Source organism: Metarhizium robertsii (genome assembly GCF_000187425.2).
Source record: "Metarhizium robertsii ARSEF 23 chromosome Unknown MAA_Scf_5, whole genome shotgun sequence".
NCBI lineage: Eukaryota > Fungi > Ascomycota > Sordariomycetes > Hypocreales > Clavicipitaceae > Metarhizium > Metarhizium robertsii.
Window position 1 is genome coordinate 2535035 of NW_011942193.1, and position 122803 is coordinate 2657837.

The following is a 122803-nucleotide window of genomic DNA, read 5'->3' on the forward strand; positions in this document are numbered from 1 at the left end:
TAGAAACTCTCGCCAAGTTCCAACATCTTTCAAACTCTCCCAACCTACCCTACAAGACGGAGGAGTCGACAGCCTCTTCTGTCGTCGTCGGCAAACGCGCAAGCTGCCGTAGCTTCACGCGCAGAGACTGGACCTTTCCAGTTCAAACTCCCGTGCCTGTTTCACAATTTCGGACAAGGTCAGATCCTTGTCATGCAGATGACTGTCCTTGGCTTCCTTCCCCTTGCCCGAAAAGAAGAAGGAGAAAAAAAAAAAGGAAAAGGCGCCAAACAAAGCAGCAGCCAATAATGCGTAGCGGGACCCGCGCTGTCTTCACGCCACATTGGCAATAACCGCTGGGGCGGCAGGGAAATTGAGGCTGTCAATCTACAAGCAAGAGTACATGTACGTGCCCCATTCTCCATAGCGGGATGCCCATCAGAGACAAGGAAGGAAATAAGGGACTCACTGTGCCCTGGAGTCTGGGGTTGGGGAAAATGCGGGATCGGCCGTTATTTAGGTATCATTGGATCAAATGCGGTAGGAGTGTGTTTTTGATGTACCATGTTGGGATCGTTTCTTTTTCCCCAGCGCCTTGGCCGTCTTTTTCTTTTTTCTTTTTGTCTGGGGTCACGGCAAAGTAAAAAAAGAAAGAGAACCAGATGCAAAAGAAAAGAAACGTTGCTATAATTATCGAGGGGTACTCGTGACTACCTACTGCATTGTAAATCAGGGGATACGGGGGCTGGGATTAGTATTTGCTTCCCGGCTGTAGGACAAAGCGTCGACGGTATGGCAGGATAACTAATCTTGGCTTCAAATAAGCGAGCTGGCAAATATGGCACCAGGCACAAATCGAGAGAACCTAGGCATGTATTACCCCGTACTGCTCTTTATATCCGTAGCACAAGCCCGGTCTAGCGAATCTAGCGAATCCGGACACGGCCTATTTTGCCGGGTTTTGCAAACGCTGGTAGTATTGTATGTCACGCGGGCGGAAACGAAGACTTGAATAGTTTGAATGGTCTTGTATGGTTGGGACGGGAATAATAACATCGTAGTCTTGAGAAGTGAGACTCTGTCGGATGTCTGTCTGGTCTTTGTGCCGGGGTAGTTGGTGACTAGTAGACGATAATATCTGCAGCCCGTTGTTGCGGTTTTGGCTCGCCCGGTTTCCAGGGCCGCCGACAGGGCGGCGTGTGATTGCAGCATTTGACCGAGTCTGAATGTACAATAATTACATGACAGCAGCCATGAGAAACACTGAACAACAAAGATGGTTGGGAAAACTTCCGAAGCGGTGTGGGCGTGTGGGTTGCCATCTGGTTAAGTTTAGACCTTCTACCGGCCTCCTCCTTGTCGTTCATCTGTACAAAAGAAACAAGAGTTGCTCCTTTGTCTGTATGTATATGCAAGCAGGACGTAGTGCGTTTGCTTCCTGTAGTACTTTGTACTCTGCATGAATTGACAAGACCAGTCCCAGGAACCAGGGGTACTCCCGCCAGTAGTGGAAACATCATCCCCGTTTTGAACACTTCTTGGATGGCTGTCTGACACTCTGGTACTCCGTAGTACTGTCTCTTTCGCGGCGACAGAACGATAGGGCCTATGGCGATGGCCAGTTTTTAAAGTTCGTCAAGGGTGGTTCACCGCCCCTGTGAAAAAAAACTATCATGACGCAAATCGTTGCCGTCGCCCCCATATCATGAGAAAAAAAGAAACGGACTGCGCTGGCTAGTACATGTATTCCGGTTGCCACATATGGGATGCTGGCCCTTGTGTGTCTCTCTACCTTCGACCTTGAAATTTGTGGCGGCAAAACTGTTGGGATGGTACAACCGACCTACCGATGCCTGTAGCGCATATCATTCTTGCAAGACAGATTTGTGGTTTGTTCCGGTTCACTTTTGTTCCAATGACCCGAGACAACTGAGGGGCAGATACTAGCATCATTGAACGTTGCAAACTTTCCCGTGTTTCGGTACTTTGCTTTTTCCCTCTTCATGGCCAAGCAACTTCCTAGTAGTATGTGTATGTACGCAGTCACATATAGCATTACACGTCCACATGCCATGGGCCTCTGACAATTGGCCGACAAACCCGTCGTACCAGTTGCAGAACACAACCCAGCATTGATCCGAACCATTGGACGAATCCAAGTTGTACAGGTGGAACAACAGCACCGTGGGGTCGGTAACATTTCCGAAAAGGAGGAGACTCTTCTCATTCGCGAGGTATGCTGGGGTGTCGTGTGCAACGTAAACAAGTATCGCGGGAAGAGCATTGAGAATTCTCGGCTCAAACGCATAGCCTGTCTCTGAAAGTACGGGCAGACTGATTATCATGACAAATACTTCAAGGACCCTGTGCTGGAGTCCACGTCTCTCGGGACATCTGAACCACCTCGGAAGCATGTCTGTATCACAAAGTGACACAGACAACAGTTTCCTATGCCGCTAGACAGAACCCTTTGTAGGGGTCCTGGGAGTGGACATAAGGCAGGGGAGGTTGTTGCAAGGCAATGCTCCCAGTTCTAATCCTCCCGGCATCAAATAAAACTTTTGCCCAGAACCTGGTTGGAATATGTTCGTTGGCACCGGACTTTCCTGGACAGTCTACCTTTTTGCATCGAGATAGATTTCGCATGTTGAGAGGAACCTCTCATGAGTCGTGGCGGATAAATAAAGACTGTAATGTGTGCTATGGACGAGGAATCATTCGTCCAAGTACTTTGGTCGCCAGTTTTGTAACTTTGCTGCATAATGCCCACAGTAATCTCTTCGATCATCGTACCGATTAGTCAACGATCTGCCATCATCTGTTTGAGACAACGGATCAGTCTAGATCCAGATCGTTTCTCAATGGTGGGAATGTCTTCGCGCACCAATTGCAGTACTAATACCAGGCAAAGGGCAGGTGACTGGTGATTTGCCTTGGCCAGGATCGAATTTGCATATATCGCCAGATCTCTTTGATAGCCTCATGAGGCTCAGAAAGCCAGGGTTCCTATTGGGTATCATAAACATATCTAGAAACAGTTCCATGCAAGACCAGCGGTTGAGCGTTAGACCAAAGAAACAACTGACATGGGAAGGGGGGTTCCGTGATGTGCATGAGGCTTCTTATCACCACCAAGGTAAAAGAATTTGAGTAGAGACGAGGTTCGTAAGTTCAGAGCATGTTTCTGCCTTGTTAAACGCCTTCATGGTTGCATTCCAGGCAAATGTCTCAAGGAGACGCCCAGGTCTCATGTACATGTTCAACAGCGTAATCTGATACGTCCAGTTACGGCGGCTGTCTCTTTGCAGGGTGAGGTTGTGGCCCATGACAATTGAGACGAAGACCGTCTGAACCAGCAGACACGGAAACGGCCTCTCGATGTAGGCCGAGTGAATAACAACTCTGCGACTCGTACTCCCTGGGCAGAGCATGGAGTACTCCGTACAGTGTACAGAGCGTTCTCGCATGCTGCAGAGTTATCAAGTAGTTACCTACTCCGTACATACCTCCATACTGCCCCCTTGAATCACGAAAAGATGACCCTGGTTGCTCCAAGTGAATAATAATAGTGTCGTTGCATCCGGTATATGTACAGGCGTACATACACACTCTATACATGGTGCTAGGATCTCCATCCAGAGGCGGCCAACAAAACCCATCTTCCACCCAATTACTCCGTAGGGGGCCAGGGTGTTTGGTGCTGGGTTGCAATAATAAGAGCCGCCATGTGTAGACGCGAATGTTGGCTGGGGAATACAAGTCTAAATTTGGACATGGCTCCCCTTTCTGTATAACTGCCCGAGCAGCTTGCTGGGGCGCCGTGTTGCCTCTACTGTGCTTATTATTCTGACGCGACAGCAAAGTTCCTTTGTGCTGCATGCGGCTGTCCATTTTCCGAGTGAATGTAACGAGATTGCAGTTCCTGGTGACGTCTCGGCGGAATGTCGTAATCGGCCGAGCGTGTTGGCCCGTCGTCTCCCTCATTCTTAACTTTCCACGTTTCCCTATCGAATAGAGCTAGAGTGTTGTAACAACAGCATAATAGTTGTGTATTGGCCCGTGTTCGCAACTATGAGCGCGTAATGCTTTTCCCCTCTTCCTTCTGCATTGCGCCACAATGCTGGAGGATTCAGTCATGGCATAGCATAGGTTTTAATCATCGCCGAGCCTGACAAGGTTTTGATGGATTATACCATACCAAAACAACCGTGATATCGGCACTGGCCAGCCCATACCAAGCTGACCTGGCTGCTCATGGAAAACGCTTGCTGGGAGGCACTTTTCAAGTGCGACTAGAACGGTGGTTGCCGCATTCATGGATCTGGTCACTTTACCATTTTTACCAATCCCAACTGTGCAAGTTTGGATTTTGTCCTGGTAGCGTTTGAGGAACCTGCAGGATGATAAGTATACGATTATCCCATATGAGGCTAGGCGGACAACATTAACATACTCCTTGGCTCCGTACAACACACACGTGTGGACGGGTTCATGGCCAGATAGGCATTCTGTCGTCAGGCCTTCCCATAGCAGCTATCGAGTAGAAGACCACTGTCGAGGTAACCGTTTGTCCCGTCCCATACAATGTCCAGGTTGGCAGTCCCAATGCCATGTATCTTCCCCCCCTCGGTGCTATACATACTACTATGTTGGTAGCATTTTAAGAATAAACGGTCTCAAAACCCACCCCATTTTCGGTGACGGGAAATAATCTAGCAGATGAGTGAAAGGTACATACGCTGCTGTTTAGGTATGTGCAGCGAGCCCCAGACATATCCCTGGCCACGATCTGGTTTCTCCGAAGTAAAACCCTCCGAACTCAGATAAGCATAAGGATAAGAAAGGCTTAGTTTGTAAATGTGTCTGTGGTGAGGTTCGCAGTCACTCTCCCCTCTTGGACAAGTGGCTTTACACCTGCTCAGATGTAGCCTGCCGTTCCAGAAATTAACTCATAACTTTAGCCTTGTTTTAGGCAAGGGATAGCGGTGGCTAGTCATCGCTGTGCGTAGGTCACCATGGAATACTAGCAGCTACTAGCTGTGGGGATGATATGGAAGTAAAGACAGATCGTTTCCTCGAAGCTTGCCTTAGTCGTGTGCACTAGTACTGGCAAGCTATCCTGCCAAGCCACGGTGGAAGCTCTGCAAAAGTAAAACCGGGCAGAAGCTGGGGATCAATTGCCCAATCGTTGGCTGTTATTATACTCCGCCCAGAGTGGCATACTGTACATACAGAGAGTGCTTTGTTTTCGAGACCTACCAAAATGATAGTACATACTCCGTAGTAAGCCCAGATCCTGGCCATATGCATTAGGATGTTGAGCTCACGTTATTTCATCCAAGGTTTTGAGGGCGAATCATTGAGTCCATGGCGTAATACCGCTCCCCGGGTTTGGTATTCTCTGCGAAGAGCGCGAAAATACTCTCGCTCGACCACGACGGAAGAACTCTGCACGGTGACATTGAAATTGGCACCATCGGTGCTGACATGGGCCAGGAAACCGTAAACCGATTCAAATGACGGGATGAGATCGTGGACGTGGACGTGGGCGTGGGCGTCAAGACGAGCGCTAGCCCAGCCAGGTGAGACACACATATGTTCATCTGTACACGCAAGTACGGAGTAAATGTATGTAATCACAATTCGTTTGCTGCGTTGAACGATGTGCCGCATTCTGTATTCTCCGTCTGTGCGCGCGGTTTGTGTGGGTGCTGGATTACTTTTGACCCTCCCGGCTCCAACCCTCTTGCTCTTGAGATGAGCTGGCTTTTGCCATAAGCGTCAGGGTTGTACACGGTGTGCATGAAGAGATCTCCGAGTCGTAGCCTTGCGCGTTGCATCAAGTGGGACATCTAGTTACTAGTAGTAGTCTTCGTAGAGGGCGACGTTGACAGTGGAAATGGGAATTGGATGGTGATGGAGATACGGCCAGGTCTGCCGCATCAAGCGGGGCAGCAGAATCAAGTGCCGAGGGTTGCACAAGGCTTTTCATTGTCAGATGATTTCGACTCGTCCCTTTACGCCGTTTGACCGTTTGTGGTGTGGACGAACCCGTTGCAATTGTACCCAGTATGGAGTACAGATAACTATTGCAGGTTGGTGCTCCGCACAATGGTGTAGAAAGGATGCACATGCCCAGTCTCGAGGAGGCGCCGGCGGAGACGGGCTTCACGTGGCTGCGAGGCAGATCGGCCGCAAACGCGTGGTAGGAAGGAGCGTTGGGATGAAGCTAGTGGCCAACACAGACGCGGGCTTAAGGCCGACATGAATCTCCGACCTGCGGCTATCATAGCCACAGGGTTTATTACGCCATACCGTTTTGCTCGGAGTAATGTGGTGGCGTCCCTCCCAGCTTGCCCACGCTATGTGCTATGTCAGCCTGGCTAACCTGGTCTTTCGTAGTTACCCTGCGACTTCCCGAGCACGTGGGCCCCTGTCATGTCGACCATGGCCAGAGAGAAGGGGCTTGGGGGCTTCAAAGAACATCTCTCCGCGATGACGGTACGAGCTGCAAGCAGATTCAACCCCTGCTTCTTCAACGTGAAGATTTTGACAAGCGTCGGCTTTCTCTCACTCTTGCAGCGTCGACCTTTGACCAACCGTGACTGACCCGGGTGCAGGTCTGCATTGCTTGACAGGGACACCACCAAGCACGACAAGATTCTGGGCTTCCCCTCGTGTCGACGATGGCACAGACTATCGCTGATACGGTTACGGCTTCTCTTGGAAGATGAAGCTTTGTCTCCGTTGGTCATTCTGGGTTCCGATATTTGATGTATGACACAAGGACTGATATTGCCAAATCTCAGCCACGACTCAGAGCGAACAGCTGCTGGGCAGTGTCTGTTAGCCGCGATACAGTTTCGTTCCAAGAAGCATAGTGGAAGATGATTGTATGTATACATACATGTAGGTTGTTGATTCTGATACTTGAGAACTCTTCCTAGTACTATCATCATCATTCTGCCAGGTTGTAATACCTGTGTGTTTGCTACTCCGTACGTGAGCCAGGATGAGATCGATGTGGGCCACAAACCACGCAAACTCAAGCGCGTACAACACGGAGTACATACGTCTTGTGTTGGTCTGCGTCGGAATAAACAGTCTGTGATCTGACGTTAACATTAACCCACATGGAATCAAACCTGTTCCAAGTGCCGGCGAAAGACTTCTTCCCATTGTAATAACATATCCCAGGCCCGACTCATACTACTTCAACTTACATGGACAAAGTGCTCTTGACTGACTACTTGAGCAGATATTTGGAGAATATTAATTCTTCAACAATCAGTACTCGCGTTTCTCGGGGCCGAAGACCACGGAGTTGCCTTTGCTGGCTTGGGATGAAGGCCGAATTGCAGGGCGACATGGGTTGGGATGGATGGATGACTGACATTAGGCCCTGGCCTGTAAGCCCGTTCGCCCAGTTAGCTCTTAACGCAATGAATGTGCCACATCTCTACGGAGTAAGCCCCAGGGAGCAAAATGGGAAAGACAAGACAACCAGTCTCCTCCCCTAGACAGCCGTGCCGTTCGACTGCGAGCCTGAGGTCATTGGCTTCCCGAATAATGTCCTCCCCGGCTATCACCAGGTGTTTTGGCAATCGCTTCTGACCCAGATGCAAATACTATCAAACTACCACCCTCCAGGGGGGCAAGAGAAAACTTGTTGTTGATAGGGTGGCCATGATCCTCATGGAGCTCCGCCCCCATCCTCCCTCGTTTTGACGGATATGGACCATATGGTAATAGTCATCCAAAATGAATGCATGCAATAGAGAACAGCGGCGAATCACATCTCGCTCGGAAAGGCCCCGAGAAGATGGAAGTGATGAGATTGATAGCACAAGAAGCGGCTGAAGTGGCAGGCAAGTCCGTCCAGTGACAGCAGTCCAATTAGAGCGTCTTGTCCAGCATGCAAAAACGCGGATAAGTTGGGCCGTGGAGTGAAATGGGCCTGGCACCAGACCCCACAATATCCAACCATCTCTGCGATGCTGGCCGACTGCATTGACGCTAGGCCCAGAAAACCTGGTGCATGATGACCCAGCACAACAGGAACTATTATCTGCCATGCCCGTTCCCAGAACATTGAAGCATGTTTCCACTTTCCTGCGCCCGTGGATCCATTTCGGCCCCCAAGCACAATCGGAGAATCGGCTCGTTGTTAATTATGTCCACGAAAGAGCCCGTGGCATACATTGTATGTTGGACATGATTGAAATACCAACAGTCGATATGGAGTATGCTGCCCGGCTATGCATCCGACACGTTTGCGTCGCCACCGAGAGCGAAGCTTGGAGCTGTACTTTTATGCGCGCAACAACATGGAGCGTGCGCCCCGGCATACACAGCATGCGAGATGAATACAGAAGTATGTATGTAGTTGCCGACGGGTAGCCTACATAAGTATATTGTACTGCAACGAGATGCACCATCAGACTTGCCTCTGGTTCATCACAAGTTAGTAATTGTCATGAACCGACCGCCTCGACCTTGTTTCTGGCACTCGGTGGATTTAGGTTCTTATGTAAGAATGTACGTACATATGTAGTCTTTGGGGGCGCGCATAACATCCAGTCCCCACCAAACTCACCTTTGGGTATCCCTCGACTAGAGAAGTGCAAAATTGTACCGGACACATCACCACTGGGAGTGGCAGCTAGGACTTGGGGAAAGACTTTTGGATCGTCCTGCGAAACGACGCATGGTTGCTAACATGGACGACCAGGCCCAAGGATGGCTTCTTCAAGCATCTTCAACAGCTCCATCCATCTGAGCAGACGCCCTCTGGAGCCATTTGTCCTCATGCCCCCCAACATGACGCTGGTACGTGCTCCGTACCACGTACCACGTCGGCGACCTTTGGCGGCTGCCGGAAACAGCGCCATCTCGGGAGGACTGCGGCCCAGTCAGCCAAAGGCTTGTCGTCCATCCCTGTCTTCCTGGCCTTGTTCGTTGCCATGCTTCAGACCCACGCCGGAGCTTCGCCTGCATATTCTTGGCGACAACCACGGGGCCCATTCTGGCGAATACTACTACGTACGGAGTACAACGGAGTGCTAAGCCTGGCGTCAGATCTCCATCCGAATCGCGGCTGCCTGTTCTTTCGTACGAGACGACTGGACAGTTCTACGTAGGTGGGAGGGCGCCGGCGCCCAGCCTCTGGGACGCGTGCCACTCTTGTGTTCTGTGTTCTGGCGACAAGGGGCCGCCAAGAGGCACGACTTTGACCAGCAAGCCAAGCATTTTCGAGTTTTTAGCATTTCCACAGGCAACAAGGCGAGGACCTAGAAGACATGTGGCTCTACTACCAGTATCGACTCCGTAGTATTCTCGCCTACGGAGTACCTATACGGACTATGTATTTCTCCGCGCATCCATCCGGTACAAGTCTGTGGAGTGGCACTTGCTTCTACACCACGGCTATTGCACAGACCGGCCAGCCAAACCTGGAAAGGCTGATGTCGGGTGAAGACTGATCTGTGAGCATTGTCTGTCGCCATCGCCGTGTCCGTTGTCTACCATGACAGTCTTCTTCAGCAAGGTCATTGGGAACACGCAGTACTCATGCTGGAATTCCTCGTCGCCTCGGCCGTCTCCACAAGATGTCCTCCCGAGATTATGAGCACCGCGAGACGAGCTTCATTACAGGGGCATGTCGTCTCGCACGTGTAGTCGCCGCTGGCGCCGTTTCCGATTCTGCTGGCTCGTCATCGATACTCTATTCTTGCCTGCGTTCGCCCCTGGCGCCGCCATGTCAAGCTTTTTGTACTGCGTGCTCCGTACCAGTTGCTATTAATTATGCCGGAACTGAAATGACACGCCACCACCAGCGAGATCCACGCCTCGAGCAGGGCCCTGCACCCCCTCTCTGGAAACCATGGTGGCAACCCCCGAAGGCCCTTTGGTAGGGCACTGATCATTTGTCTAACGTGGTGCAGAAGCGGCATCAAGAAGCTGGCTCTGGGGTGTCAATCACAACCAGAAAGGGCGTCTCCGTGGTCAGCACCAGAGGTAATAATAACACGCTCAGTCAGTATCCCTTTGCGTGTTCGAAGGTGCCGATTTCGTACCGAACAAGGATGTCGACCAATCAAAAACCTATACATACACACTGTCCTGTACGGAGTACTTGGAAGTTGGTCAAGTTCCATTGTTCAGCGCTCCCTGCTCCCTGCTACATGCAGGCACAGGATTGGTGACTGAGGGATCGGTTCGGGAGCCGCGACGGGCAAGCGGCGAGAAACATGTGCATTACTCGAGTATCTGGCCGATTTGTGCTTACTGGGCACGGCTGGGATAACGGAGCAGGGTGGCTGTATGGAGTAGGGAGTACTACAAAATACTGTTGGGCTGCGTCGGACATGATATTCCTCGGCATGCTTATGTACATAATTTACACACTTGCTGATGATATTATGGCGACCCCCAGTTGGCGGCCGACAACAGGTCCAAATGTAGCCATGGGGGCCGGAGGAGCGACATTGATACAGACGCAGGCGTTGCAATATTCACATTATACGCAGGATTTTCTAAGCCTTTTCGTGGCTGGTTCAGCCGCGACACGTGGAAGAAGCAGACGAAGGTGTTGCTGTTGTTGATGTTGGGAGCGAGTATCAAGAAGTTCCAAGTCCGGAGTCACCAAGAGACGCAAGCAAGGTACGGAATACTCTGTATGCAAACTATTCCTACCACCTACGGAGTATTTAGAGGTACTAGGTACGGCTGAACGTATCATGACCGGCCGTCTGGAGCGCACTACACGGGTCTGGTAGAGAAATAAGCTGCCTGCCATGGCATGCGCACGCGCACATGCATGCCAATGCCCAGCCAAGGCCACGAGGGATCAGGCGTCAGGTAACGCTAGCAGCTCGGTCCCAAGCCATCAATCTCTGGCCGATGGAGCGCGGAGCGTGGAGCGTGGAGCGTGGGGCACGCAGCACGCAGCACGCAACAGAAAGCACATGCACGCAGCAGCATTCAACTGCAGCTAGCACTGGCTCTAGCGCAGCGCGGCGCTGGGTCCGGCGTTGGATGGTCCGGTCTGGCACTCGTGGCGTGGCGCTCCCGCTAATCCACACCCATCCATCCTTGGATGCCCGCTCCCCGTGGTGCCCGTGTTGCCCGTGCCCCCCCTTCCAACCAGACCGTGGCAGGCGTCAAGCGTGGACGGGGAGAGGAGGACGAGTGCTGGTGCCGCGTCGCTCAAATGCCTGCACATGTGGCCATGTCCCCGGCGCCTTGGACCTGCAGTGGTACCCAGGCGCTGCTGTGGGCTGCTGTGGGCTGCCGTACGACATGTGCCCAGGTGGTGTAAGCGAGTAGTACTTGGTGCTTGGGGGGATTTGAAGTGTCAAGTAGTACTTGGCCGTCTTGACTCTTGAGCAGGGTCAACGGCGGTGCGACAGAACACAGCGCAAGCTGCAGAAGATTCGGGACTCCAGACTCCAACACTTCAATAGTCCGAGACCTCTAAGACGCCAGACTCGAAAACAGCCTGCCGGGCGCCCATCTACCGAGTATTGGCAATTTCAGCGGACCAGTTTGTTTGACCAGTGACGGTTGCCCACCAACCAAGTAAGTACGAAGTACCTAGAGGGGGTACGGAGCACACATCGAGGTAACTGTACATATGTACAGTACCTAGGTACATAGGCGTGCATACAAAAGCTGCCTGGCTAATTGGTCACTTGTAGCCTAGCCCGGCTAAGCCCTGCTTCAGGGATCTCACAAAAGGGTCCTAGTGCCTCGAAACTTCGATCGACCAGGCTCGATACCCAGTCGCTCTGCAGGTGCTGGCTACAATGTACTTTCTGCTTACCAGGTACCTCGCGCCAAATATATGCCGGGGTACGCCGCGCTCCGCAGCTGAGTACCTGGTATCTGGGTACCTACCCGGCTGGTACGTACCGAGATACACCAGCATGTACAGAGTGTACTTTACAGCAATTTGTGCCACGCTATACCCTCGTCCTCTTCCCGTCCACTGGCCCCCTGTGCGTCTAAGTACTCGGTACACCAGACGGCTACATGTATGTACCAGGAGGGCCACCAGACAGCAGCCAGATTAGGCCTGGCCCTTCTGCTCTCAAGCGAGTGCTGGCTGGGCCCATGGCCAGTAGTCAGTAGCCCGTGGCCCGTGGCCCGTGGCCCATAACCCACAACCCAGTGCCTAGGGCGTAGTGCCTCGTGCTAGTGCCCATTGCCCATATGCCCATTGCCCACCCCCAGTCTACACACTCCTCCACTTCGACTCTCCATTTGCCATTCTCGTCGACTCGACTTCCACTTTCTCACTTACGTCCCAATCCTTCACGCACTCTCTTTTTCTTCTCCTCTCCGTTTCTTCTGTTCCGCCTTGACCTTGACAGTATCTCGCTCATCAGGCACCCTCGTGCGCTCGTTTGATTTCCACGACCTCGCAACTACGATCGGAAACCCACCCTGGTGGGCGATGCACTGTTGTGTATCCCGATTCTGCCATTCAACTCCAAAAGTTGCTGCGAAGCTGAGGTTCCTTCGCACGTACACGTCTCCCGACAGCGCATACCCATCAACACTCACAAACGCCGAGCCAATACCTCTACATTCTAATTAAGGGTCCGGCTCTTCTCCGGACCTATCGCCTCGATACACACAGTCTGCCTGACCGACGGCTCAAGCGTTTCCTTTATGTATTACTCCTACCAGTGTTCCTTGCAGTCACACACCCCAGCTTGTGTCAATTCATCGCTCAGCGAACCTGTTGCACCCTCCGTTTCTGCCCACGGGTTATGAACATAATCGGAAGCATTAGTTGAAAGTGGCAGTTGCTCGACATATTTTGTGCTCAACACCGTCACTCGGCTGCATATCGACCTCGTCGCTCGCACCAGCTGTTTCGAATCATTCCACAGCCCTTTGAGCGCTTCTCTACGAGCGAGAGACAGGGACCCTTCTATTTTGTGAATTGGCCCAAGAAAAAAGTGAACAATAAGTGATTTGAAATCACCACAAGGCGTGCAAATCGACGTCATGTCAGCGATGGAAACGCAAAGTCATCAGCCCGTTGCGCCTCACAAAGCCGCCGGGCTGAACAATATCCTCAACAACGATGACCGGCCTTCGACCAACGGCCCTCCACTGCAGCTACGGGACTCTGGCTTCTATTCAACAGCCGAGGCTTCCAGCAAGCGTGAGTTGTTCCCACTGCAATGCTCATTAAACTTTTTTACTCTCTTGGCTTCGGTTTCGGTTTCGGTTCGGCAGAATCTATGCGTCACCAATCCCCTTCCTCTCTGGGTAGGCTAACACCCTTTGACTTTCCAGACACATCCGCCGCCTCCTTCAGCGTGAATGGCCTTAGTCCGGCAGGCTCTGGATACCAATCGTCGCTTGCAGACAAGACGCCTTCCCCGGTGGCCACCAACTTGGTACCCCAAGCGCTCGTCTCGCCTTCGGCAAGCAACATGAGTGTTGCCTCCATGGTTTCGCCCACATCGCCGACCAGTGACCGGAGGTTCGACCGACCGACCTCGATTGAATCACAAGGACAGAATGGGGCCACCCTCGGCGAGAATCTCGCAATCAGTGGCGGTCCCAGGCGCGAGAGTGTTGACAGCAGAATTAACCAGGGCATCAGTGACATGCGCCTCGGCTCTTCCCCTTACGCTAGTAATAACCAGTCCACGAGCTCCATTCAAAATACTCTTCACTCTCAACGAAATCCTCGCCCGGGCCTGGAATCATTGTCAGTACACAGAATTTCCAATGGCTACCAGCCAAGCGCCGACCGAAACCCTGGTGAGCCCAAAGTCATCAAGACGGCACCAGCGATTACTGGCCCTGCGACTAGTCACATTGCCCGAGCTGCTGAACCGACCAAAGGTCAAGCCTGGGCTTTCCCTGAAGAAGAGATCCAGCGCGTGGGACCACCTGCCCACTACGATGACTCTCGACGCAGCAGCATCACAGAGTCTATCGCTAGCAGCCAATTCACTACCGAGTCCCGATTGCCCCCGGGTCAGCGAAGATTAGAGGATGGAGCTGATTATGCTCGCATGTCGACCGCATCCAATGAATTTCCTCCCGTGCACCATCATACGATGCAACACAAGCAGCTGAGCGACCTCCAGGCAGAAGAAGGAAGCGGTCCTCCCGGATCCCAGCCTTATAGTCGGACTCCCGAGTTGAGAGTTAGTCACAAGCTGGCTGAGCGCAAGCGACGGACAGAAATGAAGGAACTCTTCGATCAATTGAGAGATCTGATGCCTCAAGAACGAGGATCAAAGGCATCAAAATGGGAAATCTTGACAAAGGGTACGCCGACCATCCTTTTAGTTGTGCCCTGCTGTAACTGATCTGACCTTTCAATTTAGCTATTGCCGAACACCAGCGTCTAAATGACTCAATTCGGGCTCTCCAAAACCACTGCGCCAACGCCTCAACAGAGAATGAGATGCTACACCGTGAGGTGCAAGCTTTGCGCATGGAAGCTGCTCAGTTACGAGGGGAGATTGGCTCTTCTGGAAACCCTCCCCAGCAGGCGCCACCTCCACCACCCTCACAGGGCTCACAGCCGCCGCCGCCAGCCTCGTACGGCAGCGACATTTACGCCAATACCAACAGAACCGAACTGCCACCTCTACGCTCCATCCACAACGGACCGGACTCCATGACTGGGGTCCAGTACGATGCGCCTCGAGTCAACGGCTACCGACAGGAAAGATACTAGCAAGCTCAAAACCTGATCCTTTGGCCGGAGAATCTACGCAATCATGCAATGACTAGGTCGATACAGAACGGCTTCCTCTGATAATTTCCTATGTTACCATCCACCTTTTTGCCATTGGGCAAATGACATGATTTCACGACAGGCGGGATGGATTCGGCCTATACAACATCCACCACTAGCCATCACCGGGCGACAAGCAGTAAATCCGGTGTGCTGCTTCATCATCGAACTTCTCCGTGACGTCTCAGAAGGTTTAGGCTTCGTCTTGTGTTATTAAATGCTTTGATTTTCGCACCTGTTGGCTGATGCGGAATTTTGTTTAGTTTGGCCTGGCGGGCACTTGTACAACTACTGCCGGTGGGTGACGGCCGACTTGGGCTGGTCGGAAGCTGGCGGGTTCTCTTTGTTCAGGGATTTTCTCGCTCCTTCCTTTTTTTTTTCTTCTTCTTTTTTTTTTTTTTTTGTACAGCTCTCGTATCTCTTGAAATTTCGGCTGCTGTTATTGTGCCGACATGAAACGACCAACATCTCCCAATTCACTGGGCAGCACCGGATTTGCATGCAACGTCGCTGCATACACAAAAGCTTCGCCGGGGTTGCTAACATGCACGAAAGGCGGGGCGAATCGTTCATTTGGCGAAAGAAGACATGCATGCGAACGTGCATAAGCGAGTTACACAATATCGGCGCTGCAGCCCCCCACGGAAATGGAATTGCTATGTTCGTTTTCAGAGTGTATGTGAGTGACGAGTTAAGACCTTGGGGGAAGGGGGGAGGACAGGTCTTGATATTTTCAGAGTCCAGGGGTGACTGTATATACCCAATTGCTAGAGGAAACTAGATTCGGGAGGGGACGAAGGCAGGGGCAAAAGGGCTAGTCTTAGAAAGCCCACGTTGCGGAGTGTTTTTGTTTTTGGATTTGGTCAAGGAACGAGGATTCGGATGAGGTCAAAAAATTCAGGAGCAGGCGTCGGTTGGGATGGCCCACTGGATGTGAGATAGTACGGGCCATATTAAAGGGTTAATTGACTGATTTGATACGTTGTCATGTGGTATGTGCACGTTGTGCTTTGCATTTTGCATTCAAATGTGGCTGATGGATTTGTTGTGGTGGTGAAGAGTGACGGCACAGCTCAAAATCCAGCTAATACCTTGTTCTTCTTGAGTGAGTATCTTGAGGAGGTAGAGGGCGGGATGCGGCGTTCTTGTACTCGGCATATGCAACATTTCCTTGTTTTCGATTGGATGCCTGTGTCAACGTTGAACGGGATTGCGGCAGCATCTGCCGGCGGCGTTTTGCCCAACGCGGGAGGGGCCCGGGGGGGGCGGGATCCTCGGCATGTTGACTCCGTGGCCGACAAGTATTCACTAGTACAATCGTAACCAGCAAAGACGTAATCAATCTTTATAGATAGATAGTAAGGCAGTTGATTACGCGGTGACCCGAGGTGTGGGCGGACGGCGGACTTGGGTGCGGAGTTTCGGCCCCGATTCGGACCCCGTCGCTCCCCGTGGTGGCCATGTGGCCGTGTGGCCGGGTGCCCTCGGTGCGGACTTTGTGGGTTCCCGTCTGCGGACTTTGGCTGGTGGCTGGCTGACTGGGAGCAGACGTCGCAGGCAGTCCCTGGGTCGGCATTGGCGAAGGTGGCTTTTCCCTCCCAACTTGCTGCTGACAATTGCTCATCAGTCGAGCCGACCGTTTGGAGGCGGCACGCACTAACAAGGTCTAGGCAGCACTGGGCAGTTTTACTTTTAGAGTTGGGAAGAAGTGTCCTCAAGACCGTCGGCATTGGAAACAGGTTTTTTTTTTTCTCCTTGGAGGGCATGGGAAGCTACCGCTTGCACCATTTTATCCTTCATCTTGGTCTCTTTGTCCCCATTGTCACTCTGGTCAAGTTGCGTGCAGATGGCGGCGAGTTGATGGCCGTTTGCTCAAGTCTGTTTGTAAGCTCGAGGGGAAATACAGTGCACCGCGCTTTCCCAGTTGGGATACTCGGCGTGATAGGTGGGACCACTGCCTTTGTTCACTCATCCCAACTCCAGGCCACTTCATCTTCATACTCATCTTCATCATCATGAACGGCACCAAACGGTCATGGCATGACATGGACGACGCTGCTGCTGCTGCTGCTGCCGCTGCCGCCGTCACCATGGACTCCTTTACGGCGACGTTTGGGAACCACGGTCAAGACCACAGCACCGTCACTATCACCACAGACGGCACACGACTCGACGACAATGCATCTGCTGCATCGCGCCAAAAGAGCTGCAATGCTTGCGTGAGAGGCAAGAGACGCTGCGACAAGCGCACGCCACAGTGCAGCCGCTGCTCTGCAAAGGGCCTGGATTGCATCTACCAGAAACTGCCCCCTGGAGCATCAACAGCCGAAACGTGCTCATCCGCCGGAGCCTCCGCGGCCAACCTCACCACTGAGTCCGCCGCTGAGTCCGCAAGGCCGCTGGGCACCGTCTCCTCTTCCTCTGCCGCCAGCACCGCCTCCTGCGTCTCAGATGTGCCCGAGTTTGATATGAGCTTCGACATGGACAGCTTGGGCACCGATACTAGTCCTGAGAGCCTTCAAGCCGATATTGGCGTGCCTCTCAGCAACTCGACCCATGGCTCTGGCGGACTTGACTTTTCTATTGTGGACTTGATGGCCCAGACTGCCGGGGGGGAACACGACTTCTGGAACCTGCACCCTTTTGCGGAGACTTCGACCGATAAGTTGCAAATTCCGCCTGTGCCTACCGGTCACTGTAACATGACACCGCCCTCCATGCTTCATCAGAACTTGCAACAGCTCCAGCCCATTCGTGACCTGTCTCTCATCAAGGACGCTGACGCTGCCTGCATGGAGGTTGATCCGTTGGCCGTCCATGACCCCAACACACGAATCGGTTACATAGTGAGCTTCTTGACAAGTATGCATAGCACTTTCACGCAGACGAGAGCCTTGCCCTTTATGCATCCGCGTCTGTGGGTCGGTCAACTACCCAAAGTTATCCTTGCTGCGTTTTCAGCCTCGTCGGCATATACCGCGTGTGGTCCCGCGAACAAGGGATGGACTGTTCGTCTACTGGTGGATGCGGGACGAGAGATTCATCGCGAGGGCGAGCGTGCCATCTCCAATGACGACAAGCTGTCGCGCGTACAAGCGTTGTTGATTCTGAACTCGATGAGAATCTTTGATGGTGATCTGGGATTGAGGGCCGCGGCGGAGAGAGAAGTTCCCGTCCTGATGTCGTGGCTCAAAGAGTTGAATAGCATCAGGGAGAATCTGGAGATGGAGGAGAGTCTTGGTGGAGTGAAAGCAGCTGTGCGAGAGAAGTCACCAAAGTCGTGGGAGGTATGTTTGTCTGATTAGACGCTGTGTCCATTACTATTCCTTGTCCCCTTTTACTGACCAGGTCTGTCAGAGCTGGGTATTTTTGGAGAGCTGCCGCCGCACATTGATAACCTCGTACGCCATTATATGCATTTCGTGCATGCTCAAATCGGAAACTCGTGAGTGTTTCCATATTATGCCAAATCGTCTCGCCTATTCAAAACGCTGACAGCTCCTCTAGCCAACGATGAAATGTGGCGTGACGATATTGGTTTCACTGCCTCGCGCCACCTCTGGGACGCGCCAAATTCAGTCGAGTTCTACCGTGCGTGGCGTGAAAAGCCGCAGTTTTCAATCCAGAACATGGTGTTTAAGGATTTCTGGATGTACGCTCGACCGGATGATTGTGATGATTTTACGAAGCTTATGCTTACAACGTGAGTATATGGTTCCACCTTGAACATTAGTTTGAGGCAATGTGTGGGCTAACGGTTTCTCAGGCAAGTCGGTCTTGATGCCATGGCGCATTTTATGAATGGGGATGCCGCCATACCAGTAAATCCGGGGCGGGCACCTTGAAGTGGTTAGCAGACAAAAATCATTACATATGTATTGCGAAGAGCACTCCGGGAAAAAACTAAAAACGGGATCACCAATCACAGGACCATCTTGACCGCAAAAAGGGCAGCCGGAAAATGTAGCAAGACAGTCGGGGCGTCGATAATTGTCGATTCGAGATCTCGGTGTTGCAATTAAATGTACACGACGTACGAATCATGAAGGCGGAACACCTGGACAGACATGGGGACAACGAATGATGTTGGGTACAGAACGGCGTAATTCAAAAAGGCCAGGCTATGTCTATGCCTAGACCATGTACAATATCATAATACGATACTCACCTAGGCTCACTCGCTCACGCAATACCTACGCCGTGTCATCAGATACCCTCCAGACCAACCTCTCACCGCTAACGCTCCTATTGCGCAACTCATCCAACGCCTTCTGCGCCCTTTCCACCATGTTCTTGCCCTCAATCTCCCTGTATCTATTTGGCTGAACGACGCCCTGCGCAAGCAGCGTCGGTACAATCTCCGGCTGGAGATGCTCCTTGAAGAATTCATTCTATTCTGCCGAGTCAGCAAAAATAGCACGATACCGAAGTATCTCTCCTCGAAAAGACGGACAAAGAGAAAGAAAAGGGAAAACACCAACGAACCTCAAGATAGAAATGCGTCCTCACCCCCCTGACCTCAACGCCCCCCTCCCACCCGCCAACGTTGGCAACGTCCATCTCATACACGGGCTCCTCTGAAACACTCGCATCCCTCACAATGACGGGAAGCATGACCGCAACACGATCGCCACGCCTCGCAATCCTCTTCAGCGGTGCCAGGCTTCCCTCCAAGCTGCCTATACAATCTAGGATGAATGGCGTCCTGCCTTCAGCCAAGATCTCGTCCACCACCGCCGCCACCCCGCGCCTATAATCAAAACACTTCCGTGCCCCCAGGCCTTCCAGGTGGGCGTGGTGTGATGCGCCGCTCACGGCCAGGACGTTCGCGTACCCCCAGTGGCGGAGCACCTGCACGGCGTACAAGCCCACGCTGCTGCTGGCACCCCAGACCAGCACCGCTTCGCCGCGTTGCGGCTGTTGTTCAGCGGGCCAGGGAAGCGCGAGCCCCAGGTCCCGCGTGAGGCTGTGGAAGACGGTGCAGAGATTGACATTGACTGTGGCCGCCTGCTGCTCCGAGATGCCGACGGGGATCTTGGACGCCAGGTATGCCGCGCAGGTGATGTATTCCTGGTGGTTGGCTTCTTTGCCGCCGTGGAAGGCGAAGACGGAGACTTTGTCACCGACCTGGATGGCGTGGACGTCTGCGCCCACGGCGACGACGGTGCCGGATGCGCCGCCCGACCCGGACTGACTGGGATATGTGGTGATGAGGAGACCGCCGTCCGCGCGATGCAGGTCCAGTGGTGTTGAGGCCGTGTAGGATACCCTGAGGGTGATTTCAGATGGCGACGGCGCGTGTACGGGTACCGTGATTTGGATGAGTGGGCTGCGGGGGGAGGCGATTGCTACTGCTTTTTGGGTGGTGGGAAGCATGTTGGTGATGATGATGTGCGTTTGCAAATAGGCAATGGGTATTGCAAGTCAGACGGGGTGGATTGTGTGATTGGCTTTTCTGAACAGAACGATGAGACTATGAGATGCCGACGACCACTCTGGTCTTGATATACTTGCCACTTGTTGATTCATCTTTATTCCTCCATTGTGATAATTTGTAAGCTCAGCCCTGTAAGGCGGCCGTGGAGTCGGATCCTGCCAATGGCCGCACTGCTGACGGCGTCGGATAGGCCGGGCCTCTTCATGATGAACATGGTTAGTTATTTATAATGACAATATTTCCCGTGCCTTGTTAGTCACATACGCTATTCACCAATGCTTTTTCAGACTCCCTGCCGACGAACCAATTAGCCACTGCCCCCCCGTTCACAAGTGTACTCACGGCTTCGCTTCGCATTGGTCACCAGCAGTATCTCGGATCTGTCATTGCGGTACCAGACGGGATCCATCCCGGTACTATACACCTGTAAGTGGCAAAGAAGGCCTGTCACACCTATTAGTAGCATAAATTTTATAAATGGAAGCCTTAATTAGCAAACGAGCGGGTATGAACATACCGTCTCGACCGTGTCAAATACTCTACCGCCAACAAACGTCGTGGCTATTCCATAATATGCAGCCTTTTGTTATCTAGCAGAGACCTCTGATAATAACACCAGTGGAAGAATGGTAGTAAACTAAGGTTAGAATAATTGATAAAAATTTCTTTTAGGTATCTCCTTAACTATAAATAATAATACAGCATGATACAATCATCGTGCAAGCATTGCATCTGGAAACACCGTGTTTGGCCGTACCAAGCCAGAAAAAAAAATACCACGTAATATACTATATGAATAAAATATTCTACAAGGTAGGGATAGTAATTGCAGAGAGGAGAAAAGGTCATTATGCAGAGAGCAAACCAAGTACTATCTACTCTGGTAGGTAATCAAGGTAATCAACCGACTAATTGGTACCATGTGGTTTGTATATAGTATAGAATAATTCCCGCATTGATAACAATAGCCCTCGTAGCACAGTGGTAGTGCGCGTCACTCGTAATGACGAGGTCGTCTGTTCGATCCAGGCCGCGGGCAACACTTCGATTATCCGAATGCTTTTTTTTTGCTTGTTAGCCCGTTTGTTGTATCGCAGAATATATTTTTGAGCCACCAAGAATAGTAATGATGCTCATTGATGCTAGAAAATCATACTCTAGTTGTTGAACTGGCCGCTTGTCGTCTGCTACCCGGTCAACTCTTTGGGCAAAGCTAGCCCTTCCCTTTTCTTCACATTACCCCCAGTGCCTCCTTATGCCGGAAAATACAGGTCGGGGTTCTCATAGATGCTGCTGAATGGATCAAATGCGCTATTAGATAAAAAAGATTTCCACTTTCGCGACAGCTTCAATTGGTCTACCCAGGTATTTTCGTCTCGAGGAGTCCAATTTGTACATACCGGAGAGCATTGCTTGCACTTGGGACGCCGTAGAACATACTGGGAGCTTGCCTGTTGTCCAAGGCTGGTTAATGTCTTTCCATGTCTCTTTACGACATTTCCGACAACACCGGGTTATCTCGTTGGTGACGGGCCGAATATTGGTTTATTACCAGTATAGCACCATCGCCCCACATCGACGCTGAGGAAGCCGCTGGAACACAACTGGAGTATTTCCACCACCCCTGGGTACATTTATTATTAATGCGGCCGTCTCGTCTTTCTCAATGTGTATCACAACTTACGGTATAGAAACATGTCTACCACAACGACTATTAACTGAATGATACTGCATTTAGCCATTTACTCTTCTATTGGTAATTTTTAAGCTTTTCTTCTTCCCATCATGGCGAGAGCCAAACCACGTCAAAGCGTTTAGAATGCGTATTTCCGTCCCCCACGTCACTCAGCGTTGCAACTGGCCACCACAGCCAAGCTGGATGAGAGAAATAAGTAGCCAGTTTGACGCATGCATCGGCAACACTGCGCGCGCTCTTTACAAATGACGTCTTCAGATGCAGTAGCAACAGAAACGGCCCATTTTGCGTGTCGATGCATGACATCTTGGGTTCCCTTTTAAGCCTAAACTACATGACGAAATCGGACAACTTTCTTTACAGCTTGCCCTTTATTGGCTGTGTCTTATTAATTTCAGCATACATACGATCAATCTCTCCTCGGAATTCTCGGGCCGCTTGCGCTCTCTTCAGTTTCAACCTGTATCATATCGTCAGCGAATTGATCACTTGGCCCTGGCAGTTTTCGACAACTCTATGGTACTCACGTCGGTGTCAAAAGGTCATTGTCAACCGTAAATGGCTCAACATCAAGAAGAATGTTTGCAACATGCTCATACTTGTTGAACTTGTTCTTCCTCCCAATCGTCTGCAGAATATTGAAAAGCTCTCCCTGGACCTTTGGATTTCGGGCTGCTCGCTTCAAGGCGGCCACGTCCTCGTGGCTAATAGGCTGACCAAGAACTTTGGCCGCAAACGGTGCAAACGTCTCCGGGTTTATACCAAAGATGCCGACCAAGGTAGACTCTTGGCTATCACCGTGTACAAATGCATTCGCAATAAGGCTGCAATTCGCAGTGTACACGTTTTCAAGACGTTCGGGCGCCACATATTCACCTTGTGAGAGCTTCAATACGTTCTTCTTCCGATCGATGATGGTAAAACGGCCTAGTTCATCAACCGTTGCGACATCGCCAGTATGAAACCACCCGTCTTCCTCTATTGTTTTCTTGTTCTCTTCCTCGTTCTTGTAGTAGCCCTTGAATAAAATTGGGCCACGTACCAAGAGCTCCCCGCGGGGATATGGCTTGTCGTCAACACTGTACTGTAATTCAGGGATAGACTCCAGACAGATCTCAGCGACCGGGCTAGGAGGACCGACATGACCAGTGTCAAAGTCTCCAGCCAGCGGCACTGTTACGGCTCCGGCGGTTTCCGTCATACCGTAGCCTTGGGCGAGCCTCACTCCGAACATGGCCGAGAGGAACTCTTGAACCTTGGGGTCGAGTGGCGCACTGCCGCTGGCAAGCTTAGTTGCCCGGCCAAGACCAACTTTCCCCCTGATCTTCGGTGTGAAGATGCGGTCCCACAGCCAATGCTGAACAGTGGCTTGACCGATAGGGAGCTTCATGGAAGCCACTTTTGTGTCTAGGATTCGTTTGGACAAAGTTCCTCTGAACCCTTCAGCCTCAATCGTACCAGCTCTAATGGCACTGTTAAAACGGTTGAACAGGCGAGGCACAGACACAAAGCCCGTGGGTTGGAGAATGAGCATGTCGTCTACCAGTCCCAAGATATCTCCTCGGAAGAAGCCGCAACTCGCACCTTCAGCAAACGTGGCATGCTCAACCAATCTTTCCATGATATGAGCCAATGGTAGGTACGAAATTCCGACGTCGTCGCTTGAGGATTTTGCTCCAATGCGAGCCGCGGTGTTACCTGCAAGTGTTGCAGCATGGGTAAGGAGGACCCCCTTCGGATGACCAGTCGTGCCAGAAGTATAGTTGATAGTGTAGAGGTCCTCGGGGCCAACAGGACGCATAGGGCGACCGGACTCGAGACCGATTTTTTCCACCTCGCTCATTGAGAAAATCTGGATACCAAGGTCTGACGCAATAACGCTCAGAGCATCCCTCTTCGAGTAGCCCTCCATTTCTCCGTTTTCAAGTTGGTCAAGAGATATAATTAGTTTAAGACGAGGAAGGCGAGGTGCAAGCCTCAGGAGTGTCGGTATATGCGGGAGGGAGCAGACCACGCAGGCTAGCTCGGCATGATTGATAATGTATTCGGTGGCATCCGGACCCAAGGTTTCGTAAATAGAGACGGCAAAGAGGCCTTGCGACATGCAGGCAAGGTCTGCAAGCATGCAACTGTCAGTAACACGTTGGACCTGGCAAATTTCCCCTTGAATGTGTGTGGGCTTACCGGTTATCTGCCATTCCGGTCTATTTTGGCACCAAAGTCCAATCCCATACTTGTCTTGGGGGTGATTGATCCGATGGTGAAGTTCCACGAGGCCAGCTCCAAAGTTTTTGCGACGTTCAGCAACATTGCTGTACGAGACCCACGAATACTTGTTATCCCATGATTGCGTCTCTGGAAACCATTTACGAACACCCATACAGTTATTGTTGGGAACCCGTCGAGCTGACTCGTCAAATAGGTCGTGTATGGTTCTTATGTTGGGATCTAGCGTGCTAATCAAAGGCTTGTCTTTTACTTGCCAGTGTCTGTAAATGGGAGACCTTCCCGGTCTTTGGGTCCCTGGGACTGCAACTCCATGAGGTTTTCCAGGAGGGGGGGGCTGGTTCAGCCTCTGCCCCAAAAGACCAGCAGCAGATACGACCATATTAGAAAGACCAGGGATTTATCAGTGTGTGAAATATATCTTTTGTATGAATCGCGGGTTACTCTCCGTCATCAAAGTCAGGACAAGCACGTAGCGCGTTGCTTGGGTGTAAGTCAGTCCTTGCAAAAACTTGCCGTGGTGCAAAGGGAGGGTGTCTATCCGAAAGAACTTCGCTCAACTGAAGAAAGAAGAATGGGAAGGGTTAATCGACCTAGGAGAACAAAGCACCAGTTCCCCAATCTCTAAATGCACTTCGATCATTATGTCGGTGGAGCCAGGGCAGTTATGTAGAGAGTGTGCCTTGCCCACGAATGCCAGGGGCCCGGCGTCGGACAAACACTCCCGCCAGTATCCCTGGCCTAACTGATGGATTTCCATGCTTGTGATTTGCGGGGGTTCGGCCAAGCTGTGAGTGAGGCCTCGTGTATGTATGGAGCCAAGTCCAGGCTGTGTTTGTATGGAGTAGTTAGTGCAGAGGTCTGAACGTACTACTGTTGTAGAAGGCGGAGTTGGCTTGTGGTCGGGGTTGCAAACGGGCCGGTACTCCGCACATACAGTGGGTGTATGTACTACATCCATGGCTCCTGCCGTCCTAAGCTCCTCGCCCGACCCCGCGTTGACCCCCCGAGCCAAGGCGCCGTAGCCGAGGCAGGTGCTACCGAGGCAGCCCGCTGTGCCCCCAAGCCAGACGTTTCTGCAGCACACCTACCGAGACTGGCCAGGACCAGTCGATACATACGACGTATCTACTTAGTATGCAACACGGTTCAATGTTCAGTGTTGACCAACATTGAAGCTCATCCCTGAGCGTAGCAGCCTACAGCCTCCAATCGTCGTAATGCCAATATCAGTGGCTACAAGGCGTCTCACTTGGTTGGTGTTTCATCTCGGCAGCTTGTCTTTACTTCCACCCCGATTTGGACGTCTTCAGGTAGGCGGGACCAATCGCCTGTCGCCTGGATCTCGTTGTCTCATAGCCCTTGGCGTCGTCGTTGATCAGCAGCGAAGGTAGTATTATCAACCAGATCCCGGACTCCACCGCCATCGATTTTCACGACTAGCAGTGTTTTTCTCGACCGCACGTCTTGCAGGCACGTTTGTCGACAGCTTGCGTGATGTTTCCAAAACTGAAGCCAGCGGCCCGCTTATCTTTACTGGGACACAGCAAGAAAGTGCCAGGTCGGGTGATTCCGAAAGCCGGTTTTCGTGACAGAGTCGTGTGCTAAGCGGCAGTTCATTCCATGGCAATACATTTCCTATACTACAACGCGTCACTGACACAAGAATTTCGTCCAAGGTCCCATGTCCAGCCCAGCTGCAAACGAGTCAAACCAATTCGTAGTAGTATTCCGCCACTAAACGACCAACTTAAAGAGCCAAATCTCGCATCAGTCGCTGTCGCAAACCCAAACAATCCACCATGAATTTGCGCCGTCCACTCTTCTCCTTCACAACTCCAAAGGTCGTATTCATCCGCGCCAGTCGACCCGTTCAAAACTTGGGCGGCCGAATCACCTCTGACAAGAACCCCGGATCCCCAAAATTCGACGTATGCTTCCCTTCCTTCGCATCCTGCCGCGAAGTCGGCGGCTTGCCCAAGTCGGACACTACATCTCTCGCCTTCTGGCGCAGACCTCGGCGAGGCTCGACGCCACTATCCAGAAGAGGTTCCTTGGAGTAGGAGGCCGTAGTTGAGACAGTGTAGGTGGACGATGCGTCCGAATCGGCGGAGCTGGTGGATTGCCGCCGCATCGTCCTGTAGGGTAGTAGTATGGGTATGGAGTAGGGTTCCGCAGGTAGCAAGGGTAATCAACAGGGCGATGAGCGGGCAGATCTCGCGCTGCCAACAAAAAAAAAGAAAAAGACAGGCACTTGAGTTGACGGGGGTTGGGGCTCGTCCTTGGCGTGTACGGTCAGTCGTCTCCCACGGCGCCCAGAATACTATGTGCTGCGAAGAAAAGGCGACGATGCGAGTGAGACAAGAGGGGAAAGGGACAGCAACAACAAAAGAAGGAAGAAAGCAAGGTGCTCATAGAGTGAGCGACATCCTGATTACCCCGGCTTTGACTCGTGATCCCAACGAGCGAGCCAACATGAGCATCGCGCGCACCTCCCAACGCCATTCCCAATGTGCGCTGGATTAGAACGCCACATGCCTGCCGTGTTTGATAGGTGCGCAGTCAGATAGCCGGGGGACCCTGTCTGATTGCATCCTTTTTCACTTTGTAATACTAATACATACGCTGGTTCGTTTGACCGAGAAAGCCTCTGGGAGGTAGACAGAGAGCGCTGCAATTTTTATATAGTACTGTCCGTGACTGACTGGTGGTGAATGGAAATGTCCCTTGGAGACTGTTTCGATGTCGTGATGGTGATGCCTCTATGGCTTTTCCTGGGCCTCGCTGCTAGGATGACAGGCAACACGTCCATATCAGGAAGGCTGATAACAAGGTGCATACACAGGTGCACGCGAAGCCATGCCTCTTGCGATGCGACACGGAGTAGCGTGCTTGAAATCGCATGGAAACTTATGGCGTCCAGAAGACGATTTTTTTTGAAACGCGTGCCTGGCATGACTGGGCGTCGGTGATTGCGTGGAAATTGCGACATGGCGACAATCATATTTCGAAACAGTCCTTTAGGAGTCAGAACACTGTTGATCTTTTCATGAGCCATCTTGAAACTGGTATTTACGACATTGTCCATACTAGACCTCCCTCTCATTCCCCTTGTCCTGCCCCCCGGACAAGGTCAAAAAAAAAGAGAAAGAAAGAAAAGCCCTTCCCATTTGATATTTGTGCAGGCGCCAAAAACTCCGTGTACCCAATGCAGTCATCACCTGGGAAGTATTACACCAGAACGTGGGGCAATTGAAGCCCCTTTGAAACGTGCCCCGTCTCCCAACCACTTTACTACTAATAATACTGGAACAAGCATGAAGCGAATAGGTAGAGTTGTAAAACCGAAGAGTTTACTTCTTGATCTCGTCTGGGGCAAATCGTTCAGACACCTTGACGCGCTTGTTGCCAAGCATCCTGATCTTGTCGGCCAGCTTGTTCTGCTTGTCGAGCTCAACAATGTCGTCGCCGCCGCCGATGCTGACGCCGTTGACGAGAATGTTGGGCACCGTCCTGCGACCAGTCTTTTCGAGCAGGACATCTTGCAGGGACGCACCTTGGACGTGCTTATCGAGTTCGACTACGAATGGTGCGGGGGCGATGTGGTATTTGTCGAGGAGAATGCCCTTGGCTGTCTTGGAGAAGGGGCAGTACGTCTTGGAGAAGATGACGACTAGTAGCTTGGTTAGCAGCGATTTTCCTCCATCTTTTGTCTCCCCTCTCTGGTGTGAACATATTGTGAAGAATCCTACCTGGCGCCTTTTTCAAAATACTACTCAGCTCGGCTTCCGCCTCGCTCTCCTCCTTTGGTTCCTTGGTCTTGGTCTTGGTCTTGTCTGTCGTCTTGTCTGCATCGCCTGACACGCCCTTGTCGGCGGCCGCACTCTTGTCCTTCTTGGGCTGGCCCTCCGCTGAATTGCCCTTGCCCACAATCTCACTCGGGATGTCGGGCTTCAGCCCACCCTTTATATTGGCTTTGTCTTTGGCGTCCTGCTCAGCCTGTTTTAGGCGCAGCTGCATTTCGGCGGTGATTTTCCTGTCGTCTTCGTCAACGTCGCCGTCGGCGTCCTTGTCTGCGGGAATTTGGCCCGCCTTCTCGCCCGTTTTGGTGTTTATTATAGCTTGCCCTGGCGGGGATCCCTTCTTCATTCCGTCCATGGTTTTGTGGTAAAAGTCTTGGATCGTGTGCGAGTCCTGGCTGGGGTCGACGCCAGACGAGTAGAATAGAAAGAATACGACGGTAGCAATGGCCGCCAAGGCGAGGAGACGTAGCCGTCGTGGGGAAGGCATATTGTGATTCTGGAGAGTATATCGATGGGGTTTTGCGGACGAGTAACTATACAAGAGTCTTAAATGCTCGATCAGCTGCTAGATCAGCCAGAGAGCACCGCTGGTTAGAGCTTCGCTATAGCTGCGGTGGCGTCGCGGCTCTGTCAAGTCGTCGTTTGGAAAGTGTTTGACGTCGATGACTTCTGAATGGGCGACTTGGGGTTGTGTTGCGTCAATGTCAGAGTCGCGCGGGTGAATTCGTGGGAAATTGGTCAGGTATCTTGGCGGAGGGCCTCAGGAGACATGCGAGCATGCGAACATGGCTCTACTCCCTGGTCTGTACGGAGTATGGAGTAGTAGTACCAGACATGGACGGAATAAGCTTGCTGGAGCTGTAGCAAGGTGCATGTGGTCAAGTGGTCAAGGCTCTCTGGACTGCAGGATTGGTCACTACTATTAGATGTGGGTCCAGGTCTGCCATTCCCACCGTCGCACCTCGGACGTCCCAGCGCCACCTCATGCGCACATGCATCTTCTCTCGGGCATCACAAATCATCCGGCCATCACGCAGCTCACTTCAGTCCCGCTGGATTTGTACGGAGCCAAAGTAAAAAGACACTTGGAACTAAATAATATTATCATTATACAAAAGATGCAAGTTTCCACTGCATACCTCGCACCTGGAGTGAAGCCAGCCACTCACTTCTTTCTTCAATGTCATGACTCATGTCAACGCGTTGATAATCATCAGCGCCTAATAATCCCAGCATCCCTTTTCGACTGTAAGCCAATATGTTCATCGACCTGTTGCCTTGCCGCTTTGTGCTATGCCCGGGAGAAAGTTCGTGTCATAAGGAAGACAAAAGAAAAGAAGACAATAAAAGGAAACAGAGGTGGTCCAGCCAAGAGTCCTAAAATCGCTTCCTCACCCATTCTGGCCGAGACTCGCTATGCAAATGCATCAAAGTATACACCCTGGGCACTTCTCCTTCTCTCTCATGCGTCGATTTCGGCGGATTTATAGGTGCTGATGAGGCATGACCGTGGCTTTTGTGTCTGCCTAGCCGCTTTAAGTGAATATCTCGATGTGAATGTGAGTAGTGTTCGGTAGTTGGCGCTGCATTTATGCCAAAGGCCAGAGCGATTAGAACGAAGATGGACAGCATCTTGCGCGACAACCCGGCGGTCATTATGCAGAGCGCCATACCATCTGGGTGAAGTCGAATATTTGTCCGGGTCAAGGGATTTTGAAGGCTAAATTTATATTAATGGCAGATGGTTTGAATTTGGAATGCCGCACTGATGCGAAAACTTGGTGAAGGCGGCCAACGATTTATATCCATCTCTCAACGTCACCCAGCCCCTTCTCTGAATGAAAGTGACGACATGGAAACCACTAGTCAGGGCTAACTTGACATCTTACAACTTCACGATACTCTTCTTCATCAGGGATGAAAACTAGCTTCTGGCTAGTCAAACTTCGCGAATCCCGCGCAAAGAGATTAATCGCAATTGTGCCCCCCGTTGGTATGCAAGTTGGCAACTGACCACGACGACCCCGCCACCATGGAATGGAGGGGAGGGTTAGCACCAAGAAAATCCGCAAAGCTCTCCGTATTTCAAATTTTGGTGTGTAACTACCTAGGTATCCAAGAGGCGTCGTTGTCGATTTCTTTGGACCTAGCATGACCAGTTTTCAGAAGACGCATCGTCGGCTGTGGTTGTACTAGGTCCGACGACAACGTAAGCCCTTGTCATAGGTGTAAGCAAAGCGCTGAGCCGGGCGGGCCAAAATTAAAGCTGCTTCGAAATTCGGGCTTGTTGGAGCTTCCGAATTCGAGTCTTTTGAAGCTGCTAAATTTGGTGTTGGTGTTGATGTTGACTTTATCGAGGTGCGGGTGACCCGTGGGCTTGGTGACCTGTGGAAGGTGCCTTCAAGACTTTCAACACCAAAAACAGCAGGATCATGATGATCCACAAAGATACGTGTCGGCATAAAATTTTAAGCCAACAATAAATTTAGGCGCGAGTCAGCGGCATTACGTGTTTTTTGTTCCACGCTTTAAGTGGCCGAGGCTGTCCCTGGATGGCCTTTACCGGCGCGCGCGGTCATGGATTACCACTTGGGCTACATCTTTCCGCTTTGCTTGAAAAGTTGGGAATCGGGCCACATGCAGACACAGTATGTCGGGGCATGCAAGTGACAGCCTGCCCCAGACTAAGCAGTTTAGTTTAGCTGGTTGTCGGCCAATAAAAAGTGGACGGACAGCTTGGTGCCAGTAGTAGCCACGCTGGCGGGTTTCGCGATGGCGCTTTCTACCACGTTCGATGTCCGACTGTGATATCCGAATATATGTGTCCTTTTCAAAAATTGACTCATCCATTATGAACAACGTATGCCTGTTGATTGCTAGTGTCGGATCGTTTCAACAGAGTCGGCTGGCCGATGCATCATCCTCTGTCGATATACCACAGCGACGACACGCTTAGATTAGGTCGGACCAGATCATTGTCTTAATTAATTAGCGGGGAGTATTGTTTCGCTCTGTAGTTGAATGAAATTACAAGCATGATACGAGTATCGTGCAAGCATAAAATCTAAGATAATATTAAGCTATACCAGGCCAAGGACAATAAGAGACTAAAAAAAATAAACCATCTCAGCGTAATTAATACCATGCCGCGGCCCGCTAACTAAGGTTATCTCGCGATAGCCTCAGCTACCGTGATCATGGAAGTAAGCCTTGCATGTTGTAGTTTGTGCCCGTGACTCACGCTGAGTCACGCTGAAAACCTAAAATACCCACACACGTAGTATATCTACAAGGTCGCGTCCGCATTCCGAGTTAATCCTGTTCCTCTCCATCCAAGTCATCTGCCTCTTCTGCTATTAAGCTGACATCGCCCATAGCTATCTACAGATCATTGTCTACGAGCACGCCTACAACACACTCTGAGAAACCTAGCCACGCATTCTTCTCGGGGCCAAAATGCCTGGGTCACGCTCAATGTCCACTGATCTACCCACGATGCTAGCCTTGCTGTTCGGTCTAATCCTCTGCATCTTCTCAGCGCCCTCGATAGCTGACGACTCTAATTCTTCCAATGTCCCCAAGCCAGACCTTATTTGTCACACATCTAACCCCGACGAATGTTACCCACGGGTATTCCAACCTACAGAGGAATTCCAGATCGTCCACGATGATCAAGAACTGCCCAAAGGGCTCCACGTCCGCTTAAACATCTGGACAGGTCTAAAGGAAGCCAAGATCAATGTCCCTGACGAGATCGATCCTTCTCTAGAAGGGATGCCCGTTGACCAAGCCGTGGTCATCGTCGACCATGAGGAACAGCCAGGCGCCCCCAAAATCCCGAAAGGCGCGCCAGAGTATGAGCCGGTTGGAAAAGTCAAAGGATCACAGCATGAATCCGCCGCGCTTGTCGAGGGACTGAACATGCTCAAGAGCGGAATCAGCAAAAACGGTCAAGCATTTGACGATGCCCTAGAGACGCTGGAGGATCTCTCCCACGACATGTACTATGGTTTGAACATTGCCGAGGATACAGAGGCCATGGAAGCGCTGCTGTGCCTCATGAGTGGCCAGAGCGCTCCAAGTACCAATGGAGCTGTTCCTCACGACCAGCAAGCTGCCTCGATTTTGGCTGGTGTGTTTCAGAACAATCCAGCCGCACTCAAGCAAGTTACCGGTTTCTGGCCACAGCTACTCGTTGAATCCAGGTGCCCCAACACCGGCAAGTCTCTGCGCCAGAGCCTCTATTCCAGTGTTGAACCATCACGGAACGGAGACGGCGCAAATGCCCAGCAGGCAGCTGCCCGGGTCAAGCCCAAAGTTTCTGTCATCAATGGACTTATCAAAGATGGTTCTATTCGAACACACTTTCTCAGAGAAGGAGGCATGGAATCGCTATTGAAGGTGCTCATTCCCGAGGATAAGGCATGGGCTGGTGCTCAACGAAAAGTTGGGCAGCTTGTGCTGGATAACTTCTTGGATGAAAACACGGGTGCGGCTTTGGGGGAATGGCCCTATGTACCCAAGCTGAGCGATGAGCTGTGTCAGACGGAAGAGTCTGGGACGGCCGAGGGATGCTGGGACTATCATGTCGAGAGGATTATGAAGTCGAGCAAGGCCGGTAAGGAGGACTGGAGTTGGCAGTTAAATGACCGACTGGTGGCGGCGAGGCAAGAGCAGAGTAATGAGAGGAAGCATGAGGAGCTGTAGAAGCGTACATGTACCATTGCATAGCTACTAAGTACGTACTTAAGTAGGTAATTGGTAGTCAGATGGCAGCTGAACTAATGATATATAGTATACCCATCCGCTGGCCAGCGCACACGACAATTACGTCGCAGCTGTCATCCATCTCTACTATGGAGCCTCTTCAAAAACCACATAAGACTGAAATCACGTAATGCCACATTAACTATCATGTTGAGAAAATAAGGCACCATCCGTACTGTGGGCGGCCTTCTCCCACGGTCATCCTCCAACGTCAACCCTGCACAAACAACCCCAAAATTTTCCATCACCAAATCCACCACCACTCAACCTCGCCACCACATCAAACAACGGCCCAATACCATCTCCAAAACACATGGCGAAAAACAAAGATGCCGCCTATCGAAACCCGCCCCCATCCTTCCAAACACCGCGCCCTCCACGCCACGCAGCCCTTCAAACCCTCCCAGATCATCCACACCTTCCACCCACTCATCTTACACCCATCGCTCTCGCAGCTCGCATCCGTATGCACGCATTGCCTCCGTCCCGGCTCGCCGCGCGCGTGCTCCCGCTGTCACGCCGCATACTACTGCAACACCAGCTGCCAGCAAGCTGCCTGGACGGCCGTCCACTCCAAAGAATGCAAGGCCCTCCAACAACGCAAGCTGGGTTCCCGAACAGGCGCCGATCTCCCCACCCCCGTGAGAGCACTTCTCCAAACCCTTCTCAACAAGGAAACTGAAGACGGGATCGCTGCGCTAGATGGGCACACCGAGGAGAGGAGGAAGACCAAGAGCTGGCCCGACTTGGAGATGATGGCAATGGCGGCGTGTGCCTTTGCCGGGAGACAAGGGGAGAGCAACATCCGCCGGGCAGTCGAGCTGCTTTGCAAGGTACATACAGCATACATGTTCCCACCCCTTTCAACACTAGTTTTTTCTTCTTCATCAAACGTACCTGACTATCCGCAGATCCAGACGAATGCGTTTCACAGATGGGACGTGGACCTAGGCCAGGTAGGCGTGTTTCTTGAACCGACGCTCGCCATGGCCAACCACTCGTGCGTGCCCAACGCCGTGGTGCAGTTTGTAGGCCGCAAGGCGATACTCAGGGCCGAGAGGCCGATCCACGCCGGCGACGAGATTGAAATATCCTACACGGGTGCGTTCCGAACCCTCCCTCTTTCCTCCCGGGGCAAACAGGCCCCGTTAACACACACGCAGACTACACGATGCCCCTGTCCACACGCAGGGAGGCGCTCGAGCAGTACAGCTTCGAATGCACATGCGCCAGGTGCAAGGGCGACCTGAACGTGTACCAGGTCCGCACAGCCTACCCAAGCACGTACAGCGTGGCGGACGTGTCGGGCGGCGACGAGCATCCCGCCGTCACGGACAAGACCACGCAGGACGTGGCGGCGAGATACACCACGGAACCAGCACGGCTGCCAGACTCGCTGCCCGCCCGCTACGCGGCTCTCAAGGCGCAATACCGCCTTTCTCGGAGGCTCGCCGACGCCCGTCTGTGGGCCGTGTCGCCCGTGCCGCAACTCCTCGCCGAAACGGCAATCTACTTTGCCGAGAGGGCCGACTTCCCGTGCGCCCTGGCCGTGACGGCATTGGCAGCGACGTCCTGCGACCCGTTCCGCTATGCAGCGCCGTTTCACCCCGTTCGCTTAAAGAATCTCTTCATGATGGCCAAGTTGCTAGCTAATACTGCCGAGGGCACGGGGAACACGGCGGCGGCGGCGGCGGCGAGAGGCGGACTGGATCAGAAGCTTCAGGACACGCTGTCGAATATAGACCAGGTTTCACTGTGTCAGATGCTGCTCATCATGGTCATCAAGATGTGTCCCGGGGAGCTGGCGGATTGGGAGCTGAGCGTTGCGGCGAGGGAGATGCTGGCCGATATTGGAAAGCTGCCGGGGCGAGAGAAGGAGTTATCGCTGATAAATGCGTGGGCGGCAGATGGGGACGCCGAGGCGTCAAGACTGTTTTTCGAGTACGCGGTGGTGAGGCAGGTTGGCGTCTTGGCCGGGATCGGGATGGAGGTGGTGAGGTTTATAACGGAATCTGAGTAGCTGACAACTACCTCCTTATCAGGTTGGTATCCTCGAAGCGGATTCAGTCAGCACAGCAAAGGCTGAATTTACAATGTGATGAGTCACGAGACGTGTATTGAAGCGATTCAGCCTATAACGGTAATAGCACCAATCCCTAGTGTCTGTAATATCAAAACCCCAAGGTGGCATTGCTATCAGTCTTGACAGTAGGGCTCGAGCCCATCGCGAACCTTCCTGTCCATTCCTCTAGATTCCTAGACGCACGCTTCGCCGTTGTTTTACGTGTTTGCTAGCGTATGTAACGGGAAACATGGGCGTCTCAACAACCATGATAATCTTTCGCATTGTCGGGGGTGTTCGCATACCATTGGAGGAGATACCAGCAGGGTACAAGCTGCGCAACACCTTTGCGTTGGGTAGTTACATGGCTTCTCATTCAAAGTCCAAGTTTGCAGTAATCTAATTGGGCAATGTACCGATAGTGTTGTATCTCGTAGAATTTCGATGTCAGATTTGGGATGTCGTCAGTCGCGTCAGTCAGACCATCAGAGCCAAAGCACGATTATCGTCAGAGAACCGTGCAGTAATTTTTCTGGTTGAATATTTCCAATCATTGTCGACTGACTGGTAAGACAACGTCGAGTTCCCCTTGCAGTGGACGTAGATAAATGCATCAAACTTCAACAAGCCCGGCTCAATGGCTGCGCCACAGGAGCTAGTGGCCCATGCCACCCATCACCAACCAGATGTTGAATTGCGGAGAGAGCACAGCTGCAAGCACTTCCGTCATAGATCGATCAAAGTTGCATGGGTACCTTACGGGGTCGTTGTCAACGGTTCTGTGGTGGTCCTGCTATTGCAGCATCGATGGTGCGGGGACTGGACTGATTAGCTCGCTAGATTGTACAGGCTGGAAAACTGCCATCAAGCCAACATTGAACATATCAAGGTGCGATCCCGTATTCGCCATGTCGTGTTGACCAACACCTCTTTGTGTCTTGGCATTACTCAGACAATTATCGTAGTACCCAATTCCTGCACAGCAAACAAGAAAACGGAATGTAAACAGTCTCCCACTTCTAATGGCTGCCAAGTTCAGGCCGCTGCAGGCCTAAGGCGTCGTCTGTCACACACGGAGCTGTCTGCGTCGTTGTGAAGGAAGGGCGGGTTGTGTGTTGCTCAGGTGTTGGCGGCACTAATAAATCGATAAACATGTCTATGTACGGAGTACATAGGTGACCCATCCGTTAGTCGCTGATGGCAAGTGGTTTCCCATCAACCCATCTGTAGAGAAGCCTCGCCATTCAGGCTCGTTTTCTTCTCCCCACCATCCATTCAGGCATCGAGAGCAACAGACATGGAAGTTCCCGTGGCTGGCCATATCCTCAATTCGCGTTCCTCATTGGCCTGTCTAGCTCCAGATTGTCCTAGGCCAGGAACCTGACCTACTCTGGAGCCGGCGCTGCCGACATTTCCGAATTGAGTCCTTGGCGTCATCAGTCAATACCTAGGTAACATTGAACCTCTGAAGATTGCGCTTCTCACTGACATGAAAAGCTTTTTGTAGGCGAAGCAGTTTCAAAAGTGTTGCTAGACGTCACCATCGAGTTCTCCACGATAGATCCTGCTGTGAGGCATTATTCGCAATCCGCCGCCTCAAGCGAAAGCATTATTGCACACACTAATATCCTCGAGGCCCAAGGCCCAGACGAAGCAGCTTAAAAAACATGCCAACCTGGACGGGGCAAAAAAGATTTTGTGGTGCTGCCGACCCATTGGATTGTGTGCAACCAGGCAAAAGGTAATAAAGAGCATGGGTGCTGTGTTCCCTCCGCCCTTGCGTCACATCGGCGATATTAGCCGCTTGCGTACGGTTGTTTGAACATCCAGCTTGCGGTTCGCAGGATGCCACACAAATTACAAAATAACATAACAATGCCTCGGGCCTGCTTGGTTTGTCCCCTCCCAAGGCCTAGCAAGCCTGCCAGCTTCCCATGGCACGTATGTACATGCGGCCTTTTGTGGCTACCCTCCGAAGCATTGGCCATTGTGCATGCCGCCGATGCGGGCCACCGCTATCTATGGCGCACCTGTATCAATTCGGCAGTAAGCTTTGATACCAGCCTCGTCGTCGGTCTCTCGGAGGCCAACCACGGCACTTGTGGTCGACACTGGAGAGTCGGTCAGTTGAGTTACAGATAGACTGCGGTACAAATAGATGACACCAACGATGAAACTGAACCTTGTCCCATGAATTGCGAAGAGATGGGGTGGCCGTCTTGAAACCTCGGTGATCAGCCCCCAGCAACACAGCGGGGCCTTGTTATTTGAATGGCATGCACCTTCATCGTCATCCCTCACGATAACTGGCCCAAAGGCATGGTGCCACGATGCATAGCGAGTGTCGAGACACCCCGGCAAATGTCCCTGAACCAGAATCTGATTCATCAGGCCTAGTCGATGAATCGGTTACTCCTAGTATTCTGCTTCAGCATGACGGCCAAACCTGGGCCGTGCCAGCCGGAACCGTGCCCACAAGCCTGCCACGATGTGGCAGATGCTTTTGATGGATGTCTGTGGTAGCCTGGCGTTATGGGTACGGATACCCTGGCAACTGGCAACCACCTAACCTCGGGCGGCCTGTGACGAAGTTTCTCTCCTCACTGATGAGAGGAGGCAATTGTCGCATTTAACCAATTTTGTTGCCCGTGGATGTAGTCGGAACGGAGTAGAATACGAGAGGAGCCGCTACCGCACAACAAAACCAGGAGGCAATAACATAATAGTAATTCACCAGGCGGCCACTGCCCATGTCGTCATCTTATTGCGTCTCAGTGCGTCTCCTTACGTCTTAGGCATGGGTGTAGCGTGTGGCTCTCCAGAGACTTGGCGCCACGCCGAGACTTAGTCGCCACCAGCCCAGCCGGGCCGAGTGCTGGTCTTTTCAATGTTGTGCTGAGTCGTTGGGTGGTCGTAACCATTAACTTTTTTTGTAGGCGGAAAGACGTCAAATGATGGGTAATATGGAAGCTGGCAGGCTGGGTGCGAATGGCTGGGCAGGAAGAGGGAGAGTAGGAGGAGGGACTTGAGGATAGAAGGAAGCAGGGGGAAAAGTTGAAATCATACGGAGTACTCCGTAACTTGATAGTAACAAAGGGGTCGAGGTCGAAGGGCGATGCCTGCCTCATGGTGACACCGATGCCGATGCCGATAAATGCTTCATGATGGCGACGCTGGCACCAGAGTGCTAATCCTGGCCATTGTTGCAAAGCTCTGTCATAGACGCTGCAACTGATCAATGTTTGCCAAGCCGCGCATGGAGCCGGGCAGGCCATTTTCTGGCCCATTTAGCCCCAACGCCAATGGAGTGTGGATGGCGGGCCATTGCAACGTCAACTGGTGAGCCACGGATTGCAGTGCCACCAAGTCATGCCCCATTTCTGTTGGTTAAAATTGCATTAGTCCGGCCAAGGCCGTTGCACCCCGTTGCCCTTGCTGTTATCGGCCGGTGCTCTGTTAGCTCCAATCTAGCTTCCCGCCTGGGAGGTCTCTGGTTGCTTCGTGCCTTGCTTCGTGCCTTGCAAGTTGGAGAGAGGTGTGGTCAATTGATGTGTGAGGTCCGGACTGGCGTGTGTGAGAACTGAAGCCCACCGAGCACCTGCCGGCCCTGTTTTTTTATTTCTCGTTGCCCCCATCTCTGGCTGCCTTTCTCGGCCTCTTCTCTTTTATTCTTTTTCTCACCACCACTCAATCATCGCATCCAAGCATCTTCAAGCTATACGCTAACCCAAGTGATACTGCATTGCCGCCTCTGAAGCTCTACTCGCATCTGTAGCACTGCTTGTCCTTGACAGCACGCCTGATCTGTTTTTCTACACGCCAGCTTCCAGCTGCCAACTCCCAACCCCAGTTCTCAGCTTCCTCGGCTTCTTGGCTCTCGACAAGATCGAATAGCCCAAATACATCAACAGCCACTGCACCACCACTGCACACCTCACACCTCGCGTCTCCGATTGCAATGCGCTACTCTGCAGCCTTCGCCGCCTTGGCTATTGCCTCGGCCCACGCCCAAACCACCTACAACTACACCAGTGAGCTGGATATGACAATTGATCCCAACAGTGTCAGCCAGACTGATCGAGGCAAGTACTCTTCTCAACCTTGACTACCTAGGTAGTTGGGCTGTGTTAGGTGGTCAAAACGCAGCTCTAGTTGCGCATGCCTGATTCACCCATCGCTAACACCATGACTCCTGCAGCAACTTGGTGCCAGGGCCAGACAAACACTTGCCGTGTCCTCTGCAATGCCGACGCTGCTGTAAACGAATGCACAGAGGTATGTCTATCTTCTCGCGAGTACTCTCAGAACTGGGTCGCTTTGCCATCTTTGGAATTGACTTTTGCTGAATACTGCTACAGTCGGACCTCAAATGGAAATGCACTTGCAATTCGAACAGCTCGACACCCGGTATTCAGTACTACAGGCAGACCATGCCATTCTACATTTGCCAGGAGGTGTTCAAGAAGTGTATCTCTCAGAACGCTGGTAACGCCCAAGGTCAGGATACGTGCAACAACAACATTCAGCCTCTCTGCGCCACAATCGACCCTCCTAAGAGCCCTGTTAAGGACAGCGGCAGCGATGGCTCCTCTTCCACTGCCACCACAGGTGCCTCCCAGCCCTCTAAGACGAGTGGTGGCAGCACCCAGGTGACTTCTACCAGCTCCAAGGGTCTTGCTGGCCCTACCTTGGCCCCTGTGGGCAATGGTGCCTTTGTTGCTGCCATGGGCTTGATGGCTTATCTGCTCTAGATGGGCTGAGAGCAATCTGAACACTGTCTGCAGCTGTACTAGATGCCCATTATATGACTCGCGACTTGCTCAGACAGACTGCTTTCGATTCTCTGTACCCACTTTGTTACACAGTACTATCTTTTTGTTTGCATGTCTTTTTTTTTTTAGAAAAAAATATCGAGCTCACTCACGAACTTTACACCCGCCTAATGAACAGACGACGCAATGATCGAGGGTTATTTGAGCTTGTTTTTTTTTTTTTCTTTTCTTTTCAGCTACGACCGGTCGAGGAATGATGTGGTTCGAAAGTCAAGCTGTATCCTCGCAAACATGGTTCGTTGGCTGAGACCGAGTCGAGAGATGAGAAGTTGAGCAATCACGCTGTGTTGATGGGGAGGCCAGTGAGAGACACTAGTTTGGTGTTGAGTTTTAATTCGAGATTCATCATAGCAAGGGGCGAACTGGAGTAGTAGGAAATGATTATTCATGAGGCGAAGAAATAAGTATATCACTTTTGCTCCCCATGCGACGCGGACGCTTCTCGTGACATTCCTCCAGCCAGTTGAAAGAATGGCATAGACCTTGCGTGATGCCTTGATGGAAATGCAGCAGATGACTATGCCAAGCGATGCCAATCTCCGCCAATTCGCGTTGTTGAAACCAGCATGTGCGAGGCATCAGATGGCTTAGACAAATCCACTGCGAAGAGTGCAATATTGTAGTTAATCGACTGCTACTAACACAACACCTCGTTGACTGGTAATCCTGTCTTATATGTGCCGACCCATATTATCGGAGATGTTGTACTGTACTACTTCTACTACCACTACCGACTCTTTAAGGGTCCTGGAGACGGTGGCGCCAATCACGCTTCAGCTGTGATCTAGATTCTGTTCTGTTCGCTGTGGCTTTCCACAAAGGTCGATGCTGGAACCTTGCATGTGCAGTATTGCCTGTTGCCTGTGGCTGTTATCTGGGTTGTGGGGGAAAAGCGGTGAAGAGGGAAAGAGCCGGCAGAATCTGCATCCCACCTAATTTTTTTTATTTGCAGTCCGGCCTTGGCCTACCAGCACGGTGTATCGAGAAGTCCAGCCTTCCTCATTCCATGGTCTTGTCTTCTCTTGCACAAGATGGCGGGCACAATTAACAAACCAAAGAGTGAGTCTTCAGTTTGTAGTTAATTATAATGCCTAGTATTACTACAGCAACCTAACTGCGAACCATAGAACCCAAGTCCAAGAGAGGCACGACCCGTCTCCGAAACAAGATTGAAAAAGCTTCCGCAGCCAAACAGAAGAAGCAGCGAAAGCTCGCCAAGAAGAATCCAGAATGGCGGTCCAAATTAAAAAAGGACCCCGGCATCCCCAACTTGTTCCCGTACAAGGAGAAGCTTCTACAGGAAATTGAAGAGAAGCGCCTGAGAAAGGCCGCCGAGGCCGAGAAGAAGAGGGAAATGGCCAAGGCTGTGAAGACCGGTGCCACCCAGCAGGGCGGCGAGGAAGTCATGGACGATGCTGAGGATGCCGAGGGCTCTGTTGGGGACGTGGATGATGAGTTCATGGACGAGGATGTGGATGAGTCGAATCCCATGGCTGCTTTGCTCGCCAGCGCGAAGGCTGCGGCGGCGCAATACGACAAAGAGCTGGCGGAAAGTGATGGCATGGACGATGACGACGATGACAGTGACGATTCTAATAATGGCGGCATGAATGAGGTTTCAGTCGGCCAGGCTTCGTCACGCAAGACGTACGACAAGGTGTTCAAGCAGGTTGTTGAGCAGGCTGATGTGGTTCTGTATGTCTTGGATGCACGAGATCCCGAGGGCACTCGATCGCGAGAAGTTGAGCGCAGCATCATGGCCGCTGCCGCTGGCGGCAAGCGCCTCATCTTGATTCTCAACAAGGTCGATTTGATCCCCCCAAAAGTTCTGCGAGACTGGCTCGTCCATCTCCGACGATACTTCCCCACGCTACCCCTCCGGGCCTCTGGTGCCGCTCCTAATGCCCACGTCTTCAACCACCGCGAATTGACGGTTCAAAGTACATCCGCAACACTCTTCAAAGCCCTCAAGAGTTACGCAGCCAGCCGGCAACTCAAGCGCGCCGTGTCCGTCGGCGTCATCGGTTACCCCAACGTCGGCAAGTCCTCAGTCATCAACGCCCTCCTCAGCAGGATGAGCGGCAAGGGCGGCAGTTCTTCCAAAGCTTGCCCGGCGGGCGCCGAAGCCGGCGTGACCACCAGCATTCGCAGCGTTAAAATTGACAGCAAGCTGACGCTCCTCGACTCTCCTGGCGTCGTGTTCCCGTCCTCGTCATCCGTCCAGTCCGGTGGCCTCGTCAGCCTCAAAAACGCAACTGAAGCACATGCCCATCTTATTCTCCTCAACGCCGTCCCTCCCAAGCAGATTGATGATCCCGTCCCCGCAGTCGGCCTTCTCATCCGCCGTCTCTCATCCTCCCCAGACCTGATGCAGAAACTGACCAATGTTTATGACATTCCGGCTCTTCTACCCAACAGACTCGACGGCGATGTCACAACCGACTTTTTGGTGCAGGTTGCTAGGAAGCGAGGTCGATTGGCGCGAGGTGGCGTTCCCAACATCCACGCTGCTGCCATGACTGTTGTTACAGACTGGCGAGATGGCCGTATTCAGGGGTGGGTTGAGCCGCCTGTCTTGGCTGTCGGGTCGGCTGATGCCTCTGCCGGGCCTGCCAAGAAGGTCCAGAATGTGGGTGAGGATGAGGTCATGCCGGACCAGAAGGAGATTGTCACGGAGTGGGCTGCCGAGTTTAAGCTGGATGGCTTGTGGGGGAACGATGAGGGTGCCGCGGCCGCGGAGGATGCTATGGAAGAGTAGAGCTGGCTTAAAATGGGTATGGTTTCATTGTCATGTATGGCGTTTTGGGAATAAGGACTAGATGCAAAAAAATACAATCATTTACGATCACCGTACTAATTAGTATGCTGGTTGTTGAATCACGATATATATCTCTGGCAATCGCAGATGCTTTCCAGGCGCAAATGTACTGTTGTATGAAATTCAGCAAAGTACGCGGACCTTTATTATTTACTTGTTGCTACTCTCCGCATTTACACGGTAACCAACTCCATCTTGACGCCCCTCTTGCCCGTCCTCTCGTCCTTCTCATCCCTGACCTTGACCTTGACCTTCTGGAACAGCTCAACCTTGAGGTCCCTACTGCCCCTCGTCACGAGCGTATACGTCTCGGCATCAAACTCGCTCTCGGGCTCGGGCTCAGCCAGGTCCCGCAACCTGATCAAACCCTCGATTCCAAACCTCGGCACCAGCACCACGAAGCCGTTGCTGAAAATCCTCATGACAAAGGCGTCTTCCTCTGCGACGTTGCCCTTGAGTGCCTGCCCCACGTAGTATGCCGTGCTTGCACGGCCGGCCATTTGGGCGTTTCTATGACGGACATTGATGTTCTTGCAGACGGCCTCTAGGCGACCTCTGCTGCGGACGGACGGGTGCACGGCCTCGTAGCCGATGGCGGCGGCGAGCTGTCTGTGGGCGAGCAGGTCTGCGTATCGGCGGATGGGGGATGTGAAGTGCGTGTAGATCTCCGAGGCGAGTCCGTAGTGCCGGAATTCGGGATACGCTTGGGTGCCGGAGCAGAAGTACTCGGCGGACATCATGCAGCGGGTGGCCATGATGCGGACCAGCGTGTTGAAGAAGGGATCCGACTTGTCGACGCAGGCGTCGAGGGAGTCGGCGAGGGCTTTGGACGTATCTGTGCGGAGTTCGAAGCCTCGCTTGACGCGTAGCTGGTCGGCCAGCTCGTCAAAGTTGGTCTTGGGGGGTGCTGCGTGGCGACGAAGGATGGCGGTTTGCGGGAATGCGTCGTATATTTTGGCGGCGACGCTAATGTTGGCGAACAGCATGAACTCCTCGACGAGGGAGTTGGTGTCGAGGAGCTCCTTGGTCTTGACGTCGATGGGGTCAGAGGTTTCCGACTCCATCTGGACCTTGACCTCTGGCGAGGAGAGACTAAGGGCGCCGGCGTCCATGCGCTTCTTCTTGAGCTTTTTGGAGAGCTTGAGGAGCATGCGCATCCCGTTTGTGAGGTCGTCTTGCTGGGAGGTGTCGTCGATGCGGAGCTGGGCTTGTTCGTAGCTGAATGCTTCGCGAGACTTGATGACGGATTTGGTGAAGCGCACGCTGACAATGTCGGCGTTGTCGTTGAGCTCCCAGAGGACGGAGAAGGCGTATCGCTCAACGTAAGGTTTGAGCGAGCAGAGATCCGTACCAAGCAAGGGCGGGAGCATGTCGATACGCTTGTCGACAAGGTATACCGTTGTCCCACGGATGCTGGCTTCTGTGTCCATGGCGTTGGCGGGCTTGACAAAGTGTGACACGTCGGCAATGTGGACGCCGACTTCAACGTTTCCGTTGGGCAATTTGCGAGCGTGCAAGGCGTCGTCGATATCTTGGCAGCCTACAGGGTCGATACTGCAGATGAGAAGCCCACGGAGGTCTTCTCTATCTCTCCAGCCTGGGTCCTCCACACTCGCGGGTACTCTCCAGTCATGGCCTTCCTTGGGGAGGCAATCCAGGACAGTCTTGGGAAACGGGCGATACTGAACATCCCATTCTAGAAGCAGAGCCTCTGTCTCGGCGGCCTTGGTTTCAAGTTCGCCGAGTGAGCGGACAAAATGCCCAACTGGGTGCCTAGAGTCTCGCTCCCACGCGTCGATAGTTACAAGGAGTCGCTTACCCAGGAGTTCAGATACTTGTCGCGTTCGTAAACGAATCTTGGGTATCTTCTTATCCATGGGAATGAGAAAAACACTATCTTGTTTGCGGCCCTGGGATGAAGCGGACTTGCTGGCTGAAGATGGATCGATATGTCCCACATATTGACGCCAGTTTCGTTTGATTACACCAACCACCTTGGCAGTAGGTTGCAACTGACTTTCTGACGAGGACTTGTGTGTCCGTTTTGCTTCCTCCTGCAGCGCTTTTCGCTCTTTGTCTGAAACAAAGTCATTTCGGTCTTCGGTGTCCGCATTCTCATTCTTGGTGATATTGTCTTCTTCGATAATCTTGGTAGATGGTTCCTTCCACTTGTCTTGGGGAAGCATCTCTACGACGACGACATCTCCATCAACAGCACGGTTGATACTCTCACGTCCTAGAATAAGAAGAGGTTTGGAGAATGCTGGGACTTTGATGGAGCCCTCAAGGTAATTGTACGGCGAGACGTTGAAGATGCCTTGATGCATCAATCCTGCCTTCACGCCGGTCATCATCCTTGATAGGCTGTAATACTCAGGGTAAAGCATTTGCGACTGCTTCTTGAAGCCGCCCAGACTCAGACTCTGGGATTCAGCCACCATGTCAAGAAGCTTGTCTCCATCTTCAAGACTACCCACGTAGTCCCGTAATGACAGTGAATTGAGGCCTTGACTGCGCGCCTTCTTGAGGTTCTCTTGGTCATCGCTCAGCATGACAATGGCAGGAACCTTGCCTGCTTTAGTCTCAGACAGGTGTTCGCCGTACCATTTGACAGCCATACGAACAGCACGGTCATTTCTATCATTGACGCTCTCATTCAGCTCCCGGTTGACGTATGTCTCTAGCCGGAAATCGTTGAAAAACACGTAAAATCGCTTGTCTTCGCTTTTGGTAAGCCCAATCAAACGGTTGTACAAGGGCAGAGATCTGTTTCTAAGCTCCTCCAGGACCGTCTGCAGAATAATCACATCGTAGAATGCTGAGCTTTGCTCAAAGAGATCCATAGCATTGAGAAGTGCATTTGTATCCGGCACTAGGTAATGTCCTTGCGGAAAGGCCTTGGTAGCGGCAGGCTTTTCTGACAGGACAAATGGTTGAGCTATCCCGGTATTAGCAAGCATTTTCAATGAGAAAAGTCTCTAGCGTACCTTGTTGAGATGCATTTCTGGGAGCCCCCTCTAGGCAAGCTCTACATAACTTGGAGGAACAGGGAATGTCGGTTCTGAGATAGACTTCCCTCACGATTTTTTGGACCTTACCACTGCGTGTTGAACGAACATAGACTTTGCTTGAAATGTTGGAGGCCAAGGGATCCCCCTCGTGGAATCTCTTCAAGCTCGTCATGGCGATGTTGCTTTGCTACTGTTGATGCCGAAAATGACCGGTATGAAAAGAAGTTTCTTGGAGCGTTTACTAAGCAAATCAAAGGTGAGGTTGCGCGTTCTTATCGATAGGGTGTGGCGATAAGAATGCTCAACTTCAGAAATCGTCACAGCTCAGAGGATGCACAACTATAAGCTCAACAGCGCATTTTACCTCTGTATTGTATTATACCCCTATTTTGTTTATATGTGTAATTCCAACGAAATGCAAATCACGGAACGTCCAAGTAAAACCATGTCGATGAATAGTCGAGCGACCACGTGATAGAAAGTCACGTGGCCATTTAGTCAAAATGAATCTGTAACCGAATCCACCATGATTTCACCAATGCTCAGCGTCAGCATCGTCTAACCTACTTACCTTGATCTTTCGGATGACAGCGAGCACGAGTCGTGACCCAAATTATATAACCACACCCAAAAGTCAGCTATTGCTCATGAATCCTATCCCCGCAAACGACAAAGCACAACCCCTACAAACTTGTTTCAATACCTGGGCCATGAAACAACAGCCAAGACACACAACGGGCACACCTAGAATACATCTAGCGGAGCGTCGCTCATCACCAAAACCCCATGATCACTTGATAAACCGGTAACACGTAACAAGATGGTCATTCTGAAATCCGGAGCTTGGAGATCCGTCACCATCACGACGGTCAAGTTTTCTCAACTGACATGCCGCCAAGATGCCTCGAGTGCATGTCTTGGCTGCACGATCGGGGGTGTCAGAGAGTCGAAGGAGGTAAGAAGTCCAAAAGAAAAAAAATAAGGCAAGGGTCACTGGTAATGCGATGGAGGCCTTTGCGCCCTTGGAAACTGGGGCTTGGGTTTAGCAGGCAACCAGGCGGCTGGGCATCCATGGATGTTGGAGGCAGATGACCTCTTTGCCGGAACCACCTCCATTTTTCTGTCTTGGCAACAGAGAATGCCATTGGCTCATGTTGTACATGATACTGCCCAACTGCCTTTCCAATCTTGTCCAGATACGGCGCATCAGATGGTACACGGCCTACTTGATCTTTTGGCCGGGCCGTATCAAGGAGATGCTTGTACGATGAAGCTGCAGCAAGGCCGCATATTTCCTCACGATGTACCCCCACCTTATGGCAGACAAGACGGGCCAAGAGACGGTTGGGGGCAAGGACAGTACAATGATATCGCGACGGGATCAAACTGGACAAAGGGAGTTGAACCGCTGGGTTGGTCATCATATTGTCCGTGCACGGCAGGGGCCGCGTCGTGAAGCCGGAGTCTGACGAATCAGCTATATTGGCGGCCCAAGGGTTTTGAGATGAGGAGCAAAGGGTTCAAGCCTTCTCAGATCGGTGTATGTAAGTCTGCCGTCTCGGTGACACGACCCTGTCTGTCAACCTGTTCTGCCCCCTCTCTTAGAACGGTGAGGCAAGATGCGGACTTTGAATCTGCGGCCATGCGTCCTCGTCGTCGTCGTGGTGGGGTGCCTATTCTGTCCACGCAAGGTCCATGATTTGCCGGTCTGTGGGCCGCAAGGTCACGTCTGCTCGACGGATGCAACGCTACGCAAACCAATGGTGGCAGCATGAGGATCCCTTGTTCTTTTTTATTTTCTTATGAAGTCCATCCTGGGAGAACAAAACCACCGGGGTTTCCTGTGCAACTTCTCACGGATGGATCAATCCGGCCGAGTGTCCATGAACTTTGGCACCAGTTTTGGGTGATTGTTTCAAAAAGGGCACACACGTGCGTGCATGTCCACGATCCTTCGTGTGCAAAGAATACATATAGCAGTGCCCTGTTTTATGAGAATACGGCAACCTTGTCCTCACCCCTTGCCGTCAGCGTAGCTTGTCTATGTGAAAAATAATGCCGTATACTACATGCAATTATACTGTCCGTACGAAATGTCCCACAGCTACTCCGTAACAGGAGCCGACGATAGAACTCGCCGATAAAATCACGGCCCAGCCATGGTCAACGACGCCATCACATGGGCGGACAAGGTGATGCGGGCAAGGTACCGTATAAGATATATTCAACCACTACCTTCAACGCCAACTCGGGAAAGAAGTAATCGGTATCTCGTGTCGGGTTTTTAGCTCCATTGCAAGGCCAGCACTGCCCCAGGAATAGTTACATGGCCTAGCTCGATCACGGGGCTACTTTCCATTTCCTGAGCTAGCCGTCATTTCTCAGCTCAAGTCGTCGCGATGACGCCACTCCATTCAAGGCGGGAAACGGAATCAAGGCAGTTTATCGTTCTGTCCTTCCGGAACAAGGGTCCTAATTCCGCGGTGTGCCGGATCAAGAACTTCTGGATGTCTCATGGCCGAATGTCTTGTCTTGAACCAAATCCGGCAACACATATTTTAAGACATTGAAGAACAGATCCATGGCCATCCTGTCTGACTTGGGGCATTCACGGCTCACAGTTTCGAGATTTCTTCTCCTGTGTTGAGTGACTTGCGTACTGTCAGAACCTTGAAAGTGAAGGCTTTAAAACAAAGAGTTGATGGATGGTCTTGGCCTGCGGCATTCAAATCATGTTGCGGTTGTCAAAGTCAAATGACAAATTCGTTTCCCAAGTCATGTATCAGCAAGCTGTTTTGTGATGTGTGCACCCAAGCAGATAATTGCAGGGCATTACCTAGCGTCGACTAGAAGCTGAATGAAATAATTACAAAATATGAGAATATCTGGGCCTTTGAGGAATAACGTGTTTCTGTTTGTTTGGTATGCCGATGAAGTCATGGTCGATATATGTATATATATCATATATACTCTGTTAAGACCATGATGGGGTCGTTACCATCGCATCCCGCAACTTGGACGACTCGCCATCACTTGAGGCGGCAAATATGGGCGTTCGGACTATAAGGGTCGACTCAAATAGACGTCTCAGACTGTCTCCTGGTGAGTCGAGTCGAGTTGACTGAGATGAATATCACGGCCGCTTCCACTTCTCATGAGGTGCAGTCGCAAGTGCGGATAACTTGCAACTGTATTTTACACTGGAGGAGCTCTCATCAAGAATAGCGCCCACATGTTAGGGAGGGGGAGTGTTAAGAACACAATGATATTTAACACAGAACACGTCAGCCTATTCGTCCTGCTTAGATTTGTGTCAGCCATATGGAGACGATCACCAGTAGACAATGTGTAATACTGGGGTTGGTTTACATTGTGGTGCGGAGAGGCATCTCGTCAGCATTAAAAATCAAATCCTAAACTGGCTCTTCTATACATGGCACAAATAGCCAGGGTAGATTGAATGCAAGTCGGTAATTTACCATGTTAATTAGTTGGCGTCAAAGGCCTAATTTTGAGTAATTTGCGAATGCCTCGTGTATCCCCAGCCAAATGTCAGCCACTACCGCGTCGTGTCATCTCTCGCAAATGCTCACCCGCGCCTTGTGTTGCCAAATACTGCATTATTGCAGAGCCTTAATTATTTTCCCTATCCCAGGTGTTCAGGGAGACCCTGTATATACGGTTACACCGCAGCTTCTCAATGCGGCGACAAGATACGGACAAAAACACACAGCAAGTGAAAATGGAATCCTCGAGGTTGGCATCATTGCAGGCGCTGTGAAAAGTCGAATGTGCCTTTTCTTTGCAGCGCGTCGTGGAAAAGTCAAGTACCTGGATGGTGTAATTCCTTGGCTTTGTCACCACAGACTCATCGGCCCAGGTTGGGTTTGTTCCGCCACTAGATGAATCGGGGCTACGATGCGACGGGCATCTAAACGCAGCGCCTGTTGGCCTATGGTAATCAGATAAATGAGGTTCTCCTCCCGTCCAGAAGCGAGGCTCGGCAGTCGTTTGGGTACATCCCTTTGGAGCACGACTTTGCACTCCGTATGGCTACGAGTATGCATAAGGCCGATCCAGGTTACCCTGCCGCCTCGTCCACCCCAGGGATCCCGGGGATATCGTTGAGAGATGGCGGTGTGTGCCAGCAACAGCCACGGAGAAAACGCCAACTTGAGAATGAGAAATGTAGCAGGCTACTATGCGATGTGCTACTCTGCACACCGTTGGCGAGTAATTTGTTTGTGCGGCGATGATCTCTAACCTGAATTGCAAGAGTCAACTTTGGTAGGATATGTATGTACATATGTACGGAGTATTGTACATATGTACTCCGTACATACATGAATATGCGGATCATCCCAAGTAAAGGCAGGGATAGGAATTGCAAGGGTCCCTGATAGAAACCGATTAGGTGGAGCCATGCTCTGAGCACGGAGTAACAGACATTTAAACAAAATCAGGTTGCGCATCCAGCGGCTGCAATGTGCGATTCAATACGTAAAGTAGTTTTTTTGACAGGGCTGCAGGGTGTCTGCAGGGTGTTAAAAAGTGCCCGTCTCCAGGATGACATACGGGTACGATAATTGGTCGCCCGCATGACCATCCTGCATACACAGGGCGATGCCTTGGAACGGTGTTGAGAGCAAGAGTCCGGTTTACCTCAGCTGCCCAAGGTTTGGGTTTTGGGCTCTTTCTAGAATCCGACTTTGGGCGCCCGAGTTGCCATGAGGCCTGCTAGTCGGAATGCTATTCCGTCGAGATACAGCAACAGACGACTTCGCCGCATCAAGCGCATTGTTGCAAGAATACGGTCTTGTTTGACTGTTCTTATGATATGGAGCCACTTTTGTGACGTCTGATTCGGTCATCGCCCTCTGTTACAATGACACTACTTTCTTAATGCCTGATCGACTTATATAGGCCATGAAACGGCGCCTTGGCAGTCGCCATGAGGCCGTCCTGAAGCAGTCAAGAAAATCCGGCATTGGTGAGCCTTGATGAAGCTTCACTATTCCGAGCGATGAACTGGTGAATTACAAAGACCGCGGTGCTGGCTGTTTCAATAGGTATTGTCGCCGGGAGTCTCCGGCTTCTGATTTCGAGATGCCTTCGTCTTGTGGACTTGCGAAGACTTTGGTTACATCCGGCAACAAGATCCCCTTGGCGATTCGACAAAAGTAAGCACTGGAGCTGAAGGCAAACAACAACCCGTGGCACTACAGCTCTCACGAGGAGCAAAATGTATATAATACCAGATAGCAAGAATAGGCTCTGGCGCTATTGTTGGAGCAGCATTTGGCCTTGGTGGAGTCCTGTGACGAACTAGTGAGAAGCGGTTGCGTTTCTTCTTGGCCGTAACTGGAAGAGAGAAGAGTTGAGGCGTCAAGGACGAGGACAAAAACCCTGTGGCTGAAGCGATAACATGAGAGGAGAACAGGGTCAATCGAATGAAAAACCTACACCGGACTGGGCACTTGCAACAGGGTGGCGAACGCCGAGGCTTTTGACCATCCAAGTCTTGTCATGGCCGCCACAATGGCGAAGCAGGTCTTCACTCAGTCACCACCTATCGCGCATCTCGGGGGATTTTGTTCCCCTTTGTCAGATCGCTCGCTTGCGGGTAGTGTAGGGATGGAGAGGACGTCTCCAAGCCAACGACATGACACGGCTACAAGACTCGTAGTGCGGGGTGCTGCTTTGCATGCTGTGTGATTGTGATTGTAGACCTGACATAACATACATAGAATCCATCACGCATGTATCTCACTGCATCATGCGTGGTCAGTGTGGCTGGAAAGAACCTGGTCTGGCGTGGCTTTGGTGCGGTCTGGGGTTGAGCGATCGCATCGCTCCCGCACCTCCTCCTCATTCTCTGTTCGTCTTTGAGCATCCCTGGGCAGGAAACTGAGAATGATGGGCGACAGCTCGTGGGCACTTGACATGGGGTCAAGGCTTGATCACTCCACTCGGCTGGGGGGGTTAAGACCACTTTCAAGCCACGGCTGGATGTTTAGCGCATGTTGGCGTCACAGCGTCGACTTGCTCTGCTTCTGTATGTACATTTGCATGGTCGCGTTAGTCTCGAGAGTTGCGACAACTTATTCAACGGCCTTGGTCCTAGGGTGTGCGAGTCTTCGCCGCGAAGAGAAGGACTTGGTTGACTCAACACGAGAGACAGGGTAGCTATCGGGTAGTGAAATGCGAGACATGTTTCCACGCATTGCCCATGAGACATTGATGACTGCGCGACTGAATAAGCGGAGCAGCGTTGAGCTTTGGGCACGGCGGCCAGGTTGATAACGCCCATCAGCCTTGACCAGAAAGGACCGGTTGCTAGGTCTTTAAGATCGGCTTCTGGTAAAGTTGCAATAGCTCAGGTGAAAGTTCTGGCTACCTACCTGGGCAGGCGGCAAGATAAGAATAGCATCGTTACGGAGTACGCATGCCGTCTAATCTGCCGGTTGCTGGTGAATGTTCAGTCCAGTCGGGCAGTTCCTATCCAAGTCTCTCTCTAATAACCGCTTCTGGCGCTGGTGAACTGGTATTGCGGCAGGACCCCGAGATACCGCGCCATGGTCGTACCGGGATTTCGGAAACCCTCTCTGTTAAAGGATGGCGGGACACCTTGGTGTGTACTTTAGACGGAAATATTATCTTTCTTTCAATCTTACCCGCTTCTTTTGGCACACATAGCGATGGATGTTTGGGGGAGTGCATCCTTCGTCTAGGCTATACGTCTGGCGCAGCGGAAACGTCGGGTTTGTGCTCGTCAGCTTTGATAGATGGACCAGGGTAGAGGCCTTGGGTTTTGGTACTTGTGCTCAAAATAAATGGCGCCGTAGAGTTAAATGGCATGTATTATCCGACGTCTGGAATGGCGGGCTGTGAAATTGTTTCCTTCAATAATCCAAGTCTCGGTCAACTTACCTAGGTATGCACCAGGCCGTCTCTCCGTCACAAACCAGATGAGCCACCCCCGGGGGCACGGCCAAATCACTAAAGGTCAAAGCCTCTCAGGTGAATTTGAAATAGACTTTTGATCGATATGGAGTGCGTTCATTGCACACGCCGTCCGTCCGGCGAAGAGCATGAGCCTGATGATTATGACTCGTCTGATTCCAGCTGAGTTTACTCCGTACGACGAGCGGAGAATCCGCACGTTTGTGCACCTGCTCCAATCAGCCGACCTTGGTTGGACCTGCCGGCCTTTGTGCCTTGAGAAGCTGTCGCGTTTGGCAAGAGCAACGACTCGTCCTTGCCTCAGCTGGCTGTTCTTTAGATGGCAAAATGCCTGGGTTCTTTTTTTTTTCTCTCGCAGTGCTACAGGGCTGTTGCTATGATCTTTGTGGAGGAACCGTAATCATGCTCGATATTACCCCAAGCGTTCTTTGATACATGCATGACAAGTAGTAATACTAGTAAGACCGGCGCGAGAAGTCCCGGGCTCTCTTGAGTTACGCACGTCCTTTCTTTCATCTAACCATGTCTCTGAGTTGCGCGATTCGCCCTGAATTCTGCACGTCAGCGAGTGTCGGATTGGAAACTTCGCAAGAGGCAAATCCAGATCGTCTTTTGTACTCCGTATGAACAGCTATAACAGCCATCCTTTGGTATGCAACGACTGAGGCCTCTAGCAGTGTCGACGTTGTAAGACTCTTGCGAGTCGGAGACGTCATGTACCGAAGAGTCGAAGACCGACAAGAAGTGCATGGTCAGCAAACATAGTCTTCCTCAGCATATTATTCAGGCAGCGTAAGCCCTTCATCAGACCAGCGTCACATCCCCACCTCAATCCGGTCCGCTAGCTGACTAGCATGCAGTTGTTGACAACTCCGCAGCTGTTAGTATTCAATGTTCGTTTATTGACGAGGGGACCTTTCTAGCTGTACCTCCAAATAATGCACGGGTCAGTCAGCCGTTTGCATTTTGTCTGTCCTCTTTCCAGGCTGGCCGACACATTATGCCTGGCAACTTGGCGATGCGACGTTCCAAAACTGCCAGCAGCTATCGTTGTATGTCCGTCAATCAGTGGATAACCTGGCGATTAAAGGTATCGTAGCTCCACAAGCACCCTTGGGCCCCCTCGCCACTCGCCTGTCTCTTGATGCTAGGTAGTAGCCCCGAAGCTGCACGAGCTGTCCAGGAAAGGAACAGGAGACTTCAGCAAGCAGGATTACATCCAGTATATCCAATGTCAACCAGCTAGAAACCGCCCAGTCGGGCCAAAAGTCATGGAGCCATTGCCGTATTGCTCCAAGAAGATGCGTATGCTTGTGGATAACATGGCCGAGGTGCAGTTCGACTCAAGGGACATGGGTTGACGGCATCTTGTAAGGCTATCCTCGATTTCAGCCCCCAGCTTGGCTCGCTTTCTTTCCCCTCCCTTTGTTCAACCAAACAACCAAACGAGAACTGAACTCTCCTCCTCGTTGGGCACGTAAGTAGACGGCAAAGGCTATCCAGTCATTGGCCGAACTACAGGCCGGGACGAGAGATGCTTGATTCTTGTAAGCTATTCTTGTCCCCCTCCTTTCAAGTCCCAAACTAGGCCACGAGACAACGGTGTATGTATGTTTGTATCATAATGCTCCCCTCCAAACGCCCAGGGGTTGCGTTTCCCCATGTCGCGAGTCCGACATGCAGACTGGCTGCAGCTGTTCTCGCGTGAGAATGAGAAGAGTGTCGTACTTTGGGTTCTATCCTTTTACATGGCCGGTCCGATCTTCTTGGCCAGTGGGTTGATGGGCGCAGCCCCACCCCCAAGTTTCGTTTTTACTAGTGGTACGGAGTACTAGTAGTATGTACTTCTTCCTGAGCCTGAACCAGATACTACTTAGGTTACTAGCGCGCAACCACTTGCCGCGATGTGTGATGAGTGAGAACGGGAGGGGGCACGTATCGCGGATAATACAGCAGACTTGAACGGACAGGGTCGCCAGGAACTTTACCAGACGACAACGACGCCAACGACAGCGTTTGGGGTACATACTTACTCTGTAGATGGATGCTGACTGAAGCACAAGTTTCTCTGGCATTGCCCGCACGCCCACTCCGTCATGGCCGCCAGATGGCCCAAAGCCACGGTACATGTAAGTACGCGGCATGCACAGTAGCAGTCGACGTACCAATATGTTGTACTTGAGCGCCAGGCCCAGGTATGCATCTAAAGATGGCGTCGTTCTCCAACCCTTGCGCATGCCTTGTCTGACTTGCGGACTGACTTACATTTCGGCTACCTTGCTACATATGGCATTAGCCAGAATCCACATGGACTAGCAGCCGCTTCACCGTTCAACGCAACATCTAGACATCTGGACATCTGGACATTTGGGGACGTATTGTGCTCCGTACTCCTGGACAGCTGGACGCCCACTTTTTTTCCAGTTGGCCGCACGCCCATCGGAAGATATTGCCAGCTGGAGGAGGCGCGGCGACAGGCGGACGAGGAACTGACCCCAGCTTGGCAAAGTTCTTTAAGTACGGAGTACATGGACACACGGCGTAGGCATAGAGGTACGTGCCGGGAGCACCCATGTACACACAACCTCCTGCTCCAGGACGCTCTAGCTGCTCTGGGACAAGCATGCCACCCGGTGGGCGCCTCCCTGGGCAAACCTGCCAGAACAATTCAAGTCAAGTGCTTCAACAGGTGCGCTCGAGTCTGGTGCTGCTCAATCTCCCTCCCTGCGCCTGGCTCCCTGGCGCCATCGCCGACATCAAGTCGTTGGCCCCGCCAAGGCTCTTCTTTTAGCTCCCCCAGACCGCGCCATCTCAGCCAACCACCCTTCGTCATCTGCCTCCCTTGCACGTTTGGACGATATCCGCCCATCCTTTATCGTTTCCGTGCGCGGTGCTCTAACTCATTGTGCAATAACTCGGTACATTTGTGCAAAGGTGCAGAGCAAAGACTCTCGAGAGACGCTACGAGAAGCGCAGTGGAAAAAAGTGGCAGCTTGCACAAACAAGAAGTAAGTTCTAGATGTTGGTAAGCACCAAGCACCAAGCACCAAGCACCACGCCCCGGGCACGACGGCCGCCAAGGCCACGTCCAAGGACCAGGACCAGGACCAAGACCAAGACCAAGAGAGGCCACATGTGCAGGCCGAAGGGGCCAAGGAAACACCAGGCCAGTCAGTGCCCATATTTGTCCGCAGGCCCGGCATTGGCATAAAGTACGGAGTACTCCGTATTCCATCCAGGCTTCTGCTGCGGCTTCGCCTGCCTCTGCCTCTGCCTCTGCCTCTGCCCTCTTGCCTCTCTGCCCGGCTTTCTCTGGCCCGGGGTCTTTTTCTGTCCGCCTTGCAGCCGTTCCCCCTCCTCCTGCAACTCCCCATCTGTCACCTCCACTGCTACCCGTCGACTTGCTTAATACGACACCACTCCAGCCCGCTGCCGCTATTCTGTACCCTCGTTCGCATCCCTCCTCCTCCACCTGCACCACCACCCACTTGCAACACCACCACCACCACCACCACCTTCACGGTCTCGCGCCCACTCCCGGCCACGGCCCCAGCGATCACTTGTTTCTCGTACGCAGTGCCGAGCGCTCACGTCTATCGAGGATTCCATCAATCAGTTTGTCAGTCGCGCGCGCATCTGGAAACCGCCTGCGTTCCTGGTCCACACGCCGCTTGCTCGAGTCGCGCTCATCTCATCGCCGTCGTCTTTTGCGACTGCAACTCGCAAGTCGTCGCAAGCCGGTTGTCGCAGTGCCAGTTGCAAGCGAGGACGACGAGCGCCGAGTTTGGCACTTATTGCTCGTCAACCCGTCCGTCTGCTTTGCGCACCCGCGGCCGTCGCCATCGCTGTCGCACACGCGCGCTCTCGCGCCTGCGCCTTATTCAAAGGTAAAACCATCCCAAGCTGTTGACTGTTTTTTTTTTCCTTTTCGGCCGCCGTTCCAAAGCTCTTGTTTCTTGCCTTGTTTCTCGTCTTTTTGCAGCTCGTGTTTTTGCGGGGCGCGTGAGCCTCTCTGGGCCTGTGGAAGGAGCCCTCCGTCATCTGGCAAAGCGCTCCACTGCTCGTCCTTCTTTCTCTGGGTCCAGGTTTAGGTCGCGCGCCTCGTGCAAGGCCGCCGGTCTGTGCCGTCAAGCTGGTACGTATTCCTCCGTGTGTGCGGTACCAGACATTGTACATGCGGTACATGGCCTGGCACCGCCTAACGCTATATCCGGTTCCCTCCGCCGCTGCGACGGCCTATGGGCGTTCAAAGCTGCTGCCGTCACCTTTGCTCCGGGGGCCCTGCGTCCGAGGGCCTGTATGCGCCAGGTACCTGCCAGGTACCTCTCCCGCCGTCGACGCTGCTGGGGGTACAGCCCGAGTCTGGTCTCGGCAAGGCCAACTTGGTCTGGGTTGCTCGAGTTCACGTTCCCGCGCCCACTCCCCGCCGGCCACCTGCACGGTTAACGCTGTTCTGCCGCACCCTCTCCACGCTTGAGCTCCTCCTAGCCCAACTGCTTCACGACACGTCGCCGCCATCGTCATCGTCGCCGTCGTTGCCGCTGTCGTCGATGCTATTGCTGGCTTGGCCCATCTGTCATGTACTCCGCGCAGCCAAACAGCGCTGATAGTGCCACCATCAATCCTGCCGCTCTGAGTTCCCCCGGTGAGTTTGTTCTTTTCCTTGTTGCCAACATTCTAGCCATGGCCGGCTGTCGCGACGCCATTTTGAGCTTCGTGGGAGCTTGCCAGCTCGTACCACTCGGACTGACCACGGCCCAAGCCGTCGCCGTGGGCCTCTCCCGAGACTCCTGAGCTTGCGCGTGCGCGACACGAACTGCGACTTATTTGACGTTCGCGCAACTTGGCCCGGAGGCCCTTCTGTTCCGTGTCGCAATGCTGACTCTTGTTGCTTAACAGCCCTATCTAACACGCCGCTTCGCGGCCTCAAGCGGAGCCGGTCCTCGGATTCTCACAACATCCTGCAGCCCGGCGATGACGGTATGTCGTGGCAGGGTTTCACCCAACTTGACGTTTGCCTTGTCCTGCCTGGGGTACGGTGCGCGCGCAGGGCCGCGGTGCGCCACAATCCATTCTCCGAAGCTCAATACACGGCCGTGTTACGATACGCAAAGGACCCAGAAGTGACCGTAGACGGAGCGATGACGAGAAGCCTGGCATTTTGTGTTCTCATTTTATTTATATTTGTTTCTTCATGATTTGGCGCTTTGCAGCACAATACAGACGACGCATACGAGGCTAACCACTCATGTTTTTGCATCACAGCCAGTTCCCCGCCTCATCCGAAGCGAATCAAGCAAATGAAGCCATCCGACGCTCCTGGGCAGCCGCCCGCCCCCGGGGTTGCGCAGGCTGGTGCGCCGCCGCAGACTCCCCAGTCTCAAAGCTCTACGTTGCCGAGCCAGACGACTCCCGCCTATGCCACGACTCCCGCCGGGGCGCCCCCCAAGACGACTCCGACCAAGTCCACAGTCAAGGCCCTGCCCACCGTGAGAGACCATACTACCGACCAATTGAACCCAGCTGGCGACGAGTACCTGCCAAGAGAAATCGATGAGTTTGGCGAGAAAAAGGTGATGCCCAACGGCCAGCTTCTGGGCAACCGAACCTACCGGTGCCGGACCTTTCTGGTGCCCAACCGAGGCGACAAACTCTTCATGCTTGCGACCGAGTGTGCCCGGGTACTTGGATACCGTGATTCTTACCTGTTGTTCAACAAGAACAGGTCCCTCTTCAAAATCATCGCCAGCCAGGCCGAAAAGGATGACCTTGTCCAGCAGGAGATATTGCCATTTTCGTACCGCTCGAGACAGATTGCCATTGTGACTGCTCGGTCCATGTTTAGACAGTTTGGGAGTCGCGTTATTGAGAATGGCCGCCGCGTCCGGGATGACTACTGGGAGACCAAGGCCCGTAAGCAGGGATTCACCGAGGCAGATCTGGCCGGAGAGAAGAGACCAGGTGCCGCCAAGGCCCGAGAGGCGGCCGAGGCCCAGAATAACCTCCTCATGAGCGGTCCTCACACCGAGATTGTCTACAACAATACCCCCGGACCCTATCCTGGTGCTCCGCCGACACATCTAGTCCAAACAGGTATGATGGGAGCGCCACCTGGAAACATTGGAAGAATGCCTGGATTAACAGTCGGGCCAGAGTTAGGCGACACTCGCCCTAGGGACTTCAGTAATATTATCAAGGGCGGCCCTCGCCAGGAGATTACCGGCCCAGCCTATCAGGACCAGACCAGGCCATCGCCAATTGGAGAGATCCATTCACAGGCGCATCATGCCGCCGAGTTCAGCCGATCCGTTAACCAGCAACGTGATATGCGCGGTGATTATTTACAGGGCATCTGGCGCCGTCCTCATGAGCAGCCGGTTACCTCTTCCCTGAACCCGACCGTCGGTGCTACCGATGCCGCGGCCGCAACCACACGACCATCAAGCTCACCGCATACTGTTGCTGCTGCTGGCGTTGCGCAACCCGTTGTGTCATCCCAGAGCCCTCAGATGCTGATGACTGCGGCCCCATACTCGCAGCCGATTCACGCCCAAAACCAACTTGGTCAGACCCCCTTTGCCCCAAGCCTCTCTGGAGAGGCGTTGATTGATTGACAAGTCCCTGTGAGGGAGCAGTGAAGGGCTAACAAGAGCATTTTCAGGATCTACAGGCGGCGGTAGCATGAGCCAAGCCGCCCCCGGTGGTTACAATTATCAGCCCAACCAGGCCATGTGGTCGCAGAACACGCAAACTCCGCATCATAGCGGCTATCCCAGCTATACCACGCAATCCCAGGCGCCTCACCCATCCCAGTCCCCAGCCTCGCACCTACGCCAGCCAAGTGCAGGGCAACTGCAACCAAACATGCCATTCCCAGGCATGGGTAGTATGCAATATGGCGCAAGCCAAGGCATGTATCCGGCGGACCAAACCCCACGACAGTACATGGCTCAAAGCACACCCGGAGCGCCGCAAGTCTCTCAATCTTGGTCTGGCCAGCACTCACCACCTCCTCAGTGGTGGACGCCGCAGCAGCAGCCTCAGTAGAGCAAGCTTTTCTAGTCTGATTCATTTTTGGGATGTTCATTTACCAGCGGCTGGTTGATACTTGACGACCTTAACGCCTGCTCCTGGTCTCTCTTTGTCGATTGTGAAGCATGTTGGCGCCGTCTCATGCTATTTGCTCTTTGTTTTGTCTAGTCTGTTGGTTTTTATATATTGGACTGTACTCCCGCAGCATTCCTGGATACCCAAGCATACAGACCAGTTAGGGAGGCTATGTGCTTTGGGGCTTGTAGCCCTTCGAAATTGTGTATAGCATTTGGCCGGGATTGGATAGAGGAGTCGGGCGGCTGGAACACTTACTTCTCCTCATCTTTTTATTTTCTTCTTCATTCTCAATCTTCATATGTGTCTTTATTTTCACAATTGGTTCGACTAAGCTTCGATATCTCACGACAATATCTCAGCGCGACGTTCATTCATGGCCACCACACCATGGTCTTTTTTTTTTCTTTTTTTCTTTTTCTTTAACGACCTTGACCTTTCGCTGGAACAAAGGATGTTAGCCGGCTATGCTGCATAACCATTTCACATTTGGGTGATCCGCATCGTTGCTCTGATGCAAGTCGACGTGACTGGTTTCCCTACACCTTTTGCGTACAATCTGGCTAGTCGCTTCTCAGAATATAAGTATCGTCATTTCTGTGGACAAGTCAACATTACTAGGCTCTAAGCTCCGCAAACGACTGATAGAGAGGGTCTATTGTCATCCTAACTTTTTTTTTTCTTTGAGATGACTGCTCGACTATATGAACCCAGGGTACAACCTGATCTTTGTGGTCTGGCTTCAGAACTGGCGCGCTATTGTCGAATTTGATGTTTTTGTTGATGGAGCGAAAGTCCATCTGGACGGGAGTTGATTCCGAGCGAATGCCACTCGTCAGAGTTATTCCCATGCGGAACGAGCAAAATGGCTTTTATTTACAGATGAATGGATGACGTCCGACAATGTTATCACGCAGAGGTGCCAAGTTTCCGTGTCATTTTGCCACTTTCCCCTTTGTTTCCCCCCCGTTACCATGTTTTGTCTTTTTTCTTGACCTTTTTTAGCAACTGTCTTTGTGAATTTTCTCCGGCTGGTTTTGGATTATGGACTGGTGGGGACGTGTAATACCCGAGATGGATGGGCTTTGGATTTACTGCTGGTTTGGTCTTGTGTTGAATGATTTTGATTTCTTTTTCTCGTTTTTCGTTGCAAGGCTTTTTGTCCTTCGTCTTGTCCGTACTATTACGTGCATCAGATGGAGCGTGGGATTGCCTGGTTAGGCGAATGGGTATCGATTGTTGATGTACTTTGCTTCGCTATGTATATGGAATTGTAGGGAAGTTTGCTTTCCAAATTTCATGCTCATACGTCCACATGCCGTGTCTCGAGGCGTCAAGTCCGTATTGTCATTGCACAAGGCGGAAGCTCGACCATGGTGCCAACGTAATGATTGTGAATGAGCTTCGCCCAATGGCACGTAAATTTGCAAAATCCAAGATCGGATGTGTCATCGCCGTACATGCCATCAGTGGAATTAATCGCTCTCGTCTCCGTCCAACGCCTCGTCCCTGTCTTCACTTACAGTCCTCTCTTCCAACACGTCCTGCGTCTCTCCGCCGCTCCCATTCGCGTCTTCCGCTCCTTCCTCCCCCTCCCCCTCCTCCTCCTCATCTACCTGCTCGTCGTCGTCGTCATCGTCCTCCTCATGGACTTCTGCCTCCTCCTCCGTCTCAGCATCCTCCTCCTCATCACCATCATCACCCACCTCCCCAGGATCAACGCGCGCCTTCTTCGCGCGCGGCGCACCGCCCGCCGTCCCCGAAGCCGCCGTCGCATCCGCGGCCGTCGTCGTGTCCGCCATCTCCGTGTCGTCGCCCCCGGTGCCGTCGTGCTTGGCACGCGCTTTCTGGCGGTAATTTGTGCGTTTCTCCGTCTGGATCTGGCTGAACCCTACGCACGACCGGTTAGCCACACGGGACACAACTTCGCAACCAGGGAACAATTATTAGTCTGTCGGCCGGGGCGAATTTCGTCCCCCACGGCAGACGACGACGTACTGGCAAATTCGGCCTCGAGAGGCCCCTTCAAGAAGGAAAACTCGACGTCGTCCAGCGCCTTGAAGACATCTGCGGGTGCGACGGTCTTTTTACCCGCATTCACTGTGTTTTCGTTGGCACTGCTTCCGTGTTAGCAAACTCCTTTCCACCACCCCCTTTTTTACTCTTTTTTTTTTCTCTTTTCGTTTGGGCATTGAGACAATGCGCAGGCCTTACTGTGAAGCGAGGTAGCTGATGAATACGGTGGCGCTCTTGCTCATGGCTAGGATGGCATTGGCCTGGATCTGCGTGTTGGGTGGTAATACGCCCTTTGCGAGTCTAGTGATTATTGACTTGGGCAGCGTGAGGTCCTGTATTACTTTAGCGGTTTGAACGGTGATTTCCCTGCTTCCACCCCCCTTGCTTTGCTTCCATTTGGCGGAGGAGAGTGAGCGTACTTCGATTGTGGTGGTGTCCTTCTCTTTGTCCTTGTCCTTGGGGGTCTTTTCTGGTACGGAAGCGGCTCCTTGTGATTCATCTGCTGGGCCGGTGGCCAGGGTGCTGTCGTCGGGGACGAGGACATCGCTTTTGCGAGGCTGGTCTGATTTTCGAGCCGGCATGGCCGTGTGTGTGCTTGTGGGCGAGGCGGGAGAAGTGCGGTATCGCGGTTTATCTTTGTTCTATCCTGAATGAGTGTTGAGTGGGCGGCGGATAAACGATGAGATGATGTGTGTTTTGACGCGGGGCTACATCTGGTTTGGCGTCGATGTCGTCTCCTGTCAGCCGCGTATATCTGTCTACACAGTGCCAGTGAGTTTTCGACTGTCCTTGTGACTCTGCGATGGGAGGAGGGGATGAAGCAATGCGCCGTGTCGCAATGGATTGGTTGAAAGATTGAGGGACTGAGTGATCAAGGTCGTGGCGAGCCGCGACTCGAACGCGTGCCCCACCAGATGATGCGCGTAAAGTGGCTTTTCACTTTGCTGGGGTCGGTTGCTTGAGAGTCGAGACGGACATCCTCTTTATCTTGATCTTCCATTTTATTGGATTTGGAAATCTTTGTCCCGATGATGCTACATTCATTTACTTTACTTTGCATGTTACTTGAAACCCGTCTGCAAACAAAGCTCGCTGGAATTGGACAGGTCCATCCTCCATGAAATGCAGCAACAATGACGGCCGGTTCGCGCTTCAAGCAGGCTCCGAGGCCCATGCAGGGATGCAGAGAAGATTCTTTGATCCTTCTGCATTGCCTGTCAGATGTGATAGATGGCCCCGTGGTCACAATTCCAACAGACTTGCTACACAATCTCATGGCGAAAACCCATGTCAATTTTTGTACCAGGGTCCTTCGCCACGGACCAAACTTCCAGCCCTTTCGCATAGAACAATAACCTTGGTTGACAACTCCCCCGGTTTAAGGGCCAACAAGGTCCATATTAGCCATATTCGGTACCACGGCGAGGTCCCCCTTTGTCATGGCGTGTAATTTCATCATTTATTGACATCCACATTCATAAACAAACTGGTTCCGTAAATTCAACGCAATTTCGTCATGTATTTCATATTCATCTGTAACTAATGAGCCAGCGAGCTGGCTAAGCCTCCTGGGCTCCAGAAACGCTGTACCGGGGCATATCGAATCCGTCAGTCTTATGTATGTATGTACATGTACCCATGGTTGCTGTTACACAAGAACGCATTTGGGTATATCCATCCTAATCCTACAATATGTAGTTATAAGATGGTTGCAATAACAAATCCATTTATCCCATGGAATGAAAGATTGGATTGTAGAAGCTCAGAAACTGTCATGTCATACCAAATCATCCCCGGGTGCCTGTCATAAAAGACTTAGGCAGCAGGTTCAGACACGGCATCTTGAATTACACCGACAATGATATCTCAACGACTTTGGCAAGCGAGATAGCCGAACAACTTCGTATCATTTGCCGTCATTGTATCCTTGTCAGTCGTGAAACGGCCATTGATCCCTCTCCACCCAACTCAACCCACACTCCCGATCCAGCAGGTAGTTGGAACATGGGACAAGGGTTTCAAGTTGGATCAGCAGGCACATGCCATGCTGTTTACCATTGTTTTCTGACAAGACAAGAAAGAAGAGTAGAGATTTTGTGGGCTGCTATAGCCTCTCGCATTGTATCGTTCAGCCAATAGCCCGCCCAATCTCTGATTTGTGAATCACAGGACGAGGCGAGAGGCCGCCAAGGAAGATGTCGTCCTCACCCGGCGTTTGCGGAGGAGTTGAGTGAGACGAATACACACCATCACTTTCTCGGCGACCTGAAGGCAAGATACGCAGGAATGTGTCGGCAGATCGTCGTGGAGGTAGTTGATCATCTTGGCTTTGGCTATACCAGGGCTCACGGGGGGACACAGTAGCCCGTGTACTTTTGGATCGGCCGTGTCGAGGAGATATAAGCGGTGGCGCTTTCGCTAGCCTTGATGGGTAACGTTTTGGGTAGGAAATGAATGCATCTTCCCCTTGAACTGTATCATCGGTGAGGCCGGGTCTAGAATTCGGCGCTCTGGCAAGAACAGGAATTTGCGGCAACTCAAGGCTGCCTTTGCCCGACAAATACATTGCCATCGGCCGGTCTTCCGACATGCGTGAAATATGTTGGGAAGAACTCTGATAAACGATCAAACTCGTCGGCTTTTGAACGGACCCAACCGACGTGCTTGGTCGATGGGTGCGGTGACTGCTTGGACTTGATTGGTCTTTCTGGGATTCCTCTTGCATACACGGTTTTTCACTACCCCCTCTGTCAACTTTCCACGACTCTATCTCTTCATCGTCGATGGGTGTGATGCCTCGGTTGAATAATCGAGCTTTGCGTCGACGGGTTCGATAGTACAGAAGGGCAGCAAGGGCGATGAGCATAAATGAGGGGATGATCGTCGCTAGGATAATAATGAGGTTTTGAGTGGCGAGCCCGTCCTCCATCTTGTCTGTTGGGGACCCGGCCGTAGTTGGTCAGTTAATAGGGACAACCTATTCGTAGCGAGTTGCCGTTTTGCTAAATCTAAGCCCGATCCGAGCCAGTCCGACTATACGGCCATAGAGTGCGCCCTCCTTGTGCTAACAAGAAAGTAAAAGGAGAAAAGAATGAATGAAATCCTAGTAACGAGAGGTCCCCGGTTGAGAAGTAGGCAGCTGACTGTGTTTCATAAAAAGTAGCGATCGTAATCTACGGGTGAATATACACGTAGTTTAGCTGGCGCCAGCCACAGAAGCGGTAAGACGAGACAACCCTCGGCGACTTTATGTATATATGGCAAAATATAAGTATCGAGACCTAAAACGGCGAGGTGGTTAGAACCCATGGCCAACACAAAGAAAGACCTCCAAACCCTCAAAAGGGCTGGGACGATCTACATGATTAAGACACCCATTGTCACGGTTCAGCTGTAATAAATAACTTACAACATGTGTTCGATGAAAAGGTAAGAACTGCTCCTCGAAACAGCCCACCAGATGAACTGATAAGAAACTATTGCGCAATATGACCAGGCACAGATGCCCTGCGGCAGCAGGTTAGAGTAGCAACCTGGAAAGAGCAAGAGGGGAGATCGAGATACTATATACAGATGCACTCAACCATGCATGCACCACCACCGCTCGCTCTCGATGTCCGTGTGAGCTACAGAACCAGGATGTTCACGGTGGGGAGAGTGGGTGGTTCCAAGACAGGGGCGTGTGCGAGCTAGGCAGAGGGCATTCTGAACAGGGGTGTGTAAGAAGCATCATGAGCCCTCTCCCACGTAGCCAGACCAAGTAGTACTAGTACGGCATTGGCGGACGGAAAAGCAAGCAAAGGCTCCGTGCCGCTTGGTGCCGTAAGATGTCCGTACACCGGCGAGAACAACCGTAATGGGGATCGTGGGCGATGGGCGGCCTATGCAATGCTCTGAGCATCAAAGAACAGCTCCAGCATAGTTGTGGCAGGTAGGCTTCCGTACGGCAGCCACAAAGACTCGTTCTAAGACTGATGACGGATAGTGCTTTTGTTTCTTTGTCTTGGCCGTGTTTGTTGCCTTTGCTCCAAAAGCAAACAAGCTCCTCATCTCGGTGTAACAGACGAACGAAGGCCATTATTCTTCCGGTGGAGAAGGAACAGCGGTGGCATTTGTGGAGAGCTTAGCATCAAAGATATTGGCAAGAGAAAATACGCCGTAGTCTGGCTGCATTTTTGCGCTGCATCAATTTTCCACAGCCCATGCATTTTACGGAGGAATGGCGGCTCGCTCATGTATGATAGTCAATGACATCGTAGCAGTCGCAGGGAGGTCCGGCTCCAGCCCTGGGTCAGATGCCGGTACTACTGTACGGAGTATAGGTTCGAGGAGGAAAACGTGGCGCGGAAACCAGGCAGCTCAGTGGCCCAATCGTTCTTGGTCCAACCAAATCATCGCCAAACGACCTGCTCACATGGTTCCGATGTGATGTTGAGGCCAGGGGTCGAGCAGAGATATCGAGGTGGTAAGCCGGCAAGCAGGTGAGCTGGGCATTGGGTTGCAGGTTTGTCCGAGTTGCTGAGTGCTCCAATATTGAGGACTCGAGCATTGGCGTAGAGCTTGACAGCACATCGCTGTGTTATTGCATGACATGCAAGTTAGGTGTCTCTGCCGCATGAATTTGGGCAGTGCTTCCTCCGTACCTGACGGGCTCGCCATTCAGCTGCCGCGGAGGAAACTTGAAACGTCGACACTAGCACAGTAGCCTATTGTGCTGTCTCTTTGGCCCGAATGCTCTGGGCGGAGGATTCATTAGTCAGGCCATGTTTCGAAGAAATGCAAGAGGCTGGAGAACATTGAACAATGCGGAGACTACGAGTTGCAAGCTGTGTGGTTGTGCATTTGCATCGCACCGCCAGACATTGACCACCAGCACGAAAGCGCGGAAGGCGCCAAGCGCTACACGATGATCAATGTGCAGGAGCGGTGCTTAACCCTGCCCACACTTGTCCACACATGTCCAGAGCATCAAGTCTCGCGCCTCCTCCCCTCACCCTCTCACCCTCTCACATCTTTCCCACCTTTCTTTTCCGCATTGGTAACAATAATGCCTGTGATTTCCATCGCCACCTCACGCGCTCTATGCCTGCATTCATCGCATGTGCAGCACAGATGCACAGGAAGAACGAGATGCGTATTTCTCCGACGTCTGGGTGCTACGGGACTTCCAGCAATCGTTGAGCCTCTATGTCCAGGTCAGCTGAAGCCAGCCCACCCACACCTGCGAAACCCAGACACCCTCTCTTTGTCGGTCTTTCCCACTAGAGTCCACCATCACACCCTCAAGTTAACCACCGCCTAGCCCTAGGACGGCCGTTCCCAAGTTAGCCTCGCCAGGAACCAGGCACGCGGCCGCAAACGCCAAGAGAAGTCTGGTGTCCAGCTCGCCATCTGAAATGTGTGGAGCCCAAAATCACCAAACGACATGTACGTATCCACCAGATAATTGGCGCCCGTTTTCAGGCTAGTTCAGGTGCACCTCTCTACTACGAGGTGTGATACATTGTCTCTCCCTGTCCTATTCTTAGACCAGCTTCTCTGTCTCTATCTAATCCGTAGTGTGCTCCGTATGTATGTATATCTCCGTCAAAAGCTGTGTTACAACTGCTTGGAGCAACACATGTACATACGTTCACGGTGCTTGCTGCAACGTGCTTCACCTGTCAGATCCGATGTTGGGCCTGTGCCCAGCCATCGTCCTTCAGGCTGACCTAGCGCCCGGTTGTCTCGGTGCAATTCGGCCAACCCCCCCAAATACAAGTGGGCGAAGCTATTACATGTCAGCTTGAAATTGATGGTCTTGATCGAGGACGAACATGCAGGTAACAGGAGATTTCCGAGTATCTATCAAACGCACGAACGCAGACATGCCATCATAAAAACATGCGCTCTTGGTCAACGCGCCAAAAACCCACAGTGCTATACGCTTACATCGGATGGGGAAGGGGCTATGTGCATTAGCAATAACCAACTCCGTACAATACATCTTCAGCGTGTAAGGATAGAATCGACGCAAAATCAAACCACTTACATACAGCACGATGGTCGAGAAAAAGGAGACAGCAGCAGACACCAAAATGCAACGAGCCCTGAGCTAACCGCCAACACCGCTGTACTACCGATTCAACTCGAGTTAGGCAGTGAAATAGAGTAGGCCAAACAACAAAGTCCTTGCACACCGAGGTGCCGTTGGACAAAAGAAGTGAAACGGCATCGTCCTGCCCCGGTGGGCAACATCTCCCCAGAATCCAAGGAACCATGCTATCAGCCAATCACTAAGATTTCATCTGAAGCTTCCACGGCAACTACCTACAATACACTTCTGCTACTCGGTCCTGCCAATACTAGTGGTCGCAATGGGCGCAAACAGCCGCGAGCATTACGGCAAGACTATGGAAGCATCATCCTCTCAGCATCAGTCAGTCTGGCTTGAGAACCTTCATATAACAGAAACTGGACGCGGCTGTCTCGTCGGTGGTGGGCTAACTCAAACCCGTTGGTGCGTTTGTTTTAGTTTGCCCAGATCGGCGTGGCTGTTTCGCAATGTCGCTTGCCCGTCGGTTCCCAGTCAGTCTGTCGAGCAATCCAAGTTCTTTGGACTGTGCATGATCAACAGCGTCTTAACTAAAGGAGCCCATCACCTGGTACATTCCTATTGAATACTCCTTGCGCATTATGAATTCAGCGCCACAACAAGGCACCGCCAAGCACCCATGCACACGGCAACAACTAATCCATGCACACGGGGTGGCTTGCAACAAGCCGGCAACCGGTAACCATGAACTACAACACATTGTTCAGTGAACCACGCCCATGGCCATCAGCCTTACGTGCCTGACGCTAGGATTAATCGCGAAGTTGGACATTTTCGACGCAGAGGGTTCTTATTTACGGGCTTCTGGCTTGACATGAAACACCCCACCATTATGCTCACCGACCTGCCTACATATCCGTTCAGATGAACGAAGCCATCGTCGTAATTTTTAAAAGCTAATCGTAGGAGATTTATACGAAGCCTCGGCTCTCGGATTGGCGATAATGCAACACGTTCCCGTTCGTATTAAATGGGAAATGCACCAAAAACTGGGCAATGATCGGACATGAATTGCTTTCTCAGAAACCCATTATCTTGTACTCCGTACGTACAATTTAATGTATGTAATACCAATATGGCATGGTCCGTGTTGAGCCAGTATTATTCGACGTCATGGGTTTCCGGCTACCAGGATCCCCTTGGTTGCCAAACCGGGCTGGAGAGTGTGATACAGTAAGCATTCTAATACTCCTCTCTCCTAACCGACAAAGGCCAAGCAGCCTAGTCTAGCAAGGCCGTCCGCGACGACAGTATTATGGCAGTGGCTCTATTGGGATGTCGGCAAGGATAACGACATTTTTCTTTATGAGTGGGATCAGGTTCGGTAGTAATATCATACCATGCTTCTCTGGCACTGGCTTGAAGAGCGAATTCACCCCGTACCGAGAGTGATGTTGCGGGGCGCCAGGCCAGGGGCAGCGGCCTGGCGGCCTCAACCGTCCTAACCCGTTACATGTGGCGCTGCCAAACGACACCACCACGCAGGCACTCGAGCGGAGCAGACGACGAAGTGGTGTGGAGGGAGCAAATGAAAGTGGACGGGGTTTGGCTGTGCGTTACTTGAGTCGTTGCGGTTTGAAACGGAGCCACAGAGCCAATGTTTTGCAACTTCACCGCTTCTTTGCACAAAAAGCACGCAAACTTGCTTCCCTCATAGGACCGTTCCAGCCAATCTGCAAGGAACCAGGAACAGACACGTGTAGAGGCAAGTCCAGGGGCATGGTGTGGATGTTTCGTACGCATATTGTATTATGTTGAGCGTCATGCTGGTCACATGAAGCAGTCTGGGCCGACGTTTTCTGCAATATCTGTCATTGAAGACGGTGATGACATACTCCGTACATACATGGACGTTTCAGTTAGAGCCAACAAGTCTTGGTAGTACATCATCCAGTATTTCTCCGGGACTCACCGAGTCGCCTGCTTCGGAGCTGTATGTACTTGACACAAGGATGGACCTGTCTTGCTAGCGACGCGGCCTTGTATATTTGTTTCACAACCAGCATTTTGCAAGGCTGTTCGTGTGAATATGTGTAGACAGGCCAGTTCTTGAACAGCACGAAACCGTCTCAAGAAGTCTTGTGCGATGGACATGTTACAAACATGGAGTTCTGCAGATCGTCTAATGTACAGAGCTACTCCAACTAGTCACGGACGGCTGAGCATGACGATTACGACGATTTCACTTGATTATCGGTTCTTCCCCGCTTTTGTTTCGGTTAGTCTCCAGGTTGACGCCACAGAACTTCCGGCTGTATCGCATGGGGCTAGAACGGCGTCGACAAAGGAGGAAAATCATTCTCACTTTATCTACATATACTACCTATCTCCGTGGCAGAAGCCGCTCATTTCAACTCTCCGATTAGGCGTGTGCAAAAAGATGAGGGGAAAAGATAATCCTTGGTGCCGTTGGGACGTGACATGTTGGAAAAGGCTTCAACTGGACGCGCTGACTCGTGCGTCCAACTAGGGAGTCAAGTCCATCCAAGACATTTCCCCCTCCGCGTGGCACGATTACGACTATTACTCGGCAATCAGGGAGCAACTTGCAAAATACAATGCTCTGTGAGCCGTGTGCACGCCCGCAACCACAAGGTTTTCTCCCGAAGCCATGAGGAGAGAGCCAAAACTGAAAAACAACAAGCCGCCAACGGGGCGGGGCATCCATGCCAACTACCCGCGCGGCCCGTCCTGGGAGGCATTGCCATGGCCAATCTGTGGATGGTGGCGATGCGCTTGCAACTAGTATTTAATCGTCCAGTATCTTGAAACAACCCATCTGATGTGGCTGCTGACCGTTCCCAGCCTTGGCCGCTCCACTCCGTATCCCTCTCCGTGCAAGCAGAGGGTGTCATGACAAGCGCACTCAAATTTATCAGCGGACGTCAATGGCCGTTTGGCTTCAATCCCAGGGAGAGATAAAATTCTCAACGTAGCCAGTTGATCCAGAGTCTGTCACAGAGGAAAGTACATATTCTGCCTGCCGGCCGCTTGCTCGTGACAGACATGACTAATATATTTGCGCAGTACCAGACACCAAACGGGCATCATGGATCAGACAGTTTAGCTCGGTCTGGTGGGTGCGCTGGTTGCGAGGCTGAGCTATAGGCAGTGTTGGTCAAAGAGGATGCTCCTCGTTACCACCCTTGGAACATGGGAATGGCCGGTCTTCGCAGATGAGTTTCCGGAGTCCTCCCCATCCGGACAACGTGGAGATTAAACTCTGTCGTCACCAGCTACAACTGCTACGGGTCGTGTATTCAGCTCCGCATTGTTGTCGTCAACTCGAGTTTCTAGGGTCGACTCGCATTTAGTGGCGTCGAGATTCGGCTTCCAAGGAGCGTCGACACCAAAAAGACAGTAGACGACTTGTATCACGTCCGAAACAGATTATCAGAAATCATCATTCTGGAATAGTTTCTACCAACACGTTTGGTGCAAAGTATCAATATCAGCAGCCATACGGTATGCACTTTGCGAACGCACCATCAGCCACCCAGATGTCTCCAACTCTCAAAATGACCTCAATAATTCAACAACGCGATCACATCTTATCCAATTCTCAACAGGCCGGGATATCCGAAAGTTAAGTCAATAGTCCAGAACAATTCCATGCATGAATGTTTCTTCCCGGGTGGTCCCCATAGCGTACCTGCGTACGTAACGGGAATCTTGGAGAGAGCACCCGTATGCACAGCACATGCATCAATGAGCTTGAATGAGCCAAGGACTTGATCTTGGCAGAGTTTGTTACCTGGCACAGCTGAGCTGGTGACCGATAAGGCGTCATGGTTGTCACGCCCCTGGCAGCCATGGCCAATGCTGACGTATGTACGCCTGTGCTTCAATGTCGCAATTGTCTCCGGCACCGAGTATGGGGGAAACATGCATAGGATTGAAGACGTTGCAAAATGAGCCTCGCACACCTTCATCTCGTTGCTCCTCGACGTCAGTGTCGTCGTGAGACGGAACCCAAATACCCCGAGCGAATGAGTGTGGTCAACCAGGTCACGTCAACATGACCTCCTCCCTTGTCTTGGAACAGCTAGCAAAGACGTCCCGTCTTCTATGTACATTGCATTGGCGACGCCATTCGGGCACAGGTCCGGTTCAACTTGGGGGCGACTTTGGGCCATTACAGCCCATTGACACGTGCGTTTTGGTCCTTTGGCTCATCATCCTTTTGGTTCGTCGCAACCATTCGATGGGCGCAGAGGTGAGTCGGCGCGAGAAGGACCCAATCACGGCGCTGCTCATGAGCATCTCGTTCGTTGGTCAAGCTTTCTTAGGTGCCATCTGCTTGCCCTGCGAAAATGATCGACGCCCACCCGCGGCTTGAAATCGGCCCTGCCGTCGCAGGCAGAACCAAGATTATTAAACCCCATCGCCGAGATGAACATGTTACATAGCGTCCAGCGGTGCACCAGGTGTCCACGTAGCAGTGTTGCAACCATTGCCGGTGTCTCTCCATCAACGTCCTTACAACATCCGGGTATTGCCCCATCTGGACGCATTAACCACTCGGTGGTTTGCCACGACAGTGCTCAATTTTGGGCATTGGGTTTGCCAGCAGAATGCGCGGGTACCTCGAAGAATGGTTTGTTCAGACAAAGGTTAAAATTACAACAACTACCTTATGCTCGAATATGCGTGACCGTCTGACCAGCCAGGAATTTTTTACATCCTGGAGGTGTGCATTACAGTGTGCATGATTGAAAACAAGATCTATCGTTTCGAGAAAGTATAAAATCCTAAATTTTATGAGAGGGTGCCGTCTCACATAGCGGATTCATCTACCGGGGGAGATATGTGCCGACTGGGGATGAAACGCCGCCAAATAGTGGCAAATTCCTTTAATATGCGGATTTCTGAATGCATTTGTGTGTTTGAGGGTTTTCGGCATGGTCCCAATCGATACATTGAATGCGCGTCAGAAGTACTATGCATTTGCCTGCAAAGCTTGGACGGGAGCGATGATGTGTCGCGCGCACGGGCCTTGAGCACTGTGACAACTACGAAGTGAGATATAGGGGTAGGTGAGGGAGAGAAACTGCGAAATGCACATCGCCCTTACGACTACAGAGTATACGCCTAGCAATCTCGCGTCTACTTGATGAAGAGATGGGATCGCAAGGTCGTAGGCCGCAAGTGACGGTGGATAGTCTCGCGAATATATACCTGCGAAGCGCAGTAGAAAAACGTTTCTAATAGTGCAATTGCTATCATTCCTCACGCTGCCTCCGCGACACTGCAAAACATTCCTGTTCATTACCCTGCCTCGTCCAAAAAGTCTCCTCCGCACTGCATGAAATCCTCAACAGGTCATCACGATACCAGCCTCCTCACATCCAATCAACACATGGCGTATTAGAAAAACTCAATACTATCCCACCGTCGTCCTCAAAAAAGCCTCATATCGCCGAATGAAAGCCTCCACAGCATCCACAAACCTATCCAGCTCACGCCTCGGTGTGCCCAGTATCAACGCAATAAACCCCCGTCTCGCCACCCAAAACCCCTTCTCCAGCATTTCCAACCAAAACAGCTCCTTCAGCTCGCTCCTCTCTTCGACATCATCTCCATCTCGGATATCCTTTTCCCCATTCACGGGAAAGTGAGCCGTCATAACCGTTCCCAATCCCGTGAAGCACAGTATACTGTCCCTGCTCGCCTCATTCAGACGACCCAGGAACTCGGTCCCCAGTGCCGTAAACTCATTCGCCACCGAGGGCGTGTAAATCTCCGTGAGGCCAGCGTACCCCGCATGCATAGCAAGCGTGTTGTTGTTGAAGGTGCCCGAGTGAGGCAGGGAACCCGGCTGCGAGGGATCATATGCAGCCATCATGTCCTCCCGGCCGCCAAACGCACCAAACGTAATGCCGCCGCCGAGCCACTTTCCAAACGTCTTGAGATCCGGCGTGACGCCGCGAATAGAAGCGAGGCCGTGCGCGCAAAGACGCGAAGTCATGACCTCGTCCATGATGAACACGACACCTGCCTGTCGCCACGGCAAATTAGCAGCCCAACATCGGCGCGCCCAACAGTTGATACGTATCAGGTCAAAAAAAAAGGGGTAACTGACCTTCCTGGCAGCGTCCTCGATAGCCTTGAGAAACTCTTCTGTCGCGACGATACAGCCTCCCGCCCCTTGCATGGCCTCGAGGAGAACCGCCGCCACGCCTTCGTCCTGAATCGCCCTCGTCGCGCCATCCACATCATTGTACTTGGCCACAATCCAGTCGTCCAGATCAACATTATTGGCAGCTGGTTTCCCACCCGCAAAGCCTAGCACGCCTCCGTGGTAGGCGCCACCAAAGACCACGACCTTGCGCTTCTTGGTGAAGCGTCTCGCGGCAGCGAGGGCTTGGAGATTGGCCTCGGTGCCGGAGTTTGTGAAGCGGACTTTGGACACGTTGAAGCGGGCGCATATGGCGCTTGCAAGGGACTGCTCGGCGCGTGTGGTGCCGCTGAGGTTGAGGCCGATGGTGGTCAGGACGGTGGTGATGGTTTTTCGGATGACGGGGGAGGAGTGGCCGTAGAGGGCGGCGGTGAACTCGCCCGTGAAGTCGGTGTATCTGGCGCTTTTTTAGAAGCAATGCACGATATTCACTCCTTGCTCGACGTGGCCTCTGTAGTTGGTCGTGGACACTGGAGACGAGGGTGTGGCAGTTGGGGAGGCAACGCACGTCGTGCCGTCTTCAGAAGTGACCTGATATCCATGCCCAGACTTGATATACAGCGGGAACGGGTCCGCATGTAGTACGGCTCGCGTATTGCCCCCGGGGAGAGAGTTTGATGCTTCCGCGTGGAGTGCTTTGGATTTGGGGTTCTGCTGAATGTACCTGGCCCTTGCGTGTTCCAATGTTGTCCCGAGTTCCTGCAAGGCAGACATGATACGGAGTGAATGACGCCCCTTGGACACCAAAATGAAAAAAAGCAAAGGGGACAAAGGCTTTAGCCAATATATGTCGTGATGTGTCCAGATCAAATACCCCTCAATAAACCATCAGGACAAACTTATACGGCAAGTCGCAACTACAGAGTGGCGTAACATCCAATTGGTCCGCTGCACAATCAAGACCCACCTCCAACCCGGGGAAGCAAGACGAAACCTGTCTCTGTACTCCGTAGCTATCGATTATAACTTTTACATCAACCTCCAACATCCACATCCGCCACGCCCGTCCAACCACCCCCATCCCAGTCGACTCTTCACCAAAGCGCCTACACAGAGACAAAGGGACAGAGAGAGAAAAGGGGCAAAAAAGAAATGGACTACCAAAACCGCGCGGGCTCAAAATTCGGCGGCGGCGGCGTGGCCTCCCACTCGCCCCCCCCCCCCCCCCCCCCCCCCCCCCCGCCGCGAACGCCTGCGCAAGCTGGCCCTCGAAACAATCGACCTCGACAAGGATCCCTACTTCTTCAAGAACCACGTCGGCTCCTTCGAATGCCGCCTCTGCCTGACGGTGCACCAGAACGACGGGTCGTACCTCGCGCACACCCAGGGCAAGAAGCACCAGACCAACCTCGCGCGCCGCGCCGCCCGCGAGCAGCGCGAGGGCAAGGCCAACATCGACCCGGCCACGGGCCTCCCCTCGAGCGTCGCCGCCTCCTTCGCGGGCGGCGCCGGCGCGCGCCGCAACGCCGTCAAGATCGGCCGCCCCGGCTACAAAATCACCAAGATCCGGGACCCCGTCACCAGGCAGCAGGGCCTGCTGTTCCAGCTGCAGTACCCCGAGGCCGCGCCCGACATGAGCCCCAAGTGGCAGGTCATGAATGCCTTTACGCAGCGCGTCGAGGAGCCCGACAAGAACTTTCAGTACCTGCTCGTGGCCGCCGAGCCCTACGAGACGGTCGGGTTCAAGATCCCCGCCAGGGAGCTGGACAAGAGGGAAGGCAGGGGCTTCTGCTTCTGGGACCCGGACGCCAAGGAGTTTTGGATACAGATCATGTTCATGACGGAGCGGGAGGAGAGGTTCAACGCCGCCCCGGGGTTGGCTGCCAGGAGATGAGCAAGTTGAAAAGCGGCGAGGTTTTTAAAGCGATGGATGGGCGGAACAAGGAGTCTCGCGGAATTGTTCAAGAGGGCGTTTGCGAGACATGAGAATGACGGTCACGTCAGCATCAAGGCGCGCGCCATTGGCAGCAATGGAGGACTGTCAAGGAAGAATCTTGGCCGCAGAATGCACACAGCTGTGGAGAAGTAAATTGGCCTTCGGTGGCCGCATGTAATTTTAGTCAGTTCATGATACAAGGACCAGAAAGTAGGAAACATCACATATATACCCATCCATAAATAGACTAATGCCCATAACCGTGTTCAAGGCTACGTAAAACTCGCCCATCCCATCCAGCGCTGAACTACATAGCTTTGCGCAAAGGATTCCGCCAAGTGGCACACGTCCCTCATCTCATGTACCTCGCCATCACCGTGTTGTCTCTGACAAGCACTCATGCATGACAGAGAACGCTCTGCATTTATTCCGTGCGATACATGCATCCCTAACCATTGAACACATTGCGCCAACTCTCAAAGCCAGGCACTTTCACCACAACAATACATCCATGCATCCCTCAAGCCATATTCATCTTGATATAAAAATCCCAAGCAATAACACGCCGCCTCGATGCAAAAACCCAGTTTTCCACCTATCGAAAGTTGTTATCGAATCGTTTAAAGGTGTATCCAATAAATGGCAGGCTCATCTCTGGCGACTCTTCAATCTGGCGGCCCTGTTGCAATGCCTGAGCTTTGAGAACGGTAGCATTATCAGTCTGGTCAATCTCGTCGGTAGGGAAGTAGGTGGTGTCAATGTTAGATGTCAGGCGAGGCTCGAATGGAGCTCGGATACGACGAAGACTGTCAAATTCGACACCACGGAAGAAGGCATGGTTCTTGATTTCGTGGGCACCCCCCCGTCCAAGACGGTTCTCAGTGTTACACACCATACTAGACAACACATTAGTTGGGTCGTGGTAGGGATTAACAGGAGGTTGGCTAACCTTCGAATCAAGTTTTCAGCCTCTATACCCAGTGTGATGTCGTCTGGAAAGTACAGGGTTTGTCGCCAATTGACAATCTTACGATAGGTGTCGTGACTGTCCTCGGCACAGAACGGAGGCCATCCAACTAAACATTCAAACATGATCGTCCCCAACGACCACCAGTCACAGTCAAATGAGTATCCATGGCCGGTGAAAATCTCAGGGGCGATGTAATCAGGCGTGCCAACAGTAGAGTAGGCCATAAGTCTTCGTGACCGTCGCCAGTCGTTGATTTGAGAACGGTTGCTGACAGTGAGGTTAATCTGATCGATGGCAACGGAGCTTCTGTCACGGGGCCTGTTGGATCGCCCTTGTAAAAGCTGCTGGTAGTAGTTGTTATCGTGTAGGCGATGGAAGCCTGTGGAAAGACCGAAATCAGTCAGCTTGACATGACCGCCTCGATCCAGCAGTATGTTGTCAGGCTTGATATCTCTGCAAGTGGATTAGGTTAGAAGGATTTTGATTTGAACAGGCAGACAGAGGAAGAAGAGCTAGCTGACCGGTGAATAAAACCGAGCTTGTGAACTGCCTCAATAGCAAGAACGATTTCGGCAATGTAGAACCGAGTAATGTCTTCGGAGAAAATCTCGTACTTGATAAGCATCGTCATCAAGTCACCACCAGGCAGAAACTCCATTAGCATGTATAAGAAGTATGCGTCCTGGAACGTGGTGTAGAGCTTCACAACCCAGGGACTGTCCGACTCGGCCAAAATATCACGCTCAGATCGCACATGAGCGAGCTGGTCCTTTTTAAACATTTCCGTCTTGATTAAGGACTTCATGGCATAAACTTTGCCATCTCCTTTCTTCTGCACCAGCTTGACCTCACCAAAGGCGCCCTTGCCGATAATTTTGACCGTGTTGTAGTTTTCGGGCTTGTCTTTGGTTCGCAGAAAACGCAGATACTGCCCCTCCTTGCGGCCAGCAGTCGACCACAGCTGCTCTTTCCTAGTGGCACTCTGTGAAGGATCTTGAAGCTTTTGCTCCAGCTCGCTTTGTCTAGATTGGGATGTGTCAGAAAACAGCTTGGACAGTCACAGCCACATTGAAGAATGAATACAGAGAGGGAAGAGTGATGGGGTGTGTGTGTGTGTGTGTAAAACGTACCTTTGGTTGCGCTCACGGGCTCGCTTCACACTGTCCTTGAAGAAATCCGCAGCCAGCTGTGAGCATTTCTTCTGGTTACTGTTGGCGTTGGTGCCATAGCGATCTGGGTTCCTCTCGGGAGCGGCCTGGAACTCGCTACCAGTGGGCGCGGTTTGAGAAGGCAGAGGCGGCGCATTCGCGTTGGAGAAGTTGGTATAGCCGCCAGGTTGGCTACCAGCTGTTCGTGGGCGCTGCGAGGGAGAAGGCCCGCGGGGAGCAACTCTGGCGGCACCACCCAGATTCTGATGAGAGAACTGGTGGGCTAGACCGGTGTTTGGGTCATTGGTGCCGGGGGTATTGGACCTCGCCTGATAGTAGCCATTCTGGGCATGGGCATAGTCGTTGTTGACGGCTTGTGCAGGATAGCCAGCAGAATAGGCGGCACCAGGCTGGGCAAAGTAGCCCTGGGGGGCATAACCGCCAGCATAGGCCTGTTGTTGTGGTTGAAGGCCTCCTTGGGCCTGCTGTGGGTTAGGCGGTGGGAAGACGGGCTGGGGGAACGTCGATGGTGTCGTGGGGTAGGCTCGGTCGTTTACTGGAAGGCGGTCATTATTGCCAAAGTTGAGGTGCAGGCGGTTGCCGTTGGGGTCCATGATTGGGATTGACGATTGTGCTGGCAATGGCCCGCGACGATCCGAGCTGTCTAGGGGGGATTGGACTCGACGGACGACGGCAGCGGCGTGGTGGTGAAGGACCAAGGTCGAGAGTCGCAGGTCGAGGGGTTGTGGTGTTGGTTAAGGGGACGATGCGGTGCTTAGTTAGTGCTCAGTGCTGAGTGCCAGGTTAAGGAAGGCGCGGTGGAACCTCGTGTGCTGTTTCCTTCTAGTTTGGACCTGGGAATGCGGCGGTGGCGCCAGAACCTCGGGGCATTCAGCCATTCAATCTTCCAGATGTCAGTCATCCGCCTATTGATTGCATTCATTCATTCAGGCCACAGGAAAACAGCGGGACCCGGTACGATTGGATCGTCAAGCTAATGTCTGTTGTAGTATTTGCTTTTTTTAATGGTGGTCGGCTAACGTTGGCACTTGTGTTGATGGATTCAGGCTGGCCGTCACGGAGACGGACAGTCTGCGGCACAAGATATTTATCCATCACGAAGCATACACTAATATACTACAGTATGCTTTAGTGGTTCATCCTTTTTACCACCCACTTGCTTCTTCCATCCGTCAATTCGACAACCGATGGTCGTTCCGTGCTCTCTCAAGTCGAGGATGAGGGGCGGTCAACCCGCAGCTGTCAACACAACAAAACTCGAGCACGAGTCCCACGACGCCACTTATCTACGCCCAGGGGCTGCCCGTGGTGGGGACCAGGGGAAGTACTTTTACACTCAGCGTCTTGCAACCTGGTTGTGTGCCAGTCGATTTGATTGCTCGCCCAAGTTGCTTGAGTACCACGCGGTGCAAGTCGCTCAGTTTGCCGTAGCATAGCAACAAGTCATTCGTGGGAGTAGCCGCCCGGGGCCAGAGCGGCGTCGTAGCGCGTGTCATGCTGCATGTCTCAAACCCGTCACAGAGGGTGGTCGGCGTGGTTCATCACTCATCAACGACAGCTCGCAACCCGGCCCGTCAATATCACGCCTTGTGTAGCTCGACCGCGTGTCCGGCCGAGAAATGGACGGACCCTGTCCTGAGCAGGGCAGTTTGCTCCAAAGCTTTCAAAATTATGGAGTAGCCTTTCTTAAATCTGAGTGCGGAAGCGGGCCGTCTGCTCATGTGGACATGTTGATGCAGTCTGCGCAGTAGTTACTCCAGAGCAGGCATCACGGGCTTTTTATCGCGCTTCTCGTCTTCTCCACCGTTTCTCCTGCACACCGACAATTTTCCACAACACTTGACTGCTCCGACAAAGTACGTTTATCCATCACGGTGCACAAGTTCCCATCTCATTCCCCGGTGCCGACGAGTAATTGTACACCCCAGGTCCATCACCTTCAGACCCCCGACATGATGGCATTGCCATTGCACTTCCGTCTGCCGCTTCCACGAACCACATAACTACATGCCTTATTAGAGCTTTGCTATGCCATGTTTGTGGCTGCCGGCGGGGTTTTCATGCATATAGGGACCAGGGAGTGAACAGCCTAATGCAAGGTGCTCTACGGGTGCCAAACATGAAATATGGTGATAGTAAGGCGCGCCATGGTGCTCTGGACGTGACGGAGTGGCAAGACGGCACGTTTGATCACATGGTCGACTAAGCAGCCTCTATGAGATAAACATCAATTGGAGAATCTAGAATTAGTATCGTACAAAATTTACATTTGCATTCGCCGTGATGCTCACAAGGCCCGTCGTAGTTCGGGGACGTGCTCCGTAGTGAGCTCAACCTCGAGCTCGTTCGTTTTTCCATTCCGAGCCTTATCAGACGCCATCTCCTTATCGCACCCAATTTTTTTTGCCCAGCATCGACGACGCCCCAACCAGCACTCTGCTGCTCTACATCTCGGCGCGGCGTCACAAGCGCCAACGGCCATTTTGTACACATCCTTATTTTTCCTCCTTGGTTCGAGTAATTCACACATGGTCATTTACATGAAGACCGTCGAAATGGACGAGCAGCAAAAGGCCGAAAAGACCCGTGCCGGGGCAGGTCTTCCCCCGAAACCTCGCAACCCGGCTCTCAAAATGCTCGGCCTCCCTGCGCTACCCAAGAAGCTCCCCTCACGGAACTGGATGATCTTCTGGGCCATCACAGGCGCCTTCACCACGGCCATCATCTACGACAAGCGCGAGAAGAACCGCGCGACCGCGAAATGGCGCCGCGCCGTCGAGCCCTTGTCCCGCGAGCTGATCGGCTCTGCCAACGCCCTGCCCCGAAAACTCACCGTCTATCTGGAGGCACCGCCCGGCGATGGGCTGCGCGTCGCTCAGGACCATTTCATCGAATATGTGAAGCCGGTCCTGTCGGCGTCCGGGCTGGACTGGGAGTTTGTCCAGGGGAGACAGCAGGGCGACGTACGGGCGGCAGTGGCAGAAAAGATTCGGCGGTCGAGAATGGCCGATGAGCGTCCGGGCGAGGAGATCCCCAAGACGGACGATTCCATCGTCGAGGACATGCGGAAGAAGATGGGCCTCAGGGAGTATGAGGGCGTCAAGGGTGACATTGTCATCGGGCGCCATGCCTGGAAGGAGTATATGCGCGGTCTGCACGAGGGCTGGCTCGGTCCTCTCGATGCGCCGCCTCTGCCGGAACCAGAGCCCACCGTAGACACAAAGCCCGACTCCGAGGCTCCTCCAGCCGATGACGGGGCCGCCGAGAGCAAACCCGACGAGAAAAAGGAGGAGCAAAAGAAGGAAGACAAGCCGTCCCGGCCGCCGCAGCCCCGCCCGCACAACACCACAGACGACTACGAATCCGCCTCTCTCCCCGTCCAAATGCCGTCCGAATTCTCCCCCTCGGCTACCATCCCATTTCCCCATCGCCTTGGCTTCAGCCAGACATTCGTCCGCCTCGGCCGCTTCCTCAATCGCCGCAAGCTCGCCGACGACATCGGCCAGCAGGTAGCGGCTGTCTGTTTCGCCGCCGCCCGCGACTACCGCGAGGCCGACGGCCAGTACGAGCAGCAGCTCCTCCTGGAACAAGAAGAGCGGGACTGGCCCAAGAGCACATGGAAGGAAGAGGAGCCCGCCACGGAAGAGGACAAGAAAAAGGCTGCTTCCGAGCCCAAAAAGGAGAGAATCTGGGCGAGCCCCATGGTCATCGATGCGCGAATCGCGCAGCGCATGAGGCGCTTCGAGATCCAGCCCCAAGACGAGGAGCGCGCGGCCAAGATTATCGTGCCGGAGGAGGAGGTCGAGGGCTGGATCAAGGGCAGCCTGAGGAGCCTCTGGAGATGGGGGGCTCGCTCGTGGAATGAAAAGCCCAAGGGTCCCAATGTCGGCAACTTGGACGATGACTAGGCTATCCTCGAGGAGAGGGAATTCAGCATCCAAGCCCTGCGGCGACTTGTACTATTATATGTATGTTATGTACACAACAACTTATAGGCTAGAAAGGGGAAAGGGGGAGGCAAGCAACCAGCCGGCCATGGCACCACCTACTCAATATCATTGAATAACTTGACTCGCTGTCCCCATCACCGCCCCCCCCCCCCCCCGCCAGTAGCTTCAACGTACTAGTCACTATTCATCGCTATCTGAGCCGTAGTCCACCAGGGCGCTCTTCTTCTCCGGCCTCTCAACCGACGCCGTTTTCTCGTCCGCCTCCACGTTCCTGGCAGGCTTCTCATCCCGACTCTGACTCTCGGCCAGCCTCTGCGCCCCATCCGCCCTCCTCCTCACCACCGCCTTCTCCCTATCCCTATCCCTCCTCTTCCTCTTCCTCCCAACGCCCCAGTCCTCCCCCTCGTCGTGCCCCTCGCCCACTGCCTCCCCGCCACTCCCCCTCCGCCTCTGCAGCTCCCGAAACGCCCTCACCCCGTCCTCCGTCTCCCGCCTCACCCTCTCCTCCTCCTTCCTCCTCGCGGCAACGACCTCGTCCAGAAACTCAATCTCGTCGTCGTCCAGCGCCCGAAACTGGTTCCGAATCTTGTTCTGCTCCTCAAAAGCGGCCTGTTTGGCGGCTGTGCTGGGCCCAGGGTGCGCCATTAGCCCCCGTCCAGTGCTCCCCCGGCAGACAGAGATGGCGATGAAAAAGGGGACAGAATAACAGGGACACCCACCTTTGTTGGCCTGCAACACGTCATATAGACTTCTCTCTTCCCCCGCTGCAGCCTTCAGCCTCTCCTCCTCTCTTCGCTTCCGGTCGTTCTCCAGTTCCTGCTGCACGGCCTCCCATTCTGTGCTCTTGGCTAACCGTTCACGGGGCGCGGCTTCCTTTGGTTCCGTGTCGGGGGAAGTGTTTATTGTCCCGCCCGATACGAACCGGTTTGACATGATGGCGGAAAATACCGAGTCAAAGATTGGCCCGGGGGGGCAGCAATTAGGAGAGGTGGATGAGGTTGGATGAGGCTAGTTGTGAGGCCAGGTGACCACAGGTAGATAGATGGACGTCATCAAACTGGTATGGAAAGAGCTCTTGTTGTATTTAATTGATTCCCTCACAAGTTGGGATTGTTGGCTGCTTTTAGAGGAGTGCCTCGTGCAAGTGAGAGTTGGGATATATCTACGATACTGACCATCAAGCATTGGCGTTTCCCCATTGTCAAGAGGTTCACAATTCCGAGAATCAGCCGACAGCCTCTCGAAACAACACCGGTCTTGCTCTGCTCTGTTCACATGCACCAAGTAATTCGAATCATGACTCGCAGCCATTTCAATATTTTTTAAAGCTATTCATCGAGTTGGCGTCTAAAGGTACCTGTAGGTGCGGCCTTCTCGCATGACGCCTCTCAAGTAACCACTGGTCAGAATACCGCCATTCTTGCCAGGCCCATCACCAGGTCTTAGTCTGCCAACCACCATTTGTAAACTCCTAAAAAACATGCCTGAGCAGCTCCCAGCTCATGTTCCGCAAAGCGAACGACTGTATGTGGTAAAGGCCACCCAAGTACCAGAGCAACATTGCCTCGCCCACTGAAAATCAGGAACGCTCTTCAAGTCATGAATCAAAATCCAACTGATGAGGATACATGAGTACATGTTCCTGCACCAAGCAAATTCGTCATTAAACCTGGACGCACAAAACTCCTGATCCGAGAAATGTAATCCAGTGCGTCTCTACTAAAATGCCAGCCCATGACGGGAGGGTAAAAAACACTTCTAATATCGTTTGGAAAAGAAATCCACTGAAGCGATGCTATGCCAACTTAGCCAGGCCAAGAGGCATATGACGGGCTATTCACCAAGCTTCGCGGTAGAGTGCGAATGATATGGAGAGAAAAGAGGTCAAAAAGAAAAGAAAAAAAAGAGCCCCAAAAGCGCAACGACATGGACTAAACAACCTGCCCAAAGTCCCGTTTTACCCGCTGAAAACAATGCATAACCGTCTCATGAGCGAAAATAAAAAAACCCAAAAATAATCTTGTCCGTCTTGTCATCCCAGTTGGCCCCCATATTCGAAAGGCATAATGCAATGAGATACTGTTCCCAAACTTTTATTGTCTCTATACTGCATCATGACAGCGTCCATCGCCTGGTAAAAGTGTAACAACACTGTCACGGTTGTGTTGTGATTTGACGCCAGCGCAGAGGCAAAATCGTGTCGTCCACTTCAGAAGCCAGTTGTCTGGTGACAAGTATGTCCTTCGGCGTCGTCAAAACAAATAAAAAGAAAAACCCCTGCCAGCGACAGCTATCCCAAGGATGACAATTCCATGCCACTCTGATGCCACCTAAATCACAAATTATCATCTGATTTCAACATAGTATATCGTCTGATAATGCTGAAAACAGAGCAACAGGCCAATGTCAATCGCGTTGCTCTAAGCTGTCGTGGCCAAATATGGTACCAGGGGAAGGTAAATTTCCTCCCGCAACCAAAATCGCAAGTTGCAAAACACCCATGATAGCCGTGTAAATGTAGATTCTATAGAGGATCAAAGCCCCGTTCCGTAGTGTGTCAAAGCCAAAACGCCGCAATGTGCCGATTAATAACGTGTACCAAGGAAGAATAGTTTGAATCGCCGCATACAACTCGATGAAATTCCACTTCGAGGTCCAAGCGCATACGTGCAATTTGATACAGTTCGTAGCGAAGGTCGTCATACATGGGTCGAGTGTCGATAGCCAGCAATCAACCCAATAAAAAACAAGTCATAGAAGAAAAAAATACCACAAGCTGATCGCGTGAAACCTTTTGCGTTTTTTTGTCATGCCGGGGTATCTGGAGAAAAAAGTCGTCCTGAAGAAACGCATAGAAAATTCGTAGCCATTACAAAAACTTCTTCAACATCTGAAGCCCCTCTAGCAATTCTTGGTTGCGAGGGAAATAAAAGCAGTACTGGCCTCTTCGGAGGATCCAGTAAATAAAAACTGAAATTCTTTTTTTGTTTTCGCATCAGCCCACCACCTGTTGGCCATATCCGTGAGACACAAAGTAAGGAGTTTGCTTCATAGGACCAACACAGCCAGGGCAGCTGCATTCGCCAATCCCATGGTCCCACCCGCCGTGATTATAGGAGTAGTGGGAGCTATAGGGAGTCTGGCGATGCTGGTAGAAGGAGCTGTGGGCAGGTGGTTGAGGGTACCGACTGCTGTACTGTGCGGCGGCCTGAGCGAACCACTCGTTATAGCGAGCATTGCTAGACGTAGCAGACATAACATACTCGGGAGTGCCGTATCCAGAGTCTGGTGGCGTCAAAGGGGCATTCCACGGGTTATGAGCCCAAGGAGCATCGCGGGAGCGGTACGTCTGCTGTTGGGCCTTGATGGCCTGATAACGATCGAACTCGGCAACCTGTTCTTGCACATAGCGGGAATGCGGCGATTGGCGGCTGCTGTTATATCTTGCAAGCTCGGTGTCGATCGCAGGTACCAGAGAGGCAAGTCGTTCACGGTTTGCCTGGACTGCCTGTCGCTTCTTCATCTGCTGCCACTCGCGCCAGTTGTCTAGCCAAGCCTGATAATCCTTGCTGAGGTCAAGATTGACGTAGAGTCTCCAGCCCATGGCCTGGACCCACTCAAACTCCAAAGTATTCAGTTCCGTCACTGGAATGCCACTGACTTCGGACCAGGATCGATTCTGGAACGTGTTATCATCAAGAAACTTGCTGCCCAAGAGGAGCGAGACAGTCAAGTATCGCCACACTTGGCCTTCAGACACCTTGTAAGGACCCTGCCCTTTAATAGCGTTGATCCGCTTGGCAAGATAGTTCATGCCCAGCAGGATCGTGGTGCTAGGAAGTCGTGTTGAAGTGAGGATTTGGGTGACAAACTTGCGAAACCCCGAAGTGATTGTAGCATCAGGAGTGACAACACGCACAGCCATTTCACTAACGTATTCTGCCATCACGTCGACCTCGTAATCGAGGACGGCACACACGCCACCCGGCATGATGGAAGTATTGAGATGAGAATCCGACTAAGATCAGCAGTGACCTTGGTCGGAAGATTGAGCTTGTCGAGAAGAGACGTGACAAAGGATGGTGACGTCTCCAAAGTGACAAGCCGGGAACAAAATGACGTTAAAAAAAGAAAGGGAAGAAGGGGGAAGAAACCAGATGATTCTGTTTCAGGACCGGTAAGCCATTTAATGCCTATTCTCTATTGCCGTACTGTGTGACAATGTAGCCTAGACGTTTATGCTGGGAAAATGGTCGAGAAAAGACGCGTTGAAAATGATGTTTGCTGGCGGAACTCGGATCAAACGACTAAGGGAATCGCGATGTTCGAGTGGTGCAAAGGAGATCACACTCTTGTCCACCGTGGCACTCAACGCGAGTCAAAGCGAGGGAAGCGAGGAGCAGAGTGTGAAGCAACCTGTCTCTAAATTGTCAGTAAAAACGTGTTCGTGCTCAGTTTTTTAAACATTGGCCTGTGTATGTTCGGGATGTGCGCTTTGAAGTTGGTTGGAGTTTAAACATGTGAGGCGCAGGTGCCGTTCATTCGGGTTCCCAAAAACCCATCTATTTGACCAATACAGCAGAGAGCCGTTCGGTCCGTAGGAGCCGGGAACAATAGTGACCACGCAGATCAGTCTCGTTCAAGTCCATATTTCAATGCCAAACCAACAAACACAAACACAACACATAGCGTAGAGGCCGATCGAACATCAATGCACCAACGCCAAATTTTGTATATCGAAACTCACCTCAAACCGAGCAAGGCTTCGAATAGGTAGAGAGAGTAATGCTGCGAACCCCTAGGGGGTTGTCGGGTTGTTGGAGGCGGCCGAGAGCAAACTGGCCACAACACACACGGTAGGGTTCCCAACAGAGCAGCCGACACGACAAGCCTGACCAGGTTGAAGAAGGCGGCAGGAGGGGCTCGCGCGAAGACCTGAATCCGAGAGTCAACGAACGGTGACGGGGTTCGTGACGAGGTTGTCGAAGAATCGGCGGATTCGGGATGTCGTGGAGGAGTGAGAGCGGGAGTAGAGGAAAGGGTGAAGGATAGAGAGAGAAAGAGAGGTCGAAGAGAAGAGGAAGAAAGGATAATGGATGGGGCGTGATAAAGTGTGGACGGTTGGTGTGGTGGCGCATAATAGAACATTGAATGAATGGCCAGGCTGCTCATGCTCCAGTCCGGCACCTGGGAGGCAGGAGCAGGTTGGTGTGGTGTGTGGTTGGTGTGGTGTGGTGTGTTGTAGCGTGTTGTAGCGTGGGCGTCCCGTAATGAACACTGGGGCTGGGGCTCCCTACTCCGTGCTCTCTAATACCTCCATATACTCCGTACATTTGAGGTACGTACTATGTACATACAATACACACACAAATTATCGGACCAGGGCCAATCCGGACACATCACTTGAGCCAGCAGGCCGGGTTCACGGGTACATGCCAGTCCCAGAAAAAAAAAAAGATTCAAAGGAACCACAGAGGCCACCCTGCTCTGCAGCCAGCGTGGATAGCGGCTACCACGGGCGGCAGGGCCGGGTGTCTGGGCCATGATGTTCAACATTTGAAGTGTCAGGACGAGAAAAAAAAAATCCTTGGATGGGTGGCATGGCACTCAGCGGGTACAAAGCCGGATCAGCGTGGCGTTGAAGAAGTAGCATGTACCGCCAAAGTTTACGCCCTTTTTTTTCCTTGTCCCTCACTCTTTACACCCGTTGCCCCTATTGCAAGTACGGAGTACTACTAGCCGTCAACGTCCGGAGGGCCTTCCCTCTTTTTTTTGTACTGGTCACATTGTGCCTTCCTGTTTTTCCTCTTCTCCTTGGTCAGTGGCTGGGCCACTTTTGGCTCCTGCTAGGCGGATGAATGTATTTGGCGCAAATGGGGAGACTAGGGAGGAGCGCGAGCTCCACCAGGCATGTACTCCGTACCTATGCAGGCGCTGATTCGCCCAAGGGGAGTGGAATGCTTGTCTGAAAGGGCCAGGCAGGTCATGGTGATTGAGAGCTTGGCTGCTTGGCTTGGCTACAGCTGTGGCCTGCAGGCTGCAAGCGGCACACTCACCACCAGGCTAGAGCCGCAGCACCTGAGGAAGGAACGCTGGAGGGTGTTGGGGTTGGGATTGGGTGTGCGCATTTCTGGGTGGGCTGCAGACTTGGGGGCTTGTGGACTTGTGGATGCGTCAGCGGGCATGTTGCGGTGATTCAAAGACTCAGGGGGCCAGGGTCAACGTGGAGTCGCCACTGACTGGCGTTCGACCAGACATGGCATTCGACCTTGTTACAGGTACTCGGACGGTTCTCATGCCGGCCACCTCCATTGACCCCAGGACCCCGAGTCGAGTCAACAGGTCTCGAGCGCTGTCTTTCTGTGTCTGCGTCTTCGTCCATGTCTGCCACTGCTGATCCCCAATACGGTGCACGGGATACGGGGCGCGGAGTACGGAACACTGCAAGTAACAATACTGCACCGAAGTGCGGAGTCCTATGGTACAAAATAGGGCCAAGGGAACGGGAACTAGGTACTAAGTACTGGAAAATTGGGGGGCGTTCACTAACGTTCGGTATGGCTTTTATATGCTCCGTAAGTACCCCATACCTTGTTGTCGATTTTCTCCTGTCGTCCCGCAGGGGCCACTATCAGACTTTTCATCATCTGAATTCTCGAGTTTTTCAGGCTCCGCCGAGACTCAGCCCAGATACGTCGAGTAAACACTGGCTCTTTCGACAGCCACCGATATTTTTTTCTGTCCGCGCTTGCGTCGTCCGTAGGTGCACAAAATTACCGCCACCCTTGCCTCCTTGCCCCCATCACTGGCCTGTATGACACAAATCACCCCAGGCAGCCAGCCAAAGGATGGGTAGCGAGGACGCTTTGACACCCGGCCGGCGAGAGTGTCGTTTTTTCTTATTTCCTTTTTACATTACCGTACCAAATACTGAAGACGTCCGAGCCGCCTCGCCGCAGCATGCAGCACCACCGGGGTACCAGTGACGAAGTCAAAGGGTCATGGCGAGGACCTCATTTGACATGCGTTCTCGTGAACTTTGCCACCTTTTGCCTTGCCTCTGCCAGAGCTTAATATTCCATGTCCTCCGGACGGACGCACTAGGCATGCAATTATACGCTATTTGCGTGTATTTTACGAAGGTCGGCTGCCACGTTCGAAGACGCCGGGGTCGCCTGATGTGATGCAGGCGAACGGAGCTATGGAGCGGTACGAGATGACCTTGCCGAAGAACGACCCAGGTTGCCAGGCAAAGGCCAGGCATCGAGTGTGTGGTGCATGCTGTTCACCATGTGCCCCGTAGCGCTGCATATTCCAGTCTGATCTCTTGGCCTCGTTGCCTGGCTGTTCACTCGGTATTTTTTTTGTGCTAGGTATCGCTGGATTGCTGGTGTCTAGCGTCTACGGAGGTCCTCCAAAAGAAGCACATGAACCCACACCAAATACCACACTTCAGACACAATCACACAAATCCGCAGGAAACGATGCTATGCTCCACGCCGTTTGTTCTGATGGGCTCGTCACCACTTCCTTGCCGGCCGGGCCATTTCTGTATTGTTCGAGAACGAGCCGTCTGTGGGAAAGTAAAAATTATTCGAGTCGATCATCAGCGTGGGAACCGCGGAGCCAAGTGCAGAGCTTCGCAGCGATTCTTTTTTTATTTCCTCGGCTTACCCTTCTAAGGTAAGCTCATCCAAGAATCATGTTGACTACCTAGGAACTACTACTGGATCATGCCCAAACGGTAGCCCTTTTTTTAACAGGACAGGCGCGGGTAGTGGCTGATACCAACACAAGTTCCTCTCCCCAGCAGCCATCTCCATGAGAACCTTGGAGCCGCGTTTCGTGGGTGTCGGACGTCTGGCGGGCGATGTACCGATGACTCGACCCTATTATTACTCCATACATCTGAAATTGTTGGAGTCCTCCGAGCTAGCACATCGCGCGTGGCAGTGTTGGATAATACTACGGAGTACTAGAACCAGCACGAATATACTCGGTAGGACCACCCGCAATCCCTAGACGGACTCGGTGGTGACGTATGCCCAGCAACAAAGGGCATGGAGCGCAGTAAATCATTCTTGTACGGAGTACTCGGTACGGAGAACCCCAATTTGCTTCACACCGTACGGAGTATGGACCATCAGACTCGCCCGCGTTGTGCGATTTGCTCCTTGGCAGTCTCGCACATCCTTTTTCTGACCGCCGTGAGGGCATGAGCAAAAGCCACACCTGCGGATTCAATGCCAGTGCTAGATGGGTACGCCTCCCACGCCTACGGAGTAATGCAACTACTCGTAACACTTTACTGTATCGTGCTCTCTTGTAAGGAGAGGTCACCGGGCCGGCGGCAAAGTCAATGCGTGGCGACGACAGAGCAGTGGTGCCTGCCTGCCGTCTAAAGCCATGGTGAAGCCCACCCAGGCCATGACTAGTAATTATGTCGACTACAATGTACATACAGTATGTGCATCCTCGGATAAACGATGCGGCCTGCGTGTTGCACCACATCATAGTGCCAAAGACCCCAGCGAGGTGGAAAGGGGAGACAAGGTTGGAGCCAGGCAAGGTGCACCGCCATCAATCTTGAAGCACGGAAGATGGGGGAGAGAAATGCCTCAGATCCACCAGATGATGTCCTGGAGAAGATTGGCTCACCACGGGCCCTCGGCGGCTCCAAGGCAAATGTCGGGGTTCAAATTTCAAGGCATGACTGAAGGAGTGATTTGGTATGTACTATTCGCCAGACATTGGTTGCATACTGTACAAAACGACGACGTATCGAATATGCCTACCCAGCCAGCCCAGGTACTTGGTAGACGACTATGAAATTGTGGAATACGGCGCCTGGCCTGGGCACTGTTGTGTTTCTGCGTACACATAGATGCAGCACTCCGTACTAACAAGGTCCATGTTTTACACAAAAATTAATTCATGGCAGTAGCGGGACCAAATCTCCATTTGTCCAGGGTTCAGCAACGCCGACTCTCTCTAAAACCGAGGAAGACGACGTTAAATTAGAGATTCGTTCATGGCGAGGCTCACAGAGACCAGCCAGGATGCAAGCCGAGGCCCTTTTCTTCACAAGAGTTGTTGCTGTTGTACATGCGTAGGAACATGAGTGGCTGAAGAGCGTGATCCACGACAGTCACTTGACACATGAAAATAACCGGCGCAACCAGGTACGTAGGGGGTTGACACTTTCCTTTCCTTTGTTGAAGACGGTGAAGTGAATGCCCCGGTATCTCGTCGTCCCAATCCGCTTGTCATTGTGTGTGTCAAGGGTACCTTGGTATAGGTGCGGCATTGTTAGGACATATTGGGACGGCCGCTAACGAGGTCAGCTGGCTTCAATTACAAACACCAAGTACGCAGTGGACGGCAAAGGGCGAGGAATGCCAAAAGTCGCCAGGCATTCCCCGACATGAAACTTTGACGATTGTGCCTTTTTTTCACGTGTTGCGTATGTATTGCCGGGTGCATTTTTGGCCCGAAACCAACAACTTCATGGCATTCATTCATATGTACAATGTCTATACTCGGTATGTACTCCGTACAATCCTCATTATCGCCAGTCAGTCAACACCGACGGCGTGTGTACAACCGTCCGGTACAGAATTATCCAGGAGTCAGCCAATCAACGCTGCATCGTTGCCAAATATGCTGACTTGGGGTGTGTGTTTAGGAAGCACCCACAGGATTGGGACCTTCAACCCATTTTTGATGACGAGACACGCGAACAGGACAATGACGACTGAAATGGTCCATGCAGGGCAGCAGGGTTCCGCCACGCGTCTTTGATATTTCTCAGTAAAAATAGTAATTATCATCTTGGGGATCATTAATCACCTATCACATACATTCATATTGCGGACACGGCGGACGAGATGACGACCTACGGGGCGTGTTGGTTGGCAGAAGATTGCCATTCTGGAATCAGGGTCACGATCCACGCTTGTTGATGAAGATCAGTCGTCGCCTCTTGTTGTTGGCCGTTCACGGCGCGCTCCAGTCTCCAAACTTCAGGGTCCTTCAGCCCGCTAGACCTGTTGCTTTGCTTTCATTGTCTGCGTGTGTGTGTGTGGGTTGCGTGTGCATTGGTTGGTCAGCTTCGAGGAGGACACAAGAGACCAAAAATACCCCAGGAAGACGAGTCCGACTCGGCGCCGCTGCTGCTGCTGCAGACGGTGGCTACTTAGTGACGGGAAGCCAGTCAGACTCACCCTGTTGTGTCGCCTTGGGTCCGTCCGGTTCAATGTTCAATGTTCCGGGTGGGCCAAACGTCGAAGCTAGCAACAAACCGCTGGCAAGCAAGACGTTGGCAATGCGTCTTGACGAAGCCGCCAAGTTCTGGAGGTCCTCTTGGGGATGCCATGTTTGTGTGGGGAAGTGATAGCACCGGGAAACAGCCACGCCGTCGTCTCTGCTCAAGCGCCCACCGCAGGATTCTGTTGGTGCTGGCCGTGGATAATTGCCGAGGATAACGTGGGCGCGCTGCTCAGCATTTTATATTTAGTAACCCAGGAGTCTCCAGCAGGGGAAAACGGGATAGAATGGCCGTTGGTCATGGAGCTGACCGAGGCTGACTGAAGCCCGGGCGGCATGGCGATATACTAGTCAACACGCCGTGCCGTCTGACTGACGATTTGACGACTTGAAGCACTTCCGGCGTCATGTTGCCTCAAGAGGGGCTGGGGCTGGCATGCCCTCACGGCGGAGTCATGATGAGGGGCGGCGTGCAACCTGATATGCACAGGTTGTGATGGGAACGGCGTCCTTGGAAAGACCATGGCTTTGTCCAGCCGACAGCCTACTGTTACGGAGGACCGACGGGGTGCATTGTGACGGCAAAAGGCGGGGAGGGTGAATATTGAAGTGATGGCTTTCACCGCGACGAAGAAACCAGTGACAGCCGGAGGGTGTAGGGTTGGTTTGTTGCAAGGTGCCGTAGTCCTTCCGTCAATACCCTTTGTCGGTAATACAAGGCGTTTCTGGGGCGAATCATTCCCGAGCACGGCACCGCCCAGCATCTTGGTACCGGGTAGTTGCCCAACTCCTAACTCACTCGGAGCAACCTCCATGGCGGTTATATCCCTTGATGCAGGCAGATGCAAAATATGTATGTACATACACACCAACCGGCTCTCGCCGACGCTCCCGGCTGAAGAACGGAAGAGGAGGAGAAGAAAAAAAGTATACGACAGTCCACAGTGCAAGACGTGTTGCTCCCATGCCAGACAACACAATGCGTAGATGACAACTTCTGCACCATCAGCAGGGTAGCGTCGGTGCTCTCATTTCTCCACCGGCGGCTGCAGCATCCCACGAGCTTCGCACACCTCTCCCAAGGCACGAACTCGGCTGTCGTCTGTCAAGGTTCCTCTGTGCAACGAGACCCCTTTTGGCCATGCTGATCCGGGGGTACGGTAGCCCGAACACCAGACACGTCCTCCGTACAACATAGCTCCCATGGTCGGAAGGCCTAGAAGACATCCATCCATCCATCCATCCATCCATGTGATGATACCAGACATCTGGCGATATACTTCAAAGAGCCCTTCCACTACTAGGAGTGACCCCCACTTCTTGGTACTGTACGCGGCAGAACCTTTCATCATCACCCCTCCCCGCACGAAAAGAAAAAGGGAGCCAAGAAAGAAGCCCGTTTTGTCTTTGGGTTTTTTCTTTCGGCAGGGTAGCAGCGGGCGGTACAGTCCCCTTTGAGCCATTCCAAGAAAGGAACCCCAAGGCACAAAGCATGCATGGAGCTTTGGCTGTCTTGTGCCGAATGGTCCTCGGCGGTGCGGGGGCTGCATGACGATGAACATTGAAGACATGGAAACCACTTGAGGGTGTGGGGGGAAGACGACGGGCCATCTTTCTCTAATTCACGTTATCCAATGTGCTATTTCTCTTTTTCCTTCTGTTTAGCCGGTCCGGAAGACCGGGGAGACATTCACATGGTGCGAGAGAGCGTGGGAGGCGGGGGGAATACCCATTGGTAATACGGAACAGGTTGTATGTTGGAAAATGGCTCGTTGGGTTGTGCATGACCGTGACCGACTGCATGAGTGGGGAGGATTGGGCTGCTTTTCCGGGGTACTAGATGGGAAGGAAGGTTTTGATACCTTTTTTTTTTTTTTTGCCATCGAAAAGGGCATCGGAGGGGTGGATTTGGCCGTAGGTGGGATTGTGGCGTGGTGAGTCCTTTTTTTTCTTTCTTTCTGGTTTTCTTGGGATCGAAATCGTCATGGTGATGGGTGTAGGGTCGTGTCTTGGGCGAGAAAGACGAATGGGCTCAAGATTTTTTATATTTTCGTTTTTTATGCGTAGCCGTAAATACTCCAAGCACTTGAACAAATTACTACCGCGACTACACAGCAATCAACCGCAGAGTAGAACCAGACTTGTACATTTCTCCCCCAGATGGAATCTGCGCATGATTAAGATTGGTTGCAAAACTACAAGCTCTACACGCTTGCTCACGCCTTGATATCACCTAATCTTCTTCGTTGACGCATTCCTCCTCCTCGGGCTCAGCACGAGCGTCTAGTCCAGAGGCCTTGGCCTCCCGGGCTTCCTCTTCCTCCTCCTCCTTTTCAAAGTCCTCGAGGCCATTGGCCGTGGTGGCTCGCTTGGCGTTTGTCCTTGCCTCCTCCTCCTCCTCTTCCTTTTCAAAGTCCTCAAGCTCACGGGTGCTGATCCCAGCCGCAGCATCCTCTGCCTCCTCCTCCTTTTCAAAGTCCTCAAGCTCACGGGTGCTGATACCAGCCGCAGCATCCTCTGCCTCCTCCTCCTTTTCAAAATCTTCAAGATCACGGGTGTCGAGACCGGCAGCGGCATCCTCTGCCTCCTCCTCCTTTTCAAAATCTTCAAGATCACGGGTGTCGAGACCGGCAGCGGCATCCTCTGCCTCCTCCTCCTTTTCAAAGTCCTGGAGCGCGCCGAGCCTAACAGCTCTCTTGGCCGCAGTCCGAGCAGCCTCCTCCTCCTCCTCCTCCTTCCTCTCAAAGTCCTCAAGGGGCTCGTCAGCAGCCCGAGCACCGAGGTTGATGGCATCGCCAGCAACACCGCTTGCCGTGTCAACGACTCCCTGAACGGCGCCGGTAAAGGCGTCTAAGATGCCCGCCCGGGCAGCCACGCTACCACTGCTGGATTCGCCTACATCTTGAGAGGTTGTGAGTTATGTACCCTGGCAATGTAGCAGGCAGGTCAACGTACCGCGGCGAAGAGTGCCGGCTGGGGCGGCTGAGACGGATGCCACGGCCAGGAGAATAACAGAAAAGGACTTCATGGTGACTGCGTGTAAAGAAGTTGTGATGAAAGGAAAAAAACGTAGTAGGTAGTATAAAAAGGAAATCAGAGGACCGGCCCAGGGAAGAAGGAAGAAAAAGACTTGGATTAAGCAGCCATCGACGTAGCGGGATACAATGTCTTATATGCCTGAGCTGTCGGAGCTGCAACGAACGTCATGAATCTGAGACGACTCGTCCGGCCCAAGAAACATATTCCCAGTAATGACATGCCGCGAGGCCTGAAGCCTAGCATACTCGGATTTGTCCATCTCGGAACGTCCATAGTCGGGCCCTTGAAACGCTGACGTGACCGTAGCATTTGCGGCCGTAGGAGAGGTTCGCCGGGGCAGCTATTCTCAAACCCCGGGTTTCTGCTTCATGTTTTGAAATGGAGTTGGACAGCCACCCTCGGGAGCGTCTTCGGTGGTGGGCTCTGCACGAAGATGAAGATGGATCGTCGGGCGGGAGATGCTTGTTTCGATGCGGGAGGCGGGCTGAGCGTGTGCTCAAACGGGTTGTGTGAGAGAAGTGGTTCGTCAAAGATCCGGGGTTGGTGTGGATGGTCGGCGATTTGCGGTGGATGCTGGTGATGATGTGAGAGGGTTGATTGAGATGAGAGCCTGCTCAACCTATGGCTACTTATTGACACATCATGGCAAGCCAATTTTTTTTCTTAAAAAAAAAAAAAGAAAAGAAAAGAACAAAGAAAGAATAATAATTCATTGTGAAAAATTCATCATCATCTCGGCAGAGCCACGGAATGAGAGTCTGGATCGTCGCGGGGGTCAGTGCGCAAGGGGCGTTTCGGACACCATTCGACGACGACGCTCACTCTCCTCCACAAGAGCCTTCTCACAAGCCAACAAGAGCGAGGGGACATTTCCTGCCGTGCACGTCATGTTGAGCATGGGCATGGGCATGTAGAGAATGGTGCGTCGGGTCGTGCAACCACGTCTTGAACTCTTGTGTCTCTTGCTCACCATGACGATGAGGTAGAATGTCGATATATTCATCCCCCCGATTTGCCCACCACCAAGGCATACACTACTCATCGCTGTAGTAGTAGACATTATACTACATCATGTTAAATGGCCCCTACACCCACAATCTTCTTCTCAGTCCTTCTTCCTCCGTTTAAGAATCCCAATGTACGCCTCCGTGTCAAAACTCCAGCTCAGCTCGAACGAGTCACCAACATGAGGCACGTCCTCCCCCCTGAACTGGTACCAACCCCCGAGACTTAGGTTTATGTTGTCAATAAAGTAGGACGACTCCCCAGCACTCCACTGGGGCACCTCGACGTACTCGGCGTCCATGTCGTAAAAGACCTGACCGAGCGTGTCCTCGAGCAGCGGCCCCTTTGGCACGGGAGCGCCGCGGTCAATCAGCCAAATAAAGAAGCCGACTTCCGTCAGCACAGCCCGCAGTATCAGGCGAGCGATGAAGCCGCGCGGGCTCGCCTCCCCCATAAGCTCGTCAGGACTCCCGGGCCAGTTTTCGTTCCAGCGCGCGTCGAACTCCAGGGCAAAATGCTGGACAGACGTACGCTGCGCGTCCTCGGGCCCAAGGCCCCGACGCCCGCAGACGGGACGCTCAAAGGCTCGCAGGGTCGAAGGATGCGGCAGGACAAAGCCCGTGTCCCAGCCCTGGACATGGAAGCAAAAGAGGTCCCTGTGCGGCTGGACCATGAGATTCCACGCCGTGCCGCCCTGTCGTACCGTTGCGAAGGCCGGCCGGCGGCACCCGATCCTTTCCCGGCGAAGAAGCGAGTAGTGCTCCGTCTTGTGCTGGCGGTCTGATTCGGAGCGCCTCGCTATGACGTCTCTTGATTCTCGGCAGGCTGTCCAGAGGCCGGCATCCCAGTAGTACGCGGAGCCCTTGCCGGGCATGACGGAGGAGTTGCTCTGCAGGCGACCTATGTGCAAGACGACGTCTCGTCTAGCGGAACTGCTTCCTCCAGGCTGGCCGTCCACGCCGACGAATAGCCTCGGGTCCATACTGTCCTTGTTTCCTTCGCCGTCGAGGAAGAAGTGGTGCAGACCGCCGGCGTGCCGGGGTCGAAGGGCAAGCTGCCAGATGTGAAGCCGGAGCTCACAGGGAAGTCGGGGAAAGGCGTGAAAAGTTGACGGAGCCATTTTGTTCACAGCTCTCAAATCAAACTCGTGATGATAATCAAGTGAAAGTTTCCGATGACAATGTTCAACAAGATGCAAAGACGGAATGGAAAAGGAAAATAGGCAGAACAGGACAGGACAGGACAGGACAGGCTATTTACAAGAAGCAAATCTTACACGCCCAATGCTGCTACTTTAGTTTGGATTCTTCATAACAGAGCTAAACACAACCTTGAGCAACTAAGAAACTCATTCATCTGGCTATTGTAGCAAGTGCGTTTACAGGCGCAGCACTAGGGTCGACCATCAAGGCATCATGTACGGCGCATCTGTTTTTAATCTTTGACGGTGTCGTGCATGTATTTTTTACAAAGATGAACCATCTCAGTTCTAGTGACCCCGGCCGTGCCACACGGAGCCATCTGTTTATTCTTGAGCTATTTAAAATAGCCTTGGCCTCTCGCTACCTGTCCAAGCTAATATATGCACCAGTTCTCTAGACAAAATGGACTTGTTAAACCAAAACTTAAAAGGCGGTTGAGTTACGTAGCACATAACACATCCCATATAAGCTTAGTATAACCTTGGCCCCTATCCGAAAGTCTATATTGCGCCCCAGTTTCTCAAATTCTACTCCCACGAGAGACCCGCCGCATAAGGAGCGCATCTCCCAGAGGGAGGTCAAGGTGAGAGAGTTGATAAGCGTCGGGAGGGAAAGAACAGGACACAAGCAGAAGGTGAAGGAGGAGGCCAAGGACCAGAGTTGGAGCTTCGGCTCGCCGTCTCGGGATATGCTGGCGATGAGCTGCAAGGGTGGGCCATGCAAGACGATCACGTTGGTGTTTGCCATGTGTAAACCATGGCAGCGATCGAGCCATAAGCTGGACAAGCACATATTGGCAGCTATTTAGACGCAGACGAGAACAATTATCATTAGACTTGGTCCGCAGCTTCCATACGCCCAACGCCCCCTCCTTGACTAAAAACTCCTATTATACAATGCAAAACACATTCACTTCCATTCCGTCCATACGCCCATCACATCAAACGACTCCCCTGAAATGCACGCCACCCTACGACATGCTATACGGTACTATCGCTTTATCAATGATGGGGTCCCGGCGCGACATCTTCTCCTTCTCCGTGCCCCAGCGCGACTGGAACTCGACCTCTGCCTCGAGTGCCTCGTCAAACGCCTTTCGACACTCGGCCGGCAACAGGTCCTTGATCTCGTCCGACACGGACACCAGCCCGTTGAACGAAGAGACAAATTCCGCTGGCGTCTCGTTGCTTGGTCGGACAGAAGCGTCGTTTCGCGGCGCGCCCTCGCAGTATGTGTCCATAACGAGGAAATTCCTGGCCATTCTGAGCGGCACCGGTGGGAACTTGACGCTTCCTTTGCTGTCTGCCTCTTCGTCGGGGCTCACTTGCTCGATTCGCACCCGGGTGGGCTGCATTATGGCCGGGTATTGCAGCATGTTGGTGTGAATGTCGTAGACGCCGGCATTGTTGAACTTGCGAATCGCATTGATTCCAGCGTTGAATATGCTACATCATGTCAGCAGTGTTTTCAAGATAGAAAAAGAAAAAAAAATCCAAGGGCAGTCAACTTCACACACCTAGCTTCTCGTGCATGTTCCAGCATCCAATTCTGGTCATTGACGTTGACCTTGCGCTTCTTGTATTCGGGCTTTCCATTGGGCACCGGCACAGACGGCACATTGGTATGATACACAGCACTGGCGCCGTGCCAGGCGACGTACTGGTTCTTGTTGTACTCGCCGGGCACAAAGTGGTCATCGGGGTCAGCAAGCTGGCCCTCAACAGCACCTTCTTCCCGCAGCTGAGCAACATTGTAATCGTCAATGATGCGCTTACCGCCAATAATGATTCTCGCGCCAAACTCCCTAAAGACTGACCGGGCCGTAACAACACCTATGGATCGGCCCTTGTAAGAATGTGGGATAATGTCTCGCTCAATCATGTCTCGCTTCTCGTCGTCGTCGACGATAATCTTGTGCAGCTTTCGGTGCTTCGTGAAGAACAGGTAGCTGTCTCGGAAACCAACACACCGAGCAGGCTCCGTCGACAACATGTAAAGTCGATTTCCACGGCCCAGGACGGTAAAGGTACGACAGCGATAGTCGCGACCGCCTTCCAGGTTTCCCAGCTTGTCGACCTTGGTCTCGCCCTCAGGATCTTCGGGTAGCACGCACTCGTCATTAACAATCTCGGCCACGGTACCTTCGGCGTCGATGACCTGTTCGGCCTTTGGCGCCGCTGGGCCTCCCTTGCGACCACCTCGACCTCTCCACCCCCCGCGACCACGACGTCGCGGCGTATCCTCCGTCACGGTAATCATGGGGTCCCAGTCGGGCGGCTTGTTCTTTGGCGGTCGACCCAACCGCTTTCTTCGAATCACAGGCTGAGGCGGCGGACTGGGTCCCTTGGCCTCGTCGCCCTCTTCCTCTCCTTCTTTCGTAGCAGCCGCTTCTTCGTGGTCCGACGCGAGCTTGGTTTCCTCTTGGTCATCGTCGTCGTCGTCTTGCGCAGGCGGCTCCTCGTGCTCGGAGCCTTCGTCAGCCGCAGCCGCATCAACCATGGGCTCGTCCTCGGCATCGGCAAAACCCTTGGGCGCGCTCTCTGCAGTGTTTAAACTACGCGTTAGTCTTAAACGAATCCTGGTTCTGGGTGCCATGATTGTGTTGGCGAGCCTCTGTGCCAGTCAAGGACACGAGATGAGAGGCCAACGCGGAGAGGGGAAGGGAAAGGGCAACAAAGGACGGCAGGCATCAAAGAGAGAAAGAAAAGAAGAAAAAAGGCGCACAGAGCACACAGAGCACAACGCAAGTGTAATGCGCGCGATCAATGCGCTTCCCTTGCACAAAGACAATGCCGTGTGCGGTTGTGGGTGATGCTGCTTGCGCTCGCTCCATGTAGGGAAAAAAAGATGGAGAAAAGGCCAAGAGAGAAAAGTGCATACCCAGCGCTGCCGATGCCTTCCTAGCAGCTGCGCGACTAGACCGTCGCCCCATCTTGCCAATTCACAGCCCGATATCTCACAGTCTTGGTCCGCTCGTAGGTGTAGGATGGAGTACGCGCGCCAAAGAAAGGTGCCCCAAGCAGGATCAGCTGTAGAAGTTGATGATGAGACCTGGTCTGGATACAACGACAGGTCGACGTTCTGCCCACGATCCAAGGTCGATTTTGACACACGGCACGGTTGGCACTTGGGACGCGCCTTGTCGGATTGCGTGCCTTTGATTGGCCTCTTGATGAGCCTCACCGGAGTGTGTGGATGAAGGCGCACTGTACCACCAGCACTGTACCGTGTGGCCCCTTCCCGGTTTGGCGGGAGACGAGGCTCTCCAGTTTTCTACCACTCAATAATAACAGCTTCACATTTCCATGCGTCGCCATGGTTCGAGCATTGGGAAATCAAATGTACATACAAAATCGTAGCGCATGCATGCATTCATATAGCCCACCCAGTGCAGCTGCCATATTAATTTGCCTAGCAACTCAAAACATCGCACCAAGTAACTAGTTAGTACACAGACAGACACCCAAGCACTCTAGACCCGCCACCCATGCTCTCTGTTCTAACACATCAGACAAAAGCTCTCATCACTCCCCCTGTCCAATAAACTGTAGTACAGTTATATAGAAGAAAAAAAAATAACTCGAAACTCCGTTTGCCTTTCCAGAATTCCATCATTCATCTATGAAGCCGTGTATCCCTTCTCCCTCGTTACAAAGTATCCCAACCTCCATTATTTATCTCAGCCTCCAGTTTGCGGCTAATCAGACTTGGCACACCGTGGTTCAGTACTGTATTTCGTATCATGGAGTCATATCTCTTCTGGTTCAAGAAGAGCTGTCGGCCGTGACGAAGCTGAGGATCCGTCTCGCCGTATTTATCGATATAAGGTGCCGGGGCGTAAGACCCAGACTGTCGAAAAAGGTACACTATTGAGCATTTTCGTACATTCAAGTATACTCCGATATTTTTTTGGCACCTAATTTTTCAAGCGTTAGCCCACCGCACGTATCACGGCTGTCGAATAGGTAGGTCCCGAGCTTACTTGCGCATATGCTGTTGAGCACCACCAATTCTCGTCGTCTCCCGACCGACAGTCTCCGGCTTTTGGCAACAGTTGCTCTGACTGCAAAAGATTTCACCGCAGAACAAGCAAATGACCGGATCTGTGAGGTCTTTACCGGTAGATGGACACCTTCTCCTGATCGACTCTTCAATTAGTGTGTCGTAAGTCTTCGGGAGACCAATCAGTTCGAAAATGCCTGGATGGCTGACCAGGGCAGATTGGCTCATGTCTCCATAACCATTTGGCCAAACAACCTGGTGCTTGATCCAGCCCGAAACCAGGTCGTACGTTGTCGTTGGCCAACCACACGCAAAGGCGTTTTCCGTCATAGAGGCACACATTTCATCAAAACTGGGTAGGCGAAGAGCAGCTGTGAGGCGATCAAGCTCGTCCGAATCCGCATCCTGACTCGACAAGATGTGGCTGTTGAAGTCGACACCGTACTTGACGTACAAGAACACCACACTTTTCCGCAAGAAGGTCAACGCATACTTCTTCACAAAAGTGTACCAGCTTTCCAAAGTATCCACGCCTGGCTGTTGGAAACCCTTATTCTCCCCCTCATTGTCGCTGGTCTTGCCAAAGTTGGCCACCTCGAGCTCCATTCCGCATTTGGTGATTGCAAGCGCAAAGCTGGCAAAGTTGATCATGGCCGGATCCTGTGATTGCTTGCCAGCAAGGCCTTCTATCCACATGCTGAATGGAACGTTGCGCCCCATGTGAAACACAACCTTGACAAGTTCAGCCAGATAACACAGCCTGAGCATATGAGAAATTTCGGCATTGTAGGCCGGTACAAGGCCATATGCGCATTCAACCAGGAAGGTGAATGGATCAAGGCTCAGCAAAGGTGGATAAGCGTCCAAAGGTCGAAGAACCGAAGTAGCTGCCAGCAAGTCCTGGGTTCCAACATATCGACACATAAATAACTGGCAGTGCTGTCTCTCACTGTCATTGGTGAATTCATCTTCAATACGATTGGGAACCCCGTCCGTGTGGCCTGCTCCAACGGCTATGTAGGACGAAGCAGTTTCCGAAAGAACTCGTAGGTGGACGAGTACTTGCTCCGGGATTTTATCCAATAACGTCATGCCTGGTTGGACCTCGACGCCGCGTTGCTGTATTTCCACAGATGATATGGTGAAGCCGATGACTTGAACAAGAGTGTCGCTCGAGTAAAGCTCATCTCCTCCAGTAGCCTTGGCATCAATAGGATGCCGAGTATGCAGCCCATTCACTCGTAGAGTATCTCGAAGACGCCGATATGCTGCCTTCAAGTCTCCCAAAATTTGACTGTTGGGGCCAGCAGCCGCCAGAGAGTTACCTGGCTCTGGTATGCCAGCAGTAGAGAATGAGGAGCTCGCCGGGGTTCCAAGCACAGAAGACTGCGAGTCGGGGTCGTCTCTCCCCCATGAAATATCTGCATCCGGGTGCTGGTTCGTCAGAGTTTCAACCAGACTGCCTGGTACACTTGGCGTGTACATGTTCGGTGGGCTGGGTGAGTCGACCTCGGGGGCCTTACCCCCTTGCAGCCAATATGCCGAACCCATCTTCAGGTCAAGGAATTCTCCAAAAGATATTGACGGTTGCAAGTAGCTCGGGTACGATTCTTCCAACCCTTTCCATATGATGGGAAGAAATGCGTTGCCAAGAGCTTTACATAACGGGCACACAAATTCATTGCGCCTCGTGTCCTCGGGATGATGTCTTGCAATTTGATGCGTATGTCGGCGATTCGTTGCCTCGTAATACATTTCAAAGCATCGATAATGCATCATATGCCCACATCCGCTGGCAACCGGGCCCGGTCTGGACAGATTGGCCTTGAACCCTTTGCCAATGGTTTGGCGTTCAGCCAAAAAAGTCTCCCCATTTAAATTGAGCTTCTCAACCATTTTCCGATTCTCATGCGCGATTCCAAACGGCCGAATGTCTTCGGCAGATCGATCGAGGTTGCAAGGTGTTTGTGAGGCTTCTCTTACCAACTCGGGGTCTTGAAAGTCAGTTTGGCGGAGCACGCGGCTTTCATTGAGAAGGGCAAATGTGCCATAAAGCCTTCTATCATCTGCGTCCTCCTGGCACAAGATACAAGTCCCTGTTGGATACTTCCAATTATGCTTTCGGTCCTCAGATTGGCCCATTTCGTCCTCATCTTCATCCAAGTCAGAACCCCAATCAATTCCACCTTGGTTCTCCAGAAAATTTTTCTGCTGTTGTTGGAACTGTGCCATGACCTTGGCCTGACGGTTTAAGGCAGCCTTTTTCCGCCTTTCCCGCTCCTCTTCAGCAGAGTTGTTGGCCGGAGAGGCGGTGTCAACACGGTCTACCGAGATGCCAAGATTTACAAAAGAAATCTCGAATGCTTGCGGCCGCTTTTGCCTCAGTCTCCTCAAGACTAGAGCAATCTTGGGATGAACTGCTTTGAACTCGTCCTTGTTTGACATTAAAGTTAATAGTGAAACAATGGTTCGGGAATTGTTCGCTTCCGGCATGAAATTGCTGCGAGCCATGGTGGTGAGAGCAATTTGGACAAATGAGTTTGGCGGCTGTCCAACTGATTCCAATTCATGGGACTTGTCCTCGAGAATGGCAATGAGAATCAGATGGAGGACGACTTGCAAGAACGTCTCTAACCGAGTAAATGGCACAGAAGGTGTAAATTTTTGGGCAACAAGAGGATACAAGAGTGAGTAGTAGATAATTTGGGCAAACATGCCAGTGCTGGTGAACTGCCCCAGGTTTTCAAACAAGCCTGATGGCACAGGCCGGTGCTTGGGTTCATAAACAATCTCCTCAATTGTCTTGCCAGTCTTCTTGGCCATCTTCTTTCGATATGCCATCTCTGACTCCTCTCGCTGATTTTTGTTGTAGTGTGCAATATAGGGATCAATATCTTCGATGAATTCTTGACGCAATTCGAAAGTGCCTACGTCAGAAATGCCTTCGGGGGGTTTGAAAGTCGCCATTTCGTCCAAGACGCGATGGAAGTCCTCTTGTTCTTGATACTTCTCGGGCAACTTGCCACATATCTCGTTGAAGGATAGCGGTTTGAAGCACAAAACATGCGTGATGTCTCGTCGCATGGCGAGAATTCTTGAGTTTGGCTCATCATCAGGAGCAATAAGAGAAGTCCGATCGCTCAAGAGGACAATGAGAAGATGAATCATGTCCTCAACAATGTCAAGATGTTGCGCATCATCCTGAGCTTCAGACTTGAGCTCAAACAACCCCTTCACCCAGCCATCCATACCAAACCGGTCAATGATGGACGCAAGCACGCGGCTTGGATTGCACACAACCATCGCCGTCTGAAGAAGAAAAATGTCTCGATGGTGCGTTACATCCCTCTGCCCTACACCTCGATATGTGCTAGCTTGGTGCCTCAAACTTATGCCATTTCGAACCCACATATTGGCTTTGATCTGCGCCAGCCAAGCACAAACCCGCAGAGGGAAGTCAAAGGCGGCCATAAGGTAGTCCTCGGGGTCATAGTCCTTTCTTGGGATCTGTGGCCGTCCCATCAATCTTGGCTTTGATCTCAGCTCTTGGCCAGTGAAGCTCATCAATGCTCGAATGCTGGATGCAGGCAGTGAGCGACCGCATTCGATGAGCCAAGACAAGGTGTAGTGCAAGGCATGGTGGAAGCTGATGGAATCTTTCTCAACAACAAATTTGACAACTTCGTAGGAAGCATTCTCTGTGTCAAACTCAAAGTCGGTTAGCGTCTTGAATTTCACCTCATCCTTGATCTCCCCTTGCTTAAACCTATGACGTTCTGCGCCTATGGAGTTCAAAATTACAGTCTTTGAGGTAAAACGAATGGCTCTCTGGAGATAGTGAATTTCATCAGGCGGACAGTCTCGGAATGCCTCGGCTAGGATTCTTGCTTGGAGATTGATTTGCCGTGTGACTAACGAAGCTGTTATCCAAGAGTCTGCTTCATACTCGACATGCTCAACCACTGCTCGCACGTTTGGTCCAATGCACTGGTGAAGCTTCACCAAGTCCAAAAACTGCATCAAATATCGAGGCTCGGATCTGACTCGCTCTTGGACGTGAGGAGATCCAAACAGGTATTTCAAGTCTTGGTAGAAATGGTACATTCGGCGATTGGTCACTGACCCGCTTTCGAACGCAAGGACGGCGTCGGGAGAAACATCCCACGGATGGCCAACTTGTCGAGTAGTCAAAAAGGTGTAAAGAATAGCTAGCAGGCTGCTCATGAAGTTTCCTCGCTCCACAACTTCAGCGGTTATCGATGGAGTTGTCAGCATCTGCAGCGACAGGTTGATAATAGAGTGATCCGGTTCCCTATCCCCAACCAGGTACAGTTGCGCTAATATTGTGTAAAGGCTGGCAAATCTCAAAGCCAAAACACGCTTGAATTCCGGCACTGACACCACTGTTGAGATATAAAGCGAGCGAAGGTCGATCCTGACCTTCTTCCACATCCGCAAGTCAAAAAGAAGCAGCCAATCGAGGCGTACACGTTGGAACACGTCTTCAGCCGGGGGCACATTGTCTCGCTGTGTATAGACTTGTGGGGTTTCGATCCAGTACCTACCAGGTCGAGGGGCGGGCTTTTCTGTTTTCCCTGGAGTCTTGGGAATATCAACGTTTGCTTTGGCATAGACTGCGGGTGCAATCAAAGGATCAGCCGTATCAGAATCCGAGGGAGTACCATCCCGTTCTCGCCGTGCCGCCCTTGCTTGAACTGGCGGCGGCGGCGGCGGTGGAGGATAGCCTGCCATTGTGGCCTCGTCTTCTTCCAGAGCCTGATCCGATTGTGACCAGTTCATACCCAGATCGCCAACGTCTCCTCTGGCATCTACCATCATGACATCGTCGTCCTCATCCTCGTCACCGCCCGCTACTGAGCTAGTGGGCGACTGGCCATCATCATCATTGTCACCCATGTCTGCATCGTCATCCTGGTCCACGTCCTCATCTCCTCCGTCAACATTAATTTCAAGATTGCCACCAGGAGCAGCTGCAGCCTGTAGCGCCCTGATAAAGTGCACGTTAAGGCCGTGTATCCTGGTTTGTGACATTATATTCTGCTCATCTTCGTCTTCGTCGTCAATAACGCCTGATGTGTGAGAAGCGTGGCTTCCCTGACGCCAGGTTTTCATCATCTCGTCGCAGACTGTTCGCCTAAGGATATTGTTGTCGTGCCCAATGGAGCAGCCGGAAATATCGCTCAGCCATTCAACAAGCGTGCCACACATTTGTTCACGGAATGTGTCTCGCGCCGACCTAATTGTAACTGTGACTCTGATAGCCTCCATGATCTTGGCCATTTGAAGTAGCATATCAATGTCGTTTAGATAGATCAAGATACTTCTCCCGACAGCATCAGTTTCCCAAGCATCCTTGGCAGCCTCCCGTCTGGTCTTCCTACATGCCCTAGCAATCTGATCCTGGACTTCTTGGACTGTGTGTTTCTCGTCATTCCACAGGATGAGGGCAAATTCGTCGCAGAATGTGGTCTCAGGACCGTAATAGACAGATGTCAGTCGCGACGCCTCCTCATCTTTCAAGATTGATTCTTTGGTTTTTGCCTGCCTCAGCTGTTCTGGGGAGCAGGAGATGACGTCGCAGATGTAGTCGAACACGCGACCGATGGTCATACGAAGGCTGTTCAGAAGGTCATCTGGCAGCCCGACAGCTTCTTTGCCTTTGCCCTTTGCCTGCCCGGATTTCATGTCCGAATGTATAGTGCAAAACAATGGCGTCTTCCAAGCTTCGTCATCACCACAGTCGCAGCACCCACTGTTTCCAACAGACATTTGTATTCGAACCATGTGACCGGTATGATCTGTTGAGTCGTAGCACCGGACGCAGAGACAACACGTTTCGTCGGTTCCGCACGTCCGGCACATGTAGGTCGCCTCGCCAGGTTTGAAGATGTGTCCGCATCGCTTGCCACGGGCTGCTTCGGTGTATTCGGCGCCTTCGACGGCACCCTGGGCATCACCAAGCTTCAGGCTGTCGGAGGGCTTACCCTCGGGGAAAAGAAGTCGCATGTAGTCTTGATTGCCACCCGCCAGAGACCAAAACAAGCTCGTTAGAAGCTCCCGTGCTGCATCTTCATCGTAACGATTGCAAAACCGGGCAGGCAGGTCCGCCAAAAGCTGGCAGAGCTGCTGCTCCTGCGTAGACATTTCGGGTTCCATTCTCATGAGCTCATGATTTCCGCCGATCCGATCCAGACGGTACGCCCATAGACGTTGTGGGAGAGACGGTCCGGCGTCAAGGTGGGAGAGGTGGATGCTGGCAGCTCGCCAAGGTGCTTGCTGACAGTTATCAAAGATAACGGGTACTGATGCCCCATCAATAACAGTGGCGGGCAGGATGGAGAGGGCAAGTTCTATGCGAGAAAAATGGTGGCAACAAAGCACATGTGGACTGTCGAGCTATCGGAGGGCGATCCGCGTGGAGTTGATGTTCAAACGTTGCGTGGTGTGAAGAGCCGGGTGGCACTGGATTCGATTGATATTTTTACCCCTCTGTGTGCTCAAGGAACAGCTGGCGGTCTACGTTATGGCGTTGACGGCATTGGGAACACTAGTGCTCTGGGGTGCCAGCGGCGCGATGCAGGCGCCTGGCACTGCCATCTGGGCCCCTAACGGCGGCAATTACAGGGCGGCCAACAGCTGTCGTACGACCCGGGCGCCTGTTGGCCAGTGTCCGGTGAAGTACCTGGGTAACCGCCAGGCACTTTCAACTGTACATGGCAAGGTCAACTGGTACGACTAAGAGACATCGCCGACCAACATCATCCAACGCGGATGAGAGCAGTGCATGCTATTTGACCCGAAATAACAAGACGGTGTGTCCCATTTAGAAAATCTTTGACCACGTCTCGCCTTCTCACGTCACGGCGCTGGCACTGTCGTACGGCTGTGCAAAGCCTCATATCCGATTCGCACGTGGCAAAACGTATTGCGCGAGCAAACGGTGATGCGTGAGATATCAACTCTATTGATTTGTGAATTGTACAAGTCTAGAGACACAGGGGCCCATGACTGCCTACCCATTTCCGCGGCCTTCAATTGTATATCGTGAACATAGTTTACTCGTCGTCCTCACCAGTCTCCTCAACATACTTGCTTCGAATATCCTTCCATTGTCGCTGCCATTCCCACATTAGTCCAGTACCACATCTGTTCCCATTCGCATATGAGGACTTACGCCGCGGTTGTGGTTGTCCCACCACTTGTTAACACCGTTATTGAAGCCGCTACAATGAGAGGTTAGTAATTGCCGAATTCCGGTACGCCATTTATCAGGGTGAGGTCCGTACACTTCGAATGCGAAGCCGGCAGTGAAGACAGCCGCCAACATGGCGTAGTTCTTTCGGAAAAGAGCGCTGCAGCAAGTCGTGTTAGCTTCTCCGGGTCGTGGGAGTGGTCGTTCGGCTTCGATCGAGGGACTTGCCTGTAGAACGAGTTGACGAGAGACTGTCGGATGAGCGATTAGCTGCGAGTGTCGGCAGAAGGGTGCGCGGTCAATTCGGAAGCTTACCATTATGACTGCTTCGTGCGATTGAGCACTGGAGGATACGGTATCGGAAGGTGATGGGCCGCAAAGCTGTCGAGGGATGAATTTCCTCCGAGGTTTGGGGAGACTGATTCGAAAAGGTGCCGGGGAAATTCGCGATGGACTGAGGCAGCCTTTGTCTGTTCTCGGATTGGCCAGGCCGCTTCCAGTGCGGGTCCTTCAAACCCGAGGTACTACTACTATAGCCTAGCAGCAGTGATGCAGGAACCACCTGTGCAAGCTGTTATGTCGTTTGGGATGCAAGATGGTTTGTTATTCCTGAGGACCAGTCTTCGCAATTACTTCCTATAGGTAATTATCTACCTAGTAGCTATTGTATATATTCAAAAAAGGGGAAAAAATAAGCGACGCGTAAATCCCTGCTTCAAAACCTGGTGACCAACGAGCAAACTCTTATAAAAGGAATAAGATTTGTTAACATGTCTTCGAGAATTCTTACTCTATTGAATTTTTTTCTTGACTCGGTTGAGTCTGCTATTCTACTTCGTATAAAGCACATTATGCACTCACTCGCAAGCAGGTTTTGACTCTGATGTACTCAATCGACCAAGCATAAAGTTATGTGGGGTCGCTTTTCAGGAATGTGACGACTTTCGCCCCGCGCCCAATCGACACAACAGCTCATCCTCGAGTTCCTCTGTCACGGCAGCAAACACAACTTTTTGAGACGGACAGCTAGGTGTCGTCCATTCATATCTTACAACTATTTCTTCCCGTAGACTTCTGACGACATTATCTCTGCCCAACCCACCTGCCTAGGCCTTCTGAATCCTAACACTTTTATCACAAGCCCTGCGGCCGAGCTGTTTGCGATGCCTTCGCAGGCCACCACCACCAACGCGGGAATTGTTACGGACGAGAGCAGCGGACAGCGCCACATCCCCGAATCCCTCCGCGCTGATGGAACTACCCGAAAAGCCATCAAGATCCGACCTGGCTATCGTCCACCAGAGGATGTCGAGGTTTACAAAAACCGAACTGCTGAAGCCTTTCGGGAGCGAGGTCGAAGAATAGGCATTCCTGGAGCCGCAGGCATGGAGGAGGAGCAGTCAGATAAAAATTCTTCAGCAGCCGGCAACAAAAACGCAAAGCGGAGAGAAGCTCGCAAGCGGGCCAAAGCAGCTGCGGACGACGACGTCGCAGGCGAACCCAAGCCGACAACCGTGGAGACACCAAAGGCTGAAGAGGTCGATCCGGAGGTAGAGCGAGAGAAAAAGGCCCGCAACCTTAAGAAGAAGTTGAAACAGGCCAAGGAGCTCAGGAACAAGAAGGAAGGTGGAGAGGCGCTCCTACCTGAGCAGATTGCCAAGGTGATCAAGATCAATGAGCTCATTCGCGAATTGGATGCTCTCGGTTTTGATACGGAGGGTGAGCCCAAGTCGAACAATGTGGTCGGGACGACAGAGGAGGACTGAGTTGGTAGGGTCTATGGAAACGGCTTTATTTGACATAACGATTGATTCATGATACGCGAAGCAACGGATGGGACGATCATGTTTAACAGACATGCTTGTGGACTACATACAAGATGAGTTGCGGCGACCTTGAGCCCCAACCACTGCGGCGTTGTCTGTCCCATATTCGGCTGTTTGGGAGTTGAGCGAAAAGCTACGGTAGTTCGTCTTTCTTATACCCGTATGAGCTACAGTGTGGCTAGCGTCGCTATTGCGTCTAGGCTTGTTGGGGACGGAGAAAAACGCTGCAAATAGCAGAACACTCTTGGGACTCTGGGGAGGTAGAAGATAGACCCATGCTCATTCAGTAGTCGTGGAATAATGCTACGATTGAAACTGACTCGTGACCATATCTTGCCAAGACAACAAGACTTGTATTGATAAAAAAAATTCATGATGATTTTCAACCGAACCTAACTATACGCGACCAAATCCTGTGGCATTTCGAGGTACTTGGCGGTAGACGGATGAAAGAAAGATTGGTGGTAACTAATCATGGTGCACACCGTAGGGTAGGTTGCGTCGCGAGGATTGGACGTGATCTTGAGCTCCGACCTTCTGCCGGCTGTGGCAATTAGTGGCTCCGCCGAAGGCTCCAGCGCGTGAGGTAAGCTTCCCATTGACCTCAGACAGTCAAGCAACCACCACATCACCCGCGATACCTGTCCGTTGTGCTTACGGCTTTTTATGTGCTGAAACCCCAATCCCTCCACGAGCGCGATAAACCGACGTCATCTATCGATTTCCGCCGATACACTAACTCTTTGGACTACGATACACCCCCGTTGGTCGCCGTTATCATGACGCCCGAGGAAGAGCGCCAGGCCGCCCTCGACTCGTACCGACAGAAGCTCATCGAGTCACGGGAATGGGAAGCAAAGCTGAAAAACCTCCGACTAGAGATCAAGGACTTGCAGAAAGAGTTTGACCGCACTGAAGACAATATCAAGGCCCTACAAAGCGTGGGCCAAATCATCGGCGAAGTCTTGAAGCAGCTTGATGATGAGAGATGTATGGACAGCCCTGCCCAGCCACTTTGCCAAACTCTGCCTGCGAAACGCAACCAATCCAAAACATGGAATGCACTAACGCCTTGGGGAATACAGTTATCGTCAAGGCTTCGTCAGGGCCTCGATATGTCGTTGGCTGCAGATCCAAGGTGGACAAGGAGAAGCTGAAGCAAGGCACACGTGTTGCCCTCGATATGACAACCCTCACCATCATGCGCATGCTCCCCCGCGAAGTTGATCCTCTGGTTTATAACATGTCCTTGGAGGACCCGGGACAAGTCAGCTTTGCTGGTATTGGAGGATTGAATGACCAAATCAGAGAGCTAAGAGAAGTAATTGAGCTGCCGCTCAAGAACCCCGAGCTCTTTCTTCGAGTTGGCATCAAGCCTCCCAAGGGTGTGTTGCTTTACGGGCCACCTGGAACTGGAAAGACCCTCCTGGCTCGAGCAGTGGCCAGCAGCCTGGAAACAAACTTCCTGAAGGGTATGTTGAAATTTCCCTTTTTAAAAAAAGGAGAGGCGGATGTTTGTTCCTCTACATGTGATTTTTTAAAAACTGACGGTGCCCTGCAGTCGTTTCATCAGCCATTGTTGACAAGTATATCGGCGAATCTGCACGACTTATTCGCGAAATGTTTGGCTACGCTAAAGAACACGAACCTTGCATCATCTTCATGGACGAAATTGATGCTATCGGCGGTCGTCGTTTCTCCGAAGGAACTAGTGCCGATCGTGAAATTCAGCGAACCCTGATGGAGCTCCTCAACCAGCTAGACGGTTTCGACTACCTCGGCAAGACGAAAATCATCATGGCAACCAACAGACCTGATACCCTCGACCCTGCATTGTTGCGTGCCGGTCGTTTGGACCGCAAGATTGAGATTCCCTTGCCGAACGAGGTGGGACGGTTGGAGATTCTCAAGATTCACGCGCAAAGCGTTGTTTTGGATGGAGATATCGACTTTGAGAGCGTGGTCAAGATGAGCGACGGATTGAACGGCGCTGATTTGAGAAACGTGGTGACGGAAGCGTAAGTTTATTGCTTCCGCAGAGTGGTCCTCACGGATGATGCAAAGCTAACTATCCTGCAGGGGTCTGTTTGCTATCAAAGACTACAGAGATTCCATCAACCAGGACGACTTCAACAAGGCAGTCCGCAAGATGGCCGAGGCGAAGAAGTTGGAAGGCAAGCTAGAGTACCAGAAGCTGTAAGATTCAGCGTGAAACTTGAAACCAGATCCCACGCTTTAGACGAGGTTGCGTAGGCAAGGGTATTAGGTGGAGCGAGAGCGGCGTTCAGTGTCAATCTTGTAAGACTGTACAATAAAATGGGTCGTCACAGTTTGACGTGCTCTGCTAGATCCTCGATAGGGTTAAGAGATATTTGAACTTGATGATTTCCAGTGGGTTGGGCGTGAATTGGCTGTTTTCCCCTTGATATGGGGCATTTGGCATGGCGAAAGATGGATATCCTGTTTCCTCCCCCGGAGCTAAAGGATGATTCGGCATCTGCATAACAGCAAAGAAGACGTATAGTTGGACCGCTCAATTAAGCTATACCTGAGCAGGGCATTGCTTGTATTGTATTTCTTGCAGTGTTGAGTTGCATAGCATGTTATCAAAATGTAGAATTCTATAGCCAGATTAGCTTCTAACTAGATTTATTTATCAAGCCAACAAATACAACAAGAAGAAAAGGGCCAGAGGTCATGTTAGACATCTAGCAACACTATGTTTAGCCGCACCTACAGGGAACCGTAACTAACCGCGCAATACACCATGAGTACAGAACTAGCGAAAAGGTAAACACCATGTGCTAGTAGTTTATCCTCACCGCGGAGGGCTAATTAGTTTTTATATTAAAGGACATGGTAGTGTAATAGCTACCGAGTCATATTGGGCAAGGTCCTGTGTCGTATTGCACAATACTCCATGCAGTGATTTCGTCAAACTCTGCGAATCACGATCCTCTTTTGTAATTTCCCAATTGGGACAACAACATGCGGCCTTGAATGCAATAAAGGCCCTTGGATTCCTTGCAATCGACTCGAATAGCTTGCCCTCAGGAAACCCTTGTCAGTGGACGCTCTATTCATGCGTACTCGATTTGATGTGGTTATTATTATTACTAGTCATATTGACTAGTGGATAGGTACATGTTTCGGAATGAAACATACTGCAGAGTGTCACTCGCCTGTTCCGTCCTGTCACAGATTCATGTGCCGTCACGCTCGCCCGCTTTTCCGCTTTGCGAAGGCGAATTTCGGGCTTTGATTTTTTTTTTTTTAAAGCAAGGAATAATAATTCAAGGGGTACAGACTCACAGAGTTATCCAAATTCATCTTGGACAAGTTGAGGCCGTATTATTGCGAGATTTCTTCATACTTCTCAAGCAACTACTTGGGGTAAGGGTTAAGGCTAGGCTTAGGGTTCAGGTAAGGACTAGGGTTAGGATATGGGAATCCTAATTAGGCAGGAGCAGTAGTTGGGTCAGGGGAACTAAACACACAGCTGTGCTAAAATAGCACGACTCGAAAATCAGTCACCCTGATAGCACTGCCCATTGGTGCAAATCTTGTCAAGTGGAGACCTTTTTTTAACCAGTACATGTACATTATGTACTGTCACGGCCCGGCCCGAGTGTTCCCCAACTTCAATTTGAATGTGGGCACGGCCAAGAAAATACTAGTACTACTACATCTCACTGTCCATGTACAACTGGCAATTTGGGGCTACAACACGGTGAGAGCAATGTGATGAAATACGAATAGTGGAGGTGATGTGGTACTTGACTGTCGCTCGATCTGTGAAAACTTGGATAATGCCCGCGTCACTCTCCTCGTATACCGTCAACTCAACCTTGCCATCCTCTCTCAGTACTGTGTTTGGCTGAACAAATTTTCACCCCGGCTCAGGCTTAGGCGCGACGATATGCCTCCAAGTTTTGTACTCACCATCCACACAGCTAAGCGGCTCGTAGAAACTTCTGCAAGACTCAACATCCGCAGTACATCGCCAGATATCGATGCAGCACAGCATTTTCGAGGCGAACTGTTGCCTCAAAAGCAGGTCCTAACAGAGAGCTGCCATGGCCCGACCTGTTTGTTTGCTGAACGGAATGCAATATCAACTGCCTCCAAGAAGATCTGTTTGCCGGTTCTGTGTCGTAACGAGGTCGTTTTGGCAGCTCTGCCGTCGGACTGATGCTATACGAAACGAGGCCGTGGTATACTCAGCAATTAAAAAGAATCATGCCGCCAAAGCTCCTCATGCTTGCACAGTACATGACTTGCCTACTCTCCAGCTAGCCCCACACAACATTTGAGACCGGAGTGGTCGCTCCAAGGTACAATCTGGTCACTTGGCTTCACGAGCCCCGTCTCACCGCATACATTCACAGCATCCTTGATACTGGCATTTCTGTTCCCGTCATCCGACCCTAGATCAATGTTGTCTGGATGCATCACCTCTATGTGATATGGCCGCAGTCCAACTAAAGCTACTTTGTCCAGACGACCAGGCGGAAAGGGCTGCTTTCCATCCACACCCCAGGTAAACCCAGGCTCATCTGGATGCAGTTCATGCCATGCGTCGATGAGATGATTTTCCGATATAAGCGTGGCGTCCTCGGCTAGTACAGGGTTGAAGTCGCCGGCCACAAGGCCACGGCTTGCACTTCGGAGCACAGATGCGACAATGGAGAGCTGTCGTGGTCGCTGTGATGGCTGTATAGGCAGCGAATCAAGGTGCACGTTCACCAGTCGAGCGCGCACGACATCCGCTTCACCGCTGGGGGATTGTGCGGATAAAGGTAAAAAAATATCGCAACAGAGAGCGTCTCTGCCGAACCGGCTTGGGTATTTATACCTCCACACTGGACCCAGCGATCCATTGGCATGATTGAAGCGTCGTTTTGATACGAGTGCCATGCTCGCAAAATATTGCCCGTGCCAGTTGGTCTCATCGGCCTCGCTGGAATACCAGTACTGACGAACGTGTGCATCGCACAGTAGAGAATGCAAAGCCTGCCTAGAAACTTCTTGAAAAAAAATGACATCCACGGCAGGGGCCGAGCTTGCGATGTGTGAGACAATGGCCGAGATGCGAGTCGCCGGCAAGGCAGAGGAGGAATCCACGTTCCATGTTACAAGGACAAACTTTGAGGCCTGAATGGGCCACTGTCGTTGTTTTATTTCCCGGTTAGCACGGCCGCTGCACGTCTCGGTGACGGGCACAGATGTCCATTGATCGACGGAAGCGTTGAACTCGTGCCACGACTGGAAGGTGGCAGAGGCATCATGCAGATTTGCTGGAAGAGGGGTACTCTGCGACCACGACAAATAATGAGTGCGAATATAGGAAAAAAAAGCCATGATCACGAATGTGCCAGCACCTACATTGTTAGCTGCCGTTTTCTCGGTCGTCTTGTTGGTGGCATTTCGGTCCACGACCAAAATCTAAATGTGTTGACTGGATCGAACAGAGTGCAATGAGGTTGGTTATCCGCCAAGGCACACGACAGCATGTTTAGTCATCCGTCACATCCTGCAGCTACGGTTGAACATCGGGTTTGGTTGCCCCAACGTTTACGAAGCGTCAAGACTGCGACGGGGAAATTCAGCTTGATCGGGTGACAGGCGTCGAGTTGGAGTGTGCTGATGGGATGCAACACCTTGGCCCCAGAGCTGGAGGACAGCGAGAAGGGTGTGCCCCGTGCAAGGATACAATCAAAGTCCATCTACCTGACTTATTAATTCGAGAATTTCGGCGTGGCAACTAGGTTGTGGCTTACATCGCTGCACCATTGCGCCAACAAACTCCATCCTTGACACTTTGACCTTGTGCCTACCTCAGGTGGCTTCGACCTCGAAGTGTTGACGCCAACCATTTTTCGCTGACTGGCGTAGACAACCTTGTATTGACGTGCTCGAATCAAGGATAGTACAAGGAGGGAGAAGAGACGGACTCGGTCGGTGGCGCTGGCGGGAAAGGGGACATGAGGAAAGAAGCTTCAATCTTGGGCCAAACTATCCCATCCGATCCCCTTTGAGGACGGGGCGAGCACTAGATTGGTATTTGGGTCAGAGACGGAACCAGACGTGCCTAGTACTTGATTTTCTTCCATGTACTTTAAGATGTGCAGCTGCAGGTAGAAGGTGGCAGACAGCTGGCGTACGCGGAACCTGACATGGCGCCATTGTTGTCTTTGCCTCTACTTTTCTCCAAGCAAACCTTATCAGCGCCACACTTCGGCCTGTTGCCTATATAAATATCTTACGCAGCCAAGCAGGGCAGGAATTGTATCGCAAAGCAGCACGGTTTTACTTGGCATGCTTTTTACTGGTTGATAAAGTCGTGGGGGTGTGTGATGATATTCCTTTATTGTCAATACCAGCTTCGCGACTGAAATTTTATCTAGGCTCTAACTGGACCAGACCGAGAGCCACCACTGGGGACAAATCATGACCATTGGGAACTTTTCATCTCCGGGGGCTTGGGGCATTTAACCATGTTCTCACGAAGATAGGGACGACGGTTTATCCGTCATCAGTCACGTTACTGGGGTCGGTACCATGCACAAAGACAAACTGACGCGGGGAGCAAGTATTGGGAATGGGTTTGGCTTGCATTGGCACTTGCGGGTATGGACGGCTTCACCGTGACATCTCATAATGTACATGCAAGGGGCAATGATGCATCACGACTGAGCTCACTGGGCATTACAAAAAACACATGGCCATCATGTTGGGCAGAGAAATGTATCGCAAAGTAGCGCGGGTTTTACAGGCCGCGCCGTTTACTGGTTGACAAAGTCGTGGGGGCATATGACGATGTTCCCTCATTATCAATACCAGCTTCGCGACTGAAATTTTATCTAGGCTCTGTTGAGGATCAGAACAAGCACTGAACAGCTTGCCTGAAGACCGAGAGCCACACACAGAGACAATGATGACCATCATTCATCGGGAGGTTTTCCTCTCGGAGGGCTTAGAAAAGACCTCGTTGACTGCTGAGTCTCTGGCAATGGCATCCCCCAGAACGGACCAGGACTGGAAACCAATGAATGAAAGGAAAGTAGCCAAAGATGAATGAGTTGACTGCCATTGTCTGTCGACTGCGATGTGATGAGGAGAAGAAAAGAGAAAAGGGTTGATCCTTGGGGGAGGGGGGTCTCTTATGCCTGGAACAGAGGAAGGTAGTCCCTTCCTTGTCTGTCACGGCTCAAGTTCCTTCCTCCACAGCCATGCCTCGGGAAATTTTGGCGAAGGAAGGACAGAAGAGGCTCAATTGCCATCCTCCTTGCAGCATTTCTACACAATTCTATAATCCAATTTGCGGCTGCTGTTGCAGTGGTGCTCCCAGTACCGAGTGACCACTCGACCGTATCTAAATGGGCACATTCATCACATCATCATGTCAAACTACATGTTCATTTATTCCTTGATATCGCTTGAGCAGCATTGATACAGCTCAATTTCGGCGCTATTGCCCCGGTAAGCTCTTCCACGTCCTATTCTTTTGCAGCGAGCCCCGATGCAACGTGGAAGAGCTAAATACCACACATGTCTACCTACTTATTTGGGCAGGTATTTGCCACACCAACTGCATCATGCAACTAACCTGGATATTTATCGAGTACTCCAGCACAGCCTCGTTCGCTTCTCGACTCAACTGGACCGCGACACCTGGCAGACAAACGTAGTCCGGTGCTCATCAACCAAGATACACGACACAACGACGGTCAAGTACTACATAGAATCTGCGGTATCTCGGCATTGCACAGTATCAGCCGGGCTGCCGCTACGCTCGGCCAAGAGATCAACCATCTGCAATGTCTTTCTTGATGCCGCACTTACTGACTCTCGGGACAGGAGCTGCTGTTTTCTTGCCGTCGTCTTCTATTGCCAGCTTCTGCAATCCTTCCGTCGAAGAAAGGTACTTGTAAGAGAAAGCCTGAGGCGTTGATGCCCCTTCTCGAAGCTTCATAGGAGATCCGACTGGCTTCTTGCCCTTGGCGGTGCCCAAAGGCCCAGCGTCTTTCAGATCTTTTCAAGTGGATGCCCGCCAAGAAATAAAGACCCTTGCTAATTTTCATTTGGAAAGCTGTCAGCTTCACTGTTTTCTCTGAATACATGATATATAAGCTAATTTTACGCCTAGTCTTGCACGTAAGACCACAAACCGCCAGATAAATCTGGACCTCGTCCGATCTACGAGAACCTGGCGAACACTATTAATCAGGTCTATAAAGCCATGGAATATCTGGTGTATCTTATTTTTTCTCTGTGCTAGATGGAGATTCCTTCGCTTTTTAAAAAAAAGCTTGGCTTTCACAAGTCTCATAACGTGACATGCTTAGCTCTTTACACTAGATGTTGTCTGAGACACCCCAAGATTCTCCTGAATAAAATCAATGTAGCTGCTGACCCTGGTATATAGCCCTGGATATACGCCGCAAGTACCACCCCGGGATGACGAGGATGAAATACCAATTATATGTCTTGTCTCCTTGTCGATAAGAGGACCGCCGCTGTCACCCTGGCATGCATCCTTGCCATCCCCACCAGCGCATACTTCATCCTCGTTGTCAGTTGCATTCCGTCCCCCGAATGAACACTCCTCACGAGCTTGAATAGAAACAGTAGCCTTCTTCAATGGATGGAGTGGATCATCCTGCGGCCCTGTCCGGCCCCTTGCCTATTAGTTAGCATCTTTTCCAACAATATCCTGTTAATAGTTCTAAACCTGATAGCACTTACCAGCCAGCGACTATTGCGAAGGAATTAACCACGGGATCTGAGCCGGCATCCGGCAGTGTCGCATAGCCAATTGTCTTGCTCTCCTGAATTGGAGTTGATAATTTTAAAATGGCAATATCATGCGGATGACTACTGCTTCTACGCCGACGGAAACCAGGGTACAGTACAGGTTTCGCCGCTATAACTTGTCCGCCCGTAGTCTTATTCTATGGAATAGTTAGCTCTTCATGGTTACTCGTATTTTCTCGGCCACGCCAGGCACCAGTGACCTGATGAATGAAAAAGGGAGTATAGTTACCAGCGTCCCTGCCCGTACATGCCAACCTTCGCTCCAAATCAAGCAATGAGCAGCAGTTAGAACTGTAGTGTTGTCTAGTAGACTGCCTCCACATGAGGGACCATAAGTATCGTCAATAATTGTAACGATAAATGGGAATTCACCATCCTTGACGGCTTCTCCGCCAAAAATCCTCTTGTCGAGAGTTGCTGCTGCTGACAAGACAGCAGAAAATAACACAGCCAGAGTAATGACAATCTTGCGTACCATTGTAACGATGGGAGTTGTGGATGGGTTGCTAATAGTAGGCGTATAAAAGAGAAACGTATAAGATGGCACGTCAAGATTTGGATGGGTTGTCTGCTATATTCATCCTGGCACCTATATATAGAGAGAGACCAAGTAATACAAGAAGCGTAAGGGACTTGGAATTACAAATGTAAGCCAGTATTTATGACTCGTTGGCATGATTTGAAACATATACACATCCCCAGGCTCATCTTAAATCCAAGCATGTCGTATCTACAGTGGGGTGAGAGGGGGCAATTCCCCTGTGCTACTCGGTATCAGTTTTTGCATGAGATGATTGATGATTGCCGTATGCCACGACGTGATGATACCTGTCATGCATTACTATCGGCCGCCATGCTTGGACAAAGTGCCCAGTAGCCCACTCGGCCTACTAGGGGTCCTACGAGTCAAGGTCTATTAGTAGTAAAGTCAGTCGCCTAATCGTGCTTATTAAACTAATATATTAATGTTCAGTTGTTTCGCTCTGTAGTCAAATGAAATTACACGCATGATACTATTAAACTAATATATAAGTAAACTTACTAATTCTTATAAAAAAATTAACTAGGAGAAAATAGTATAAGAGAAAATCCCCACTATAATTTAGTAGCTCAAGTCCCTTTGTCAGTCTGCTCGCAGTCAGTCGCTGCGTTTAGGATCACGGCCCTACTTTTGGTGACATCGCATAGTTTTGCTTCTTGTGCCCCGCTGCATGTCCTGCCAACTTGCAAGAAACGCCCTGCGACGCCCTCGTCTCTTATGCCAATAATTCTCTAACTCTGTAATCGACGAGAAAGTGGATATGAGAATTGACAGCGCAGCAGGGACTGCCCTGTTTGGTTATTCGAATATTGCAGGGGAAATATCTGAGCTACCGAAAACCAACAACTAATCGACTCGTGGTCTATATTGATAGACTACTTTGCATGAACCGCTTCGTCTAGGTCCCTAGATAGATAAGCACAGATTCATGGTTATTTTCGTGTTGAACAAGTCATGGCCCTGCACCTCACGACATGACTAGACACATACCAGAATGGCGAGCTATTTTGTATAAACCCACGGCGGATAAGTCATTCAACGAGTCAAGGTCTATCGTGGTGCCTCAAGTCAAAGATTAAATCTGAGGACTATACTTGGCGGGGATCTACTTAACAAGCAAGAACTTCCGGTCTGTTTGTTATAGAGACTACAAAATTGCTATCACAGCGCATCCCGCCAGGGGGAGCAATAGTTACATCGCGCAAACGGACAGACAAGCAGGCAAGTGGTGTTTTCATGCTTCTTCCTGTCCTTTAAACGGCCAGCCGCCGTCTTAAAGGTCATGCCGCAAGCAGGCTGCTCACAGCGATAAATGCGCCTAGGGTCAGTATACATCTATTAGCCTCTTACGACTAGTTACCGCCGTGCCAGCATGGAGAGGCAGCAACTTACCGGTCAATGGATTGGCAATGCGGTCAATGGATTGGCAATGCGGTCAATGGATTGGCAATGCGGTTGATGGATTGGCAATGCGGTCGATGGATTGGCAATACGGTCGATGGATTGGCAATGAGTGGATCAAAGAATTTGTCCTCGTCATTCCAAAGATTCCCGTCGCAGCTCATTGTTTCCAAGACGCGCCTGCGAGAAGGAAAAAAAAAAGAATTTTATTGTCCGACTCGGTCGTCTTGCAGGAGGGTAATTGCGTTGACAAAACGTGACATACAAGAGTTGTGCAGGACAAATGGTGGGACAAATGGTAGGACAAGGGGTCTCCTTTTGTGCCGTGTTTTATGACAGCCAACCAATGCCGCAGGGCAGCAGCCTCAATTTGCATGGACAAGTATACCTCTCGCCCATCAACTCGCCGTGCTATTTTCTGTTCATTGCCTTCTTCAATTGTGCAAGCTGCACCCAACATTCCATCTGGTAAACATAATGTCTTGGCCGCATCTAGGTCAGGGAACCGCGGCAAACTACCTAGGTACGCAATACACCGTGCATGAACGCATCGCCAAGATTGGTCATGCATCCCTTTGAGCGCCCAAGTTAAAAGGTATATTAAAATAAATTACTTATAATTAATATATATTATATATAAACAACTTAAATAAAAGCTAGCTATAGCTTATATATACGTAATTATAATACTAAGTATACTTATAAAAAGGTATATAAAAATTTTTCTATTATTATTAGCTTATAAACTTATATTTGTATATTCTTATAATAATTAGTACAACACCAAGTGTGACACCTTCCCTGTAGGATCCAAGGGAGACTGGGTCACCTCGCATTGAGCGCATGATAGCCAAGGCAGGAGCCCCATTGACGGCAAAGACTCTGCTTATGCTGCTGTCGAGGTATTATCGGGCACCGTAATAGGTCCTTATAGAGCCCCGCTACTAGACCCCTTAATATAATCTATATATTAAAAAAATGGAAACTAATTGTCTTTGAAAAAGTGTCAAGTACTAATTATGCTACGCCCTAGTTTTAGTTTATGCAAAGCCCTTGCTACCACGGCTCCAGGGTTATCCCCTACCATAGCATAAATAGTTCTGGGAAACGGCCTATCCGCGCTATACGACCAAGATGCGTAAATGGTTAGTTGTAAAGTATAAAATAATCCCTGTCTAAGTACCTGTCACAAGGCTATAGGGGGTACCAACACATCAATGCATATTTTTTTGGTGCAATAGTACCCACGGGTCTGGTGTTATTCGTGACATTTGTAGATGGTTAAAAGAAGCAATTTCTCATAGTAAAATCCTACTGATTTGGACCCATCAATGTACCGGTACCTAAATTTTGGACCCTTAGGGACCTGTTTTTATGCTCTAGTCAGTTAATTTATTCGAAACTAATCCCGTTTAGCATACTGACTCTTGTCTCGAGGCATTTATATAGTTGCATAATCAGTCTACTGCAGGCCGTTATGCGGCGAATCTAGAGCACGGATTCACGGTCAAGAGTAATATATTTGCCTAGATATACGTATACCTTAACAGCTATCTGCATTTTCTAGCACACAACTAGTCGTGCTAGTTGATATTTGGCGTATTGATTCTGAACCGATCTCTCTTGATTTTATCCGCAGAGTCTCATCATGAAAGTCTCTGTTACATTCTCACTATTGATTGGTAAGTCCTAATCTGCTTCCTATCAATGCCAAAGTTCTTTTTCAAGCATAACTTGGGAATGTGACGGTACAAGGGCACG

At 51.9% G+C, this 122803-nt stretch overlaps 28 protein-coding genes across 28 annotated transcripts; 11 read left to right on the forward strand and 17 right to left on the reverse strand.

Annotated features, from left to right (window-relative positions):
- Positions 1-12996: 12996 nt before the first annotated feature.
- Positions 12997-14695, forward strand: MAA_03901 (Helix-loop-helix DNA-binding domain protein; the record flags this gene model as incomplete). Its single annotated transcript, XM_007821899.1, has 3 exons — positions 12997-13156; positions 13291-14280; positions 14340-14695. 3 exons carry the CDS (start codon positions 12997-12999, stop codon positions 14693-14695), a joined length of 1506 nt encoding a protein of 501 aa, XP_007820090.1.
- A 2075-nt stretch (positions 14696-16770) lies between these two features.
- On the forward strand, positions 16771-18600 carry MAA_03900 (C6 zinc finger domain protein; the record flags this gene model as incomplete). The annotated part of the gene is made up of 4 exons (XM_007821898.2): positions 16771-18042; positions 18104-18200; positions 18254-18458; positions 18522-18600. The coding sequence occupies 4 exons, from the start codon at positions 16771-16773 to the stop codon at positions 18598-18600; spliced, it is 1653 nt and encodes a 550-aa protein (XP_007820089.2).
- A 348-nt stretch (positions 18601-18948) lies between these two features.
- Positions 18949-20131, reverse strand: MAA_03899 (zinc-binding dehydrogenase; the record flags this gene model as incomplete). Its single annotated transcript, XM_007821897.1, has 2 exons — positions 18949-19146; positions 19241-20131. The coding sequence occupies 2 exons, from the start codon at positions 20129-20131 to the stop codon at positions 18949-18951; spliced, it is 1089 nt and encodes a 362-aa protein (XP_007820088.1).
- A 2114-nt stretch (positions 20132-22245) lies between these two features.
- Positions 22246-24496, reverse strand: MAA_03898 (long-chain-fatty-acid-CoA ligase; the record flags this gene model as incomplete). Its single annotated transcript, XM_007821896.2, has 3 exons — positions 22246-22348; positions 22416-24003; positions 24073-24496. 3 exons carry the CDS (start codon positions 24494-24496, stop codon positions 22246-22248), a joined length of 2115 nt encoding a protein of 704 aa, XP_007820087.2.
- Positions 24497-27467: 2971 nt separating this feature from the next.
- On the reverse strand, positions 27468-28404 carry MAA_03897 (Glutaredoxin; the record flags this gene model as incomplete). The annotated part of the gene is made up of 2 exons (XM_007821895.1): positions 27468-27787; positions 27867-28404. The coding sequence occupies 2 exons, from the start codon at positions 28402-28404 to the stop codon at positions 27468-27470; spliced, it is 858 nt and encodes a 285-aa protein (XP_007820086.1).
- A 2969-nt stretch (positions 28405-31373) lies between these two features.
- Positions 31374-32624, forward strand: MAA_03896 (uncharacterized protein; the record flags this gene model as incomplete). Its single annotated transcript, XM_007821894.1, has 1 exon — positions 31374-32624. One exon carries the CDS (start codon positions 31374-31376, stop codon positions 32622-32624), a length of 1251 nt encoding a protein of 416 aa, XP_007820085.1.
- Positions 32625-33013: 389 nt separating this feature from the next.
- MAA_03895 (SET domain protein) lies at positions 33014-34783 on the forward strand (the record flags this gene model as incomplete). The annotated part of the gene is made up of 4 exons (XM_007821893.1): positions 33014-33517; positions 33596-33785; positions 33848-34677; positions 34727-34783. The coding sequence occupies 4 exons, from the start codon at positions 33014-33016 to the stop codon at positions 34781-34783; spliced, it is 1581 nt and encodes a 526-aa protein (XP_007820084.1).
- A 4148-nt stretch (positions 34784-38931) lies between these two features.
- MAA_03894 (PCI domain-containing protein) lies at positions 38932-39497 on the forward strand (the record flags this gene model as incomplete). Its single annotated transcript, XM_007821892.2, has 2 exons — positions 38932-39021; positions 39105-39497. 2 exons carry the CDS (start codon positions 38932-38934, stop codon positions 39495-39497), a joined length of 483 nt encoding a protein of 160 aa, XP_007820083.2.
- Positions 39498-40609: 1112 nt separating this feature from the next.
- MAA_03893 (GTPase) lies at positions 40610-42336 on the forward strand (the record flags this gene model as incomplete). The annotated part of the gene is made up of 2 exons (XM_007821891.1): positions 40610-40637; positions 40706-42336. 2 exons carry the CDS (start codon positions 40610-40612, stop codon positions 42334-42336), a joined length of 1659 nt encoding a protein of 552 aa, XP_007820082.1.
- Positions 42337-42569: 233 nt separating this feature from the next.
- MAA_03892 (mitotic control protein dis3) lies at positions 42570-45579 on the reverse strand (the record flags this gene model as incomplete). The annotated part of the gene is made up of 2 exons (XM_007821890.2): positions 42570-45334; positions 45384-45579. The coding sequence occupies 2 exons, from the start codon at positions 45577-45579 to the stop codon at positions 42570-42572; spliced, it is 2961 nt and encodes a 986-aa protein (XP_007820081.2).
- Positions 45580-56948: 11369 nt separating this feature from the next.
- Positions 56949-59417, forward strand: MAA_03891 (Chromatin-remodelling complex, RSC SWI/SNF subunit Rsc7/Swp82; the record flags this gene model as incomplete). Its single annotated transcript, XM_007821889.1, has 4 exons — positions 56949-57015; positions 57270-57350; positions 57636-58934; positions 59032-59417. The coding sequence occupies 4 exons, from the start codon at positions 56949-56951 to the stop codon at positions 59415-59417; spliced, it is 1833 nt and encodes a 610-aa protein (XP_007820080.1).
- Positions 59418-60952: 1535 nt separating this feature from the next.
- MAA_03890 (DNA polymerase epsilon subunit D) lies at positions 60953-62074 on the reverse strand (the record flags this gene model as incomplete). The annotated part of the gene is made up of 3 exons (XM_007821888.1): positions 60953-61368; positions 61476-61594; positions 61692-62074. 3 exons carry the CDS (start codon positions 62072-62074, stop codon positions 60953-60955), a joined length of 918 nt encoding a protein of 305 aa, XP_007820079.1.
- A 1547-nt stretch (positions 62075-63621) lies between these two features.
- MAA_03889 (uncharacterized protein) lies at positions 63622-64422 on the reverse strand (the record flags this gene model as incomplete). Its single annotated transcript, XM_007821887.1, has 1 exon — positions 63622-64422. The coding sequence occupies one exon, from the start codon at positions 64420-64422 to the stop codon at positions 63622-63624; it is 801 nt and encodes a 266-aa protein (XP_007820078.1).
- Positions 64423-72970: 8548 nt separating this feature from the next.
- MAA_03888 (glutamate-1-semialdehyde aminotransferase) lies at positions 72971-74479 on the reverse strand (the record flags this gene model as incomplete). Its single annotated transcript, XM_007821886.1, has 3 exons — positions 72971-73585; positions 73670-74162; positions 74274-74479. 3 exons carry the CDS (start codon positions 74477-74479, stop codon positions 72971-72973), a joined length of 1314 nt encoding a protein of 437 aa, XP_007820077.1.
- A 378-nt stretch (positions 74480-74857) lies between these two features.
- On the forward strand, positions 74858-75599 carry MAA_11248 (PHD-finger domain-containing protein; the record flags this gene model as incomplete). The annotated part of the gene is made up of 2 exons (XM_011413228.1): positions 74858-74902; positions 74967-75599. The coding sequence occupies 2 exons, from the start codon at positions 74858-74860 to the stop codon at positions 75597-75599; spliced, it is 678 nt and encodes a 225-aa protein (XP_011411530.1).
- A 637-nt stretch (positions 75600-76236) lies between these two features.
- On the reverse strand, positions 76237-78373 carry MAA_03887 (Protein kinase, catalytic domain protein; the record flags this gene model as incomplete). The annotated part of the gene is made up of 4 exons (XM_007821885.1): positions 76237-76537; positions 76591-77064; positions 77133-77633; positions 77742-78373. The coding sequence occupies 4 exons, from the start codon at positions 78371-78373 to the stop codon at positions 76237-76239; spliced, it is 1908 nt and encodes a 635-aa protein (XP_007820076.1).
- A 1962-nt stretch (positions 78374-80335) lies between these two features.
- MAA_03886 (mitochondrial import inner membrane translocase subunit tim-54) lies at positions 80336-81688 on the forward strand (the record flags this gene model as incomplete). Its single annotated transcript, XM_007821884.1, has 1 exon — positions 80336-81688. One exon carries the CDS (start codon positions 80336-80338, stop codon positions 81686-81688), a length of 1353 nt encoding a protein of 450 aa, XP_007820075.1.
- Positions 81689-81910: 222 nt separating this feature from the next.
- Positions 81911-82663, reverse strand: MAA_03885 (NEFA-interacting nuclear protein NIP30; the record flags this gene model as incomplete). The annotated part of the gene is made up of 1 exon (XM_007821883.1): positions 81911-82663. One exon carries the CDS (start codon positions 82661-82663, stop codon positions 81911-81913), a length of 753 nt encoding a protein of 250 aa, XP_007820074.1.
- Positions 82664-84725: 2062 nt separating this feature from the next.
- Positions 84726-85721, reverse strand: MAA_03884 (Cyclin PHO80-like protein; the record flags this gene model as incomplete). The annotated part of the gene is made up of 1 exon (XM_007821882.1): positions 84726-85721. One exon carries the CDS (start codon positions 85719-85721, stop codon positions 84726-84728), a length of 996 nt encoding a protein of 331 aa, XP_007820073.1.
- An 8508-nt stretch (positions 85722-94229) lies between these two features.
- MAA_03883 (uncharacterized protein) lies at positions 94230-95024 on the reverse strand (the record flags this gene model as incomplete). The annotated part of the gene is made up of 2 exons (XM_007821881.1): positions 94230-94897; positions 94952-95024. The coding sequence occupies 2 exons, from the start codon at positions 95022-95024 to the stop codon at positions 94230-94232; spliced, it is 741 nt and encodes a 246-aa protein (XP_007820072.1).
- A 1116-nt stretch (positions 95025-96140) lies between these two features.
- Positions 96141-97160, reverse strand: MAA_03882 (uncharacterized protein; the record flags this gene model as incomplete). The annotated part of the gene is made up of 1 exon (XM_007821880.1): positions 96141-97160. The coding sequence occupies one exon, from the start codon at positions 97158-97160 to the stop codon at positions 96141-96143; it is 1020 nt and encodes a 339-aa protein (XP_007820071.1).
- A 1052-nt stretch (positions 97161-98212) lies between these two features.
- On the reverse strand, positions 98213-99837 carry MAA_03881 (Chromatin-remodelling complex, RSC SWI/SNF subunit Rsc7/Swp82; the record flags this gene model as incomplete). Its single annotated transcript, XM_007821879.1, has 2 exons — positions 98213-98687; positions 98759-99837. 2 exons carry the CDS (start codon positions 99835-99837, stop codon positions 98213-98215), a joined length of 1554 nt encoding a protein of 517 aa, XP_007820070.1.
- A 1383-nt stretch (positions 99838-101220) lies between these two features.
- MAA_03880 (RING finger domain containing protein) lies at positions 101221-107409 on the reverse strand (the record flags this gene model as incomplete). The annotated part of the gene is made up of 1 exon (XM_007821878.2): positions 101221-107409. One exon carries the CDS (start codon positions 107407-107409, stop codon positions 101221-101223), a length of 6189 nt encoding a protein of 2062 aa, XP_007820069.2.
- A 911-nt stretch (positions 107410-108320) lies between these two features.
- Positions 108321-108775, reverse strand: MAA_11249 (uncharacterized protein; the record flags this gene model as incomplete). Its single annotated transcript, XM_011413229.1, has 2 exons — positions 108321-108380; positions 108440-108775. 2 exons carry the CDS (start codon positions 108773-108775, stop codon positions 108321-108323), a joined length of 396 nt encoding a protein of 131 aa, XP_011411531.1.
- An 845-nt stretch (positions 108776-109620) lies between these two features.
- MAA_03879 (Exon junction complex, Pym) lies at positions 109621-110223 on the forward strand (the record flags this gene model as incomplete). Its single annotated transcript, XM_007821877.1, has 1 exon — positions 109621-110223. The coding sequence occupies one exon, from the start codon at positions 109621-109623 to the stop codon at positions 110221-110223; it is 603 nt and encodes a 200-aa protein (XP_007820068.1).
- Positions 110224-111062: 839 nt separating this feature from the next.
- Positions 111063-112483, forward strand: MAA_03878 (26S proteasome regulatory complex, ATPase RPT4; the record flags this gene model as incomplete). Its single annotated transcript, XM_007821876.2, has 4 exons — positions 111063-111273; positions 111369-111755; positions 111845-112301; positions 112363-112483. The coding sequence occupies 4 exons, from the start codon at positions 111063-111065 to the stop codon at positions 112481-112483; spliced, it is 1176 nt and encodes a 391-aa protein (XP_007820067.2).
- Positions 112484-114564: 2081 nt separating this feature from the next.
- On the reverse strand, positions 114565-115644 carry MAA_03877 (endonuclease/exonuclease/phosphatase family protein; the record flags this gene model as incomplete). The annotated part of the gene is made up of 1 exon (XM_007821875.2): positions 114565-115644. The coding sequence occupies one exon, from the start codon at positions 115642-115644 to the stop codon at positions 114565-114567; it is 1080 nt and encodes a 359-aa protein (XP_007820066.2).
- Positions 115645-118627: 2983 nt separating this feature from the next.
- MAA_03876 (uncharacterized protein) lies at positions 118628-119578 on the reverse strand (the record flags this gene model as incomplete). Its single annotated transcript, XM_007821874.2, has 3 exons — positions 118628-118964; positions 119032-119237; positions 119348-119578. 3 exons carry the CDS (start codon positions 119576-119578, stop codon positions 118628-118630), a joined length of 774 nt encoding a protein of 257 aa, XP_007820065.2.
- Positions 119579-122803: the final 3225 nt, after the last annotated feature.